This window comes from Ovis canadensis, chromosome 2 (genome assembly GCF_042477335.2).
Source record: "Ovis canadensis isolate MfBH-ARS-UI-01 breed Bighorn chromosome 2, ARS-UI_OviCan_v2, whole genome shotgun sequence".
NCBI classification, from domain to species: domain Eukaryota; kingdom Metazoa; phylum Chordata; class Mammalia; order Artiodactyla; family Bovidae; genus Ovis; species Ovis canadensis.
The window spans coordinates 109,936,989-110,081,167 of NC_091246.1; positions in this window are offsets into that span (position 1 = coordinate 109,936,989).

Below are 144,179 nucleotides of genomic sequence, written 5' to 3' on the forward strand. Positions count from 1 at the left end.
TTCATTCCAATTCCAAAGAAAGGCAATGCCAAAGAATGTTTAAACTATAACACAATTGCACTCAGTTCATACACTAGCAAAGTAATGCTCAAAATTCTCCAAGCCAGGCTTCAACAGTACATGAACTGTGAACTTCCAGATGTTCAAGCTGGATTTAGAAAAGGCAGGGGAACCAGAGATCAAATGCCATCATCCATTGCAGCATAGAAAAAGCAAGACAATTCCAGAAAAACTTATACGTCTACGCTAAACCTTTCACTGTGTGGATCATAACAAACTGTGAAAATTTTTCCAAGAGATGGGAATATCAGACCACTTTACCAGCCTCCTGAGAAATTTGTATGCAGGTCAAGAAGCAACAGTTAAAACTGGACATGGAACAACGGACTGGTTCAAAATTGAGAAAGGAGTATATCAAGGCTGTATACTGTCGCCGTGCTTGCTTAACTTATATGCACATTACATCATGCAAAATGCCAGGATGGATGAATCACAAGCTGGAATCAATATTCCTGGGAGAAACAGCAAAAACCTCAGATACACAGAAGATACCACCCTTATGGCATACAGCGAAGAGGAACAAGAGCCTCTTGATGAAAGTGAAAGAGGAGAGTGAAAACCTGGCTTAATATTCAACCTTCAAAAAATGAAGATCACACCATCTGATCCTGTAACTTCATGGCAAATAGATGAGGAAACAATGGAAACAGTGACAGACTTTATTTTCTTGGGCTCCAAATCGTTGCAGATGGTGACTGAGGCCATAAACTTAAAAAGCACTTGCTGCATTGAAGCAGAGCTGTGAGAAGCCTAAACAGCATATTAAAAAGCAGAGACTTTGCCAACAAAATTCCATCTAGTCAAAGTAGTGTTTTTCCCAGTAATCATGTAAGAGTTGTACCATAAAAAAGGCTGAGCACCAAAAAAATTAATACTTTTGAACTGTAGTGTTAGGATAGACTCTTGAGAATCCCTTGGACTGTAAGAACACCAAACAAATAAATCCTAAAGGAAATCAGTCCTGAATATTCACTGGAAGAACTGATGATGAAGCTGAAGCTCCAATACATTTGCCACCTGATGCAAAGAACTGGCTCATTGGAAAAGATCCTGATGCTGGGGAAGATTGAAGGCAGGAGGAGAAGGGGACGACAGATGATGAGATGGTTGGATGGCATCACCGACTCAGTAGACATGAGTTTGAGCAAGCTCTGGGAGATGGTGAAGGACAGGGAAGCCTGGGACGTTGCAGTCCATGGTTTCACAAAATCAGACACAACTGAGCAACTGAACAGCAACAAAAAAAGAGATCATGGGTAACCTGTCAGCCAGAGTTTATGAAAAGTCCTCAGCTCATTATACCTGTCCACTGCCTATCCTAAATTTCAGACAAAAATATAAACTTCCCGTCACTTTCAATTCAACAAAAAGGAGATGCTCAGACATCTGATGAGCATCACAACTTCTTAAAAATCACATTTTTAAGAAACAAGTTGCTGCAGAGAACCGATATCACTGTTTTAAGTTTTAAAATGTATATAAGATTGTAGGCACTACAGCACCAAGATTACTCATTTCCTACGAACACATCCTATGAACACATTTTATCTGTTCTAGCTTCAAAACAGGTGTTGAACCTGAGTACTTTTCACTTCCTCTGGCATCTTAGTATAGACCACCACTGTCTTTTGTCTGTACCACATCAATAGCCTTCCAAACACTTTCCCTACTTCCACTTCATCCCCATGTCCTGTTCTCCACACCAAAGGGATGCTTTAAAATACTCAACTGTAAATTAAACAATAGTGTTTGTTTGTTTGTTTTCAAAATAATGCAAAGTCCCTCAGGGCCAAAGCTTTTCTATCTGTTCACTGCTGTTGTCCTTTCCCCCAAGCATCACTTGGTCCCTACTGTCTCTGCCATGCATACCTGTTGTTGAATAGCCATGGTGTTACCCATGTACACATATGACAGTACTTAGTGAAACCTAAATTAAATACTTTTGTGAAACAAATTAGTGTAGAGCTGGCAGGCTAACCAAAAGTGCTGCACTTCTTATAAGGAGCCAAGAGTCTCATGAGAAAAAAAAAATGTTCCTTTTCCCTTAAAGGATATTTAAAACATAAATTGACTCAGATCAAAAACGTTACCTAGGAACTATAATATTCTGTTTGGAATAAATCTTTATAAGCATGTAAAAAAGCAGAAGCAGTAATCTGATCTTAGTTCTATGACCTGTACCAGAAAGGGAGATATTGGACTTGCACATCTGTGATTGAAACAGCAATCAGAGGTCCCCTGGCCACCTCATCTTGGTGGTGGATTTGTGTGCTGCAGAACAACTAGCTGTATAAACAAAAGTGCTGTATACAGAAGGCACAGGGCAAGAAGAGATGATTCATCTGTGACTAAGCTTCTGGGCTTCCCAGGTAGCTCAGTGGTAGAGAATCCACCTGCAGTGCAGGAGACACAGAAGATGTGGGTTTGATCTCTGGGTCAGGAAGATCCCCTGAGTAGGAAATGACAACCTATTCCAGTATTTTTGCATGGAGAATTCCATGGACAGAGGAGCCTGGCAGGCTACAGTCCATGGGGTCCCAAAGATTCTGACACAACTTAGGGACTGGGTGCCACTGATGCTAAGCTGCCAGGGAAGGGGAAGGAGGGGAAGATTTGTCTTCAACAGTTCAGTTTCATCAGAAGAGATGGTGGCTTTGTCTTCAAAGACCAGAAGTGGCAGCAGCAGCAAGCCTCTAGCTGTGTCACCCTGGACCACATTACTACCAATGGCACATGAACCCTTTTCCAGTTGTAATGATGAAAATCTTAAGTAGAAACCTACAGACTAGGGAGTTCATGATGGGGAACACATGTACACCCATGGCTACTTCATGTCAATGTATGCCAGAAACCACTACAATATTGTAAATAATTAGCCTCCAATTAAATAAATTCATTAATTTAAAAAAAGAAACCTACTGTCTAGAAGAAAATCATGTGTGTCTTGTTTAAATACCAGTGTAAGCATCTGTGGATCTGACTGTTGTAATTACTCCATACCTAGGGAATCCCCAAGTTAGAAGGAGAGATGGGAAGGAAGAGGAGAGATTTGATCAGATCCTAGCAGATGCAGGCAGCATTCCATGTGCTGTGCTCTGGGATGCTGCCATGGATGGATGTTTATTTACCAATAGCAAAGTAAGATGCCCAAGATTTTAGATCACATTTCTTAAGGGCCATGCTTTTTTAAAATGTATTTATTCCTCACATACCTCTGACATCTCAACATTGAGGGTAAATTTTATTTATAAGAAACACAATAATAAATAAATGAGACACATAAATATACGATTTAAGTTCTATCTTATCTCTTCAAAATGAAACTCTCTTTTAAATAGGCCATGCAATTCAAGACTCAAAGGATACTTATATAGCCATTTATGAGGAGATGTTTAGAAGAAATAGGATCATCATTCCATGAAATATTTCCAGAAGCATCAGTGTCATGAATTGATATATTTTTTGTATGTTTGAAACTGTATGAAGCAAGCAGTATAGATCACACTACCGATGAAGCAGCTGCTTCAAAACATGCTTTCTGGGTTTTTTTTTTTTTTTCTTCCAATTCTTTTCTTGTTGTTGCTTAGTCACTAAGTCATGTCTGATTCTTTGAGGCCTTATAGACTGCACCTGCCAGGCTCCTCTGTCCATGGGATTTCTCATGCAAGAATACTGGAGTGGATTGCCATTTTCTTTTCCAGGTGATCTTCCTGACTTAGGTATCAAACTTGTGTCTTCTACATTGGCAGACGGGTTCTTTACCACTGAGTCACTAGGGTAGCCCTTTGCCTATGTGACTAAAGATCTATTTATGACTATTCTTTTTACCAAATACAACATGTCCATCTTTCAATAAAAAGTTACAACACACATTAAATATGAAAAGCACAGCTTGAAGAAACCAAATAAATATCAGAACCACAGAAAGGTATGGCAAGAACATTGAAATTTTCAGAGCAAGAATTTTTTAAAAAGTACTCTGATTAATATGCTAAAGGATTTTGAATGGAAGAAGTAGACAATATGCAAGAACAGATGGACAATGAAAGTGGAGAGATGGAAAGTTTAAGAAAGAATCAAAAAGATGCTAGGAAACAAAAATGCTGTGATAGAAATGGAGAATCATTTTTATGGGCTCATCAGCAAAGTGTACATTACTCAGGGAAGATCCTCTGAGCCTGAGGAGATACCAATGGAAACTTCCAAAACTAAGCAGCAGAGGTGACTGAATAAAATACAGCAGAATAGCCAAGAACTGTGCAGTGACTGCAAAGTTATGACATGTATAAAAGGAATGCCAGAGAGAGAAGAAAGACGGGAAGGAACAGAAGCAATATTTGAAGCCATAGTGATTGATAATTTCCCCAAATTAATGACACACCAAAGCACAGATCATGAACAACCTGTGGTTGAACTGTGCAGGCCCACTTACACACAGATTTTTTTATTTTTTTCTTCACAAAATACGTACTACAGAACTACATAACACATAGTTGGTTGAATCCAAGGAAGTGCAGCTGCTGATATGAAGGGCCTACCATAAAGTTATACAGGCACTTTTGACAAAGTGGGTGGCATTTCAAAAATCTCTCTGTTCTTCAAAGATCAAGTCTACACATTTGCTTGCTTATACGTATGTAAAAGTGAAACGAATTATAGCAATCTATAGGACAGAAAGGAAAACTACTGTTGTTGTTGTTGTTATAAGATACTATGACGTGGTAGAGTCTTGAAGAGACTAAGCAAACATCTGAACCCCAGAAAGGTATGGCAGGAATGTTGAAATTATCAGAGCAAGAATTCTTTGCAAGTGGTGATTGAACTGTTGTGCTGAAGAAGACTCTTGAAAGTGTCTTGGACTGCAAGAATATCAAGCCAGTCAATCCTCAATGAAATCAACCCTGACTATTCATTGGAAGGACTGATGCTGAAGCTGAAGCTCCAAGACTCTGGCCACCTGATGCAAAGAGCTGACTCGTTGGAACAGACCCTGATGCTGAGAAAGACTGAGGGCAGGAGGAGAAAGGGGCGACAGGATGAGACAGTTGGATGGCATCTCCAACTCAATGGACATGAGTTTCAGCAAACTCTGGGAAACAGTGAGGACAGTTAAGCCCAGTGTGCTGCAGTTCATGGGGTCACAAAGAGTCAGACACGACTTAGCAACTGAACAACCAATAGTCTATAGTGGTGTATAATTTGGACTCAGATTAATTGTAAGTATATATTGCAAAATCAAAAAAGAAACCACTAAGAAACAAAAACACAAAGGAAGAGTAACTGATATATTAAGAAAGGAGAGAAAATGGCATCATACAAAATATTCAGTTAAAAGCACAAAATGCAGAAAAAGCCTGGAAGTCAAAAACAGAAACAAAGAGATACCACACGATCCAGCAGTTCAACTCCTATGTATTTTCCCAAGGAATGTGAAAACATTAATTTAAAAAAGACATATATACACCACACACAAAGTTCACTGCACCATTATTTAAACAACCAAGATACTGAAGCAACATAAGTGCTCATCAAGACATGGATAAATAAGATGTGGTATGTGTGTGTATATACACACACACAATGGAATAACTCTCAGCAATAAAAGTAATGAAATCTTGTCATTTGTGACAACATGGATGGACTTAGAGGGTAATATGTTAAAGTGAAATAAGTCAGACAGAGAAGAAAGACAAATATTGTATGATTTCATTTATATGTGGAATCTAAAAAAACAAAAACAAATGAACAAGTATGACAAAACAGAAACATGGCTATAAATACAGAGAACAAACGGGTGATTGCCAGAGGGGAGGAGCTGGGTGGAATGAGTGAAATAAGTGATGACAGGTTGGAGGCAAAGACTTCCAGTTACAAAATAAGTAAATTACAGGGATGAAATGTACATCTTAGGGAATATAGCCAGTAATTATGTAATATCTTTGGACAGATACAGATGGTAACTCAACTTAACATGGTGAGAATTTGTAATGTACAGAAATAGTAAATTACTTCGTTGTCTAACAGGAATTAACACAGTGGTATAGGTCACTTATACTTCAAACAAACCAATGAAGTCATAGAAAAAGATCAGATTTGTGGCTGGCTACCAAGGGTGGGAGAAGGAGGATTAGATGAAAGTTGTCAAAAGATAGTCACTTCCAGTTATGATATAAATATATTCTATGGATTCAACACAAGTCATACACTGTTATATGTTATATGTATGTATGTATGTACGAATATGAAAGCTGTTAACAGTAAATTTTAAGAGTTCTCATCACAAGGAAAAGTATTTTTTTCTTTTGCTTTGTATATTTATAGAATGGTTGATGCTCACTCAACTTACTGTGACCATCACTTCATGATATAAATAAACTCATTATGTTATATATCTTAAAATTTATACAATCCTGTACGCCAATTGTGTCTCAATCAAATTGGAAGAAAAAAGGAAAATATAGAGCAGAAGTCAGTGAAAGTGAACACAGATACACAGTCATCAGGATGTCCTACACTAGGGCTAGTGGGTCATCAGTAGTCCATCCAGACCATGGGATAGTATTTGATGCCTACAAGAAATGAGCTACTGCTAAGTTATGCAAAGATATAAAGGAAATTTAAATGCATGTTATTAAGTGAAAGAAGTGAATCTGAAGAGAATCTGTACTGTGTGATTCCAGCTACACTACTTCTGAAAATAGCAAAACTATAAAGACAGTAAGATCAGTGGTTTCCAGGAGCTGAGGGTCAGCAGCAATGAATCAGCAGAGCACAGATGACTTTTATGGCATTACATTATCAGGCAGATACTTTATGATACCATAATAGTGGATAGATGCATTATAAACCTATCCAAAAGCAAATATATTATAACACCAAGAGTAAACACCTATCATAAATTATGAACTTTATACATTTGTAAGTATGTGAAAGTGTCAGTCCCTCAGTCGTGTCTGACTCTTTGTGATCCTATGGACTGTAGCCCTCAAGGCTCCACTGTCCATGAACTTCTCTAGACAAGAATACTGGAGTGGGTTGCCATATCTAGAACTCTGATTTGGAATGTTGATATATTGGGAGGTTGTTCAGAAGGGGAGGGGAATACAAGGTATTTATGGAAACTGTACCTTCCAGTCAATTTTGCTGTAAATTGAAATCTCCTCTAAAATATAGTTTATTAATTTAAAAATAAACATAACATTGGGATAATATTATTCCATTAAGTTGTTATTTTAATGTTTAAATAAAATAACCTATGTAATGTCCACAGTGCAATGTTTAGCACCTAATAATCTCTGGAAAGATTATTATGTAAGTAAAGCTATGATAAACCCACACAGCACATTACAAAGCAGAGACATCACTTTGCCAACAAAGGTCCATATAGTCAAAGCAATAGTGTGGTGTCTGGATGTGAGAGTTGGACAATAAAGAAGGCTGAACGCCAAAGAATTGATGTTTTTGAACTGTGGTGCTGGAGAAGACTGTTGAGAGTCCCTTGGACATCAAGGAGATTAAATCAGTAAATCCTAAAGAAAATCAACCCTGAATATTCATTGGAAGAACTGATGCTGAAGCTGAATTTCCAATACTTTGATCACCTGAAGCAAAGAGTCAAATCATTGGAAAAGACTCTGATGTTGGGTAAGATTGAGGGCAGGAGAAGAAGGGGGCTACAGAGGATGAGATGATTGGATGGCATTATCTCAATGGACATGAGTCAGAGCAAACTCTGGGATATCGTGAAGGTCAAGCGAAGTCTTGTGTGCTGCAGTCCATAGGGTTGCAAAGAGTCAGACATGACTGAGGGACTGAACAACAACAAATCTTTGAAACATGTGAGCTATTTAGAATAAATATGCTATTTTCATCTCTGTGAATATTTGGGGATATTTAGACAGTGATCGCGCTGTATAAACAAATATACAACCTTAAAACAAAGAATCTTAAGTTGGTTATTTTCATTCAAAATACTGAATTTATCCTAAATCATTAACTATATTAGGGAAAATTTAATTTAATGAATAGTCCCAAACTCATTTATTAAAGTCATAAAACATAATTCCTTGGCTTTATGCCATTGTTTTTCATTTCTTTCTCTTTTTTTTAATCAGATAAACTTATTAAAAATCCATATCCCTGAAACTACCATAACATTGTTAATTGGTTATAACTCAATACAAAATAAAAAGTTTAAGGAATCTCCTCACTGTTCTCCATAGTGGCTGTACTAGTTTGCATTCTTACCAACAGTGTAAGAGGGTTCCTTTTTCTCCACATCCTCCCCAGCATTTATTGCTTGTAGACTTTTGGATCACAGCCATTCTGACTGGTGTGAAATGGTACCTCATTGTGGTCTTGATTTGCATTTCTCTAATAATGAGTGATGTTGAGCATCTTTTCATGTGTTTGTTAGCCATCTGTATATCTTCTGTGGAGAAATATTTATTTAGTTTTTTGGCCCATTTTTTGATTAGGTCGTTTATTTTTCTGGAATTGAGCTGCATAAGTTGCTTGTATATTTTTGAGATTAGTTGTTTGTCAGTTGCTTCATTTGCTATTATTATTTTCTCCCATTCCAAAGGCTGTCTTTTCACCTTGCTTATAGTTTCCTTTGTTTTGCAGAAGCTTTTAATTTTAATTAGGTCCAATTTGTTTATTTTTGCTTTTATTTCCAGTATTCTGGGAGGTGGGTCATAGAGGATCTTGCTGTGATTTATGTCGGAGAGTGTTTTGCCTATGTTCTCCTCTAGGAGTTTTATAGTTTCTGGTCTTACATTTAGATCTTTAATCCATTTTGAGTTTATTTTTGTGTATGGTGTTAGAAAGTGTTCTAGTTTCATTCTTTTACAAGTGGTTGACCAGTTTTCCCACCACCACTTGTTAAAGAGATTGTCTTTTCTCCATTGTATATTCTTGCCTCCTTTGTCAAAGATAAGGTGTCCATAGGTGTGTGGATTTATCTCTGGGCTTTCTATTTTGTTCCATTGATCTATATTTCTGTCTTTGTGCCAGTACCATACTGTCTTGATGACTGTGGCTTTGTAGTAGAGCCTGAAGTCAGGTACGTTGATTCCTCCAGTTCCATTCTTCTTTCTCAAGATTGCTTTGGCTATTCAAGGTTTTTCATATTTCCATACAAATTGTGAAATTATTTGTTCTAGCTCTGTGAAAAATACCTCTGGTAGCTTGATAGGGATTGCATTGAATCTGTAGATTGCTTTTGGTAGTATACTCAATTTCACTATATTGATTCTTCCGATCCATGAACATGGTATATTTCTCCATCTATTAGTGTCCTCTTTGATTTCTTTCACCAGTGTATTATAGTTTTTTTATATATAGGTCCTTAGTTTCTTTAGGTAGATTTATTCCTAAGTATTTTATTCTTTTCGTTGCAATGGTGAATGGAATTGTTTCCTTAATTTCTTTTTTTACTTTCTCATTATTAGCGTATAGGAATGCAAGGTATTTCTGTGTATTGATTTTATATCCCGCAACTTTACTATATTCGTTGATTAGCTCTAGTAATTTTCTGGTGGAGTCTTTAGCATTTTCTATGTAGAGGATCATGTCATCTGCAGACAGTGAGAGTTTTACTTCTTCTTTTCCAACTTGGATTCCATTTATTTCTTTTCCTACTCTGATTGCTGTGGCCAAAACTTCCAAAACTATGTTGAATAGTAGCGGTGAAAGAACTGTCTTATGACCCAGTAGTCCCACTGCTGGTCATACACACCGAGGAAACCAGAATTGAAAGAGACACGTGTACCCCAATGTTCATCACAGCACTGTTTATAATAGCCAGGACATGGAAGCAACCTAGATGTCCATCAGCAAATGAATGGATAAGAAAACTGTGGTACATATACACAATGGAATATTACTCAGCCATTAAAAAGAATACATTTGAATCAGTTCTAATGAGGTGGTTGAAACTGGAGCCTATTATACAGAGTGAAGTAAGCCAGAAAGAAAAATACCGATACAGTATACGAACACATATATATGGAATTTAAAAAGATGGTAATGATAACCCTGTATGTGAGACAGCAAAAGAGACACAGATGTATAGAACAGACTTTTGGACTCTGTGGGAAAGGGAGAGGGTGGGATGATTTGGGAGAATGGCATTGAAACATGTATACTATCATGTAAGTAATGAATCACCAGTCTATGTTTGATACAGGATACAGGATGCTTGGGGCTGGTGCACTGGGATGACCCAGAGAGATGATATGGGGAGGGAGGTGGGAGGGAGGTTCAGGATTGGGAACTCATGTACACCCGTGGCAGATTTATGTCAATGAATGGCAAAATCAATACAGTATTGTAAAGTAAAATTTAAAAAATAAATAAAAAGTTTAAGATTTGAAAATAGGAATTCTGATGAAAGAAAAAATAGCAGATAAACCAAAGCACATAATTTATGTTCTCATTTTTATCACTAATTAATTGATTATTAAAACTCCTCAAAAAGTTCAATCTTAACAAGATAATTTTTTTGTTAAGATTGTTGTTTAGTTGCTAAGTTGTATCTGACTCTTTTTTTAAAAAATTTAATTGAAGGATAATTGCTTTACAGAATTTTGTTGTGTTCTGTCAAACATCAACATGAATCAGAGGCTTATATACATATGTGTGTGTATATATATATAATTTTGTTTTATTTATTTTGTTTTTGGGTGTTTTTAGTCTTGGCTGCTATGCAGGTTTTTGTTTGTTTGTTTGTTTGTTTGTTTGTTTTTTTGAGTTGCGGAGAGCAGAGGCTAGTCTCTAGGTGTGGTACTTGGGCTTCTCATTATGATGGCTTCATTTGTTGCACAGCATGGGCTTTAGGGCGAGCAGGCTTCAGTAGCTGCAGCATGAGGGCTCAGTAGTTGCAGTTCCTGGGGCCCTAGAGCTCAGGCTCAATAGTTGTGGCACACAGGCTTAGTTCCTCAGAGGCATGTGGGATCATCCCAGACCAGGGATTGAACCTGTATCTCCTGCATTGGCAGTCAGGTTCTTTACCACTGAGCCACCATTTCTCCAGGTTTCTCAGGGACACTGTGAATAACAACTACTGACATTTGTATAGTACCCCATAGTCTACAAAGGAATTTATGTCTGTTTGACTCAGGACAACCTTAAGAGCTAAGTGAAGATGGTGTTAAGATTCACCCATCTTACGGATGATGTGTATTAGTTTGCTCGGACAGCTGTAGCAAAGTACAACACTCTGGGTAGCTTTGGCAAAGGTTAAGAAATACCCAAAATAAAACCAACTAGTGAATCATGAAAGTAAAAAAAAAAAAAAAAAAAAAATCCATACCCCAAACTCTTTCTTCCTTCTTTTTATACCACTGGAAATGTACCTAGTTCATTAATCAGGGTTAGTTCTGAAGAGAAGGCATGGTATAGTGTGGGCAGACTGTGGTTGGGATTAATAGGCTATTGCCAGGAAGGTAATACGAAACAGAACAATTCAAGTGTCATTCTCTTTGCATCTGCTGAAAAGGGTTATAACTTTATAATAGGGTTCAGTTGAATTCAGTTGGTCACTCATGTCTGACTCTATGTGACCCCATGGACTGCAGCATGCCAGGCCTCCCTGTCCATCACCAACTCCTGGAGCTTTGTCAAACTCATGTCCATCAAGTCGGTGATGCCATCCAACCATCTCAACCTCCGTTGTCCCCTTCTCCTCCCATCCTCAATCTTTTCAAATGATTCAGCACTTCACATCACATGGCCAAAGTGTTGGACTTTCAGTTTCAACATCAGTCCTTCTAATGAACACCTAGGGCTGAATTCCTTTAAGATTGACTGGTTGATCTCCTTGTAGTGCAAGGAACTCTCAACACTCTTCCCCAATACCACAGTACAAAAGGATCAATTCTTCCATGCTCAGTTTTCTTTATAGTCCAACTCTCACATTCATACATGACTACTGGAAAAACCATAGCTTTGACTAGATGGACATTTGTTGGCAAAGTAATATCTCTGCTTTTTAATATGCTGTCTAGGTTGGTCATAACTTATCCTCCAAGGAATAAGTATCTTTTAATTTCATGGCTGCAGTCACCATTTGCAGTGATTTTGGAGCCCCCAAAAATAGTCTGCACAGCTTCCACTATTTCCCCATCTATTTGCCACGAAGTGATGGAACCAGTGCCATGATCTTAGTTTTCTGAATGTTGAGATTTAAGGCAAAATTTTCACTCTCCTCTTTCACTTTCATCAAGATGTTCTTTATTTCTTCTTCACCCTCTGCCATAAGGATGATGCTGTCTGGATATCTGAGATTATTGATAAGTCTCCCAGCAATCTTGATTCCAGCTTGTGCTTGATCCAGACTAGTATTTCTCATGATATAACTTAAACTTTCTCTGCATATAACTTAAATAAGCATGGTGACAATATACAGCCTTGACATACTCCTTTTCCTATTTAGAAGTAGTCATCAAATGTACAGTTTTTCCATGTACAGTTGTTCCATGTCCAGTTCTAACTGTTGCTTCCTGACCTGCATACAGGTTTCTCAAGTGGCACGTCAGGTGGTCTGGTATTCCCATCTCTTTCAAAATTTTCGACATTTTATTGTGATCCACACAGTCAAAGGCTTTGGCATAGTCAATAAAGCAGAAATAGATGTTTGTTCTGGAACTTTCTTGCTTTTTTGATGACCCAGCGGGTGTTGGCAATGTGATCTCTGGTTTCTCTGCCTTTTCTAAAACCAACTTGAATATCTGGAAGTTCACGGTTTGCATAATGTTGAAGCCTGGCTTGGAGAAATTTGAGCATTAGTTTACTAGCATGTGAGGTGAGTGCAACTGTGCAGTAGTTTGAGCATTCTTTGGCATTGCCTTTCTTTGGGATCGGAATGAAAACTGACTTTTTCCAGTACTGTGACCACTGCTGAGTTTTCAGATTTGCTAGCATATTGAGTGCAGCACTTTCACAGCATCATCTTTCAGGATTTGAAATAGCCCAACTGGAATTCCTTCATCTCCACTAGCTTTGTTCATAGTGATGCTTCCTAAGGCCCACTTGACTTAGCCTTCTAGGATGTCTGGCTCCAGGTGAGTGATCACACCATTGTGATTATCTGGTTCATGAAGATCTTTTTTGTGCAGTTCTTCTGTGTATTCTTGCCATGTCTTCTTAATATCTTTTGCTTCTGTTAGGTCCATACCATTTCTGTCCTTTACTGTGCCCAAATTTGCAAGAAATTTTCCCTTGGTATCTCTAATTTTTTGGAAGAGATCTCTAATCTTTCCCATTCTATTGTTTTCCTCTATTTCTTTGCATTGTTCACTGAGGAAGGCTATCTTATCTCTCCTTGCTATTCTTCGGAATCTGTATTCAAATGAGTATATCCCTCCTTTTCTCCTTTGCTTTTAGTTTCTCTTCTTTTCACAGCTATATGTAAGGCCTCCTCAGACAGCCATTGCACTCTTTTGCATTTCCTTTCCTTGGGAGTGGTCTTGATCCCTGTCTCCCATACAATGTCATGAACCTCCATCCATAGTTCATCAGGCACTCTGTCCATCAGATCTAGTCCCTTAAATGTAATTTTCACTTCCAGTGTATAATTATAAGGGATTTGATTTAGGTCATACCTGAGTGGTCTAGTGGTTTTCCCTACTTTCTTCAATTTACATCTGAATTTGGCAATAAGGAGTTTGTAATCTGAGCCACAGTCAGCTCCTGGTCTTGTTTCTGCTGACTGTATAGAGTTTCTCCGTCTTTGGCTGCAAAGATTATAATCAATCTGATTTTGGTGTTGACCATCTGGTGATGTCCATGTGTAGAGTCTTTTCTTGTGTTGTTGAAAGAGGATGTTTGCTATGACCAGTGCATTTTCTTGGCAAAACTCTATTAGCTTTTGCCCTGCTTAATTCTGTATTCCAAGGCCAATAAGGGTACAAATAACTAAATGACTGAAATATAAATCTCATGAAGTCAAAGATCTCAATGTTTAGAATTTTACCCTTCATACTATATTTCACTTTAGCAAGAGCCTTATACTCCAGAAACAAAACAAAACAAAACAAAACTTTTAATTGTTGGAAAAATGGTAATGTGCAATATATATGTATCTATGCTACACAGAACAAAGAAAAAGAGTATATAGAAGCATATGTTTGAGAATAGGAGTGGATTCATTTGAATTAATATCAGAATTTTTTGTCTCAATGTAACTGGAAAGGTTGTCAGACTAATATTCTTCACATTATAAATAGCACATCAATTTAACTGACAATTGAGAATGATGTAAAAAAAGTATAGTATACTATATGTTAAAGGATTGACACTTGAATTTAGCAAATTTAAACTAAGGATGACAGCATCATGTCCAGTTGAATTTTGAATTTATGTGTTGTTCAAAAAATATTTCTGTTAAAAGATATTTATCTTATTTTCTGTTACAGAATTCTATGGTACATTAATCAATACATATTTCCAGTGGGGAAAATGAAGTGAAATGATTTTGTAATGAAAATAATGACTATTTCTTCACATTCAATTTCCACTAAGAATTGCAGGTAAAACTTTATTAGCAAATATTTAATTTTAATATTGAGGGTAACCCTCTGAGAAATAGTTAGCATTTCTGAGAGAGAACTGAGAATTGAAAATGTAATTTTTAAGATAAGTACTGAGAAGGGTAAAAGGAGAAGTTCATGTTCTCATTTTTGTCACTTTAGAGCTTCTGCACTTAAGGGCTACACTATACACTTTTACAATCACATATGCTTATCTTCTGGATCAATTGACAAAGGAGTTACTGGATATTCAGAGCATGGTGACAGGTGCTAGAAATTAACCAATGTTTTAGTTTCATTGGACACCAGACAGAGTTTCTCTTTCATTCAAAAATATATTAGCAGATAACAAATAGTTTTTCCTTAAGATATAGAAGATTGAATCAAATTCAAATTATATTTCAAAGGCTTAGTAAATATGAAGTGGTAAGAGATCTGCTTAAATAAATTCTAAGTCTTTTTAAAATTTCAAAATAAATATTGAAGAAATTTGAGTAAATAAAAATGAATCTGTTCTGCTGATAAAATATCATGAAAGCAGCAATTTTAAGTCTTTTAAAATACCTTTCTTATGGTTGTTCAAATGAGAAAAACTGGAGACATTTTACAAAGCATGTTTTGTTGAAAACATGTTTAGTTTATAATAGACATCGCTTCAAACTCAAAGTAAAATTAATCTTGTGTTGTTTCTAGCTTAAATATAGTCTTTTAAATAATTGCAAACCATTAGAATAATGGATGGTTTGTAAATAAAATAATTATAAGCCATCAAATAATAAGAAGAAACAATCAAAACTAAGGAAAACTAGGAGTAAATAAATTTATATTTGTTTGTTGTAATATTCTTTATCTCTAGAGAATCTTATGGTATAACATTACTGAACACACAGAATCCATTGACTAAGTTATAAATATTGTTTAAGTTGTCCTCATTAAATGATTAGCATTTCATGAATTCTCATTGATGACATATGAGTCTTAGTAGTGGATCTCATATTCTACTTTAGAAATCTCTATCCAACTCAAGTACTTAAAGTTTATCTCCATAACATGAAAATGATGCTTTGAAATGTAGCTGAGGTCAAAAAAGAAAAAAAACAATAAGAAATTTTTATATTTAAATAGATCATAAAGTAAAATGTTTGCTAGAGTGAAATATCATAAAGCCTAAAAATCCCCCATGTCTTACAAAGAAAACATATCCTATTAAGTACTAAAATTCCAAGTGTTTCACGGCTTATTTTAATTTGCACAGTTACAGTCATCTATAAACCCAGCTTTTCAGTCTTCCGTGAAGTTTTATAGTGCCAATTTCGAGAAATATCTAAAATTATTTAACAGCTTCTGTTATATCTTCTGTGAAATATTCCCTAATTGCAAATTAGGTGGTTAGTGGTTTGAAAGAGTTAATGTGCCTCTAAAACCCTTCTTATTATCTGGGAATAATTGTAAGCATTAGGTTCATTAGGCAACAATTTGATCCTCACCCCTACTTATACAGAGAATTCAAATTTATGTTTTCTCTCTTTTTATTCAACATTTGTTTTATTTCCTCTTCATCCTTTTTAAACTGGCTAGGATCAGTTCAGCCTACATTTTAGTACAGAATTCTCTTTTAACATTAGCACTTCATGTATGCATTGGTTTTCACCAAAGCCTTTTTGAAAATCTTTCTTGAATGACATATTTTCAATTAATATGTTTTGCTCCTTATCAATGTTTTCACCAAATTGTTAAGGGAAATAAATCATACCTATAGCAATATACTCAGATATGCAGGTGTCACCACCCTAACTGCAGAAAGCAAAGAAGAACTAAAGAGCCTCTTGATTAAGGTGAAATAGGAGAGTGAAAAAGCTTGCTTAAAACTCAGCATTCAAGAAAAGAAGATTATGGCATCTGGTTCCAGTGCTTCATGACAAATAGATGGGGAAACAATGGAAACAGTGACAGACTTTATTTTCGTGGGCTCCAAAATCACTGTGGATGGTGACTGCAGCCATGAAATTTAAAGATGCTTGCTCCTTGGAAAAAAAGTTATTACAAACCTAGACAGCATATTCAAAAGCAGAGACATCAATTGTCAACAAAAGTCTGTAGAGTCAAGGCTATGGTTTTTCTAGTACTCATGTACAGATGTGAGAGTTGGACCATAAAGAAGGGTGAGCACCAGAGAACTGATGCTTTCAAACTATGGTGCTGGAAAATACTCTGGAGAGCCCCTTGGACAGTAAGGAGAAACAAATCAGTCAATTCTAAAAGAAATCAACCCTGAATATTCATTGGAAGGATTGATGCTGAACCTGAAGCCCCAATAGTTTGGCCACCTGATGTGAAATGCCAACTCATTGGAAAAGACCTTGATGCTTGGAAAGATTGAGGGCAGGAGGAGGGGGCGACAGAGGATGAGACAGTTGGATGGTATTATCAACTCAATGGACATGAGTTTGAGCAAACTCCAAGAGACAGTGAAGGACAGGGACGCCTGGTGTGCTGCAGTCCATGGAGTCTCAAGAGTTGTACATGACTGAGCAACCGAACAATGCCTTATTTTTCTAATTTCTCTAACATGTCAATGATATTTTTGTAAAATCATAATCATAAAATTTAGAATCAAAGTGAGTAGATAAGTCCAAATATAAACATAAATGTACAAAGGTGATTTGTAAATGGCCCAATATTAGATACATCCTACACTTCACAGAATTAAATATGCCTTTTACACAATACTGTGAAGCACTGTTTATTTAGATTATATTCTGGTTTAAGGGATGAACCAAAACAAGACTAATTTCTGATTTTTTATACTTTCATATATTGTGTATTGTTTGTAAATACTGTATATGAAGCAAATAAAGTTGAGGAATACTGAGACATACATATGGATATAAATATACATAGCATACAAATTATTTCAGACAATATTATGACTGACCACACTGAATTTGCCTCATAGCCTTTCAATCAGTTTTACCTCCCTTATTCTTCTTTTTATTCCCCCAAAGTGCATTTGATTACCTTCTCTACTCAATTGGAATAGCAAAGCAGAAATTTTCTTGTAGAATTTTTAGCCCAGCTATGCCTTTATGTTTGCTCCTAAACATTTCTGAGGATGAAGTTTTTATTGTTTACAAGTTAATGTTTGGATAAACTGATTATAAAGAGGAAATCTAATATTTATTGCTAACATTTTCTTCTAGCAGATAATATTTTGCTGGAATGATACAAACATTGGAATCCAAGATATCTGGACTGAAACACATGCTGTACTATTTGCAAGAAGTTTTTTTGGTATCTGTGGATGTCTCTGCCATTGAACTCCATGGATAATTTGCTTAGGGTTAATTTAGATGGTGATTACTTAATAGTATGTTTGTTTAGTCTTTAAGTCATGTCCAACTCTTTTGTGACCCCTCCAGGCTCCTCTGTCCATGGGATTTCCCAAGCAAGAATACTGGAGTGGGTAGCCATTTCCTCCTCCAGGGGATCCTCCTCCAGGGATTGAACTCTTGTCTCCTGCATTGGCGGGTGGATTCTTTCTCACTGAGTCACCAGGGAAGTCCTCTTGATAATATAGTTTCTAGCCATGGAACATAATCAGATAAGGATGATTATTAATAATGGAAAGGATTATAATAATGGAGTTGGAATTGATGATGATGCACTCTGCACTACAATTTATTAAATGGCAACCCACTCCAGTACCCTTGCCTGGAAAATCCCATGGACAGAGAAGCCTGGTAGGCTACAGTCCATGGGGTTGCAGTCAGACATGACTGAGTGACTTCACTTTCTTTATAAGTCAAAACTCCTTAGTGAAAATATATGATCAAGTTTCTACCTTCCATATTCTTAATGACTCCTGTGTAGAAATTCATGATCCCTCATTTACAGAGCCAAAATTAGTAAAAGAGCAAATAGCTGCTTTTAAAGTAGAAACAAAAATTTCCTTAAAAATAAATGACAAAAGACAAACGATATATTTTGCAACATTAAAAAAAAAGTGCCCATCCTTTAATAAGGAAAGTAGCGTTTAAGTTTTTCTTCTCCCCAATTTACAGAAAATGTCCTTCTCCCATGAAAAATAATTATGCAATCAGTATTTGAGTACATATATATTCAGATACCCTCTGTGAAGCTGAACAGTGACTTTTTCTTCATGCCAAACCTCAAAAAAGAGTCTTCAGAGATCAAATTCTTTTGCTTTTGCTATAACATAAAAAATACTTTAATATCACTTGTATCTGGAAAGATGACAGAAGAAAATGAGAAGCAAAGGATTAAAATTAAGCTCACTCCTTTTCTGGAGTCCTGAAAAGTTCTCAGAGAAAATTAACTAAGATGGGTCACAATATGCTCTGAATGAGAAATAAATTAGTAAATGTGATACAGCCTGGCAGGCTACAGTCCATGAGTTTGCAAAGAGTCAGACATAACTGAGTGATTAAGCACATATATATATATATATATATATATATATATATATATATATATATATATATAAACATGATACAGATATACCTTTTTGTTTTTATTATCAAAGAGAGTGAAATCAATTATTTCCATAAAGGAGAAGGTTAATGTCAAAGCCTAGATATCCAATGCCACTAGCTTGTATGTGTAGCATTCATTGTATGTTCTGATCACCCTTTTTAAATGAATATCAGAGAAGGTATCCTTTAACATGCCAAGGTTTTGCCCTATACTTCAGGGACTACATTTCTGCTTTAAATAAGAACCAAGCAATTCCATTAAAATTCTATTCTTGCCAAAAGATTCTGATTAACTTTTGACATCAATTTTGAGCTCTAGAGCATTTTAGTAGAGGTTACACAGGATTTAATATCTTGGAACATACACTGAAGTGTATTACCTAAGAAGGCACAGGGACCTTGCAGTAGAAAGTCCTATTTTGAAATATTAATTTGATTTAGTGCCTTGGAAGCATTGCTAGAAAGGCTTTCTAATAAGAGAGCAAAGGAGAGGCAGATGAGATTAATTTGTTCTCTGACAATATTATTTAATTACTATCACTGAGCTGCCCAGTTTTCTAAATAACAATCGAATCTGTCTGTCTAATGGTAACTATCTGATATGATTGTAGTTTAGCAATATAACTAAAAATTATACAATACATTATCACCAGTTTCTATAAAAACATATTACCCAATGCAGATTCTTGATGCATTTTCTACTTATAGCTGTTGTTCTAAATAAATAGAATTATTGTCAACAACAATTCACTGAGCTTATGTTCATTTTTATTGGCAAGAGATACTGAATGACCTCATAAAATAATTCTGGTCAAAAATAACTGTAAGGTTAATAAAATCCACAGAAATTGCTTCAGGTAATGAAACACTTGAGTTTCTACTCATTCAGTGCATATCAATTAATGTGATTCATCCCTTGCTACCAAATTTTTAAAATCTCTGAAGAATCAGAGACAATAAAAATTGGGATGAGAAACAAGATAATTGCTCTAGAAAAAAAATAAAAACAAGAGAAGAATATAACTCATTAGAAAGGAAAACATTTTCATAATTAATTTACCATTTAAAAAACTTTTTATATGGTAAAACATTAAAATGATAGAAAAAATATACTATAAAATATAAATCTGTGCTTTGTCTCTGCTAACCACCCACCTCCCTTCTCTGAAGGCAAATATATCTACTGGATGTTTTTATATCTGCAAATATTTATATTTCCAAACTCAAATGTTAGCAATATTATGTTATTAACACATGCATTGCTTTTAATTAATCTATCTTTTAAATCCTTTGATAACCAGATGTAAATAGTATCCTTATTTACCATTGTTTGTAAAACTGGATATCTCTAAGCAAAATAATTAATTTGCATCTTATATATATGATATACAAAAAGAACTGAAAATGAATAAAGACCTAAAAATAAGATCCCAAACTATAAAAAACTTGGAAAGAAATATAGAGAGGATATATCCTGTCATTGGCTGTGGCAATGATTTCTTGGATATGACACAAAAAATGCAGGAAATGAAAATAAAAATAGACACATGAGATTATATTAAACTTAAGAAACTTTTGTGCACTTCTGTTTCTGGCCCAATAGGTAAGTACTTGAATATCATCACTTCATCATAACAACGCTAAAAAGCTGAATAAACTGGAAACTCTCATTTAATCTGTCAGATGTGAAGTCACAAAGTAAACTACTGAATCCCAAGTTGGAGGGACAGATAGAACATGGAATCACATAAAATGTTCACTCAAAAACACAAAAGGGAGTAAAACAGCAACAAATAACAAATAGAAAAGAATAGAAAAGAGTAACAAATATGGCTGAGAGTAATTCAACTTCATTGATAGTTTCTTTAAATGCCAATCATCTAAACATGGCAATAAAAAACATAAATTTTCAGAGTAGATCAATTATAAGAATCAACTACATGCAGTCTGCAAGAAAATCTCTACAGATAAGAAGACATATCTCTGTTAAAAGTGAAGGAATGGAGAAATGTATGTATTGGTAACAACTAACCTAAAGAGAGCAGCAGTAGCTATGCTGATATCATGAGTGCACTTTGGAGTAAGGAATGTAATCAGGGATAAATGGGGATTACATAAAGATAAAGGAGTCAATTGCCCAATTAGGTATTGTAATTCTTTATCCACATGTAACAGAGTATCAAATTACCTGAGACAACACCAGAGAAAACTACAGAGAAAGAGATGGATATACTATCATAGTTAGAGACTTCAATACTTTTCTATCAGATATAGACAGATCTAGCAGAAGGCTGAGCACCGAAGAATTGATGCTTTTGAACTGTGGTATTGGAGAAGACTCTTGAGAGTCCCTTGGACTGTAAGGAGATCCAACCAGTCCATTCTGAAACAGATCAGCCCTGGGATTTCTTTGGAAGTAATGATGCTAAAGCTGAAACTCCAGTACTTTGGCCACCTCATGCAAAGAGTTGACTTATTGGAAAAGACTCTGATGCTGGGAGGGATTGGGGGCAGGAGGAAAAGGCGACGACAGAGGATGAGATGGCTGGATGGCATCACGGACTCGATGGACGTGAGTCTGAGTGAACTCCGGGAGTTGGTGACGGACAGGGAGGCCTGGCGTGCTGTGATTCATGGGGTTGCAAAGAGTCAGACACGACTGAGCTACTGAGCTGAGCTGAGCTGAGCAGACCTTGAAATCTTCTATCAGAAATAGATAGATCTAGCAAGCAGAAAAATCAGTGAGGCCATACTTGAATTCAACAGCACCATCAACCAACCAGATATAACTGACATCTGTAGACTATCCAGAAACACCAGGATGGCTATTTTTCTCAGCTCATGTGAAACATGCACCAAATTACACTGCTTTTGGGGGCAATAAAATAATGAGCCTGACAGTTTACCAGAACAAGACCAGTGGGGCAATGTGGAAATTGTGGTTCCAACTTCAGTGAAATCCTCACTGTCAACCAAAACAAGCACCCACCCTCTGTGGATCAGTGCCGCTTTGCTAACAGAAAAAAAGCTGTGAGAAAAGGAAGTACAGACATTCTACAGTCTATCACAAAGAGTCATGGTCAGCAGGTTTCTACTTCAAACTCTTGGTTCCATGACCCATTGCGGACAACGTTGTTTAATCGCTAAGTCATGTCCAACTCTTTGCGACTCCATTGATTGCAGCACACCAGGCTCCTCTGTCAAAAATATTGTAGTTGGTTACCATTTCTTTCTGCAGGGGATCTTCCTGACCCATGTGTAGAACCCATGTCTCCTTTATTGGCAGGCAGATTCTTTACCACTGAGCCACCAAAGAAGCCTACTGGGGGTATAGCACCCTTTATTAGCAATTGAACAAGAATGCCCTAAACCTACACAATAGGATTGCAGCTAAACATTCAAATGGGCATTTCTCCATTGAATCAATACAAATGTTTCTAAGCAATAGGGTTATTGAGACAACTAGGGAAGTCCTTGGTTAAGCCAACTGTTATCTTTTTTTGCTCTAAAGTATATCCTTTAAATCAAGGAAATATTCTGGCTTCCTCGGTGTGTATGCATGTTGATGTATGGCAAAACCAATACAATATTGTAAAGTACTTAACCTTCAGTTAAAATAAATAAATTTATATTTAAAAAATAAAAATAAACCAAGGAAATATTGAATATGGTATAATGTCACAGAAATGCTGCTGAACATTACCATGAGATAGCATTTATAAGACTCTACTTTCAAAGATGTGTTCACATATAACTTCCTCAAATTTCCTTGTCTCTGAGTTTTCAATCTTATTCATTTTGTGTCATTGACAAGTTGGCCAAATTAAATGCTTTTGGGTCAGTATAGATTCATATCTCTAGCTGCCTTTCCTTCATCTGATAGAAATAATGTGAAAAATTATCTCAGATTTTGCTCCCTTGGTATGAAAATAAAAGATGTGTCTACCTTTTAGAAAGACACACCTTCATTATCATCATTCCCTGACCCTGAGTGAACCTGAAATTCAGCAGTGGTTATTACTGAACAATGTCCTGCCCTGAACAATCTGTTGCCCAGTCTACCTCCTTTCTTTGGAAAGAAAGAGCTTCTTTTATCAGTCAGGTATCTGGGTGGCATTTTGGATTTCAAGATTCCTTAGCTCATTTACCCAAATAAGTTTGTTCCTGATGATTGGATACATTACAGACAAAAGGAGAAGGAAGCAGCAGAGGAGAAGATGGTTGGATAGCATCACCAACTCAATGGACATGAGTTTGAGCAAACTCCTGGAGACAGTGAAGGACAGAGAAGCCTGGCAAGCTAAAGGCAGTAGCAAAGAGGTAGACATGACTTAGTGATTGAACAAATCCAACCCAGATCTTAATTCCACTTGTACCATATCAGGGTTCTAATTTTGACACAACTGCACATTTAGTGTCTTTTGCAAAAACAATGTTTTTATAATTCATATTCTTCACTTTACTTTCAACAGAATCATCTTCTTGAGGTTCTCCTTTGAAGACATGGGAGTAATTTCTGTAGAGTTCATCTGCAAGTCCTCTGCATTTCAGAGCACGATTTAAGTTTACACTTAGCTGCACCGTACCTGTCATATTCCTTCTGCAAAGCTTGAAATGTCATCAGCAAAAGCCCCAGCACATCTTGAGATCACAGCTTTTAAAGGAAGCAGAACTTGATACCTCCTATGGTCACCTTCTACTTCTATGTTGTCTATGTTAAATACAAAATTGAAGTGAAATCGCTCAGTCATGTCCAACTCTTTGAGACTCCATGGACAGTAGCCTACCAGCTCCTCTGTCCATGGGATTTTCCAGGCAAGAATAATGGAGCAGGTTGCCATGTCCTTCTCCAGGGCATCTTCCCAGCCCAGGGATTGAACCCAGGTCTCCTGCCTTGTGGACAGATGCTTTACCATCTGTGCCAACAGGGAAGCCCTATGTTAAATACAAATGAAAGTTTTAATAATATGCCACCACTGCCTACCACTGGTTTTCAACACCCTCTTATCAATCCTAATGGGCCAACCATCATCCTCCTATTGTCATACAACCCATTCCAAAGTCCCATACTAAAGTTTGTTTGTAATCCCGGACTCACCCTCCTGATGTATAATCCCCAGAATACAGAGTTCAAATCAAGTGTGTGTGTGCTAAGTCACTTGGCCATGTTTGACTCTTCTGTGACCCCATGGACAGTAGCCCACCAGGCTTCTCTGTCTATGGGATTTCCCAGGCAAGAATACTGGAGAGAGTTCCATTTCCTACTCCAGGGGATCTTCCCAACCCAGGGATCAAACCTGAGTCTCTTGCAGCTCCTGCACTGGCAGGCAGATTCTTTAATACTGTGCCACCTGGGAAGTTCAAGGCAAATATTTTAGGGCTTAAGGTTGTGCTGGGTGAATTCTAGAGAAGTTGCAGTGAAGGAAAAAAGGAAGCAAAGGAGGGAAGAAGGAAGAGCAGACGGAAAACAAAGAAAGTTTATGAAGCTCCTCCCAGATTCTCTCTCTCTCTTTCTCTATCACATACAACACACAACACTCACACACACACACACACACACACACACACACACACACACACACACACAGAGCTGATTTCTAACTGTAGAAAGTTGAAATTTTGGTCTCCGTTCTTCACTCTATACCTGTGTATCCATTCCCTTTGTTTTACAGCTTTGCAGTTTGCATTGATGGCACAGTATGTTTTCTACCATACTGACTGTATGTTTGAATGTGTGTTTTCCTTGCATGGGATATTAACAGGCATGAAACAAGCAGACACACATGTGCTATGGGATGTTTCTGTGCGCTCAGCCTCTTCTCTCACATGTCCAACTCCTCTGGTCTCAAAGGGATGAGACCAATGTGGATGAGGCTAGGGTCCAACCTGGAGCTTAGAGTCTGATGCAGCTGAGGTCAGCTAGAGCACTAAAGTCAGGCTGCCCTGCATATGTATGCATGGAAATTAAATGTGGTTGTAAAGTGCTGAGTTTGAGGTAATTGGACACACAGCATCACTGTGGCAGCAGCTGACCACTGACATCTGAGGCCCTGTGGGGCATTTCCATCAAAGCAGTAGAAAGTATCCAATTCCAGACTATTTACTGGGAGAATATGGAGTTTATCTGTTTCTTCATGCTATCCCCCGAGTCCCACTGGGAAAATCTGTCTCAGAACTTTTGCTCTACCTGTACACACAGTTGTGTTAGCCAGGTCCTCAAAGCCCAATCTGCCAAAGCCAGCTTCTCCCCATCCTGTCCAGCATGGGCAGGGGCTGGGATTTCCAACCATGAGAACTCTGTGAGCACTCACTCCAGCCCCTCAGCCTGGATGCATGGCAACTGGCTAAGATTAAAGGAAGGTAAGTTACTCTGATATAATCTGAGATAATATTGATATATAAACCATGCATGGTGCGGATAAGTTTCAGTCACTGAAGACTGAAACTAAGAATGTGCAAATTTGCTATCTTTTGTAACATAACTTCTTCCTTCAAGGTAAATTATACAAAAAACCCAAAGGCAACTGAAATTGTTGTAAGTTAAATCTGACATTGACCCAACTGATTTTATGAGTATATTTAACTTAGAAAACAAACTTATGGTCCCTAAAGTGGAAAGGTAGGGGAAGGATAAATTAGGAGTTTAGGATTAACGTATACACACTACTATAATAAGATAGATAACCAACAAGGACCTACTGTGTGGCACAGGGAACTCTATTCAGTACTCTGCAATAATCCATTTGGGAAAAGAATCTGAAAGAGGATAGACATATGTATGAAATCAAAGTGTTAGTCGCTCAGTCATCTCTGACTCTATGAGACCCCATGGAATATAACCCACCAGTCTCCTCTGTCCATGGGATTTTTCAGGCAAGAATACTGTAGTGGGTTGCCACTTCCTCCTCCAGAGGTTCTTGCTGACCCAGGGATCAAACACCAGTCTCTTGGATTGCAGGCAAGTTCTTTACCATCTGAGCCACCATGGAAATCCATGTACATGTACATGTATAACAAAATCACTTTGCTACACACCTGAAACTAACACAACTTTGTAAATCAAGTATACTCCAAAAAATAGTTAATGAAGAAGACAGAAATAATTTATCAGACTGTAGGTGTGATTCTGATTGTTCATTTCCATGGGAACAGTTTAAGATATTACAAAAAAGTGCTCCATATATACACAGGCACATGTAATTTTCAACCCCACCTAATACACACATACACACACACAGAGGAATGAAAGAGCAAGGACATATGTGATCTTAGACATGATTGGAATTTACAGTCAGACATACATACATATAGGGCTTCCCTGTTGGCTCAGTGGTAAAGAATCTGCCTGTCAGTGAAGTCACTGGTTCAATCCCTAGGTCAGGAAGATCCCCTGGAGAGGGAAAGTGCAACCCACTCTAGTATTCTTGCCTGGAGAATTTCATGGACAGAGTAGTCTGGTGGACTGCAGCCTGGGCTGGGGTCCAGAAGAGTGGGGCATGACTTAAGCACAAAACAACAGTACATACAAAGGAAACAAAGAAAGCTTTGATATTCTAATAGACAAAGAGCTTAGCTTGTCAAAGTCTCAAGGTCATGATGATACAATGAGAATAATACAATGCTTGTCATAAGAATGCTAGGACAATGTCTTCTCATGAGTACATTCCATCATGTAATAGAGAAAAGAAGATGAGAAAGTCCTCAATGGTCTCATAATGGAAGGGCTAGCAAACAACTATCTATTTACAATAAATAACACCAAAATGCTTTGGTATCTGACAGGTAAGGATATTATGAGATAAAAAAGAAGGATAAAAAGAAGGAAAACCTAAGGATCTTGTGAACAGAAAAAAAAAATTGCAATAAAATTAAAATATGAAAGTACAGTGCTGGATAATGAAAGTGCTGGCACAGTGATATTGAAACACTTTTAACTCCACCAGACTTGAAATATGTTTCTTAAGATATTATATTGCATACATATATTCCTCAAAATTTTAAATAAGATACAGACACATCCACACCCTGACAAACAAAATTCTGATCCCTCTCACAGATAGTGCCCTTGTGAGAAATAGCAACAAGGATTCTTTCTTGCAGACTGGCTTAACTAATGAATGGAATTGGGGAAAAAAAAAAAAAGACAGATTAGTATTCAGTGTGTGGAATTTCAATCTAGGAGAGTAACTTATGATCATATATCCGAGTTCCTATTCTTTCCTTCATCTGCTAAAAATAATATTCAGCTTGATCTTGTAATCATACGAGACTGGGAAACAAAGAATTAAGCTAATTATTTAATTCTAGTTACAATGTTTATCAACTGATGTTAAATTGCACTTCATCTACCAAGTTGCTATTTATTAATCAGTTGTGTATAGGGCAATATGATAGTTTTCCTGGAAAACAAATCTTGCTAAGTATTAATTTATAACCTCAGGTTTTTCTCATCGGTTTTTCACTCAAGAACTTTGGATTTAATGACTTCAAATACGTTTTCAGTAATTAAAATAAGAAAGATCATCAGGGAAAGACACGAATGGGAAAAAGTAAACTATAAAGTAACATATTACTTATATATTTAAAAAACACATTCTAAAAGAGCATTCAAGAAGACAAATCCTGAGTGGTCCATTAATATGTGAAATCTAAAAAGACAAAATGTAACGAAAACAAGCTCATACATGGAAAAGAGACTGGTAGTTTCAAAAGTGGGAGGTTAGGAATGAGCAAAATGGGTGGAGGGTGTCAAAAGATACAAACTTCCATTTATAAAATAAAGAGGTCATAGGGATGTAATGTATAGCACGCTGACTACAGTTTATAATATTGTACTGTATATTTGAAAGTTGTTACAAGAGTTAGATCTCAAAAGTTATCATCACGAGGAAAATATTCTAACTATTTATGGTGATGGACACTGACAATGTGGATCATTTCACAACATATACACATATCAAATCATTATGTTGTATACTTGAAACTGTCATACTATATGTCAATTATATCCCAATTTTAATAAAAGTGTTCTGTATCAGATTATTTTTCTTTGTATCTTAGGTTTGCATTAGTTTAAAATAATTAGAAGATGGAAAATTTAGGATTTTGAATTAAATTGCCAATTCCCTTGGTACTTTTCATTTTGATATTCAGTTAATTTCATTTCAGGGACAAATGCGTTATATATTTGCACGTTTGTCTGTTGGGGTGTGTGTGTAGATATGCTTTACTTTGAAATCATGAATATTTATGTCTTTGATCTGATTTTTGGCAGATGGTGTACTTCAGTCTCTTTTCACATAGAAGTTGACATTCAAGATGTGCAAATTATTCGGTCTCCCTGACTCAGTCCCCTATAAATACAATTTAAAAATATTATTTGTTGAAGAACAATTTAGAGGTTTGCGGAGATAACAAAACAAAAAAGTGGTCACAGTCTAAAAGTTAATTTGTTATATCTATTTTTTTTTTCTAGGACAATACACTGCAACAGATTATTTTCCATCTCTTTCTTACTCTTTTAGGGCTTATTTGGCGGGGCTGGCTCTTAGCTGCAACACACGGGGTTTTAGCCGATGCGTGTGAGCTCTTAGTTGTGGCATGTGGGCTCTAGTTTCCTGACTAGGGATCAAACCAAACCCCCTGCACTGGGAGCACGGAGTCAGCCACTGGAATGCCAAGGAACTCCCCCTCTTTTCCATTTTCACTTTCGGTTCACGGTATTAGAAAACCCAGCCTCTTTACACAACAAGAATGCAACCAAGAAATAGAAACACTAACAATATTATATTGTTGCACTGTTTATATATTCATAAATGCACTGTACTATTTCTGTGACTACTATTGGTTATTCTATAAACATCCTTCAACATGAATAGAATTATATTGTGAATATGTCCTCCCACTCTGAGGTGGTAATAGTTAGGAAAGAAAATAATTTTTTCAACATTTTTTGCATGTTTCATGATGTAGGAAATCAGGGCTCAAGTGTCTTCTAGCTATAAATTTTTGGCTGGTATTCAGAATGAAAATGAACAGAGCAAAGAGCTTTCAGGCAGCCAGTTACAGACTACAAATTCCATGATCAATGGCTGACAATGTGTCTTTGTTATGACACAATGCATCAGAAAGTAGGAGAGACATTTCAAAGCTGACCGCAGAATTAGCATTTATTTATTTCTGAAAAGTTTTCAAAGTCAAGTTATTAGACTTAATTGGGAAAAATGCTTTCTAATGATTTTATGTTTTGTTTTTTTTTTCCCCTGAAAGTCCATAACTGCATGCCTTGATTAATAAAAGTTATAATGCATTTCTTATTTAGTCATTTGCTGAAAAATGTAAAATTACATTTATATTTTTATTCTCCTGATTAAAAAGCAGAGACATTACTTTGCCAACAAAAGTCTGTCTAGTCAAAGCTATGGCTTTTCCAGTAATCATGTATGGATGTGAGAGTTGGACTATAAAGAAAGCTGAGTGCTGAAGAATTGATGCTGTTGAACTTTGATGTTGGAGAAGACTCTTGAGAGTCCTGTGGACTCCAAGGAGATCCATCCAGTCCATTCTAAAGGGATTCAGTCCTAAGTGTTCATTGGAAAGACTGATGTTGAAGCTGAAACTCTTAATATTTTGGGCACCTGATGTGAACAGCTGAATCATTTGAAAAGGCCCTGATGCTTGGAAAGATTGAGGGCAGGAGGAGAAGGGGGCAACAGAGGATAAGATTGTTGGATGTCATTACCAACTCAATGGAGATGAGTTTGGGTAGACTCTGGGAGTTGGTGAAGGAAAGGAAGGTCTGGCGTGCTGTGGTTCATGGGGTCACAGAATCGGACACCACTGAGCGACTGAACTGAATGGAACTGATTAAAAATCATGAACTTATAATTTAAGGTAAATAGAGCATTTCTGAGGTATATATTTTGGGAATATAAAAATTTTATTTCTTTTTCCTTTCACATATTTTTGGGTACTAGAATTTATGTACTTAACTAAAACTTTCATAATGTGTTATTAGCAAACAGAAATGTTACACTAAAGCTGCAGGCTTCCATATCAGTTCAGTTCAGTCTCTCAGTTGTGTGACTGAGTGAAAAGCCTCCTCAGAGAGCCATTTTGCTTTTCTACATTTATTTTACTTTAAGATGGTTTGATCACTGCCTCCTGTGCACTGTTGTGAACCTCCATACATAGTTCTTCAGGCACTCTGTTTATCAGATCTAATCCCGTGAATCTATTTCTCATTTCCACTCTATGATCATAAGGGGTTTGATTTAGGTCATACCTGAATGGTCTAGTGGTTTTCCCTACTTTCTTCAATTTAAGTCTAAATATGGCAATAAGGAATTCATAATCTGAGCCATAGTCAGCTCCTGGTCTTGTTTTTGCTGACTGTATAGACCTTCTCTATCTTTGGCTACAAAGAATATTATCAATCTTATTTCAGTATTGACTGGTGATGTCCATGTGTAGAGTCTTCTCTTGTGTTGTTGGAAGAGTGTGTTTGCTATGACCAGTGCATTCTCTTGGCAAAACTCTATTAGCCTTTGCTCTGCTTCATTCTGTAATCCAAGGCCATATTTGCCTGTTACTCCAGGTATTTCTTGACTTCCTACTTTTGCATTCCATTCCTCTGTAGTGAAAAGGACATCTTTTGGGGGTGTTAGTTTTAGAACGTCTTGTAGGTCTTCACAGAATCACTCAACTTCAGCTGCTTCAGCATTACTGGTCAGGGCATAGACTTGGATTACTCTGATATTGAATGGTTTGCTTTGGAAATGAACAGAGATCATTCTATTGCTTTTGAGATTGCATCCAAGTACTGCATTTCAAACTCTTTTGCTGTCCATGATGGCTATTCCATTTCTTCTAAGGGATTCTTTCCTACAGTAGTAGATATAATGGTCATCTGAGTTAAATTCACCCATTCCAGTCCATTTTAGTTTGCTGTTTCCTAAAATGTCAAAGTTCACTTTTGCCATCTACTGTTTGACCACTTCCAATTTACCCTGATTCATGGACCTAACATTCCAGGCTCCTATGCAATATTTCTGTTACAGCATTGGACTTTACTTTTATCATCAGTCACATCCACAACTGGGTGTCATTTTTGCTTTGGCTCTGTCTCTTCATTCTTTCTGGAGTTATTTATCCATTGATCTCTAGTAGCATATTGGGCACCTACCGACCTGGGGAGTTCATCTTTTATTGTCCTATCTTTTTGCCTTTTCACACTGTTGATGGGGTTCTCAAGGCAAGAATACTGAAGTGGTTAGCCATTCCCTTCTCCATTTGAATAACGTTTTGTTAGACCACATCATGGTCTTTTCTAATGAATCAGTTCTTCATATCAGGTGGCCAAAATATTGGAGCATATATTCCTGGTGGCTGCAGCTAGCTCACTAAGCACAGGCGGCTGCGGCCAGTGCACTAAGCACGACCGAGAGGAGCTACCCCACGTCGGAGGCCAGGGGCGGTGGCCGGGAGGATCTACCCTGCATCCGAGGTCAGGGGTGATGGCTGAGAGGAGCCACCCCACGTTTGAGGCCAGGGACGGCGGCCGAGAGGAGCTACCCTGCATCTGAGGTCAGGGACAGTGGCCGGAAGGAGCAACCCCACGTCCAAGGAGTGGTGGCTGCACAGGCAGAAGAGGGCCTAGAGGAACCATTCCACGTTGAAGGTCAGGAAGGGTGGCAGTGAAGAGATACCCCTCATCCAAGTAAGGAACAGCAGCTGTGCTTTTCAGGAGTAGCCGTGAAGAGATACCCCACCAAGGGGTAAGAGAAACCCAAGTAAGATGGAAGGTGTTGCAAGAGGGCATCAGAGGGCAGACACACTGAAACCATACTCAAAGAAAACTAGTCAATCTAATCACACTAAGACCACAGCCTTGTCAAACTCAGTGAAACTAGGCCATGCCCGCAGGGCAACCCAGGACGGGCGGGACATAGTGGAGAGGTCTGACAGAATGTGGTCCACTGGAGAAGGGAATGGCAAACCACTTCAGTATTCTTGCCTCGAGAACCCCATGAACAGTATGAATGGGCAAAATGATAGGATACTGAAAGAGGAACTCCCCAGGTCAGTAGGTGCCCAATATGCTACTGGAGATCAGTAGAGAAATAACTCCAGAAAGAATGAAGGGATGGAGCCAAAGCAAAAACAATACCCATCTGTGGATGTGACTGGTGATAGAAGCAAGGTCCGATGCTATAAAGAGTAATATTGCATAGGAAACGTGGAATGTCAGGTCCGTGAATCAAGGCAAATTGGAAGTGGTCAAACAAGAGATGGCAAGAGTGAACGTCAACATTTTAAGAATCAGGGAACTAAAATGGACTGGAATGGGTGAATTTAACTCAGATGACCATTATATCTACTACTGCAGGCAGGACTCCCTTAGGAGAAATGGAGTAGCCATCATGGTCAACAAAAGAGTCTGAAATGCAGTACTTGGATACAATCTCAAAAATGACAGAATGATCTCTGTTCATCTCTAAGGCAAACTATTCAATATCATGGTAATCCAAGTCTATACCCCAACCAGTAACGCTGAAGAAGCTGAAGTTGAATGGTTCTGTGAAGACCTACAAAACCTTTTAGAACTAACACCCAAAAAAGATGTCCTTTTCATTATAGGGGACTGGAATGCAAAAGTTGGAAGTCAAGAAACACCTGGAGTAACAGCCAAATTTGGCCTTGGAATACAGAGTGAAGCAGGGCAAAGACTAATAGAGTTTTGCCAAGAAAATGCACTGGTCATAGCAAACACCCTCTTCCAACAACACAAGAGAAGACTCTACGCATGGACATCACCAGATGGTCAACACTGAAATCAGACTGATTATATTCTTTGCAGCCAGAGATGGAGAAGCTCTATACAGTCAACAAAGACAAGACCAGGAGCTGACTGTGGCTCAGATCATGAACTCCTTATTGCCAAATTCAGACTCAAGGGAAAACCGATAGACCATTCAGGTATGACCTAAATCAAGTCCCTTATGATCACACAGTAGAAGTGAGAAATAGATTTAAGGGACTAGATCTGACAGATAGCGTGCCTGATGAACTATAGAATGAGGTTCATGACATTGGAACCTCATTCTGGGGGCAGGCATCAAGACCATCCCCATGGAAAAGAAATGCAAAAAAGCAAAATGGCTGTCTGGGGAGGCCTTACAAATAGCTGCGAAAAGAAGAGAAGCAAAAAGCGAAGGAGAAAAGGAAAGATATAAGCATCTGAATGCAGAGTTCCAAAGAATAGCAAGAAGAGATAAGAAAGCCTTCTTCAGTGATCAGTGCAAAGAAATAGAGGAAAACAGAAGAATGGGAAAGACTAGAGATCTCTTCAAGAAGATTAGAGATACCAAGGGAACATTTCACGCAAAGATGGGCTCGATAAAGGACAGAAATGGTATGGACCTAACAAAAGCAGAAGATATTAAGAAAAGTTGGCAAGAACACAGAAGAACTGTACAAAAAAGATCTTCATTACCCAGATAATCACGATTGTGTGATCACTCATCTAGAGCCAGACATCCTGGAATGTGAAGTCAAGTGGGCCTTAGAAAGCATCACTATGAACAAAGCTAGTGGAGGTGATGGCATTCCAGTTAAGCTGTTTAAAATCCTGAAAGATGATGCTGTGAAAGTGCTGCACTCAATACGCCAGCAAATTTGGAAAACTCAGCAGTGGCCACAGGACTGGAAAAGGTCAGTTTTCATTCCAATCCCAAAGAAAGGCAATGCCAAAGAATGCTCAAACTACCACACAATTGCACTCATCTCACACGCTAGCAAAGTAATGCTCAAAATTCTCCAAGCTAGACTTCAGCAATATGTGAACCATGAACTTCCTGATGTTCAAGCTGGTTTTAGAAACGGCAGAGGAACCAGAGATCAAATTGACAACATCCGCTGGATCATGGAAAAAGCAAGAGAGTTCCAGAAAAACATCTATTTCTGCTTTTTTGACTATGCCAATGCCTTTCACTGTGTGGATCACAATAAAGTGTGGAAAATTTTGAGAGAGATGGGAATACCAGACCACCTGACCTGTCTCTTGAGAAACTTGTATACAGGTCAGGAAGCAACAGTTAGAACTGGACATGTCCAGCTGGAACCAACAGATTGGTTCCAAATATGAAAAGGGGTATGTCAAGGCTGTATATTGTTACCCTGCTTATTTAACTTATATGCAGAGTAAATCATGAGAAACACTGGACTGGAAGAAACACAAGCTGGAATCAAGATAGCTGGGAGAAATATCAATTATCTCAATATGCAGATGACACCACCCTTATGGCAGAAAGTGAAGAGGAGCTAAAAAGCCTCTTGATGAAAGTGAAAGAGGAGAGTGAAAAAGTTGGCTTAAAGCTCAACATTCAGAAAATGAAGATCATGGCATCTGGTCCGATCACCTCATGGCAAATGAATGGGGAAACAGTGGAAACAGTGGAAACAGTGTCAGACTTTATTTTTGGGGGCTCCAAAATCACTGCAGATAGTGACTGCAGCCATGAAATTAAAAGACGCTTACTCCTTGGAAGAAAAGTTATAATCAACCTAGATAGCATATTCAAAAGCAGAGACATTACTTTGCCAACTAAGGTCCATCTACTCAAGGTTATGGTTTTTCCAGTAGTCATATGGATGTGAGAGTTGGACTGTGAAGAAGGCTGAGCACTGAAGAATTATTGTGTTTGAACTGTGGTGTTGGAGAAGACTCTTGAGAGTCCCTTGGACTGCAAGGAGATCTAACCATTCCCTTCTGAAGGAGATCAACTCTGCGATTTCTTTGAAAGGAATGATGCTGAAACTGAAACTCCAGTACTTTGGCCACCTCATGCAAAGAGTTGACTCATGAAAAAGACTCTGATGCTGGGAGGGATTGGGGGCAGGAGGAGAAGGGGACGACAGAGGATGAGATGGCTGAATGACATCACTGACTTGATGGACGTGAATCTGAGTGAACTCCAGGAGTTGGTGATGGACAGGGAGGCCTGGCATGCTGCGATTCATGGGGTTGCAAAGATTCGGACACGAATGAGCGACTGAACTGAACTGATAATAAGAACTCCTATTCCTGTCATATTCCTATGTAATTTTTCTACATATTTATATATAAATTTATATAGAAATATTTTTAAACTTTCTATATGATATTCCTATATAGTAGGAATTCTTTTTCCTATATAATATGAAGTGTTATATATTTATATTCCTATATAATAGGAATTCCTATATAAAATATATATTCCTATACAATATATTGCTCATTTAATTAAACTGCATTCAAATTGAACTATAAATTATGCATAGCATTAAAATTATTATAGCCTATCCAATTTTTCAAAGCGGTAAAATGTAGACGGTTGTAAAATATAAATTGCTATTTAAAATCTTAGAAAATAACTTGAAGTGGTTTAATATTATTAACAGTCAATGGTGGTGGTGGTGGTGGTGGTGGTTTAGTCGCTCAGTCATGTCTGACGTTTTGTGACCACATGGCCTGTAGCCTTCCAGGCTCCTTTGTAGGTAGATTATAAAGTTAGAGAAATCCTACCTGTCATAATTAATAAATATCTGTCATAATTAATAAATATCTGTCATAATTTGGTTACTTTCTAAAATTATATCTCTGAATCAGTCCATTAAATTGACAAGTATTGACACATATATTGAATGGTTAACATTTCATGTTGCAGAAATTTCTAAATTACAGCTGACTGCTTAAAAGAGTCCAAAATTTTCTAGTCTTTTTACACTACAGAAATCCTCTCACAAACAGGCTTTCAGAAGCATAGGAAAAATATATGCATTTCCTCAAGCCAGTCTAAGTCATGAACCGTTAAAAAAAAAATTATAACTGGAAGGCACAATCAGCACATCTTTGGCAAAGCATTCCTTAAATATGTGAATAGTGGGTATTTAGAGGCATTGTTAGCAAAACAAAAGCATCTGTACAAGTACTTATCCAAACAAGAATCTGAACATTTTAAAGAAATGCAGTGGATAAGCTGTAGATACTTTAAGATATTAGTAAATCATATGAAATGTGACCTATTGACTCAACAATAATAACCTGTAATTTCCTAGTATAAGAAAGTCATCTATTATATAATATAGTAAGTTTTTCTGCTAAATTCAAATCAACACTTGCTGGCAAACTGCTGCATTGTTGTGAAATGGTATTCTACTGTCCATTTGAAAAGCCAGAGAACTTGAAAAGGAAATTCTGATCTGGTCTGGGGTGCCAGAGAATGACCACTTAACTGAGTTCTCTGGATGCTCTATCCTGCAATATTTATAATATTTTTAAATATCCTGTCAGGAGGGTCATCATCAAAAAAATTAGAAACAATAAATGCTAGAGAAGGTATGGAGAAAAGGGAACCCTCTTGCACGGTTGGTAGGAATGTGGACTGGTGCACCCATGATGGAAAGCAGAATGGAGATTCCTTGAAGAACTAGGAATAAAACTACCATATGACCCAGCAATCCCACTACTGGGCATATATTCTGAGAAAACCATAATTGCAAAGGACACAGGTACCTCAGTATTCGCTGCAGCAAAATTTACAATAGCCAAGACATGGAAATGACCTAGATGTCTATAAAGAGATGGATAGATAAAGAAGTGTGGTACATATATAAAATGGAATATTACTCTGCCATGAAAAGAATGCATTTGAATCACTTCTAATGAGGTGGAAGAACCTAAAGCCTACTATACAGAGTGAAGTAAGTCAAAGAAAAACAAATATTGTATATTAATGCTTATGTATGGCATCTAAAAAGATGATAGTAATGAACTTATTTGCCAGGCAGGAATAGAGACACAGATACAGAGAACAGACTTGTGAACACAGTGGGGGAAGGAGTGGGTGGGATGATATGAGAAAGTATCATTAACACACATAAATTACCATATGTGAAATAGACAGCCAGAGGGAATTTGCTGTATGATGCAGTGAGCTCAAAACCCAGTGTTGTGTGACAACCTAGAGGGGTGAGATGGGGTAGAAAGTGGGAAGGAGGTTCAAGGGGAAGGGATATATGTATATCCATGGCTGATTTGTGGTGACATATGACAGAAACCAAAACAATATTGTAAGCAATTCTCCTCCGATTAAAAATAATAAATTAATAAAAAGAAAGGGGCTTTTTTTTTGGGGGGGGTGGATTCTGGGCTCTTCTACTATAACAATTTCACACAGCCTGTAAGTAACTCAGACCCAACAACTCCTAAGAAGGCCAAGTGAGTTTAAATAGAAAATGAGAAAGTTGAAAAGAGCAATAGCCAAGAAATGAGTAACCAGGCAAACACACTTTGTGAGGGTATGGCTTTAAGTGTACTGTGAAAAATCTTAAATAACTAGTTATAAAAGTAGTTGCTGGAAGGGAGCTCTAGATGGTCACAACCCTCAGTTAACATTAGATAATCCTCAGTTCAGTTCAGTTCAGTCGCTCAGTCGTGTCCGACTCTGCGACCCCATGAATCGCAGCACGCCAGGCCTCCCTGTCCATCACCAACTCCCAGAGTTCACTCAGACTCATGTCCATCGAGTCTATGATGCCATCCAGCCATCTCATCCTCTGTCATCCCCTTCTCCTCCTGCCCCCAATCCCTCCCAGAATCAGAGTCTTTTCTCCAATGAGTCAACTCTTCGCATGAGGTGACCAAAGTACTGGAGTTTCAGCTTTAGCATCATTCCCTCCAAAGAAATCCCAGGGCTGATCTCCTTCAGAATGGACTGGTTGGATCTCCTTGCAGTCCAAGGGACTCTCAAGAGTCTTCTCCAACACCACAGTTCAAACGCATCAATTCTTTGGTGCTCAGCCTTCTTCACAGTCCAACTCTCACATCCATACATGACTACTGGAAAAACCATAGCCTTGAGGATTAGAATTCAGGAAAACCCAGTTCTCAGGATCTTTTGACACCGTCACCCAAAGAGAACACACAGTTGTTAGGCAAATCTCTCAGGTGACAGCAACAAGAATCAACCTGCCAGCATATGACACATGCTAACTCTGCAAGCACTGTGTGTGCATGGATCTAGCATTCTTACTAGTGCTCTCAAACAAAATAAGACGAGGGGAAAACGGGCAAGTGTCAGGAGGTCTTGTTATTTTAGGCTATTGCTGCCTCAAATCATTGGCTTTCCAAACATGTTGGATGCTATTCCTTCCACTATGAAAATTGGTAATAATTATGCTGACCTTCAAATTATCTTAGTTTGTAAACAGCAAGTTTAGAAAACCTCAGATCGATGACACTGAATCTAAATAAAACAATCACCACACTCTGCAAATGTAACTGTAAAAAAAAGTATCCAAACCTGATTCTCATTTTATACCAAACTGGAGATAGAGCTCCCAAACCCACTTTGTATGGAATCCTGGGGACAACACCTCAAGAAGTGTTGAAGGGGATCAATACAATATTCACAACAGGCAGAACATGGAAGCTTCCTAAATGCCCTTCAAATGAGGAATGATAAAGAAGATGTGATACACATATACAGTGGAATATTACTCAGCCACTTGTAACAACATAGATGGACCTAGAGATTATCATACTAAGTGAAGTCAGACAGAGAAGACAAATATCATGATGCTTTTACGTGGAATCTAAAAAAAAAAGTTACAGATAAACTTATCTACAATATAGACAGAGTTGCAGATGTAGAAAGAAAACTTGCAGTTGCAGGGCAAAGGATTAAAAGGGAGGAAGAATAGACTAGGAGACTGGGATTGACATATACACACCAACCCTGGGATTTCTTTGGAAGGAATGATGCTAAAGCTGAAACTCCAGTACTTTGGCCACCTCATGTGAAGAGTTGACTCATTGGAAAAGACTGATGCTGGTAGGGATTGGGGACAGGAGGAGAAGGGGACGACCCAGGATGAGATGGCTGGATGGCATCACGGACTCGATGGACGTGAGTCTGACTGAACTCCGGGAGATGGTGATGGACAGGGAGGCCTGGCGTGCTGTGATTCATGGGGTTGCGAGGAGTGGGACACGACTGAGCGACTGAACTGAACTGAACTGAACTGAACTGATACATAAGTATATATAATATATACTCTTCGCATGAGGTAGCCATATTTGCCATCACTTCAGGGCAAATAGGTGGGGAAACAATGGAAACAGTGAAAAACGTTATTTTCTTGGACTTCAAATCACTGCAGATGGTGACTGCAGCCATGAAATTAAAAGATGCTTGAACCTTGGAAGAAAAACTATGACAAGCCTAGACAGTGTATTAAAAAGCAGAGACATTAGTTTGCCAACAAAATTCCGTATAGTCAAAGCTATGGTTTTACCAGTAGTCAAGTATGGATGTGAGAGTTGGACCATAAAGAAAGCTGAGCACTGAACAATTGATATTTTTGAACTGTGATGTTGGAAAAGACTCTTGAGAGTCTCTTGGACAGCAAGGAGATCAAACCAGTCAATCCTAAAAGTAATCAGTCCTGAATATACATTTGAAGGACTGATGCTGAAGCTGAAGCTCCAATACTTTGGCCACTTGATGTGAACAACTGACTCATTGGAAAAGACTGTGATGCTGGGAAAGATTGAAGGAGGGAGAGGAAGGGGACGACAGAGGATGAGATGGTTGGATGGCATCACTGAATCAATGGACATGAGTTTGAGAAAATTCTGGGAGTTGGTGATGGACAGAGAAGCATGGCATGCTTCAGTCCATGGTGTTACGAGTTGGACATGACTGAGTGACTAAATTGAACTGATTCATAAAATAGATAAGCAAGGACCTATTGTACAGAACAGAAAACTTTACTCAATGCTCTGCAATTGCCTATATGGGAAAATAATTTGAAAGAAGATACTTGTGTGTATATATATATGTGTGTGTGTGTGTGTGTGTGTGTGTATGAAAAGAATTTTAAAAAAGATACTTGTGTGTATATATGTGTGTGTGTGTGTGTGTGTGTGTGTGTGTGTGTGTGATTCACTTTGCTATTTACCTGATGGCTCGTGGCTCAGTGGGTAATGAATCTGCCTGGAATGCAGGAGACAAAGGAGATGCTGGTTCAATCTCTAGGTTAGAATGATCCCCTGAAAGAGGAAATGGCAACCCATTCCAGTTTTCGTTCCTGAAACCTCGCGTGGACAGAGGAGCCTGGTGGGATACAGTCCATGGAGTCTCAAAAGAGTTGGACACAACTGAAACTAACACAACATTATAAATCAACTATACTTCAATAAAAATAAAAGAATATAAAATCCAAGGTTGTAAAAGCTCTTTTCATCCATAGATTATACACTCTGACACTTTATGGTGCTTATGGTATATTTGTATGCAAATTAACTTTGACTCATTCATAATTTCATGATATTTAAGGGCAGACTTAAGTCCAGTATAATTTACCTCATACTGTAGCTTTCATCGTGGTCGACAAAACTGAGACAGCATTTGATTATATATGTATAAATGTTGCTTTAAAAAGGTATTATTTAGTGATCTGAGCAAACTTGATAATGGCTGTTGAATGGTTCATTACAAAGAAAAGCAGGGATATTTTTGATTCTCCAAACATTAGTATCAACTTTCTATTTAGTTGAGTCAGTGTTATCATGAATATAAGTAATTTTCAGAACATCATATTGCCAAGATGGTTTAACAGACTTCCCAGGTGCTCATGGTACAGAATCCATTTGCCAAAGCAGGAGACACAAGGAGATGTGGGTCTGATCTCTGAGTCAGAAAGATCTCCTGGAGGAGAAAATGCCAACCCACTCCAGTGGATTTTTGACTGAAAAATCCCATGGACAGAGGACCCTGGCAGGCTAGTGTCTGTGGGGTTGCAAAATTTGGACAAAACTGAGCACAGCACAGCACAAGATAGTTAAGAATGAACGAATCAGAATTCCTGCCAATGAATATAAACCTCTCTAAAATACTTGTCAGAAAACTGCTAATCCCAGCTCGTCTCCTAATTCTCTCAGTGACTTTATTAAAGTCTCTGTACTGTCTCAATTTTAATTTCCTCAGATGTAATTGGTGGTGGTGTGATCTAATATTTCAAGATTCTATGATTCAGTAACCTTTGCTTTGCTCACCTCTGCCACTCAGCACACAAAAAAACTAAATTTAGTAATTATAGAGAATATGAACAGATAGCAAAGTAGAGATTGAATTTCTTGATGTTATTTCAAGGTTAATTTGTAACCTCCAAGGAGAAGGCATACAAGCAGTACAAAATTGTCTTTTTCTTTTTCCACTTTTCTTTACTGCTTATTTTACTGATTCAATATATTTTGATTTTAAAAAAAAGATGGGTATTTCTCAAAATTTCTTTATTTTACTTTAACTTCCATTACTAAATAAAATGTTTGCATCTTGCAAAAGAAAAGAATATGTTAATACTCATCTGTTGTTTTATTTTTAGTTGATAGGGAAAGCAATATTGTAGTTTAGAGTATAAGCCAAAGTAATTTGTTGATCAATTTAAACATATTATATGGTATGTGTTTTTCTCCAACAAGGGCGATTTGGGGAAACAATGGAGATTCAGTTTGATTCAGCATTTCTTTTAGGTTCTAGAAAATTTAACCTATCATACAGAATGTTACAATTCAAATTAATATTTGATATGAACTGTAATATATTCATATAGAACTAAACATAAAATCACAAGATTCTAAAAACTAAAATAACTATTAAAGATAACAACATTGATATCTGAATTTGGTTATTTAGTTGTTAAGTGGTGCCTGAGTCTTTGTGACCCCAAGGACTGCAGCATGCAAGGTCTCTGCATCCTCCACTATCTCCTGGAGTTTGTTTGAATTCCTGTCCTTTGAGTCACTGATGTCAATCAACCATCTCATCCTCTGTTGCCCCTTTCTTCTTTTGCCTTCAATCTTTCCCCCCAACAGAGTCTTTCCCAATGAGTCAACTTTTCACATCAGAAAGCCAAAGTACTTGAGGTTCAGCATCAATCTTTCCAGTGGGTATTCAGGGTTAATTTCCCTGAAGTTCAGTTCAGTAGCTCAGTCATGTCCAACTCTTTGTGACACCATGGACTGCAGCATACCAGGCTTCCCTGTCCATCACCCACCCCCAGAGCTTGCTCAAACTCATGTTCATCAAATGGTGATGCCATCCAACCGTTTCATCCACTGTCATTGCCTACTCCTCTTGCCTTCAATCTTTGGGTCTTTCTTTCCAAAGAGTATTCAGGACAGATTTCCTTTATGATTGGCTAGTTTGATCTGCTTGCAGTCCAAGGTACCCTCAAGAGTTTTCTCAAACACCACAACTCAAAATCATCAATACTTCATGGCTCAGCTTTCTTTATAGTCCAACTCTCACATCCATACATGACTACTGGAAAAATCACAGCTTTAACTACATGGACCTTTGTTGGCAAAGTGATGTCTCTGCTTTTTAATACGTTGTCTAGGTTTCTCATAATTTTTCTTCCAAGGTGCAAATATCTATTAATTTCATGGCTGGAGTCACCATTTGCAGTGGTTTTGGAGCCCCCCAAAATTAAGTTTCTCACTTTTTCCATTGTTTCCTCATCTATTTGCCATGAAGTTATTGGACCGGATACCATGATCCTCATTTTTTGAACATTGAGTTTTAAGCCAATTTTTCATTCTCTTCTTTCACTTTCATCAAGAGGCTCTTTAGTTCCTCTTTTCTTTCTGCCATATGGGTAGTGCCATCTGTATATGTGAGGTTATTAATATTTTTCCTGGCAATCTTGCTTCCAGCTTTTGCTTCATCCAGCCTGGAATTTCAGACAATGTACCCTGCACATTATTTAAATAAGCAGGGTGAGAATATACATCATTGACATACTCCTTTCCCAATTTTGAACTACTCCATTTTTCCGTATGTGGTTTGAACTATTTCTTCTTGACTTGCATACAGATTTCTGAGGAGGCAGGAAAGATGCTCTGGTATTCCAATCTCTTGAAGAAGTTTCCATAGTTTTTTTTGTGATTCACATAGTCAAAGGATTTAGCATAGTCAATGAAGCATAAGTAGATGTTTTTCTGGAAATCTACTGCTTTTCCTATGATCCAACAGATGTTGCCAATTTGACCTCTCGTTCCTCTGTCTTTTCTAAATAAAGCTTGAACATCTGAAAGTTCTCGGTTCACATATGGCTGAAGCCTAGCTTGGAGATTTTTGAGCATTACTTTGCTAGCATGAAGCTGAGACTCCAGTACTTTGGCCACCTCATGTGAAGAGTTGACTCATTGAAAAGACTCTGATGCTGGGAGGGATTGGAGGCAGGAGGAGAAGGGGATGACAGAGGATGAGATGGCTGGATGGCATCACTGACTTGATGGACATAAGTCTGAGTGAACTACGGGAGTTGATGATGGACAAGGAGGCATGCCGTGCTGCGATTCACAGGGTCACAAAGAGTCGGACACAACTGAGTGACTGAACTAAACTGAACTTGCTAGCATGTGAGATGAGTGCAATGGTTTGGTAGTTGGAACATTCTTTAGCATTGCTTTTTTGGGGATTGGAATGAAAACTGAGCTTCTCCAGTCCTGTGGCCAGTGCCGAGTTTTCCAAATGTGCTGGTATATTGAGTGCAGCACTTTCACAGCATCATCTTTTAGGTTTTGAAATAGCTCAACTGGAATTCCGTCATCTCCACTAGCTTTGTTCATAGTGATGCTTCCTAAGGCCCATTTGACTTCACATTCCAGAATGTCTGGCTCTAGGTGATCATTGTGATTATCTGGGTCTTGAAGATCTTTTTTGTATAGTTCTTCTGTATATTTTTGCAACCTTTTTTTAAAAATATCATTTGTTTCTATTAGGTCCATATCATTTCTGTCCTTTCCTATGTCCATCTCTGTATGAAATATTCCCTTGGTATCACTGATTTTCTTGAAGAGATCTATAGTCTTTCCCATTCTATTGTTTTCCTGTATTTCTTTGTGTTAATCACTGAGGAAGACTGTCTTATCTCTCCTTGCTATTCTTTGCAACACTGCATTCGATGGATGTATCTTTCCTTTTCTCCTTTCCTTTAGCGTTTCTTCTTTTCCCAGCTATTTGTAAAGCCTCCTCAGACAGCCATTTTCCGTTTTTGCATTTCTTTTTGAGGGGAATGATTTTGATCACAGCTTCCTGTACAATGTTTCTAATCTCCACTGATAAACTCAGGCACTCTGTCTATCAAATCTAATCCCTTGAATTTATCTTTCACTTCCCCTATATAATTGTTAAGTGATTTGATTTATGTCATACCTGAATCAGTTCAGTTCAGTTCAGTCGCTCAGTTGTGTCTGACTCTTTGTGACCCCATGAATTGCAGCACGCCAGGCCTCCCTGTCCATCAACAACTCCCAGAGTTCACTCAAACTCACATCCATTGAGTTGGTGATGCCATCCAGCCATCTCATCCTCCGTTGTCCCCTTTTCCTCCTGCCCTCAATCCCTTCCAGCATCAGAGCCTTTTCCAATGAATCAACTCTTCTAATGAGGTGGCCAAAGTACTGGAGTTTCAGCTTTAGCATCATTCCTTCTAAAGAACACCCAGGACTGATCTTTAAATGGACTGGTTGGAGCTCCTTGCAGTCCAAGGGACTCTCAAGAGTCTTCTCCAACACCACAGTTCAAAAGCATCAATTCTTCAGCGCTCAGCTTTCTTCACAGTCCAACTCTCATATCCATACATGACTATTGGAAAAATCATAGCCTTTACTAGATGGACCTTTGATGGCAAAGTAATGTATCTGCTTTTTAATATGCTATCATACCTGAATAGTTCAGTGGTTTTCCCTACTTTCTTCAAGTCTGAATTTTACAATAAAGGTTTTTATTTCCTTTAGTATTGACTGGTTTGATCTCTTTTCAGTCCTAGGGACTCTCAAGAGTCTTCTCCAGCAGCACAATTTGACAGCCTCGATTCTTTGTTGTCCAGCCTTCTTTATGGTCCAGCTTCAGCATCCATATATACATGTTCATGCATGTTCAGTTGTGTCTAACTCTTCACTGCTCCATGAACTTGCAGACTTCCAGGCTTCTCTGTCCATGGGATTCTCCAAGCAAGAATACTGGAGTGAGTTGCCATTTCTGCCTTCAGGGGATCTTCCTGACCCAAGAATTGAATCAGCTTCTCTTGTGTCTCCTACATTAAGGAGGTCAATTCTTTACCACTGCAGTACCTGGGAGGCCCTTTTCTATACATGACTACTGGAAAAACCATATAGTCAAAGCTGTTGTCATGATCTTGGTTTTTTTCAGTGTTGAGTTCTCTCTAACAAAATGCTCAACATTGCTCAATATTAGAGAAATTCAAATCAAAACTACATTGAGATATCATCTCATAGTAGTCAGAATGTCCATCAAGTTTACAAACAATAAATGCTGGAGAGGTTGTGGAGAAAAGGGAACCCTCTTACACTGCTGATGGGAATGCAAATTGATCCAGCCAATATTGAACAGTATGGAGATTCATTAAAACACCAGGAATAAAACTACCATACGACCCAGAAATCTGACTACTGGGCACACAACCTGAGGAAACCATAATTGAAAAAGACATGTACCTCAATTTTCATTGCATATTTCGCGTGTACCTCAATTTTCCTTGTTGCAGCACAATTTACAATAGCTAGGACATGGAGGCTACCTAGGTGTTCACAGACAGAAGAATGGATAAGGAAGTTGTGCTGCATATTCACAATGCTATATTGCTCATCTATCCAAAGGAATGCATTTGAGTCAGTTCTAATGAGATGGATGAACCTAGAGTCTATTATAAGTGAAGTAAGTCAGAGAGAGAAAAACAATATTGTGTATTAACACATATATATGGAATCTAGAAAGATGGTACTGAGGAGCCTACTTGCAGAGCACCAAAGGAGACACAGACATAAAGATCAGACTTTTGGACTCAATAGGGCAAAAGACAGGGTGGGATGATTTGAGAGGACAGCATTCAAACATTTATTACCATATGTGAAATAGATAACCAGTGAGAGTTTGCTGTATGTTGCAGGGAGCCCAAAACCAGTGCTCTGTGACAACCTAGAGGGGTGGGACATGGAGGGAGGTGGGAGGGAGGTCCAAGGGAGACGGGACATAGATATAGGTGTGACTGATCCGTGTGGACGTATGGCTGAAACAATCTCAATATTGTAAAGTAATTATCATCTAATTAACAAAATGAAAGCAATAAAACATGTTTGATGTTACAGAAAACTGTAGAAAGGAGGGATAATAAGTTTTTCCTTCAAACTTAAAAAAAAAAAGTTGAATGGTTCATTGCAAAAAACTCTCCAAATTTTAGTATTACTTTTCAATTTATTTCATAGTAAGAAAAGAATAAAATGTAGATATCATTTTCCAATTATAGTCACAAAATTGATATATGCTCTGATCTTGGAGGAAAGATTAGTTTTAAATTATATGAAGTCTTGTCTTTCACTTAAACTCTGAATCTTTCCATTTAGGGAGAATACTATGCTTCAAATCTTTTAAGCCACTTTTATCTATTTTTAAACTGTTCCTTTTTTTAGAAGTTGCTCTCAATCTTTCAGACCAATTGGAGAACCACTTAAGGAAGTGAATCAATCCTGTTTTCACCTGGCTAAAGTTTCAAGTGCCAAAACTATGCTGGCATTCCACAAGGAACCATTAAAACTGCCACCTGAATGTGGGTCAGTTTTTACTGTTCTGGGCTTAAGAGAGGCAGACGTGCTAACATCTTTTTCCTGGCCTAGTAGCTATAAGAGTTTCTACTCGATATTGAGAGAGAAAAGTACAGCCTTTCCTTGTAAACCACTGTGACAGGGTCTGAAATGGAGCAAAAAACTTTGAGCCTGATTTAACCAGGCAAGGTCCCAAAACTCCACTGCTTCAGATCTGTCTTTTAGATGATAGACACTAAGCATGATTTCATTTGAAGACATTCATGAACAGCAATACCCAGAGTTTCTGACAGCCTCCCATCCTAGTTCTGAGTTTCGTCCCTACGCAAGGTAGCCTATGTATGAGTCAATATTAAATTTAATGTTCACAAAGCATAACTATGGCTACTTATTTGAGCTTGGCTCCTAAACACACACACTATCTAAGTGTCATTCTTAGAATTCATTTTCATTTTTACAATATGGTAAATTAAAGATAATAATAGAGAAATAGTAAAATAAGCAATCATCTGCTTTAGAACTGCTGTGCTTGGTCGTGTCTGACTCTTTTGCGACCCCATGGACTGTAGCCTGCCAGGCTCCTCTATCCATGGGATTTCCTAGGCAAGAATACTGGAGTGGGTAACCAATCCCTTCTCTGGGGGATCTTCCTAAACCAGAGATCAAACTTGAATCTCTTGCATCTTCTGCATTGGCAGGCAGATTGTTTACTGCTGAGCCACCTGAGAAGCCCTTATTTTAGGCCTAAGGAGAAGAAAAATAAATTCAGAATATTAATAAAAATGTAAGTATTTCCTAACAGTTTGAAGGATTTACATGGACTATTGTAAATAATAGTCACTGGAAGCACTGATGCTGAAACTGAAGCATCAATACTTTTACCACCTGATGTGAAGAGCTGGCTCATTGGAAAAGACCCAGATGCTGGGAAAGATTGAGGGCAGGAGGAGAAGGGAATGACAGAGGATGAGATGGTTGGATGACATCACCAACTCAGTGGACATGAGTTTGAACAACTCTGGGAGATAGTGGAGGACAGAGAAGCCTGGCATGCTGCAGCCCATAGGGTCGCAAAGAGATGGACATAGCAACTGGACAACAAGCTGTAAATAATAGATTTTCTCATATTCATATTTTTCCTCCAAAATATGCCTCATTCATATTTTATATCAATATGAATTTCCAATATTTAATTACTTGTGATGCTTTTCTTTTATTTCATATATTAATTGTTTTGTCTTTTTATTTATGAAGTCCAGATAATATCAAAGTATACACATAAACCCTCTTTCCTGAGGGTCAGAGGAACCAGATTCCATGGTAACACCTAAGGGAGTGATTCCTTATAAACTTAGAGTTTTTTTTTTAAATGGAAAATTCAGGTATAATATGACCTTTATAAGCTTCATAGGACTATTAAAAACACTAAATGAAGTAATACACCAAAAATTAACTTGTGAGTCATACAGGGTGGAAGTCAATATAGTAAAATTGTCAGTTTCCTGATTTTTAAATGGGCAACTCAAAGCAATAGGCTGATACCAACCTTGTTCACAAATCCTACTGCTCCTTTTCTCCTTGCTTTTAAACAAGTAACTCCTGATTTTAATGCAGACTACTATATTTATGTAGCTTATCATTTTTTTTTCTCAGATATGATGTCCTGCTTAGGGTCTCATTCATTTAAAATGTTCTGCTTTTGAATAGAACATTAAGGTCCTTTGAAACTGAAATAAATACTGGCTGTTACTCAATCTTAATTCAATGTCATTAGCAAATTTCCTGAGTACATTCCAAGAATATTGATAGACATTTGAAATAAAGATGATTAAATAAATTTTTTGTCTCCTCTGTATGACACTAAAATACTGATAAGAATTTTTGAGTTCCTTACATAACAGCTATAAAGATTGACATACATTTTCCTGTAAGTATTCTTATATTTATTCATAAGTAAGGATTACTCTTTTAAGAAATGACAACTTTATTTTGGAAAGTTTGGAAACTGGGAATGTCACTAGTGAGACTAACATTATGTTGTGATGTGATGTGATGCCATGAGAAAGTAAATGAGAAAATTTAACCATAGAAATAAATCTAAATATTTAAAGATTTAGGCTACCTATTTTTTCCCTATATTTTATTCAAATATTTTCACATCTTTTTAATGGTCCAAATTATTGACATTTCTAAATTTTATTTCATTTATAGTTTTACCAATATGTTTTATATTTGACACAAATTGCTTGATGAGTACTAAATTATGCTCATCAAAAAAATTAAAATATGACCTAACAGACTTGAGAATACAGACCAAACTAGCAAGTGTTTTTCATTGTCCTGTTTAGTCATCAAACAAACTCATCAGATAGATTATCTTCCTGTATATGGGTTTTACTCTGAGGATATACTTGAAGAAAAATGTACAAGATATTTAAAATTTAAAACAAATATTTGTAAGATGACTAATATCGCTTAAAAATCATGACACTAAAATTGACACTAGTTGCACAAAGTATGTGACTCTGAAGAAAGTAACTCATTTAAAGAGGTCAAAGTAATTACTGTGAAGCATGACACTGTGTGTGTCTTTTGTTTTTTTGTGGGACACAAAATTCACTAAGATTCTTCTCCAGGTCTCCATAAATTCTTGGGGGACACTATTATTTATCAACTTGTCTTCTTTCTACCCTTGACCATTTGTGATCCCAGAACATTTGAATCCAAGAGTGCATATTTATTTTTTTAATACCATCTGCTTCTATACAACACAATTATTTTCAGAAATAATCATATTAAATAAGTAATATTTCATTTCACAATAAAGAGCAATATTAATATAATAAATTTCAACTTAAAAAATTATTAGCTTTCAGTGAAATAGTTCAGGCATGAATAAAAATTTTCCCTTCCTAAATAAATACTATACCCTGCTGCCTGCTTAGTTGCTCAGTCATGTCCAACTCTTTGCAACCCCATGGACTGTAGCCCACCAGGCTCCTCTGTCCATAGGATTCTCCAGGCAAGAATACTGGAGTGGGTTGCCATTTCCTTCTCCAGGGGATCTTCCCGATCCAGGGATTGAACCCAGGTCTGTCTCCAGCATTGCAGGCAGATTCTTTACCACTGAGCCACCAGGGAAGCCCTGCTGATCACGCTGTATTTCCTGGCTTTAAATGTTAAGCAGAAAGTTTTCTTTCTGGCTAATTAGATAAAAGTGATAGAAATCAAATGATAAATCAATATTCTTTCTTCCCCTTTGCAGTTTTCTGGCTTTTTAAAAAATATATCTACTCTTTCAATCCAAGGCTATGCATATCACAGAAGGTAGAAACAGGAATTCCAGTTCTTTCAAAAGGAATGCTAGCATCTGGTACACATGTCACGTGTGCACGTGCGTGTGTGTATATGTGTGTGTTCACTCAGACACTCAGTCGTGTCCGACTCTTTGCGACCCCATGGACTGTAGCCCACCAGGCTCCTCTGGCCATGGGATTTCCAGGGGATCTTCCCAGCCCAAAGATTAAACGTACATCTCTTACGTCTCCTGAATTGGCAAGAGGATTATCCCTATAACCACCTGGGAAACCCCATGTTGTGGGCGAGTATATCCCTGGTACAACTGGGGCTATGAATCAACCTCTACGTAAAATACTGGGTTTATTGAAATAAAAGTTTGTGATTGCATAGCACAGGGAACTCGGCGTGGTGCTCTGTGGTGACCTAGAGGAATGGGGTGGGGGTGGACACGGGGCAGAGGGAGGCTCAAGAGGGAGGGGATATATGTATACATACAGCTCATTTTCACTATGTTGTACAGGAGAAGCTAGCACAACACAGTAAAGCAACTGTATTCCAATTAAAAAAAATTTCCAAAAGAAAAGTCTTTGAAAAGTGCTCATTCAAAGCTTACACATGTGTAATTACAGGTGTATAATTAAAAGTTAATGGTAATGTCAGCAAATGTTTAAAACTTAGAATAACAAAAAAGTTTACAGAGGGGAGTATTTTATCTCTGTCAGTATGCAGAACTGCATCAGCTTGTGATAGCTGACAGTAGACCGAATCAGAGTTATTGTCTCCTGTTTTTCAGTCCTCTGAGACAGCAGGGACCCTGATTCACACTGCAGTTCCCGGACTCACTCATCTGTGCCACTGCTCACCCAGAGATGAACAAACACCCAAGGAAGTTCAAATAAACGTGACTCTCCTCACAGTGAATCATAAAGATGTTTTCTAAATATAACGATGTGTTCTCCCTCACTGGTAACACAAGGATTTTGTGAACATTAAATTGTCTTTTATTTGAAAGTCACTTGACAATAACTTTCAAAGGAATTTTCCTGATGCTTTTCACTTTTCTAATCTCTTAATGAATTGAGTAAAAGGAGTAAAAAGAACAGTTTTGCACTGTGGTCCACTTGACAGTTGTTCACTCAACAACCATTTTAAATGCAAAGTTTAAGTGATTTTCCTTAGTGACATTGAGCTAGAGAACAACATAAAAATGTTAAGCATTCATCTACTGCCATATTTAAATTACTACACAATATTTTAATACAATTGTGATTGAAATGACTTTTGGATCTATTACAATCACCCAGGACTGCAGTCTAAAATATAAAATGGGCAACATAGCATGCTTACATCAGAAGACATCAGGATTAAAGACCTAAATGTTAGTCAGGAAACCATAAAACCCCTAAAAGAAAACATACACAGAACACTCTGACATGAATTGTAGCAATATTTTTTTGGATCTGTCTTCTAAGGCAAGGGAAATAGAGAAGAGATAAACAAATTGGACATAAAACTTTTTGCACAACAAAGGAAACCATCAACAAAACAAGAAGACAACCTACAGAACTGCAGAAAATATTTGTAAATGGTGTGACTGATAAGGGGTTAATCTCCAAAATATATAAACAGCTCACAAAACTCAATACCAAAATACAATTCAATCAAAAACTAGACGGAAGATCTGAATAAACATCTCTCCAAAGAAGATTTACAAAGCATGCTCACACACACACAAAAAAAATACAAAAAAAAAAAAACCAAAAAAACACCAAAAACAAAGAAGATATACAGATGGCCAACAGGCACAGGAAAAGATGCCCTGCATCACTAATCATAAGAAAAGCAAGTCAAAACTACAGTGAGATGTTACCTCACACTTGCCAAAATGTTTATCTTCAATAAGCACCCAAGTAACAAATGTCAGTGAAGATGTGGAAAAAAGGGAACCCTCCTACACTGTTAGTAGGAATGTAAATTGGTGTAGCTACTATGTAAAACAGTATAGAGTTTCTCCAAAAAATTAAAAATAAAACTACCATTGGTTCAGTTCAGTCGCTCAGTCGTGTCCGACTCTTTGCAACCCCATGAATTGCAGCACGCCAGGCCTTCCTGTCCATCACCAACTCCCAGAGTTCACTCAAACTCATGTCCATCAAGTTGGTGAAGCCATCCAGCCATCTCATACTCTGTCACCCCCTTCTCCTCCTGCATTTTGGTATACATCTTTAAAAATAAATTTAAAAAACACACTAATTCAAAAATATATAATATATGTGTCCCAATGTTCCCTGCAGCACTATTTACAATAGGCAAGATATGGAAGCACCCTAAGTGTCCATCAACAGATGAATGGTTAAAAAGGATGTGGTGCCTATATACAATGAAATACTACTCAGCCATAAAAATGAATAAAATGTTGCCATTTGCCACAGCATGAATGCACTTGGAGCGCATTATTCTAAGTGAAATAAGTCAGAGAAAAAAGACAAATATTAAATGATATAACTCATATGTGGAATTTTAAAAATACAGCAAACTAGTGCATATAACACAAAAATGAACTGACTTACAGACATAGAGAACAAACCAAAGGTTACTAGTGGTGAAAAGAAAAGGGGGAGGGGCAATGCAGCAGTAGGAGAGTAGGCAGTAGAAGCTATTAGCTATAAAATAAGCTACAAGGGTATACTTTAGAACACAGGGAACATGGCCAATACTTTATAATCACTAGAAATGGAATACAAACTTTAAAAATTCTGAATTATTATGTTGCATATGTGTGGCATATATTGTACATCAAACTGTATTTCAACAAAACATTAGAAGATATTAATTAAAGCAATACTTCTATACATATAAAATATAATTACCTTATAAATAATACAAAATGAAAATTTAAATGTATCTTAAAATCTATTATTTTAAATTCATTGAATTATATTAAGATAAAACAAATTTTAAAATTTTAAGTTTTATGTTTAATAAAAAGTGCTTTATAAAATATATTCGAGGTGCTTTGATTTTAAATAAAATACATTTACTTCTATACTCAAACATCTTAGAAAAAGATATTTTTTTATTTATTTCGTATAAATCCAAAGCATCTTATATATATATATATATATACACACACACACACTTATATATATAATACTTATAATATTAGATACTTACAATTGGTTTTCTCAATGATTAGTTTTTCATATAAAAAGTTATAAAAAGAGAAGTTCTGTGTTAATATTGAAATATCAACTCCTACCTGAATTTCCATCCAGCCCTACAAATTTTAGACTTGCCAGCCCCCATAATCCTGTGTACTGATTCTTTAAAACAAATTTCTTTAATATAAAAAGAAAGAGAATGAGTTAATGATTTCATACTGATCTGGCAATTATTTTAAGGAGTATTTGTTTGAATTGTTTTGCAGTCAGTTATACAGAACAAATACTTTCTAGAAATAATATTTATTGAAAACAATGATACACAATTTATTGCATATAAGTGAAATTATATTTGAGGACTGTTAATTTCTCATCAGGTGCAACTCAGTGTAACATAACTTCTCAGTCCCCTGATAACTTTCTGATTTCATAAAGACATATTGTGTACATGACTTTTCAAAAACAATCAAGGATAATGTGCTTATAGGAGAGGAATAAAAGTACACAAATTAAGTGGTAGATCAGACGACCGTAAATCATTTACACAATTTAGTGCTTATTCAAAATAGTTATAATTATTTTAAAGAAATAGCATTTATATTTCACTTTTAATAATAATGTTCAAAGTTATTCCTCAAAAGAGAAGAGAAATGAAACAGTGCAAAAAACTTTAAAGGATTTAATTAGAAATTATTTACAATATGTATACATACTTGGCAAAATAAAATTGATTTCCTTGTGCCTTCTAAGTAGTCCACATATTTTTTTTCTGAATACTTTGACATTGTACTTTATAACATGCCAGTTTAAAAGTTTTGAACTAGGTCTTAACATCTGTGCAAATTTCAGAAACATATAATTAAATATAGCTCTAGCTATTTCTGATATCTTACCGGTTCAGTTCCGTTGCTCAGTGGAGTCCGACTCTTTGTGACCCCGTGGACCGCGGCACACCAGGCTTCCCTGTCCATCACTAACTCCTGGAGTTTGCTCAAACTCATGTCCATCAAGTCAGTGATGCCATCCAACCATCTCATCCTCTGTCGTTGCCAAAGTAATATCTCTGCTCTTTAATGTATTTTTAATACCTTTTAAAATACATTTTCTAATACCTTATAGTTCATCTAAATATAATTGGCCTCTGATTGACCAGAAAATTGAACAAGCCCAGTATGTTCTATGAAATTATTGTGCAGAAATGAAATGACATTCTTTTAGTTTGAACATTTTTTTTGTATTCTAAATCTGCTTGACTCGTGACTGTAAATGAGTGAAAATCACTCACTCATGTCCGACTCTCTGCAACCCCATGGACTGCTCTAGTCCATGGACTTCTCTAGTCCAGAATACTCGAGTGGGTAGCCTTTCCTTTCTCCAGGGTATCTTTCCAACCCAGGGATAGAACTCAGGTCTCCCACATTGCAGGTGGATTCTTTACCAGCTGAGCCACAAGGAAAGCTCAAGAATATTCCTTCTCCAAAAGATCTTCCTGTCACAGTGATCAAACCAGGGTCTCTTGCATTGCAGGTCTCACCAACTGAGCTATCAGGGAAGCCCATGGCTGTAAACTTATTAGCAAAGAATTTTCAACTCAGCCAACCTAGTGTATTTCTTCAATCTTGCCTATTGTGAAGAGAAACAAATTTTATAAATATATACCATACATTTCTCTGCAATTCAGGATTACTTCAACCAGTTTTTAAGATATTCAATCACTGCTATCTCAAAATATAAAGAGTCTTCTAGATTTCTTTTTTGACTGTGTTCCAAACTAGAAGAAGAAAAGAATCTAATATATTTATAACCAAAAGTTACTGTAATCCATTGAAATACAAATATGTGTCTTTTGATAAGTTCCAGAGAAACAAAATATCATAATAAATATCTGGAAATATGGACATAAAAGGTAACATAGTATTTTAATTTTTATATTGATTAATCTAATTAAGTTTCTATTCATTAGTTGACATTTGCTATTTTCTTTTTGCTATTATGAATATTTCCAATCTTCAAACATCTCTAACAGTCAAGAAAGATACATAAATGAATTTTCTTTATCACCTCAGAGGTAAAGGCTATTGGTATCTCTTTTATATTCTTCCAGAATGTTGCATATGCATTTTTGTGTAAATGCATAAAAACACATTTTCAAGTATAGCATGGTTTTCATATGTTATTTTTCTTAATGATGTGTATTAGAATATTTTCCAAACCATTAAAAAACTCAGAAGTTATCATTCTTTATGACAGCTATGTTGAATTCCATGAATGGATATTTTTCAGACAGTTAGTAATCACTTCAGTTCAGTCTCTCAGTTGTGTCCAACTCTTTTAATTATGCAGTAAATATTCTGCTATATATGCATTTGCTTACAAACTTAACTATGTCTCCAAGATAAAAAAAGAAGCAATGACTGAATAAGAGACTACCGTTTATTTAATATTTTTGAGGTGCTGCCAAATGTTCCCTCCAACATTTATCGAGTAATACCCCTAAATCTAGTCACAGGATTTGTGCATGCCCCTTGTCTGTAAATCCATAATCACTATCCTCTCCTTTATATCTTGGACCTACTCTCTCCAATACTACCCCCCCCCAACTCAGTTCGTGTGTCACCCACTGTTCTTTGACACATGAGACACCTTTCTAACTCAAGGTCTTTGCATTTGCTATTTATTCTGTTGTTTCTGAAGTTAAGTCACATTTCCTTTAGCTATTCATATAAGTACTAAATTTCTCATTTCTATAACTGGTATTAAGGTCCCAGCTGATATTTAAAACTTCAGTTTTCCTTTGTTTTCAACCAGAACCTCAACTGGAAGGATCCCTTATTAAAAAGTGACCCAAATCTAGTTTTTGGAGAGAAAGAGTTCTCTCTGGACCTGAATTCTTGGTGGTGTTGCTACAAAGCTCTATTAATTCTACCATTGGACATGGAAGTGCAAAGAAGAGCTCAGGTAACACTTGACCTCAGTATCTACTAATAACTTGATTTCTCCTTGGTGATGAGGAACATTAACTCCACCCAGGAGAATAACATCCCACTCTCCTAATTTGTTTCGTCATGTGATGTTTGTGGTCTTCCTAATGGCTAGGAGTGTAACTGAGCAGGTTCCTATGGGGTCTTTTCAGAATAGATACCCCCCTCCCCAGATCCTCTATCTCCCATTTGTCTGCAGAAAAACTCCAGTCAAATAATAAGTTTAATCATATAAGTGTGAAAACGCAGAGAGAAAGAAAAAGTCAAGACAAAAAATAATACTTTAGCCATTAAATAAAGTAAGAACTTTTAGTTCCTCCTCAAGGACTATAGATAATATTCTGAGCAATGTCCTTTGAGCTGTCACAAAGTCTTGACCCACCCCCTGTTGCCCTCTTTGCCTGTCAAAGCAATAAAGCTATTCCTTTCTACTTCACGCAAAACTCTGTCTCTGCATTTCTATTCAGCACAGGTGAACAGAGGCCAAATTTCAGCAACAGGTGGTTGTTGTTCAGTCACTTAATCGTGTCCAACTCTTTGCAACCTCATGGACTGCAGCATGCCAAGCTTTCCTGTCCTTCACTATCTCCTGGAGTTTGTTCAAATTCATGTCCATTCAGTCAGTGATGCTTTGTAACCATTTCATCCTACATTGCCCCCTTCTCTTTCTGATCTCAATCTTTCCCACAGGACATAGTTCCAACTTACTTAATGAAGCTGGTTTTCCTTGGCTGGAGCACCCTTTCTAGGGACCTAAGACTTCCAAACAAACTTCTGCAGTTGGATTTTTAACCTAATAGTGAGAAAAGTCATTTCCACTGATATTCCTTTTTTACTGATACTTATGCATCCTAGCTTTAGAAAAGATACTAACTGCTATTTCAAGCATACACTGAACCCTGTAAAATTGAGCTCCATGGACTTAAGGTCTTTTCAGCAACCAATGTCATAATAGAGTCCTTAGCAGGCCAGTCCGCTGGTTTGTTAGTTTAGCAGCTTCTCAACATGTGTGTGTGCTCAGTTGCTCAGTTGTGCCTGACTCTTTGCGACTGCTCTAGCCCACCAGGCTCCTCAGTCCATGGAATTTCCTAGGCAAGAATACTGGAACGGGTTGCCATTTCCTATTCCAGGGAATCTTTCCAACCCAGGGATCAAATCTGTTGCATCTCAGCAAATCTTTTCTGCTAAGAAATGAGTAAAGCATCGGTAGGCAGAATCATATAACTAAGTGGCCAATATATTGCATACATCAGAAGGATTCCACAAAACTGGCAGCCTTATGAATTATTTGGCAAATAGATGCAAATATGTGTTTATTATGCTATGTGTTAACTCCAAAGAGGCTCACCAGGCACTGGTTCTTCAATATGGGCAGACGGTGTAAGGTAGAGTGACCAAGAGTGGATAGTTCCACAATAGATGAACCACTGCACTGTCAGAAACACTCCTGGGGCTGTGAGCCCCTGAAAATCACCGGGTTTACCTCCCTGTCCATGGCAGGAATGAGGTACTTTGATACCTAAAGCACTTGCCACTCTCTAAATCAGCATACAGCCTCAATAAAATGATCCAGTATAATCTAATGGATAATTGAAAATGATCAGTTTCTCCAGATTGTAGCATGGCAGGGAATGGGAGAAATGCTGTACATCTCAGAAAAAGTGAAGACAAAAGAAAACTGCTATGACTTTTGTTTTTTTTTTCTCTAAATGTTTATGAAGAAAAAAGCATTTGCCAGGTAAACAGATAAATATCAAGTGCCAGCAGGCTACATCTGGAAGGGCAGTTGAAGACAGACTCTCTGACTAAGTTCAGAACTCAGTTTAGTTCAGTTGCTCAGTCATGTCCGACTCTTTGCGACCCCATGGACTGTGGCACGCAGTTCACAATAGCCTACAGTCATTCTGAAAATTCTGAGTGATTTCCTTGCAGGCAAACAGAGACGCTGAATAGCAGGTGGCACGCATGACCAACACTGCTTTCAAGTCTCCGAAGGTGGCTCAAGGAAGTACAGTCCTCCCAGAGGCAGAGACCTGCTTTTACATAGCTATGTTAATAAGGAAGAGATAGTCTAGACCTCCAATATATACCCTCCACTTAAGTGCCCTTATCTGGATCAGAGAACCAACATAGCCATTCCACCTGTTTCCAGATATGTCTATTCTTTTTGTTTGTTCAGGTACATTCAGCCCTGAAGATGAAACTAGAGGAGAAGCCCATTTCAGCTGATCCACAGCGATGCGCGCTGTGACTGAATTTTACAATTTAAACACTGTATGCCCTGCTGTGATTCCTGGACCACAATTTTACTTTGAGTATTCAAGAATCTTTATCATTTTAAATGCAGTGTTCATTAATACACAATAAATCTGGGCATCTCCTTTACCCCAGAACACAACTACCCTATGGTCCTTGCCACACACCCTTGCCAAAGTCCTCTGACTCTGTAGAAAGCTTGAGTCAAGGAGCAAGTTTAATCAGAGAAACAAGAGCATGCAGAAACAAAGGAAATCAGTCAAAGGAGACCAAATAACAATAATGCCGTCATTAAGCATAGTGAAGGACCTGTGGTTTCTTCTCAAGGGCTATAGATAAGATTCTGAGCCATATGCTGTGTGTTGTCGTACAGATACTGAAACACCAGGTGGAGAAGTTAACGACATGATGACCAGATTGTACCCATGACATCAGCTTCCACAATTCCGAGAACTGTCCTTAAAGTGGAAACAAACAAATCCTGGAACTACCTAAAACAACCAAGATGATGCTGATCAGACAGTGATGACCAATTTGAAGATAACTGTCAGAGACAACTGTGCTGTATATGCATGGACCTGCCTCCTTCTGTCTGAAAGCTCTTGCCCACGATTGTTGGAGGGGGCCAATCAGCTTTTGGACAGATGTCAGCCCTCACTTCCCCAGGCTGCTAGCACCTGAAATAAAGCAAACTTTTCTTTCCACCAACCTGGCCTATTTATCAGCTTTTGAGCAGTGAGCAGATAGACCCCACCCTTCCATAACAAGATCATCGTAATATACTCTTGTGAGTAGAAAAGAAACTCAGTTTCCCCTTCAATCAAGACAGTCTTGCTCTGTGAACTGATGTAAAATCCGGAAACATGGTAAGCAACTGAGATCCATTTGGGAAACTCAAATTGGGTCTCTATTCACTAGTCTTAGAGTTGTTTTATATATCTGGTGACATTTTAGTTGGCAGCTAACCTATTTTGTTCCTACACACATAGACATTAATTAGCTATGACTGTGATCGCCATGGTAAAGAAACCATCTGCCAGTGGAGGAGACTCAGGTTGGATCCCTAGTTCGGGAAGATTCCCTGGACTGGGAAATGCCAACCCACTCCAGTATTCTTGCCCGAAAAAGTCCCATAGGCAGAGGAGTCTGGCAGACTACAGTCCGTGCGGTTACAAAGAGTCAGACACAACTGAGCAAATAAACAAGTTCTCTCTGTGCATCAAGGCATCCAAATGACCAGCTTCTCTCTGCTGCCCACAGCTGCAATCATCACTTTGCCTTAGGAAGTTAAGTGATGCTGTTGGTCTGTGCCATCCTGGGATCCTCTGGTCTCTATTCAGGACAGAGAGCTTTTATTCTTGACAGCATCTTCCTCTGTCATAACCCTGGTGAGCAGAACAGAGCATAACAGGGAGGCTGGAACCTCCTCACTAATGATTCTCAAAGGCTTCTGAAGGGAATGTCCTCTGGGCCCTCTTGTGAAATGCATTGTGTGAAGTAAGAGTGTGGGCTACACATAATAATCCCACTCTGACATTTATCCCCTTACACCTCCCTTCTCTACATTACACCAGAAACATTGTGGCATAGCAATTTTTTTAACCATAAGCCACTATTGAGTACAAATTTCAGTTAATCAAACAAGTCATCCCTTTGGGGCCATTGGTAGCTGAATGTACAAACATATGAAATCCAGCTTATGCTTAGTCACTCAATTGTGTCTCTTTGTGGCCCCATGGACTGTAGCCTGCCAGGCTCCTCTGCCCATGAGATTTTTTTTTTTTTCTCCAGGCAAGAATATTGGAGTAGGGTGCCATTTCCTCCTCCCTGGGATCTTCCTAACTCAGGGATTGTCTCCTGTGTCTCCTGCATTGCAGATGGCTTCTTTACCTGCTGAGCCACTGGGGAAGTCTTATGATCCAGATGCCTCGTAAACATTTCCATATCAATTAATTCAGCTGAATCTGGGGTTCAATTCTACCCAGTGTCCACTCCTACACATATTCTTCAGGTTTCTGCCAATATAAATTAGCAAAATATTTTAATTATTTTGTTATATAAACTATTTCTTCTTGTATCAGGCTTTTACTTACTCTGCAAAAAATACTAGGATATAATCCTAGTTATAAGTCTAATGGGGACAATGAATATTCAAGTCCATTTTGAGGAGAATGAGAATTTCCTTGAAAGAAAATACTCAAAATGTGTTTATGATTATGCTTGGCACAAAGAATATATGAACACACACAAACATAAAAAGGAAATCTGCTTCCAACAAAACATCTTAATTCAAAGGGTTAGAGTCAAACTTCTTCCTAACAAATGTACCAAATTTAATATGAAACGACAGGACACTGGATTGAAACAATGTTTTAGAGGGACTTCCCTGGTGGACAAGTGGTTAATACTTCACCTTCCAAGGCAGGAGACTCCAGTTAAATCCCTGGTCAGGCAGCTAAGAGCCCATAAGCCTCATGGCCAAAAAGACCAAAACATAAAACAAAGGCAATGTTACAACAATTTCAACTGAAGACTTTAAAATAAAGTAATAAAATATTCAAGTTTTAAAACCTATGTTTTAAGTCTGCAACGTGTAAAATTACATTAAAAGAAAAAGAAAATGTTCAGCAGGATTAGATCCAGTGGCTACAAGAAATAAAGAAAGATTTCATAAACAGCACAGATGCACTCAGAGTCTCTGACTGCAGCTTGAGGTGAGATTTTAAAGAACTCAGGCTTGACATGTTCCTCCAGGAACGTCTTCAGTGCCCTGGATGCAATGCATCACACACGGTCATCTTTGTAGTCCCTGCCACTCAACTGTCACTCAGGCTGCCTCGTTCCCTCAGGCACTTGTTTCAGTAGAGATTTCATCTCAGTGTTGGCAAGTGATGAAATCTGATTCATCAGATTGCATTGTGCGTCATGGGCCACTTAGCATCCTCTTTCAAATTTGCAAAGGGATCAGCATTGTGTTCCAACACAAAGTGAAAGTTGCTAAGTCGTGTCCCACTCTTTGCGACTCCATGGTCTATACAGTCCGTGAAATTCTCCAGGCCAGAATATTGGAGTGGGTAGCCTTTTCCTTCTCCAGGGGATCTTCCCAACCCAGGGATCAAACCCAGATCTCCCACATTGCAGGTGGATTGTTTACTAGCTGAGCCACAGGGGAAGCCCAGGAATACTACGGTGGGCAGCCTACTCCTTCTCCAGCGGATCTTCCTGACCAGGTCTCCTGCATTGCAGGCAGATTCTTTACCAACTGAGCTATCAGGGAAGCACAAGGGCAAATCCAAATAAACTCAAGATGCTGTATCTTAGAGTCTGATTCCTAGGATGGCACCTGGCACCAATTTATGTTGCTGTCAAGGTCCAGTCCCAAACCAAAACCATACCAGATGCTTGAACAGAAAATAAATAAATAAAGAGAATATAAGAAAATTCCAACCAGGTTGTTGTTGTTTCATTGCTAAGTCATGTCAGACTCTTTGTGACCCCCATGGACTGTAGACCACCAGGCTCCTCTGTCCATGGAATTCTTGAGGGTCCTCTGTCCATAGAATTCTTCAGGAAAGAATACTTGAGTGGGTTGCCATTTCTTATTCCAGGGGACCTTCCCCACCCAGGGATCAAACCTGGGTCTCCTGCATTGCAGGCAGATTCTTTACCATCTGAGCCAACAGAGAAGCCCCACAAATAATGGTAATGTATCCTAAAGTTTTGAATGTAATCAATTTTGAATGTATACAGTAAAGGTTCTCAAACTTTAGGATACAAGCGATGCCAATGTGTCCTAAAGTTGGAGAACCTTTAATATATACATTCAAAACTGATTTTCATGAATGTTTATCTCTCTTTCCCTTCTCTAAAATGTCTTATAAACTTGCACAGATATGATTCAAAGGCAGTAAGGGGATTCAATAAAATTATAATTTTTATTTGCATTTACAATTGAAAAGCTATTTACTGCATAGAGTATCACATTTTTTTTCTTCCAAATGCATCAGTCCAGGAGAGAAAGAGACAGATAGACAGACAACAAGAAAAAAATAACAAGAGAGAGACTTAGCCTTACAATGGTTACTTAAGCAAGAGAAGATAAACATCCCTTTTTTGGAAAAATATCAGAAATAAGTTTTAAAGTTAATGACGTGCTCAGATCAGAAATTAAGTACATTTAAAAATATATAGCTGTTTTATTATCGATGCAAAAGATAAGCTTTTTTGCAACAATCATCAACTGCAAGATAAATTAATACACAAAAGCTCAATCAAATAAATACCTCATTGTCTAATTAATGTCAAAACCCTAGGGCATTTCCATATTACTCTCCTATATCAATATGTTTCTTTTAGCAGTACTTTTTGGTGGTGATCAAGACAATATAAAAGGTTGAGCTTTGACTTGGGTTTCCATTAATTTTTATGTGTTACAAATTAAAAGCAAAACATATCTTTGGGGAAAATTTTACTTTATTGAATGCAAATTTAATGTTTTAAAATAACTCTAATGATGTGCTATTATTTGCACACCTGTGATAATATTAAATTTGGCATTTCACATATATTATTCAATTACATATTTTATTTAGGACCTTTTTCCCTAAGACATTAAATGGTCATTCTTTTTCATAGACTTTCATTAAAGCATAAGAAACTAAATTTAAGTCTGATTCCTGAATGGCATATAATTACTGTAACTTTTAATGGTTTTGACTTAGAATGTAAGGGTCATGTTAAGTATGTTATAACCCCCAGGCACTTAAAAATTAACAGCATCATAAATACTTCACAGTGACAAAGCACCTATAAAACTGATGTAAATCTAATATGGATGTCACCATTCTCAAATTTTCTTTTGTATGGATAGAATTATTCTTTTATTTTGACCATAATTTTAGATAACCTTTATACAGAGTTAGTTTATATTATATTATTATGATGTATTATGAACAAATATATATAAACAGAAGCACACAATAGAAGCAATTTTTTTAAAAAATTCTTTAAAAAATAATCAAACATTTAATATATATGGTCACACACTACTTCAAATAGAGCTGAATGTTTTTTTGGAAAAAATTATTAGTAGTATCCTGTTACCTTTAAAGATAATCAAATCTTTGGGAAGAAATATCTGAAGAGTTTGTTATTTAGTCTTAAAAGATGGCTACAGAATTTTACACAATAGAGTCTGATTTTTGTTTACATATGTAGGTCAGTTCACTTCAGTTGCTCAGTCGTGTCTGACTCCTTGCGACCCCATGAATCGCAGCATGCCAGGCCTCCCTGTCCATCACCAACTCCCGGGGTTCACTCAAACTCATGTCCATTGAGTCGGTGATGCCATCCAGCCATCTCATCCTCTGCCGTCCCCTTCTCCTCCTGCCACCAATCCCTCCCAGCATCAGAGTCTTTTCCAATGAGTCAACACTTCGCATGAGGTGGCCAAACTACTGGAGCTTCAGCTTTAGCATCATTCCTTCCAAAGAAATCCCAGGGCTCATCTCCTTTAGAATGGACTGGTTGGATCTCCTTGCAGTCCAAGGGACTCTCAAGAGTCTTCTCCAACACCACAGTTCAAAAGCATTAATTCTTCGGCCCTCAGCTTTCTTCACAGTACAACTCTCACATCCATACATGACCACTGGAAAAACCATAGCCTTGACTAGACGGACCTTTGTTGGCAAAGTAATGTCTCTGCTTTTGAATATGCTGTCTAGGTTGGTCATAACTTTTCTTCCAAGGAGTAAGCGTCTTTTAATTTCATGGCTGTAGTCACCATCTTCAGTGATTTTGGAGCCAAAAAAATAAAGCCTGACACTGTTTCCACTGTTTCCCCATCTATTTCCCATGAAGTGATGGGACCAGATGCCATGATCTTCGTTTTCTGAATGTTGAGCTTTAAGCCAACTTTTTCACTCTCCTCTTTCACTTTCATCAAGAGGCTTTTAAGTTCCTCTTCACTTTCTGCCATAAGGGTGGTGCCATCTGCATGTCTGAGGTTATTGATATTTCTCCCGGCTCTCTTGATCCCAGCTTGTGCTTCTTCCAGCCCAGTGTTTCTCATGATGTTCTCTGCATAGAAGTTAAATAAGCAGGGTGACAGTATACAGCCTTGACTTACTCCTTTTCCTATTTGGAACCAGTCTGCTGTTCCCTGTCCAGTTCTAACTGTTGCTTCCTGACCTGCATACAGATTTCTCAAGAGTAGAGGTTTGTTTAAAGTCACAATTAACGTTAAGTGGTTACTATTAGCTGAAAATTATAGGGCTTCGATTCTTTTTTTCTATCTTTTAAAACAAAACAGAATTGGTAGGAAGGACAATTTGCTAGCAGTTTCAAATATTTGATTTAGTTGAGATTCTCGATTAATGATCAACTTTATGAAACTAAGGGGGTCAGTTAATACATTTAAACTAAAAATATAGAAATTTAGAAAGGAAGATTACATTTAATCTGCTTTTAATCTAGATTGGGGACATTTGAAAGAAAAAATTATTTTGCTAATATCCAAGTGAAATATAGTCTAACATATTTTGAAAGGATTTACTATTATGTAATTAACATTGATGTCCCAAAACTTAGGTCTATCTTTGACAAATAGAAACAATTCCTTTTCACTCATATTCTCATCAATTGAAGACCAAGAGTTGTGCCATGGAATGACACTTAAAATTAAACTTCTATTTATTTCAAAACATTTATTTTTAAAGTTCTAGTTAATATCATCACAGACTCAGGTATAAGAAATTTATCAGAGCTTACTGGTGACCCAAAAGAGAAGGGGACAACAGAGGTTGAGATGGTTGGAGAGCATCAAGAACTCAATAAACATGAATTTGAGCAAACTCTAGGAGACAGTGAAGGACAAGGGAGGCTGGTATGCTGCAATCCACGTGGTCACAAATAGTCGGAGACTACTTAGCGACTGAACAACAATGAACTGATAACCAGTTTACCACTCATTATGAAGGACAATATTGCAACATGAAAGACTAAGAAGTTAAGGAAGCTGGAGGGAAGATAAGTGCTGAAAACCTTAGGGAAAGCAAAAAGATATCCTCAGCCAAACACCAATTCATCAACACTGGGGGACTTTTAAACAAAACTTTCCTACTTCAAAGTGGTTAATAACTCCCTTAAAGGACTATTCCACCAGGCCCAATGAGGCCACATACTTCCTTTACTTTCAAATGCAAATGTTCACTGTTTGGTTTGGACTCTATGTGGAGGAGGATCAGAGAAAGGAGAAATTCCCTGCATCTCACACGTTCCTTGAGGGCCTTCTCCGCATCTAAAGCAGGTCATCTAGCAGAACTCAGTTTACAGTTTATGAAAAGGAACTCAATTCCACTGTGGGATGACTCTGAGAAACACAATCTTACTTTGAGATGAAAGAAAGCTTTCTGAATTCTAATTCTGACTAGTCTGTTAAATATAAGTAATTCTATTTCGCTTTCTTCATCTAACTGTATTTCCATGTAATTGTATTTGCCTCCCCTCTGCCACTCATTATATTAATAAACAACTTGGAAACAATATATAATGATAAAAATTAATTATCATTTAGACTAAGGCTCTTTTAATTTGGTCCAGATATTACCCACAATGTAGTTTTTTTAAAGCTTTTTGTAAAATATTTTTGAAACAACCAAGGTAAAAGATCAAATGAACAAATTTAAAAAATTCATTAAAAAATATTCAGGCAAGAAAGAAAAGGAAATAAGAGGAAAAGAAAAATAATATAAGCAGGATAACTGTCAAAAACAAAATAAGACTGCATATTTAAACCTAGCCTATGGGCTTCTCTGGTGGCTCAGACAGTGAAGAATTTGCCTGCAATAGAGGAGACTTGGTTTTGATCCCTGGGTTGGGAAGATTCCTTGGAGAAGGGAATGTAAATCTACTCCAGTATTCTTGCCTAAGAAATCCCATGGACAGAGGAGCCTGGTGGGCTATAGTCCATGGGCTTGCAAAAACGAGGACATGACTGAGCAACTTACACTTTCTACCAAAATTCATACAAAATATAAATGGAATAAGTGCTCCAGATGAAAAAAGGAATACTGGATAGACAAAATAGCAAAAACAACAATAAGCTGCTTAAAAGAAGCAGAGCTAAACACACCACAAAATTAAAAACTTTGCAATGAAATAATGAAGCAAAATAAATCATAGAAACATACCAAAGAGGAAGCTGTGTAGCTTTATTAATAATAATCAAATAGAATTTCTGGGTCACTTCATAATGATATATTGTTCAATTTACTAATATAACTTCATTATATAAACAGCAAATGTTGCTAGATTAAATTGTGAAAAGGCAAATTCACAATGATGTGAAGCTTTTCAATACATCATTTCCCACAACTGATAGATCAGATATTAAAATCAAATCATTAAGGCCATTGAAAAGTTGGTAACAAATTACAAACTTTACCTAACCTAAGTGAAAGTGAAAGTCACTCAGTTGTGTCCAACCCTTTGTGACCCCATGGACTGTCATGGAATTCTCCAGGCCAGAACACTGGAGTGGGTAGCCTTTCCCTTCTCCAAGGATCTTCCTAACCCAGGGATCGAACCCAGGTCTCCCACACTACAGGCAGATTCTTTACCAGCAGAGCCACCAGGGAAGCCCACGAATACTAGAGTGGGTAAAATACCTAACCCAAGGGACATATGTAAATGACATCTGCAAAGAAGTACAAAAATGCATTATTTTTGCATATATGGAATCATTACCAAAACTGAACAGACCCTGGGCCATAACGCTCATCTCAATAGGTTAAAAAATAAAATTATACAGGGAATATTATCTGCACTGAAGTTAAAAGTCAATTAAAAAAAAGAAGAAGATATTGGACTTCCCTGGTGGTCCGGTAGTTGCGAATCCGCCTGCCAATGAAGGTGACGTGGGTTTGATTTCTGGCCTGGGAGGATCCCACATGCCTTGGAGCAACTAAGCCTGTGAGCCACAGCTACTGAAGTTCACAGGTCCTACAACCCATGCTCTGCAACAAGAGAGACCACTGAAATGAGAAGCCTGCACACCATACCTAGAAATTAGCCTCTACTCACTACATCTAGAGAAAGTCTCATACAGCAAAGAAGCAGCAGCACAGCCAAAATAAAATAAGGAATTATTTAACAGGAAGAAAATAAAATATTTAACTAAAAAAGTCAGCATCAAGGCACCTACTATATACATATGCTCATATTTTTAAATATGAAGTACAACTTAACATGAATGAAACTTGTAATGGAAATTGAAAAGTATTCTAACTGATTAAAGTGAAGTGAAGTAAAGTGAAATTGCTCAGTCGTGTCCGACTCTTTGCGACCCCATGGACTGTAGCCAGACCATGGACTGGTTCCACCATCCATGGGATTTTCCAGGCAAGAATACTGGAGTGGGTTGCCATTTTCTTCTCCAGGAGATCTTCCCAACCCAGGGATTGAACCCGGGTCTCCCACATGGTAGGCATTGTAGGCAGACGCTTTACCGTCTGAGCCACCAAGGAAGATTAAATTCATGTGAAACAAATATATAAACATGGACTCTACATATACATCACACCATAGTCTTTTCACTCCAAATAGTGAATATTCTTAGCTAAGCGGTGGGAGAGGTGGTCCCCCTACTCTCATATCTATTAACAAGAGACCATGGAGAATGTCTCTCAACAACACCCATTTCTTTTTTCTATACCATCTTAGTTTTTGGCAAATTTTCCCTCAAATATCTTAGGCTACTAACCACTCCATTTAACATACTCACAGGCCTTGGGATCAACTCCGTTCCATGTGCTTCCTACAATATTTTATTCAGGCCACTGTCAACAGGACTTCAAGCTGCAGGATGAGAATACATGGCATCCTGGCCTTACCCATGTTCTTCAGTCCCAGGAGATGATGCAGAGACACCCAGGTGGATGCTGTGCACCCAGTGGGTCTGCATCACATCTGAGAAAGCCAGACTCAAAGACCCTCCACCTTCAACAGGCTGGGAGCACACTTGCACGAGCTCTGCTTTGGAAGGGCTCATTAGTTTCATGATCCTGGACAGCAAATACTACTCGATGCCCAAGCAGAAGACACTGGCTCCATCTTGCAGGTCTCTTCACCACCCAGAAGTCCTTAAGAAGATATTTCAGAACAAAATCATCAGGCTCGCTGCCAAGAAGATGTACAGACATGTGAGAGACAGATCTATTGCTTTTTTTATTAGAAGATAATTTGCTAGTTTTTGTTATACATCAACATGAATCAGCCATAGGTATATACATGCCCCCAGTGACTGCTGAGCCTCCCTCCCACCTCCCACTCCACCCCACTCCTCTAGTTATAACAGAGTACCATATTTGAGCTCCCTAAGTTATACAGCAAATTCCCACTGGCTATCTATTTTACGTATGGTAATGTATATGTTTCAGTGCTATTCTATCAATTCGACCTCTATCTCAACCCCCACTGTATCTGCAAGTCTGTTCTCTATGTCTGTCTCCTCATTGCCACCCTGAAGATGGCTTCATTGATACCATCTGTCAAGAAGCTGTAAGGCAGGTGAGAGCTATGGAGATGTGACTCAACATAAGCAAGGTGGCTAGATCTAGATTCATACACAAAAAGCAACTGCATGTTTCATATGAAAAAAAAAAAAACACAAACCAACTGCTCAAACATATTTCCATACAAAAATAATGATTGGCATGCACCTAAAACAAATATATAATAATTAAGATCGTTTAAATTTCACAGGTATGTACAAATATATCAGTGGTATAGAATTATCAATGCTGCAAATCAGTACACACAATTAAACAGGAATACAAGACAAAGGTCACTCAGTCCACCAGGCTCCTCTGTCCATAGGGTTCTCCAGGCAAGAATACTGGTGTGGGTTGCCATTCTCTTCTTCAGGGGATCTTCCTGACCTAGGGACTGAACCCAGGTCTCCTGCATTGCAGGCAGATTCTTTACCATCTTAGCCATCAGAAAAGCCCAAAGATAGAAGTGGGCTGCCCAGGTGGTGTTAGTGGTAAAGAACTCACCTGCCAATACAGGAGACATAAGAGACATGGGTTTGATCCCTGGGTTGGGAAGATTCCCTGAAGGAGAGTGTGGCTGCTGCTGCTGCTGCTGCCAAGTCGCTTCAGTCGTGTCTGACTCTACGTGACCCCTAGACGGCAGGCCACCATACTCCCCTGCCCCTGAGATTCTCCAGGCAGGAACACTGGTGTGGGTTGCCATTTCCTTCTCCAACGCAGGAGAGTGAAAAGTGAAAGTGAAGTCACTCAGTCGTGTCCAACTCTTAGCGACCCCATCGACGGTGGCCCACCAGGCTCCTCCGTTCACAGGATTTTCCAGGCAAGAGTACTGGAGTGGGGTGCCATTGCCTTCTCTGATATAATGGCTGCCAGTCCAGTATTCTTGCCTGGAGAATCTCATGGACAGAGAAGTCTGGAGGGCTACAGTCCATAGAGTCACAAAGAATCAGACATGACTGAAGGAACTTAGCATGCACAAAAAATAGAAGTATCTTTACAAATAAAAATAATAATCAAAAACTATGCTAGGTGGGCTAGACATATCAAATTAACCTTCACACTGCATATAATGAACATTAAGCCCACACACAAAAAGGCCTGAACAGTGTAAACATAAAATTTCATTATTAGGTAACACTCCTGCACAGAAATATAGTACAGAACATACCGTTTCCCAGAGACCTATAGTTAGATGAGGACTCTCCAGCTGGGGTCCATGGAAAGAGATCCTTTCATCACAAATTCTTACAGCACGCCCAATGAAGCTAAGCCACATAACACTGCACAGCTCTGTGGGCAAGGGAAGAAGAGCTGGTCTGTGTGCTTCTGTGGTTGCAGAAAATTTCTTTTGACAAAGGCTGTGCTAGAAATCCAGAAGGCTGCAGAATGCTGTCTGTAGAAGGGATTCATAGAACTAATCTCAAGTTGTTATTGGTAAATATTGTGTGTAGCATATCACCCCAGGCCCGAGCAGCCTAAAATTAAGACATTTATCTCCCACAGTTTTGGTAGGTCAGGAACCAGGCTATGCATTAGTTAGCTTCTCTGATTCAAGGAAATCACCTCAAGCAAGGCTCAGCTGGGGAAAGTCTGACTGCTGAGTGGCTCACTGATTCACCTGGCTGCGGAAGGACACAGGTGCTCACAGGTTGCAGCTATCTGAAGATGTCCACAGTATGACTCCCAACAAAGCATCTTCCTCTTTAGAGTGAGGAAAGATGGGCTGGACCACATGGACTGTGAAAAAGTCAAGGGGAAAGGGAGAGGGGAGCAAAGATTGTGCTCAGATCCTCTTTCTCACTGGGAGGAAGGTTTATCCCCAAAGGACTAACTTGCTCCTAATTCCAAGAGACTCAGATAGTCCATCAGTAACTTCTCAGATATCAAGTTGAGTTTTTCAATCAAATCTGAAAGTTGGGGGCATGCCACAAAGTCTCTCAGTCACGTCCGGCTCTTTGCAACCCCATGGACTATATAGTCCATGGAATTCTCCAATCCAGAATACTGCAGTGGATAGCCGTTCCCTTCTCCTGGGGATATTCCCAACTCAGGGATCAAACCCAGGTCTCCCACACTGCAGGTGGATTCTTTACCAGCAGAGCCACTAGGAAAGCCCACATACAATGGAATGTTACTCAGCCATTAAAAAGAATAAAACAATGCCATTTGCACCTACATGAGTAGACCTGGAGATTGTCATAATTTAGTAAGTAAGTCAGAGAAAGAGAGATATTGTATCATATTGCTTATATGCAAAATCTCAAAAATGATACAAATAAGCTTACTTAAAAACAGAAATAAAGTCACTGATGTAGAAAACAAGTTTATGGTTACCAGTGGGGAAAAGAGGGGAGGGATAAATTAGAAGGTTGAGATTGATATGTACACACTCTGTACATAAAATAGATAATTAAAGAGGACCTACTCTATACCATAAGAAACTCTACTCAAAACTCTGTAACAGCCTATATGGGAAAATAATCTAAAAAAGAGTGGATATATGTATATGTACAACTCACTCACATTGCTGGACAGCAGAAATACACAACATTGTAGATAGTTCTTTTCAAGTAAAAATTAATTTTAAAAAAGGCATGCCAAACAAGGAGAAGGAAAGAGCAAACAAACAGAGACAAACAAAAGAGGGAAAAGTAACAAAATAAGAGGGAAAGAGCAGAGGGAGTTCTGAGGAAGCACACAAACTGTCTAAGTGCTTACTTGTAGTATCGTACGGAACATTGTATAATTCCCCACACAGGTTTTAGGAAGTCCAAACTAAGTGGAGAACAAGTTATAAGCTTCTATATACACAACTCATAAAATGCAAAGTCAGAAAAGGGTATCATGGTTTCATTTGGTATACTTTGTCACTTCTGGCTCTGACAAAGATAGAACCTGAGTGCCCATAAAATCTATAATGGAATATAGATTGGCCTTAAAAATGGGATGGGATGGGGAGAGAGGTGGGAGGGGGGTTCAGGATGGGGGATACATGTACATCCACGGCTAATTCATGTCAATGTATGACAAAGCCCACTGCAATATTGTAAAGTAATTAGCCTCCTAAAAATGGATCATAATGGCTTCTAAAGCTGCATGATGGTAATGTAAATAAACATTATGCACAACAGCTGCCAACCCTGCACAACAGCTGCTTTATGAAATCAAATAAGTCTTCAGCTCTGATGAGTAGAATAAGAGCCCAAAAATAACAGCAAAGTTGGCCCTGAGGACAGGAGGCTGCAGCCACACATTCCGTGTTTAAAATGTAAACATCATTACTGATATAGAAAAACCTTTTAATATTCTCATCCTGTGTAATTGTGACCCAAGCTCACACCACTTCAAGTGAAGTGTGCACTATGAAAAGAAAAGTAAGAAATGTACACTGAAAAAAAAAAAAAAGATCAAACATGAAGACCTTTGATTCTGCTGGGGTGACAACCCTCTCTTTCTGCTACACAAGAGAAGGATTAAGGCTTCATCTCTCAAGTGTCTGTGGGCATCAGTGGGACCAGAGATGTTAGTCCAGGGCTGTTGAAAGAAAATGGGGAAATAATGAAAGCCAGGAAGATGTTGAACTCTCTCTTGTTTCCCATTTGAATGCTTCCATTCTCCTCAATACAATGGTCATCTCATCTTCACCCTGCAAAGCTTCTCAATGAACAACAGAAATTTGCTGCTGTAGTAAATTAAACCTAAGACTGGATGTGGATTTTGCAAAAGATGAATACATATATTCACATTCCAAATAACTGTGTTTCTTTGGTTCTCATGCACATTAAATTTTGTATAGTTAATATTTGTTGTGGCAAAATTTCCAACAGGTATACAGACAGAGTCATTTACACTTCATCCAGAAGTCATGCAAAGATTAAGAAAATTATCAGTAAATATACCAGAGGGAACAAGAATTACAAAGAATATTTAATATCAGCAGATTTTTCTTGTACCATAAGTGCAGTTCTAAAAAGTACCATCTGCTTTGCCTGATACACTGAGGTGAATGAGAAGATTCATATGGTTAGTCTTTCTAATGTTCAGGGTTATGATTAAAACAAACTTTCTATCATCTCTTATTGAAAAGAAGGTTTGAGCTTGGATAATTATAGGCTCTTGAAAGCTGAGCACTGAAGACTTGGTGCTTTTGAACTGTGGTGTTGGAGAAGACTCTTGAGAATCCCTTGGACTGCAAGGCGATCCAACCAGTCCATCCTAAAGGAGATCAGTCCTGAGTGTTCTTTGGAAGGACTGTTGCCAAAGCTTAAACTCCAATACTTTGGCCACCTCATGCGAAGAGTTGACTCATTAGAAAAGACCCTAATGCTGGGAGGGATTGGGGGCAGGAGGAGAAGGAGACAACAGAGGATGAGATGGCTGGATGGCATCACCGACTTGATGAACATGAGTTTGGGTAAACTCCAGGAGTTGGTGATGGACAGGGAGGCATGGAGTGCTGCTATTCATGAGGTCGCAAAGAGTCGGATACGACTGAGTGACTGAACTGACTGACTGACTGATGTCATGAATGTTATTTCTCTTTTAATTTCTTTGTTTCTCTTCTATTTTCCATTTTTCTTTGCTCAAGTTAATTAGTGGAATTACTTTTTCAAGAGAAAATACGCTGTTATTGAGATATACCTGCATGCTTGCTAAGTTTCAGTCATGTCCAACTCTTTGTGAATCCATGGGCTATATCCCATCAGAATCCTCTGTCCATGGGATTCTCCAGGCACGAATACTGGAGTGGGTTGTGATGACGTCCTCTAGGGAATCTTCCCAACCCAGGGGATCGACCTTGTGTCTCCTGCAGTTTCTGCATTACAAGTGAATTCTTTTTTTTTTTAACTTTATTTTACTTTACAATATTGTATTGGTTTTGCCATACATTGACATGAATCCACCACGTTTGTATACAAGCTCCCAATCCTGAATCCCCCTCCCACCTCCCACCCCATATCATCTCTCTGGATCATCCCCATGCACCAGCCCCAAGCATCCTGTATCCTGTATCAAACATAGACTGGCACTTCGTTTCTTACATGATAGTATACGTTTCAATGCCATTCTCCCAAATCATCCCACCCTCTCCCTCTTCCTCAGAGTCCAAAAGTCTGTTCTATACATCTGTGTCTCTTTTGCTGTCTCGCATACAGGGTCATCATTACCATCTTTCTAAATTCTGTATATATGTGTCAGTATACTGTATTGGTGTTTTTCTTTCTGGCTTACTTCACTCTGTATAATCGGCTCCAGTTTCATCCATCTCATTAGAACTGATTCAAATGTATTCTTTTTAATGGCTGAGTAATACTCCATTCTGTATATGTACCACAGCTTTCTTATACATTCATCTGCTGATGGACATCTTGGTTGCTTTCATGTCCTGGCTATTATAAACAGTGCTGCGATGAACACTGGGGTACATGTGTCTCTTTCAATTCTGGTTTCCTCGGTGTGTATGCCCAGCAGTGGGATTGCTGGGTCATAAGGCAGCTCTATTTGCATTTAGTGCTGAGCCACCAGGGAAGCCCCATATTATATTTGACATACACATGACGTCGGTTTAAGGTGTACAATGTGTTGAGTTGATAAATTTGTATATTACAATGTGATTACCCCCTTAGCATTTGGTAGCATCAATATTTCACATAATTATCCCTGCGCTATTTTGTAGTGGGAAACACAAACTAGCTTCTTAGTAACTTTGCTGCCTTCAGTAGAGTATCATTGACTATAATCACTCTGCTGTACAACAGATCACCGGAACTTGTTCGTCTTTTAGTTGAGAGTTAGAGCTCTTTAACAATATCTTCCCAGTTCTCCCAATCCCAGTCCCTGGTAACAACCACTGTACTGAGTTTGGCTTTTCTAGATTTCACATATAAGTGGTATCATAAAGTACTTTTCTTTCTCATTTGGATTTATCCCGCTTAGCATAATATTCTCAAGTTCCATCCATGTTGTTGTAGATGACAGGGCGTCCTTTCTTATGGTTGAATAATAGTCTTCTGTGTGTGTGTGTGTGTGTGTGTGTGTGTGTGTGTGTGACATTTTCTTTCCCCATTCATCCACTAATGGACACTTAGGCTTTTTCCAAATCTTGGTTATTACGAATAGTGCTGCAATGACATGGAAGTGCAGACATCTTTCCAATATCCTGTTTTATTTTCCTTTGGAAATATTCCAGTAGGGAGATTACTACATCATATGGTAATCCTATTTTTAATTTTTTGAAGAAATTCCATACTGTTTTCTGTAGTTGCTGAATCTATTAACATTTCCACCAATGGTGCACAAGGGAGCCCTTTTCTCCAAACCCCTGCCAATCACTGTTATCTCCTAGCAGAAAATGTAGGGAAAAAGCTCATTTGCATAAGTTTTGGGAATGGCTTTCTGCTATAACTCCAAAAGCACAAGCAACAAAAGCAAAAATGAGAAAACGGGATTTCATCAAAGTAAACAAAAAAACTCCCCATGCCAAAAGAGACGATCAACAAAAAGTCAACCTACATAATGTGAGAAGATATTTGTAAACCACATACAAGATAAGGCTTTAATATCCAAATATATAAAGAGCTCATACAACTCAAAACCACAGCCCCAACAATCCAACTGAAAATAAACACAAGATAAGAAAGTTAATAGATGCTTTTCTAGATAAGACATCCAAATGGCCAAATGGTACATGAAAAGATGTTCAACATCACTAATCATCATGGAAATGCAGATCAAATCCACAATGAGATAACAACTCACATTTGTCTGAATAGCTTCATCAGGGAAATATGTTTTAATGTGAATGTATCTTTAAAGGGATTGTTTAACCAAATATAGGAATTTTAAAATCTATTTTAGAAACTTTTCAGATCATTATTCATATTTACAGGTTTCCTATTTAAAATATCCCTTTTTATTTAATATTTGGAGAAATTAATTTGTAGGAGAGTGTCTGCCTCTGAATTATCACCTATGTACGTGAAAATACAGGTTTCATCTGAGAGGAATTTGTCTCAGCAGTAATAGAACCATTTTTTAAGTTTGCCTTAAATATGTTAACATATGGGACTTCCCTGGTGGTTGCAGAGGGCATGAGCTTGATCCCTGATCAGGGAACTAAGATCCCAAATGCCACAGAGCCTGACCAAAAAAAAAAAAAAAAAAAAGACAATAAAGGTACTCAGAATCAAACTTACATATATATATGTGTGTGTGTGTGTTAACATGCAAAATTGCCATTTTCTTTAATTGCATAAATCTTTGTGACTACAAAATCAGCATTTCTAGTCTAAATTTCACAATAGACTTAGGAAATATACAAATTCCCAAAGTATCAAATGGCTTCTAACCAAAACCAAAGTGATTCTGTTACGAGTTACATTATACATTATAGGGCTCAAGTTTAACAATCCACATTAGAAGAATTTAATTCTCTCAGCCCAAATGAACTAATTCAATAAAATGGAAGCAAAGGTAACAAAACACATCCCATTGATTTACTTCAATTTGCTTTATGATTTTATTGTTACCAATACTATTAGGAAAAATGATTAATGGCAGGTCATCATATTTTCTCCATTTTATAAATAAGAAATTGGAGGTTTACTTCAATCTTATAGAGCCGGCAAGTGGTGAAGTTTGGATTTAAATCAAAGCAACCAGGTGCTAGAGTCCCTCAGTGAATCCCTATCCTCCAATGACCCCAGGCAGTGCACGCTGTGTGTACTTGTGTGTAAAACACAGAGGCACTGCTCTTTTCATTTTTTTTTAGTGATCCTAATGAAGCAGTTAAGATCTTGGTAATGCATATTTACTATAAAATCACAAACCTCACTTCTAGGCCCAATCTGGTTCTCTGTGTGTATGTGCTCAGCCGTGTTTGACTCTTTGTGACCCCGTGGACTGTAGCCTACCAGGCTCCTCGATCCAGGGGTTTCCAAGGCAAGAATACTGGAGTGGGTTGCCATTTTCTCCTTTGGGGGATTTTCTTGAACCAAGGATAGAACCCGCATTTCCTTCATCTCCTGTATTGCAGAAGTATTCTTTACTATTGAGTCATTTAGGAAGCCCCATCTGCTTCTGCAGTCCTTGGGGTCCATGGCATGCTGCAGCTGGACACGACTGAGTGGCTGAACTGAAGTGATCTGTTTCTGGGTAAAGACAAATATTCTCAGCATCTTTCTCCTCTTAATTGTAAATAAAATGTGTCATCAATGTTCTGAGAAGAAAAAGAAATGTGTCATTCAAACTGAGACAATTTAAGGAGAATTTAACAAAAAGATGATTATTTACAAGCATGGGATAGGGCAGTATGCTATAGTCATACAAGTGGGGACCAGTCACTGGCCTCAGGCCTGAAGAGGGCAGTGCGGGAAACACAAATCTGAGCTTGGATGAGGGAACAGCTGAGTGCAGAGAGGTGCCTGCCTTGGTCTGTGGTTTCACATCCAGCTCTAAAATCACCCAGGGACACCCTGGAGAGTGTACAGGGGAATCAATACAACAACCTCACTCTCACCCTTTCCTCTGATCTTCCAGGTAGCTCTTGCCTTTAGATAAGGGATCAAGTTTATGGGTCCACCCTGGCCCAAATTTGGCAACACACAGGAGAGGGTTGCTGGGGCTGAGTGGGTAGGGATAGGAGATAAGCCAGTTGGAGCAAAAGGAATCTATATAATGCAGAGGGCTTGCGATAGCTAACACAAAGGATACTCTCTTCCACAATGGAGGTACCACCTCATGCTGATCAGACTTGTCATGCTTAAAAAGTCTACAAATAATAAATGCTGAAGAGGGTATGGAGAAAAGGGAACCCTTCTACACTGTTGAGGGGAATGTAAATTGGTGCAGCCACTAGGGAAAACGATGTGGATGTTTCTCAGAAAACTAAATATAGAGTGAACATCAGTTCAGTTCAGTTCAGTCGCTCAGTTGTGTCCAACTCTCTGCGACCCCATGAATTGCAGCACGCCAGGCCTCCCTGTCCACCACCAACTCCCGGAGTTCACTCAGATTCATATGATCCAGCAATCCCACTCCTGGGCATATACCCAGACAAACCATAATTCAAATAGATACATGTACCAGTATGTTCATAGCAACATTATTTACAATAGCCAACATATGGAAACAATATAATGTTCATCAACAGAGGAATGGATAAAGATGTGGTATATATGCACAATGGAATACTATTCAGTCATAAAAATGAATGAAATAATGACACTTGCAGCGACATGGATGGATCTAGACATTATCATAATCAGTGAATGAAGTCAGAGAAAGATAAATACCATATGGTATCACTTACGTGTGGAATCGAAAATATGGTACAAGTGAACTTATGTACAAAACAGAAATAGGCTGTAAAACATAGAGAACAAACTTGTGGTTGCCAAGGGGGAATCAGGGTAAGGGAGCAAAGGACTGGGAGTTTGGGCTTAGCAGATGCAAGCTATAATATATAGGACGATAAGCCACAGCTTCTACTGTGTAGCACAGAGAACTATATTCAATAACCAGTGATAAACTATAAGGGAAAAGGATATAAAAATATTATATATATATATGACTATAACTCAGTCACTTTGTTGAACAGCAGATATTGTCAGTGCACTGTAAATCAACTATAGTTTCAATAAAAAGTAAAATAAAAAATTTAAAGCTATTTCAGTACTATAACAAACATACACGATTATACTGATAAATCTAGAATTAACTTATAATCACACATAAGTAGACTTGAATTTCCCATTAAGAGAGTATGAACCCACATTTATAGGTTTTATCATTCATTTTAAGTATTATGGTGAACAGGAGAATAGTAATTAAAATTTATTTAAGTGGAACTTTAAAGCTGTTACAGTACCACAGTAAAAGATCTGAAGAGGAAAAAGCCAGCATTTTTTTTGCTAAAGAAGGATAAATCCAGGTTCCTTTTATAATTTTAATCAAGTAGAATTAAATTTACTATTAACACAGTAAGAGCCTGTGTTATTTTTTTATTTTAAATATTATCATGTATATAAATTACAGTAATTAAAACCACCATGAGAGATAGTCCACATTAATTTAATTAGTGTTTGTTAAAAATATAATTAGAGCTTGTTAGTAATAACAGGTAACTTCTAATGAATGGGTAGAATACACTGCTCTAATTGCTATGAAGGTATCATGTCATTCAGCCCTCACAGCAAACCCATGAAAAGACCCAGGCTTTAGGGTTAGAGATGTAAACTATTATACACAGGATGGATAAACAACAAGGTCCTCCTTTATAGTGACCAGCAGGGCATATGAACAAAGACACAGATACATACAGAAGAGAGCTCCATTTGAGGAGAGGTGAACTCATGGAGTGACCCTGAACCCGTCATCTGAGATCAAAACACCCACAGCAGTGACTAAGCAGTCATGCACCAGTAAGCAAGAACCACTGGCTGCCCTCATGGAGTGACTTCCCAGGAAAGGTACAAAACACTGCAGATGGAAACGAAAGGTAAAGATCAGGCACACTCAAAACCTTGACACCTGTCATAAACAGGAAGTGCCTCACCTTCAGAAAATAGCAGGGGCAAATATCCTGCTATTTGTATAATTTTAAATCTGATTTCAAGTGAAGCTTACCTTTTAAAATTCAGCTGGCAGCCCCTCATCACTATGGCTTCATTATGTTCCTCTCTAGGGTCTCTGTGAACGTGTCTGCATATTATTGTTCAGTAGCTAAGTCATGTCAAACTGTTTGTGCCCCTATGGACTGCAACATTCCAGGCTCCCCATCCTTCACTATGTCCCAGAGTTTGCTCAAACTCATGTCCGATGAGTCGGTGATGCCATTCAGCCATCTTATCCTCTGTCACTCCCTCTCCTCCTGCTTTCAGTCTTTTCCAGCATCAGGGTCTTTTCCAGTGAGTCTACTCTTACCATCAGGTGGCCAAAGTATTGGACCTTCAGTTTCAGCATCAGTCTTTTCAATGAATATTCAGGGTTGATTTCCTTTAGGATTGACTAGTTTGATCTGCTTGCTGTCCAAGGGACTCTCAAGAGTCTTCTCCAACACCACTTTTTGAAAGCATCTATTCTTTGGCATTCAGCCTTCTTTATGGTCCAACTCTCACATCTGTGTACATAACTACTGGAAAAACCATAGCTTTTACTATATGGACCTTTATGTCACATACCCCCTCCATCAAATCTGTTCTTGGTGAAGGATGTGTTGATATCCTTGACTTGAATTGAAATGATTGATTCTTTCTCTGTGCAGTGGGGCAGTGCCTGACCTTCTCCTTCTAGAACAGTAAGAATGCTACAAATAGTGGAACTTCTTTACGGGTCCAGTGATTAAGACTTCGTCTTCCAATACAGGAGGTAAGGGTTAAATTCCTGCTTGGGGAGATAAGATCCCACATGTCTCATGAACAAAAAAAAAATTAAATAAAACATTTTTTAATGGTCCACATTAAAAAAACAAAAACAAACAAATAAAAAAAAAACCTTCTTAGATATCTGTGCCAGGGACCCAGTGACAAAGTTGACCATCTTCCTAGAGCTGGCATTGGGAAACCATAAGTTCCTGGATCACATCTTCCTGCTGGCTATTTTTGTAAATAAAGCTGTGTTGAGACATAGACTCACACATTTATTGACATTTTCTTTGATCTTTTGTTTTCATTTGGGAATAGTTTGGTAGTTGCAACATGGACCATAGGGCCCACAAAGCCAAATACATTTTCCTATTTACCTTTTACAGAAAAGTTTGCTGACCACTGTTTTAGAGTAAAACACAGAGGAAAAGAGTCCTGTATTTCACTTCATTCTTACATTGGTGAATCTGTTATAGACTTTTGTGACTGCAAAGTAAATTACATAAAACTGCATCCAGTTTGCCTGGACAATCATGGATCCAAACCCTTAGGCTTTGTGATGGACAGGGAGGCCTGGCGTGCTTCCGTTCATGGGGTCACAAAGAGTCAGACATGGCTGAACGACTGAACTGAACTGAACAACTCATCTATAATCATTTAGATGATAATAATCTTCAAACACAAAAAAATAATTCAATATCATTATACATAGTTCACACTCAAAGAGACTAAATCACTTACAAGTTATTCACTCTTTCAGACATTATCACTGGCAAATTGTATGCCAGTATTTTATTTTTATTCTAAACTATCTGGTCCATGGAAATAATGAAAAGAAAATCATTATTTTTTGAGAGATCTTTTAAAATCAATGCATATTTTGCACCTGACTAAATTTAACAACAGCAACAACAAATACTTGACTGTTTTTGATATTTAAAACATAGTATGGTGAGATGTGGAGAATCCCATGGACAGAGAAGCCTAGCAGGCTACAGTCCGTGGGGTCGCAAAGAGTCGGACATGACTGAGAGACTTCACTTTCACTTTCTATGGTGAGATCAATGAGCAAATTACAGTCTTAACTAGTGGGAATATTGACTTAGCATTGAGATAATTCTTATAAACTGCTCATTTTCATTACAAGTTCAGATATATGTTTACAATTTGTACAGACTCCATCTACATGTCTGTGTGTAATAAACATAAAACAAAACACATAAACACCCCTTCACATATTTTCAGATAAATTTGCAGTGACTGAAAATTAAATAAATAGAATTATTTAGAAGCTAACCAACTCTAGACATTTCATAATTGTGTGTGGTATGTACTAGGTGCTCAGTTGTGTCAGACTCTTTGCCACCCTATGGACTGTAACCTGCCAGGCTCCTCTGTCCACAGGATTCTCCAGGCAAGAACACTGGAGTGGGTTGCCAAGCCCTCCTCCAGGGGATCTTCCTGACCCAGGGGTCAAACCCGTGTCTCTTGTGTCTCCTGCATTACAAGCAGATTCTTTACCTAATGAGCGATCTGGAAAGCCCATATATTATATGAGTATGCATTATAAACTTGACTGATATATATATATATATATATATTTACTGATAAAGTGATATATATCAGTTAGCAGAAATACAAGTCTGCCTTAGAAAATGCCAGCAATTCACTATGTCAAGACATACTTCAAAGAAAAGAATTTAGTGAAGAACAGAGAAGCAATAAGTGAATTGATCATTTTATTTCATGAATCATAAGCATCAGACTAAAACTGCATTCATGTAATAGAGATTGCTGTATCTGTATTTTTGATACTATAGCAAATCTCTTGACAAATGGTACTTTTAAAAAATGTTAGCTGCAATGTGGAATCTCAAACTGAATCAACAAAAGTTCTGTACTCTCTTCCATTAAAATCCATTGGTAGTTTTTACTTGTGAAAGACTCTTATGGTATGTATGGTTTTCTGACATAATGTGTTGGTCATTTGGAAAATATTGGTTTGGTGTGTTCTTCATATCTTACAAACATTGACAACTTTCATTATCCAATATCAAAACATCACATCTTTAAATATCACTACTCTTCCCATCAGAAAAGTGTTCCTTACGGATAAGCTGTCCAACTCACAGTGGCAGATACAATTTTTACAAAATCTGATTTCCTTTTAAAGCTCAAATTCTATCCCTGGCAACAAATACTGTCAAGTGTTTATCTTGACATGATAAGCTAACTTAACTCATTTCCAAGAAAAAGTATGCCATACACCATAATCAGAAACATTACAGTTTGCAACTGAGTCCATCGTGTTCTGTGAAAACAGCAGCTGGGTTCATTCGCAACTGACACAATTGTTTCATCAGGAAAAACCCTATAGGCTTACCTCCTCTTTCAGCACATAAAACATTAACAGTACATACATCTGAGGTCAAGACTTAATAAAATATAATCTGAATAGACACACTGTGTACATTCTTCAGCAAAACTGGTATTCTTTTACTCTGAGTATAGGGTGTTAAAAAAAAATGACTCACTGCTTTGATTCATGCTAAGGAGTTTTTGCTTTTGCACCACTGTGCAAATGTCAAGGCAGTGAATGAAGCAAATAACATCTTAATTTTACCATGAAAATAGTTTTGACATAATGAATCTGTTTTGTGGGAGGATCATGAGGGTCCCCCAGATGCACTTTGAAGACAACTGCCTAACAGGAGTTATAGTTCTAAGTAAATTCCATTCAGATTAATAAATATTATGTGGTATGCATATATTGGCTATTTGGCTGCTTGGAAAAATAAAATGCAGATGCATTTGAAAATGTAACCTGATTACATCAAGGCTGTATATTGTCACCCTGCTTATTTAACTTCTATGCAGAGTACATCATGAGAAACCCTGGACTAGAAGAAACACAAGCTGGAATCAAGATTGCCAGGAGAAATATCAATAACCTCAGATATGCAGATGACACCATGCTTATGGCAGAAAGTGAAGAGGAACTAAAAAGCCTCTTGTTGAAAGTGAAAGAGGAGAGCAAAAAAGTTGGCTTAAAGCTCAACATTCAGAAAACAAAGATCATGGCATCCAGTCCCATCACTTCATGGGAGATAGATGGGGAAACAGTGGAAACAGTGTCAGACTTTATTTTTTTGGGGCTCCAAAATCACTGCAGATGGTGACTGCAGCCATGAAATTAAAAGATGCCTACTCCTTGGAAGAAAATTATGAGGAACCTAGATAGCATATTCAAAAGCAGGGACATTACTTTGCCGGCTAAGGACCGTCTAGTCAAGGCTATGGTTTTTCCTGTGGTCATGTATGGATGTTAGAGCTGGACTGTGAAGAAAGCTGAGCGCTGAAGAATTGATGCTTTTGAAACGTGGTTTTGGAGAAGACTCTTGAGAGTCCTTTGGACTGCAAGGAGATCCAATCAGTCCATCGTGAAGGAGATCAACCCTGGGATTTCTTTGAAGGGAATGATGCTGAAGCTGAAACTCCAGTACTTTGGCCACCTCATGCGAAGAGTTGACTCATCGGATAAGACTCTGATGCTGGGAGGGATTGGGGGCAGTAGGAGAAGGGGACGACCGAGGATGAGATGCCTGGATGGCATCACAGACTCGATGGACATGAGTCTGAGTGAACTCCGGCAGATGGTGATGGACAGGGAGGCCTGGCATGCTGCGATTCATGGGGTCGCAAAGAGTCGGACACGACTGAGCGACTGAACTGATGGTGGCTTAGTAGTAAAGGATCTGCCTGCCAATGCAGGAGACACAGGTTTGATCTCTGAGTCTGGGAAGATCCCCTGGAGAAGGAAACGGCAACCCACACCAGTATTCTTGCCTGGAAAATCCCATAGATAGAGGAGCCTGGCGGGCTACAGTCCATGAGGTCAAAAAGAGTCAGATGTAATTTAAGGACTGAACAACATCAACACAAAATCTATACTATGTTTTTTAATTAACAGATATAAAATTTTAAAATACTGTCATGTAGTACATCATAGCATTCATGTTAACTGGTCCAAGTTGTTCACTTTATCAGAACTAGGGAATATTCCCTAGTTTAACAGACTCCTTAGTTCTGGGGAAAATAATTCTTCAAAATATCCAGAACTAGGGAATCTGTTGCTTGCAACAATGCTTTCAACCTTGCTTCTCAAGGTGGGTTTCACACACCAAAAAGCATTGGCATCATTTAGATTTGAAATTGGGAGTTTCAGGCTCCACTTCAGGGCTACAGATCAGATGATGTGTTTTATCCACATACCCAGGTGAATCATGTGAGCCTTTTACTTTGAGAAGCCTATGGTAAGCTACTTTGTGACAGAGAGGAAAAAGAAAATGCTTAAATGTCCTCCAATTCAACCATTACACCATCCGTTCACTGAACTATCTACTCTGTGAATGAGTCTCCTATGGCCCTATTTTGCGCAGGGCACTGTGATTGGCATTAAACATATAACGAAGAACCCCTAAAAAATGTAGCCTTTGCCCTTAAGGAGATATGAAAAGAAAACAAAAGAAAAGTTCTTTCCTCTTCTCTATGTACTTAGATACTCAGTCATGTCTGACTCTTTGTGATCCACGGACTGTAGCCTACCAGGCTCCCCTGTCCATGGGATTTCCCAGGTAAAAATACTGGAATGGGTTGCTATTTGCTACTCCAAAGGATCTTCCCAACCCAAGAATTGAACTCTGCATCTACTGTGTCTCCTGCATTACAGGCAGATTCTTTACTCACTGAGCCATGTGGATTTCCTAGGCAAGAATTCTGGAGTGGGTTACCATTTCCTACTCCAGGGGATCTTCGTGACCTAGGGATCTCCTGTTTGGCAGGTGGGTTCTTTACAATCTGGGAAGCAGAGAAAGTAGCAGATAAAGTAAGCCCAAAGAGTGAAACTGAAACAGAATTCTTAAATCTCTAGGGTAGGAAATGGGGGTCCCCTCTGCCTGTCAGCTTTTCCCTAACAGAGTGGAAATCTATAGAAAATTGAACCCTGCAGCTGCTATTGGGTTACTAGAGCTACTGATAGCAATGAAATGTTTGACCTGGGAAGACAAGGAGCATAGTTTTAAGTCCAAGAGGTCTGACTCCATGGCTGATGAGTTTTCCTATATTTCCTTTCACTGCATTTTAAGAATTTTTAGTAAACTCTTATTATCTGCATCTCTGTGTTACTTGCATCTTAAGAGCCCCAAGCTAAAATAAAATAGTCAGAAAGAGTCAGTTAAGTCTCTACTGTGCAAAACTGGAGAAAAGCCAGGATTCTAAACAAGCCCCAGTCCTGCTTGTTCCATTCATACCACAGTAAAAACAGTCTTACAAGGAAAGGAGGGGGAAGGCTTGCCTGCTATTCCCTTTGAGAACAAAAGCACAATCACTGTAATAGCAGGACAGGTTTATTTTTAATTAATTTGAGCCTGTTCACATGGAATTCTACTAGACAGCAATTTAACCCAACTCCGCCAAGCCTTTTCTGCAGGTGACCATTTGTCCTGTGCCCTGCAAACAATGGCACTCAAATTTACTGGGGGGGGGGTGCTTCCCAAGTGGCTTCAGTGGGTAAAGATAGTGTCTGCAATGCAGAGTGGCTAAGACCTGTCTGACTCTTTTGTGACCCCATGGACTGTAGCCCGCCAGGCTCCTCTGTCTCTGGGATTTCCCAGGCAAAAATACTGGAATGGGTTTACCATTTCCTTCTCCAGGGGATCTTTCCAGCCCAGGGATTGAACCTGCATCTCCTCTACTGACAGGTAGATACTCTACCACTGAGCCACCAGGAAAGCCCACTGATTCTTACAGCCTCCTTGTAGTAAAGGTAAAGAGATACAGATTTACATCTTTTGAGTTTATCTTTTCATTTTGTGTTATATTATTTAGAGGGGTGTGAGTAAAAGAGGTCTTTGTTTAAACTCCAGTAAGTACTAGCTCGCTTATTTGCAGTCTAGTTTATTTATTTCATATTTTTATTTTTACAGTGTTGTCTTGGTTTCCACCATACAGCAACTTGAATCAGCCATAACTATACATATATCCCTTCCCTCTTGAGCCTCTCTCCCTTCAACCCATCCAAACCCTCAGGTTAGGAGTTCAGTTGATTTACAATATTGTGATAATTTCACAGGTGTTGAGCAAAGTGATTCAGTTATACATACATGGATCTATTCTTAGATACTCAAGAGATTTTGGTTTTCTGAGTCTGAAATCTGTCCAGGAATCTTCACTTTAAGAAACGTCCAAAAGTCTGATGTCATAACTGATCAAAGAAGCACTATATTAGAGCATCATAGTGAGTTATGTCAGGTTCGTCTTCATCAAAATAAGAAGAGAAGCTAAGGTTTGAAGTATGGTGTGTGGAGAACATATATCCTCAAGAAAATGATTTGCTATGTTCTGGCTAGTAACAGGAAAGATAATTATAGCTTAGCACTCTGTTAAATAATTTCCTGCTTTTTAACGAACATATGGACCCAATATGCCATTAAACAACTTGCTAGCTAGGAGCATTTCAACTCCGTTTGGAAGAAACATGCTCAGCTTCACTGCACTACTTAACAGAACTGGTGTCTTCAGGTTACACCAAGCTGCTAGTGCTAGCTGCCAGCAAATGTGCTACTTTCTGGCAATACGTGTTTTCCTCTTTTATCTCGAGGTAGTCCAGATCTTTGAAAATATGCATAAAAATGTCAAGATCCTGTCTCTGTTAGGGAATGTTATGCGTGTGTGTGTAACTACATGGAGCATAAGTAATTCAGACCTGGTGCTGTTTGTATGAAATGCTCTTATTTTTTGCACATTCTTCATCCATAATTTTAATGTTAACTGAAACATTTCCCCTCAAATAGTTTTCCTCTTCATTTTATAAAAAAAGAGACACTTTACACTGTTACAAGAAGTTAGATTTGCTAAGCTCTTCCTTGCATTAAAAAAAAACAAACAGTTATTGGAGAATAGTTGCTTCACAGTGCTCTGTTAGTATCTACTGTGTGACAATGGAATCAGCTATACGTACACATGTATCTCTTTTTCTTTGAACTTCCTTCACTTAGGTCATTTAGGTCACCACAGAGCACTGAATAGAGCTCCCTGTGCTATACAGTAGGTTTTCATTTGTTATCTATTTTATGCGTAGCATCAATAAGTGCATTCATGTCAATCCCAGTCTCCCAATTCATCCCACCTTCACCTTACCCCTTGACATCTATACATTTATTCCCTTGCCTTTTTTTTTTTTTTGATTTTTTTCCTTTTTTTTTTTTTTTTTTTTTTTTTACTTTACAATACTGTATTGGTTTTGCCGTACATCAGCATGAATCCGTCACAGGTGTACATAAGTTCCCACTCCTGAAACCCCCTCCCACCTCCCTCCCCATACCATCACTCTGGGTTATCCAAGTGCACCAGCCCCAAGCATCCTGTATCATGCATCGAACCTAGACTGGTGATTCATTTCTTATATGATATTATACATGTTTAATGCCATTCTCCCAAATTATCCCACCCTCTCCCTCTCCCACAGAGCCAAAAGTCTATTCTATACATCTGTGTCTCTTTTGCTGTCTCACATACAGGGTTATCAACACCATCATTCTAAATTCCATATATATGTCTTAGTATACTGTTTCGGTGTTTTTCTTTCTGGCTTACTTCACTCTGTATAATCGGCTCCAGTTTCATCCACCTCATTAGAACTGATTCAAATGTGTTTTTTTTTTTTGATGGCTGAGTAATACTCCATTGTGTATATGTACCACAGCTTTCTTATCCATTCATCTGCTGATGAATATCTAGGTTGCTTCCATGTCCTGGCTATTATAAACAGTGCTGCAGTGAACACTGGGATACATGTGTCTCTTTCAATTCTGGTCTCCTTGGTGTGTATGCCCAGCAGTGGGATTGCTGGGTCATAAGGCAGTTCTATTTACAGTTTTTTAAGGACTCTCCACACTGTTCTCAATAGTGGCTGTACTAGTTTGCATTCCCACCAACAGTGTAAGAGGATTTCCTTTTCTCCACACCCTCCCTAGCATTTATTGCTTGCAGAATTTTGGATCACAGCCATTCTGACTGGTGTGAAATGGTACCTCATTGTGGACTTGATTTACATTTCTCTGATAATGAGTGATGTTGAGCATCTTTTCATGTGTTTGTTAGCCATCTGTATGTCTTCTTTGGAGAAATGTCTATTTAGTTCTTTGGCCCATATTTTGATTGGGTCATTTATTTTTCTGAAATTGAGCTGCAGGAGTTGCTTGTATATTTTTGAAATTAGTTGTTTGTCAGTTGCTTCATTTGCTATGATTTTCTCCCATTCAGAAGGCTGTCTTTTCACCTTGCTTATAGTTTCTTTTGTTGTGCAGAAGCTTTTAATTTTAATTAGATCCCATTTGTTTATTTTTGCTTTTATTTCCAATATTCTGGGAGGTGGATCATAGAGGATCCTGCTGTGCTGGCACAAAGATAGAAATATAGATCAATGGAACAAAATAGAAAGCCCAGAGTTAAATCCACACACCTATGGACACCTTATCTTCGACAAAGGAGGCAAGAATATACAATGGATTAAAGACAGTCTCTTTAACCAGTGATGCTGGGAAAACTGGTCAACCACTTGTAAAAGAATGAAATTAGAACACTTTCTAACACCATACACAAAAATAAACTCAAAATGGATTAAAGGTCTAAATGTAAGGCCAGAAACTATAAAACTCCTAGAGGAGAACATAGGCAAAACACTCTCTGACATAAATCACAGCAGGATCCTTCCTTGCCTTTTTAACATGAGCTTTACTGTTTCTAATATCTAAAGCATAATAAAGAAAAAAATAGGCTTGGTGACCATTCCACAGAAAAATCCATAAAATAACTGAGCATCCTAAGGATGATTCTAGGAACAAAATGTCCTTAAACACTGATGGAGATGAATGGTAGTAAAGAATCATTTACTAATCATAACTTTTCATTGCCAAAGTTCTGGACAGCAAATGAGAGTGATTATTAAGCAAGTTTACAAACCCTGCATCACACCAGCCTATTTTGGTACTGGAGAAATGCTGAAATGATCATGATGAAAATTATCAGGTTGTGGTGCTCTACTCAGGTACACTGAGAGTTACAACAGTCAGTGAGGAAGATGTCCTGACCTGACATTGAGAAACTCACAGATAGAGAGGAGGATAAGCCACCTGCGGGATCTAGTAAGAAAAGGTGTCACAGATAGAGCATCCCAGGGATTCAAGTTAGCAAGGATTCTCACGCTCATACTGAGACCAGTATCAGTTCAGTCACCCAGAGAAGTTAATTGACCCAATGTCAGGTATCACTGCAAAAAAGGAGGAACATTGTTCTGGGCTGCTCAGGTTAAGTGTATTTTTTGAGGGGTTATTGAAATAGTGAAAAGATTATGATGCATGATGACTGTCCCGTTTCTGTTCTGGATGTTCTATTTCTAACAGGACATCAAGAGCCTGCATAAGACAGATACAGACCATGGACCATATTAGGGAGGAGTCTCTTCTCCCTTCCTTGACTACCCAGTTATTAGGGCCAATCTACCCTCTCTGTTTCACCTTTCTGTGAATGTAATTGTTGCAATTTGTCTTCACGTGGTTTATACATAAGATGTCATTTAGGCTGTCTGGAAGGACAGGAAAATACAAACAGAGCTGCCAGAAGCATTGATTTTACTTTGTTATAATTGATTAGACAATGGAATTCTCTCCAGAGTCAATTCTAAGTTGCTTGTGTTACGCACTAGTGTCTATTAGTATGGATCTAGATTATCATAAACTTAATTTCCCAATTTCCCTTCTGCTTTTATAACTACAAAGGCCTCATAGACTTTAAAGGGATGAGTTACCAAGAAACAGGATTCATTTACCTTCCCCTGTCCAACATATACCCATTCAAAAACAACGTATTGGATTACCTAGAGAAATGGCCTAAATATAATTTCCTGCAAAAATTTTATCCCTATATTCCAAGATATAAGCAGTAGAAGAACACAGTTTTGGTTATCCAATGGTGCAGTAACTTGTGGCTATCTGTTAACACATACTAGAATGCTTTACTCAATGCAGTGTAACAAGATAATAGCAGAAACAATATAATAACAGCAAGACAGCAACATGCCCTGACATCAAGGACTTTGATCAAGAAAAGAAGAAAAGGGACTTTTCTTATAAAAGGACTTTCCTTATATAAAAGGAATAATAGATGGTGTTTGCCTCTGTGTGAGTGTGTATGTGAATGTTCATGTGGATATTTCAGCCGAGGTGCTTCATTCCTTTTTATTCCTCCTGAGCAGCTTTGAAGGGTAAGGCTACTTTTTTCAAATACCAGGTATGCTTTCTAAAATTAGGTCAGAGGAGAGCAGGTCAGAAGAAAGCTAGTGTATCAGATGGGACTTGTGTATTTACTGTCTAGGGTATATCAACAAAACAAAAGAAAGTGAAAGTGAAGTCACTCAGTAGACTGAGCATCAACAAAATGAGGCTTACTCTATCTCAGAATTCTAGGTAAAATTTCAAAGAAGGGCTAGACACATCAAGATTCAGACCAGATATTGATTTATTCTGATGTCTTAAGTTAGGTCTACTGCTTCCTTCAAGAAGTTAGAGTCTGCAGAGACAATCTATGAATATTTATTATTAGTTCAGTAGATATGCTATTATATGGTTGAAAAGTATTTTAATACTGTATGGTTGATTTACTTTTCCCCATAGAATTATTTCCATACATTTTAAGATGTAATTTAATAGCTTTTTTTTTCTTCTTCACAGGAATATTTCAATTTCTAATAGTGATACCGTATTTGTTTTTTCCATCCCATAGGAAACACGTTCACAAATTGGCTTAATACCCAATACTTAAATTACACATTCTACTGTTGGAAAAACTTTCTGTATCAGAGAAGAATAAAATGTGTCATTAATATGTGTGTTAACTATAATCTATCAACTTTCCTCTCCATTATTTTAGTGAATAAAAACATCTTACTGGAAGTAGGGTAACTCTATAATTAAGATTAAGTTTTAGGTGATTACATGCAAAACCATAAGATATGCAGCTTCTAAACACCGAAGTGTATCTCTCTGTGACTTTCTTCTTTATACTTGGAATAACTGATATTCAGTAGAGATTAAGATGACTTTAATTTATTTAACACTTGCAGATTAGTTTTGGAGACAATGCAAAATAGAATCAAATGAACGTTTAGGCCATAGAACACTTAGAGGGATTTTAGCACTTGTAGGTTCTAGAATGGTTTACCTTGAAGTGCAGGTTAAGCATCACTTACTAAATGCATGAGAAATTATCAACAACCTATAAATTATGAATCCACATGAGATAGGTTACATTTGTTTCACAGGCCAGGGGCCTGTGGTTTCAATAACAGGAAACATAATTTATGCCCCCATATTATATCCACTTCCATGTGGTGATCAGGAATGCATAAAAGATGGAACTGCTATAATATTAGTACTATCCAATTCATAAATTACTACGGTAGTTAAATTCAAGGCAGCAATTTATGGACTTTGGTTTCACGAGAACTGCTGCTGTCAATAGTATAAAGGGACACCCTGGACTTCACTTTAGTACTTTTAATTTGGATGCCATCTCTACTGGAGGAAAAGTATCCACTCATATTTTCTTATTATCCTTAAGACATCTTTTTATTACTCCTATTCCTTAGACTATATGAGTTTTAATAAAGTGAAGTGATAACAGGCACCCAGTGTAATACAATACACCTCAGTTAGGACTGGTTCTTTGTGGTACTTTACCAACAGCAGTACCAGGTCATTTCATATCTTTAGCTTTCTAATAAAATGACTTTTTAGTTGAGTAGTAGGTCAGAAGAAATCCAATAAAAGAGCAGGTGAAAGAAAAGATAAAAATATGAAAAGATGTGTGAATATACTAAAAACCACTGAATTACACACTTTAAGTAGGTGAATTGTATGGTATGTGAACTGCATCTCAATAAAGCTCTTAAATAAGACATAAAAGGGCCAGGAGAGGGTGCAGCAGGCAGGAGGAACTTGGGGAGGTATCATAATTTAAGTAAATGGTTCTTGTGAACATCTCAGGCTCAGTTTATGTTGCTTTCAACCAAGTTTGTTTTGTTTTATTTTTATGGTTTACAATAAGCATAACCATCAGTATTTTATTTATCACTGCTCTAATTTTCACTTCTCTAGTGTTTGTTTATTGTTCTGAACTAGATGATAGAATAAAGTGTGCAAATATTAATTGTGACAAATATATTTTCTATTATCTATGTGAACACATGATAAAAATAAGAAAAACCAGACAGACTTTTCTCCATCATTTTCATTTAGAGAGTTCCTTCATTTATGATTCTGAATTTTTCCTAAACATTTCTGATGTATTTTCAAAATTCTATGACTTTATTAATTTATCCATTAGTTTTAGGTAAGCAGTAATGAAATAAAGATATATAATGTCATAAAAATAAATATAAGAGGGGAGGGGAATAGGGTAGAGAAACCACTTTCTCCCCCACAAATTCATCGAAAGATCATTTGAACGCTGAGCAAATACCACAAAACAACTTCTGAATGCAGGCAGAAGACACCAGGCACCCAGAAAGGCAGCCCGTTGTCTTCAAAAGGAAGTAGGACAAAATATAAAAGATAAAAAGAGAGACAAAAGAGTTAGGGATGGAGACCTGTCCCAGGGAGGGAGTCTTAAAAGAGGAGAAGTTTCCAAAAACCAGGAAACCCTCTCATCGGCAGGTTTGTGGGGAGTTTTGGAATCTCAGAAGACAACATAGTCAGGAGGAAAAAATGAATAAATAAAACCCACAGATTACGTGTCTAACTGCAATTACCAACGGAGAAGTAGCTCAGGCGCTCAGGACCACCAACAGCAAGCAGGGGCTGAACAGGGAGGCGTGGGCTGCATTGCTTAGGGTAAGGACCAGGCCTGAATGCCTGGGCAACCTGAGGGAATTAACATGAGATAGCAACCCAAAGCATAGGATAGCCACAAAGAGAGAAAAAAGAAAAGAAAAGAAAGAAAGAGAAAGAGAGAACTTTCCTGTGAAAAGCAGCTCTAACCTAAGGCACTGTCGGGCCCACTCACAGAACAAAGAACTGGAGGATCACTAGAGGAGAGCCAGCAGGCTGCAGACTGGCCCCTCCCCCCAACCCCCCCCCCACCCCACCCCCCCGTGGAGCCAGAAAGACAGGCAGGAGACAGCCAGAGCAGGAAAGCAAGGGGCAAACTAGGCCCCAGAGATGGTATTCTCTACCAAACTATGAGTACGCTCCCAGTTGCTAACCAAGTCTTCCTGGGATCGTGGATGGTTGACAACCACCAGGAGGGTCACAGCCAGAGATCAGCTCCCCAGAGGAGACACACAGCACACCTGAGACAGCGCTCCCACTGAGCACCCAGGAAACTGAGCATCTGGAACCAGGGAGGTGATAAGACACACTGCCCCACCTGGGGAGAGTGTGCTCACCAAGCACCTGGTCGCCTGAGCTACTCAGACCTGGGAAGGGCACAAAACACAGGCCCACCCAATTCTGTGCCTTTGTGGAGTACCCAAGAACCTGAACCTGAGCAGCTTAGTCCTAGGAAGTTCAAGCAACCCAGAGCCCACCTTAGACAGTTCCCCTGCAGAGCGAGTGTTGACCAGGAAAGTGCACATGCCATGAGCAGGTGCAAACCCAATGCAGCCCAGACAAGGTGAGGACTCCCCACACATGCCAGTGATATTTGTTTGCAGTGTTCCTCCCTCCCCGCAGCACAATTGAACATGTGAGCCTAAATAAATGACCACTTTTGCCCCCTTGTGTCAGGGCGGAAGTTAGACACTGAAGAGACTTGCAAACAGAGGAAGCCAAAACAAACAAAGAAGAGGGAACTGCTTTAGAAGTGACAGGTGCAACAGATTAAAACCCTGTAGTTAGCACTGACTACATTGGAAGGGGCCTATAGACCTTGAGAAGAAGTATAAGCTGGAACAAGGAACTATCTGAAACTGAACTGACCCCACACTGCCCTCAACAGCTCCAGAGAAATTCCTAAATACATTTTAATATTATCATTTTTCACTTAAAAAAGAAAAACACCAATACAGTATACTAACACATATATGTGGAATTTAGAAAGATAATGATGACCCTGTATGCAAGACAGCAAAAAAGACACAGATGTGTATAACGGACTTTTGGACTCAGAGGGAGAGGGAGAGGGTGGGATGATTTGGGAGAATGGCATTGTAACATGTATACTATCATGTAAGAATCGAATCGCCAGTCTATGTCTGATGCAGGATACAGCATGCTTGGGGCTGGTGCACGGTGATGACCCAGAGAGATGTTATGGGGAGGGAGGTGGGAGGCGGGTTCATGTTTGGGAACACATGTACACCCGTGGTGGGTTCATGTCAATGTATGGCAAAACCAATACAGTATTGTAAAGTAAAATAAAGTAAAAATAAAAATTAAAAAAATTTTAAGTTATTACTCCTTTAATTTTCATTTTTAAAGCCTACTATTACCTTGTAAAATAAGACCCTATTTTTAAAGCAAATCATATATTTTTTAATAACTTTCACGATTTTGTCTTGCTTTTTTAATATTGTAATTTTGAGAGTCTAACCTGTACTCTAGATTTTTAATCTTTGCTTTTTTGTATTTGTTATCAATTCTGTACCTTTAAGAATCCAATCTTCAGTACCCATTTTTACTTAGGAATGTGCTTATTGGTTTAATTGCTCTCTCCCCTTTTGACTCTCCTTTTTCTCCCCCAGGTCACCTCTATCTGCTCCCTCTCCCTTCTCTACTCTCCTTAACTCTGTGAATATCTTTGGGTATTTTGGGGTGTGGATAACACTTAGGGAACTGATTACTGGCTCCCCCTCTTCTCCTGCTGGCCACCTCTGTTTCCATCCTCCCTCTTCTCTTCTCCATGTAACTCTGTGAACCTCTCTGGGTGTCCCTCACTGTGGAGAATCTTTTCACAATTAATCTAGATGTTTTATCATCTATGCTGTATGGATGGAGAAGTCTTGAGGCTGCTGTAAGAACAAGACTGAAAGCCAGAGGCAGAAGGCTTAAATCCAAAACTTGAGAACACTGGAAAACTCTTCCCTCCAGGGAACACTAATCAACAAGATCTCATCAAAAAGCCTCCATTCCTACACTGACACCAAGATCCACCCAAGAGCCAACAAGTTTCAGAGCAAGACATACCAAGCTAATCCTTTAGCAATACAGGAACATAACACTGAGCACAAAAATACAGGTGGCCAAAAGTAACACCAAACTCATAGACACCTAAAAACTCACTGCTGGACACTCCACTGCACTCCAGAGAAAAAAAGATCCACCTTAAACCCACCAGAACACCAAAGCTAGCTTCAGTAACCAGGAAACCTTGACAAGCCACTCTTCCAATCCCACCCACAGGGAAGAACCTCCACAATAAAGAGGAATCACAAACTTCCAGCATACAGAAGGCCACCCCAAACACAGCAACCTAAACAAGATGAAAAGGCAGAGAAATATTCAACAGGTAAAGGAACATAATAAAAGCCCATCAAACCAAACAAAAGAGGAGGAGATAGGGAGTTTACCTGAAAATAAATTCCGAATAATGATGGTAAAAATCATCCAAAATCTTGAAAACAAAATGGAGTTACATATAAATAGTCTGGAAACAAGCATTGAGAAGATGCAAGAAAAGGTTAACAAGGATCTAGAAGAAATAAAAAATAGTCAATCAAAGATTAATGCAATATCTGAGATCAAAAACACTCTGGAGGGAAGCAATGGTAGAATAACTGAGGCAGAAGATAGAATAAGTGAGGTGGAAGATAGAATGGTGGAAATACATGAAGAAGAGAGGAAAAAAGAAAAATAAAATAAAATAAATGAGGACAACCTCAGAGACCTCTGGGACAATGTTAAGCGCCCCAATATTCCAATCATAGGAGTCCCAGAAGAAGAAGACTAAAAGGAAGGCCATGAGAAAATACTTGAGGAGATGATAGTTGAAAACTTCCCTAAACTGGGGAAGGAAATAGCCACCCAATTCCAAGAAACCCAGAGAGTCTCAAAAAGGATAAGCCCAAGGCAAAACACCCCAAGACACATATTAACAAAATTAATGAAGATCAAACACGAACAAGAAATATTAAAAGTAGCAATGGAAAAAACAACAAATAACTCACAACGGGATACCCATAAGAATAACTGTTTTTCTTTCAATAGAAACTCTTCAAGCCAGAAGGGAATGGCATGACATACTTAAAGTGATGAAACAGAAAAACGTACAACCCAGATTACTGCACCCAGCAAGGATCTCATTCAAATATGAAGGAGAAATCAAAAGTTTTACAGACAAGCAAAACCTGATAGAATTCAGCACTACCAAACCAGCTCTTCAACAAATGCTAAAGGATCTTCCCTAGACAGGAAACACAGAAAAGGTGTATAAACTCGAACCCAAAACAACAAAGTAAATGGCAACAGGATCATACTTATCAATAATTACCTTAAATGTAAATGGGTTGAATGCCTCAACCAACATACAAAGACTGGCTGAATAGATAAAAAACAAGACTCCTATATATGCTGTCATGCAAGAGACCCGCTTCAAAATAAGGGACACATACAGACTGAAAGTGAAGGGCTGGAAAAAGATATTTCACACAAATGGAGACCAAAAAAAGCACGAGTAACTATACTCATATCAGATAAAATAGACTTTGAAATAAAGGCTGTGAAGAGACAAAGAAGGACACTACATAATGATCAAAGGATCAATCCAAGAAGAAGATAGAACAATTATATACGCATTCAACATAGGAGCACAACAATATGTATGTAAATGCTAACAAGTATGAAAGGGAAAATTAACAGTAACACAACAAGAGTGGGAGACTTTAATATCCCACTCACACCTATGGATAGATCAACTAAAGAGAAAATTAGCAAGGAAGCACAAATTTTAAATGATACAACAGCCCAGTTAGACCTATTTGATATCTATATGACAATTCACCCTAACACAATCAATTTCACCTTTTCCTCAAGTGCATATGGAACCTTCTCAAGGATAGATTACATTCTGGGCCATAAATCTACACTTGGTGAATTCAAAAAATTGAAATAATCTCAAGCATATTTTCTGGTCATAATGCAGTAAGATTAGATGTCACCTAAAGGAAAAAAAAAAGTATTAAAAATACAAACATATGGAGGCTAAACAACACACTTCTCAATAGCTAACAAATCTCAGAAGAAATAAAAAAAGAAATCAAAATGTGCATAGAAATGAATGAAAATGAAAACACAAAAACCTAAAATATATGGAACTCAGTAAAAGCAGTGCTAAGGGGAAGATTCATAGCAATACAAGCCTACCTCAAGAAACAGGAGAGAAATCAAATAAATAACCTAACTCTACACCTACAGCGACTAGAAAAAGAAGAAATGAAGTACTGCAGAATTAGTAGAACAAAACAAATCATAAAAAATAGGGCATAAATAAATGAAAAACCATCAAAGGAGACCATAGCCAAATCAACAAAGGTAAAAGATATTTCTTTGAGAAGATAAATGAAACAGACAAACCACCGAAGAATCAAATCAACAAAATTAGAAATGAAAATGGAGAAATCACAACAGACAACACAGAAATACAAAAGATCATAAGAGACTACTATCAGCAACTATATGATAACAAAATGGACAACTTGGAAAAATGGATGAATTCTTAGAAAAGTATAACATTCCAAAACTGAACCAGGAAGAAATAGGAAATTTTAACAGACCCATCAAAAGCATGACATTGAAACTGTAATCAGAAATCTTTCAGCAAACAAAAGCCCAGGACCTCTGGCTTCACAGCTGAATTCTACCAAAAATTTAGAGAAGAGCTAACACCTATCCTACTCAAACTCTTCCAGAAAATTGCAGAGGAAGGTAAACTTCCAAACTCATTCTATGAGGCTACCATCACCTTAATACCAAAACCAGACAGTGCAGTTCAGTCACTCAGTCGTGTTCGATTCTTTGCGACCCCATGAATCACAGCACGCCAGGCCTCCCTGTCCATCACCAACTCCTGGAGTTTGCTCAGAATCATGTCCATTGAGTATGTGATGCCATCCAGCCATCTCATCCTCTGTCGTCACCTTCTCCTGTCCCCAATCCCTCCCAGCATCAAAGTCTTTTCCAATGAGTCAACCCTTTGCATGAGGTGGCCAAAGTGCTGGAGCTTCAGCTTTAGCATCGTTCCTTCCAAAGAAATCCCAGGGTTGATCTCCTTCAGAATGGACTGGTTGGATCTCCTTGCAGTCCAAGGGACTCTCAAGAGTCTTCTACAACACCACAGTTCAAAAGCATCAATTCTTCGGCACTCAGCCTTCTTCACAGTCCAACTCACCTCCACACATGACTACTAGAAAAACCATAGCCTTGACTAGACAGACCTTTGTTGGCAAAGTAATGTCTCTGCTTTTGAGTATGCCATCTAGGTTGGTCATAACTTTTCTTCCAAGGAGTAAGCATCTTTTAATTTCATGGCTGCAGCCACCATCTGCAGTGATTTTGGAGCCCCCCAAAATAAAGTCTGACACTGTTTCTACTGTTTCCCCATCTATATCCCATGAAGTGATGGAACCAGATGCCATGATCTTTGTATTCTGAATGTTGAGCTTTAAGCCAACTTTTTCATTCTCCTCTTTCACTTTCATCAAGAAGCGTTTTAGTTCCTCTTTACTTTCTGCCATAAGGGTGGTGTCATCTGCATATCTGAGGTTATTGATATTTCTCCCGGCTCTCTTGATCCCAGCTTGTGCTTCTTCCAACCAAGGTTTCTCATGATGTACTCTGCATATAAGTTAAATAAGCAGGATGACAATATACAGCCTTGACGTACTCCTTTTCCTATTTGGAACCAGTCTGTTGTTCCATGTCCAGTTCTAACTGTTGCTTCCTGACCTGCATATGGATTTCTCAAGAGGCAGGTCAGGTGGTCTGGTATTCCCATCTCTGTCAGAATCTTCCACACTTTATTGTGAGACACACAATCAAAGGCTTTTGCATAGACAATAAAGCAGAAATAGATGTTTTTCTGGAACTCTCTTGCTTTTACCATGATCCAGCAGATATTGGCACTTTGATCTTTGGTTCCTCTGCCTTTTCTAAAACCAGCTTGAACATCAGGAAGTTCATAATTCACATATTGCTGAAGCTTGGATTGGAGAATTTTGAGCATTACTTTACTAGCATGTGAGATGAATGCAATTGTGTGGTACTTTGAGCATTCTTTGGCATTGCCTTTCTTTGGGATTGGAATGAAAACTGACCTTTTCCAGTCCTGTGGCCACTGCTGAGTTTTCCAAATTTGCTGGCATATTGAGTGCAGCACTTTCACAGCATCATCTTTCAGGATTTGAAACAGCTCAACGGGAATGCCATCACCTCCACTCACTTTGGTCACAGTGATGCTTTCTAAGGCCCACTTGACTTCACATTCCAGGATGTCTGGCTCTAGATGAGTGATCACACAATTGTGATTATCCAGGTAATGAAGATCTTTCTGTACAGTTCTTCTGTGTATTCTTGCCACCTCTTCTTAATATCTTCTGCTTCTCTTGGGTCCATACCATTGTTGTCCTTTATCGAGCCCATCTTTGCATGAAATGTTCCCTTGGTATCTCTAATTTTCTTGAAGAGATCTCTAATCTTTCCCATTCGGCTGTTTTCCTCTATTTCTTTGCATTGATCACTAAAGAAGGCTTTCTTGTCTCTTCTTGCTGTTCTTTGGAACTCTGCATTCAGATGCTTATATCTTTCCTTTTCTCCTTGGCTTTTCGCTTCTCTACTTTTCACAGCTATTTGTAAGGCCTCCCCAGACAGCCATTTTGCTTTTTTGCATTTCTTTTCCTTGGGGATGGTCTTGATCCCTGTCTCCTGTACAATGTCACGAACCTCAGTCCATAGTTCATCAGGCACTCTATCAGATCTAGGCCCTTAAATCTAGTTCTCACTTCCACTGTATAATCATAAGGGATTTGATTTAGGTCATACCTGAATGGTTTAGCAGTTTTCCCTTCTTTCTTCAATTTGAGTCTGAATTTAGCAATAAGGAGTTCATGATCTGAGCCACAGTCAGCTCCTGGTCTTGTTTTTGTTGACTGTAGAGAGCTTTTCCATCTTTGGCTGCAAATAATATAACCAATATGATTTTGGTGTTGACCATCTGGTGATGCCCATGTGTAGAGTCTTCTCTTGTGTTGTTGGAAGAGGGTGTTTGCTATGACCAGTGCATTTTCTTGGCAAAACTCTATTATTCTTTGCCCTGTTTCATTCCACATACCAAGGCCAAATTTGCCTGTTACTCCAGGTGTTTCTTGACTTCCTACTTTTGCATTCCAGTCCCCTACAATGAAAAGGACATCTTTTTTGGGTGTTAGTTCTAAAAGGTCTTGTAGGTCTTCATATAACCGTTCAACTTCAGCTTCTTCAGCATTACTGGGGCATAGACTTGGACTACTGTGATATTGAATGGTTTGCCTTGGAGATGAAAAGAGATCATTCTGTCATTTTGAGACTGCATCCAAGTACTGCATTTTGGACTCTTTTGTTGACCATGATGGTACTCCATTTCTTCTGAGGGATTCCTGCCCACAGTAGTAGATATAATGGTCGTCTGAGTTAAATTCACCCATTCCAGTCCATTTTAGTTCCCTGATTCCTAGAATGTCAATGCTCACTCTTGCCATCTCTTGTTTGACCACTCCAATTTGCTTTGATTCATGGACCTGATATTCCAGGTTCCTATGCAATATTGCTCTTTATAGCATTGGACCTTGCTTCTATCACCAGTCACATCCACAGCTGGGTATTGTTTTTGCTTTGGCTCCATCCCTTCATACTTTCTGGAGTTATTTCTCCACTATCTCCAGTAGCATATTGGGCACCTACTGACCTGGGGAGTTCCTCTTTCAGTATCCTATCATTTTGCCATTTCATACTGTTCATGGGGTTCTCAAGGCAAGAATACTGAAGTGGTTTGCCATTCCCTTATCCAGTGGACCACATTCTGACAGACCTCTCCACCATGACCTGTCCGTCTTGGGTTGCCCCACCGTCATGGCTTGGTTTCATCGAGTTAGACAAAGCTGTGGTAGTGCTAGTGTGAGTAGATTGACTAGTTTTCTGTGAGTATGGTTTCAGTGTGTCTGCCCTTTGATGCCCTCTTGCAACACCTACCATCTTACTTGGGTTTCTCTTACCTTGGGCGTGGGGTATCTCTTCAGGGCTACTCCAACAAGGCGCAGCCGCTGCTCTTTACCTTGGAGGAAGGGTATCTCCTTACCTCTGCCATTCCTGACCTTTAACATGGGATGGCTCCTCTAGGCCCTCCTGCGCCTGGGCAGCCACCACTTCTCCCGGCTGCCGCCCCTGTCCTCAGGCGCAAGGTTGCACCTCCCGGACGCCACCCCTGGCCTTGAGCATGGGGTGTCTCCTCTTGGCCGTTCCTATATCATCACCGCCTGGCACTCTCAGCCTCTGCCCCTGACCAGACAAAGAAGCCACAAAAAAAGAAAACTTCAGGCCAATATCAATGATGAACATATTGCAAAAATCCTCAACAAAATTCTAGCAAACAGAATCCAACAACATATTGAAAAGATCATACATCATGACTAAGTGGGATTTATCCCAGGGATGCAAGGTTTCTTCGATATTCAGAAATCAATCAATGTGATACAGCACATTAACAAATTGAAAGATAAAAACTATATTATTATCTGCTTAGATGCAGAGAAAGCCTTTGACAAAATTCAACACACATTTATGATAAAAACCCTCCAGAAAGCAGGCATAGAAGGAACATACCTCAACATAATAAAAGCCATATATGATAAACCAACAGCAAACATTATCCTCAATGGTGAAAAATTATACTAATGTCCCCTAAAGTCAGGAACAAGACAAGAGTGCCCACTCTTACCACTACTATTGACCATAGTTTTGGAAGTTTTAACCACTGCAATCAAAGATGAAAAAGAAATGAAAGGAATCCAGATTGGAAAACAAGAAGTAAAAGTCTCACTGTTTGCAGATGACATCATTCTCTACATAGAAAACACTAAAGGCTCTACCAGAAAGTTACTAGAGCTAATCAATGAATATAGTGAAGTTACAGGATATGAAAATAACTCACAGAAATCCCTTCCTACACACTTTCAATGAGAAAACAGAAACAAATTAAGGAAACAATTCCATTCACCATTGCAATGAAAAGAATAAATACTTAGGAATAAATCTACCTAAAGAAACAAAAGACCTATATATAGAAAACTATAAAACACTGATGAAAGAAATCAAAGATGACACAAACAGATGGAGAAATATACCATGTCATGGTTCGGAAGAATCAATATAGTGAAAATAAGAATACTACCCAAAGCAATCTATAGATTCAATGCAATCACTATCACATTACCAACGGTATTTTTCAGGAAACTAGAACAAATAATTTCACAATTTGTATGTAAATACAAATAACCTCGAATAGCCAAAGCAATCTTGAGAAAAAAGAATGTAAATGGAGGATTCAACCTGCCTGATTTCAGGCTATACTACACAGCAACAGTCATTGTGACAGAATGGTAATGGCAGAAAGACAGAAACGTAGACCAATGGAACAAAATAGAAAGCCCAGAGATAAATCCATGCACCTATGGACACCTTATCTTTGACAAAGGAAGCAAAAATATACAATGGAGAAAAGACAATCCGTTTAACAACTGGTGCTGGGGAAACTGGTCAACCAGTTTTAAATAATGAAACTCGAACACTTACTAATACCATACACAAAAATAAACTCAAAATAGATTAAATATCTAAATGCAAGAGCAGAAACTGCAAAATTCCTAGAGGAAAACAGAGGCAAAACACTGTCTTAAATCAAAGCAGGATCCTCTGTCACCCACCTCCCAGAGTAATGGAAATAAAAGCAAAAATAAACAAATGAGACCTAATTAAACTTAAAAGTTTTTGCACAGCTATGAAACTATAAGCAAGGTGAGAAGACAGGCTTCAGAATGGGAGAAAATAATAGCAAATGAAGGAACTGACAAAGAATTAATCTCAAAAATATACAAGCAGCTCATGCTGCTTAATTCCAGAAAAATAAGCAACCCAATCAAAAAATGGGCCACAGAACTAAATAGACATTTCTCCAAAGAAGACATACAGATGGCTAGCAAACAGTGAAAAGATGATCAATATCACTCGTTATCAGAGAAATGCAAATGAAAACCACAATGAGGTACCATTTCACGCCAGTCAGGATGGCGGCTATCCAGAAGTCTACAAGCAATAAATTCTGGAGAGGGTGTGGAGAAAAGGGAACCCTCTTACACTGTTGGTGGGAATGCAAACTATTACAGCCACTATGGAGAACCGTGTGGAGATTCTTTAAAAAACTAGAAACAGAACTGCCATAAGACCCAGCAATCCCAGTGCTGTGCATACACACCAAGGAAAGCAGAATGGAAAGAGGCACATGTACCCCAATGTTCATTGCAGCACTGTTTACAATAGGCAGGACATGGAAGCAACTTAGATATTCTTTGGTAGATGAATGGATAAGAAAGCTGTGTTATGTATACACGCTGGACTGTTACTCCGCTGTTAAAAAGAATGCATTTGAATCAGTTCTAATGAGGTGGATGAAACTGGAGCCTATTATACAGAGTGAAGTAAGTCAGAAAGAAAAATAACAATACAGTATATTAACATATATATATATATGAAGTAAGTCAGAAAGAAAAATAACAATACAGTATATTAACATATATATATATATATATATATATATATATATATATATATATATATATATGAAGTCGCTCAGTCGTGTCCGACTCTTTGCAACCCTGTGGACTGTAGCTTACCAGGCTCCTCCGTCCGTGGGATTCTCCAGGAAAGAGTACTGGAATGGGTTGCCGTATCCTTCTCCAGGAGATCTTCCCAACCCAGGGATCAAACTTGGGTCTCCTGCATTGCAGGCAGACGCTTTAACCATCTGAGCCACCAGGGAAGACTCTAACATATATATATGGAATTTGGAAAGATGTTAATGATGACCCTATATATGAGACAGCAAAAGAGACACAGATGTAAAGTACAGACTTTTGGAGTCTGTTTTGGAAGGCGAGGGTGGAATAATTTGAGAGAATAGCATTGAAACATGTATATTATCATATGTGAAATAGATCGCCAGTATGAGACAGGGTGCTCAGGGCTGGTGCACTAGGATGACCCTGAGCGATGGGATGGGGAGTGAGTGTTAGGATAGGGAACACGTGTACACCCATGGCTGATTCATGTGAATGTATGGCAACAATCACCACAATATTGTAAATAATTAGCCACCAATTAAAATAAATAAAATAAACATAAACTAAAGCTGTTAATTAAAACTATTCAAAATGTTTTAATTTAAAGAATAAAATGTGATGCCAAGGATTTCTTATTTTAGTTAAGTTCTGTGTTTTCCCTTGTCCAATATTTTTTACCTTTTTATCCTTTTTGTATCATTTTTAACCCTTTCCAGGTAGTGCAGCAGTTAAGAATACTACGGCAGTACAGCAGACACAGGAGACATGGGTTCCCTCCCTGGATTGGAAAAATCCTCTGCAGGAGGAAATGGCAACCCACTCCAATATTCTTGCCTGAAAAATCCCATGGACAGAAGAGCCTGATGGTCGACAGTGCATGGGGCCACAAACTGCCGGACATGACTGAGCATACACACCACATCAACTTAACTGACAAATTTGTTAAATTAAACTGGAGTTACTGTATTTGTTTAGTGGCAAACTTTGAACTCTGGGTTGAGAAGATTGCCTGAAAGAACATGACAGCCCACTCCAGTATTCTTGCCTGGAGAATCCCATGGATGGAGGAGCCTGACAGGCTATGGTCCATGGGGTTACAAAGAGTCGGACACGACTGAAGTGACTTAGCACAGTACAGCAAAGTGACAAACTTCAGAAATTAATCTTTAGAGTTAGGATAATTGGTAATAGCAAATAGAAGTCTGAATATGAATTGCTTCTAATTAGTAATGACCTTACAAACTGCTAATATATCGGCAATTTAAAAAATCACTATAGAAAATTGCACTGGTCTTGTGTATTTTCCTCAGTGGTTTGGTGCAGAGAAGATCCTTGGAAATCTGGAGTAACCCTGAAGAGCAATACAACGACCTCAAAAATTTTCAGTAATACTAACCTTGCTTTAGTGTGTATGAAACTTTATATGCCGGATTAAATTGAGATCCCAGGCTTAAAATTTTTATTTGAATTTTTCAGTTGTTGGAGGAATGCTGAAACATTACTTATAAACCCTGTCCAGAGTTCAATAAATACTTTAACATCAATGTTTTTTCTTTCTTTCTTTCTGTGAAAAACTTCTCTGATGGAATTTTTAAAATTCCTTAAATAGGTTCAGTAGAAATCTAGGCAATTACAAAATTAGTGGTAGATTATTTCATCTTTCAAAGAATGAAAAGAACATTTGTCTCATTAAACACTGAAACATATGGCATGGACACTGCAAATTAGACTCTTTCTGTCCTGTAATGTCATATAAGCCATCTCAGATTTTAACTCAAGATCAAGAAGTTAGGCTGAGCTATATTAAAAGGCTGTTCTGGGTACTGTCACATAGGGTAGATGTTAATGGAAGTGAGAGTCATAACATGTGACTATACTGAGTGGTTCCTCCTAATAATCTACATATTTACTGTGTAACTGGTCTTGTGTGTTTCCCTCAGTGGATGGATTGGTGGAGAGAAGATCCTTGGAAATCTGGAGTAACCCTGCAGAGCAATACTAAAGACCTCAAAATTTTTAAATTTTGAATGTTTTTGCCCTATTCCATTCTCTATCTCTATATCAGTAGAGGATTTGCAAATGTATCTGTTTACAACAAAGTTTAGAGGAAGTAAACAGACTTGTTTTAGTGCATATGCATTGAGTAGATAAAAATGATATAGTATGAGCATTCCACAACATTTGAGTTAGATGTAATTTGATATATATAGAAGATAATTTTAAAGTAAGCTTATTTATAAGAACTCTATTTTGGAAGTGGTTCATAATCTTAAACATTCCTATCAGTTCAATTAAGTTGCTGTGACATGTTCGACTCTTTGCAATCCCATGGAATGCAGCTTGCTAGGCTTCCCTGTCGTTCACCATCTCCAAGAACTTGTTCAAACTCATGTCCACTGAGTCAATGATGCTATCCAATCATGTCGCCCTCTGTCATCCCTTCTCCTCCTGCCTTCAATCTGCCCCAGCATCAGGGTTTTTTCCCAATGAGTCTGTGCTTCTCAGCAGGTGGTCAAAGTATTGGAGCTTCAGCTTCAGCATCAGTCCTTCCAATGAATGTTCAGGGTTGAGTTCCTTTAGTTTGACTGGTTTGCTTGCTATCCAAGGGACTCAAAAAAGTCTTCTCCAACACCACTGTTCAAAGCATCAATTCTTCAGTGCTCAGTCTTCTTTATGGTCCAACTCTTGCATTCATACATGACTGCTGGAAAAACCATAGCTTTAACTATACAGAGCTTTGTCAGTAAAGTAATGTCTCTGCTTTTTAATATACTGTCTAGGTTTGTTGTTTTTCTTTCAACGAGCAAGTATCTTTTTGTTTTTATTTTTTTTTTTTGTATATTTAAAGTTTATTTAGATATACGTACATATTTTTATCATTAATACCTATTTCTGTTGCTCTTCATCCCTTCCTCTATTTCTTTCTCTTAATCTTTTTTTTTTTAATTTAATGAACTTTCTTTTTTTTTTTTTTAGTCTCTCCAATACTTGTTATTTTGCATTTTTTTTTAATTTTTAGTTTTTTATTTTTTAAATTTTAAAATCTTTAATTCTTACATGCATTCCCAAACATGAACCCCCCTTTTTGTTTTTAATTTATTTTTTTATTGAAGGATAGTGCTTTACAGAATTTTGTTGTTTTCTGTCAAACCACAACATGGATTAGCCATAGGTATTTACAGGGCAGCAATGGAGAAACAGACATAGAGAATAGACTTATGGACAAGGGGAGAAGGAGGAGAGGGTGAGATGTATGGAAGAGTAACTTGGAAACTTACATTACCATATGTTAAACAGAATTTGCTGTATGGGAATGCCAAATTTGCCAATGAGAACTTGTTGTATGTCTCAGGAAACTCAAACAGGGGCTCTGTATCAACCTAGTGGGGTGGGATGGGGAGGGAGATGGGAGAGAGTTTCAAAAGGGAGGACCTATGTGTAAACCTAAGGAGCAAGCATCTTATTTTCATGGTTGCAGTTTACCATCCACAGTGATTTTGGAGCCCAAGAAAATAAAGTTTCTCACTGTTTCCCCTTCTATTTGCCATGAAGGGATGGGATGCAATGCCATGATCTTCATTTTTTGAATGTTGTGTTTTAGGCGGGTTTTCGCTCTCCTCTTTCAGCTTCATCAAGAGGCTCTTTAGTTCCTCTTCACTTTCTGCCGTAAGGGTGGTGTCATCTGCATAGCTGAGGTTATTGATATTTCTCCCTACAACCTTAATTCTAGCATGTGCTTCATCCAGCCCAGTGTTTCACCCGGTATACTCTGCATATATGTTAAATAAGTAGGGTGACAATTACAGCCTTGATATATTTCTTTCCCAATTTGGAACCAGTCTTTTGTTCCATGTTCAGTTATAACTCTTACTTCTTGAACTACATACAGGTTTCACAGGAGGCAGGTAAGGTGGTCTGGTATCCCCATCTTTTTAAGAATTTTCCACAGTTTGTTGTGATCCACACAATCAAAGGTTTTAGCATAGTCAATGAAGCAAAAGTACATATTTTTCTGGAAATCTCACTAACTTTGTTCATAGTGATGCTTCCTAAAGCCCACTTCACTTCAAATACCTGGATGTCAGGCTCTTGGTGAGTGATCACATTATCATGGTTATCTGGATGACTAAGACCTTCTTTGTATAGTTCTTCTGTGTATTCTTAATATCTTCTGCTTCTATTAGGTCCATACCATTTCTATCCTTTATTGGTCCATCTTTGCATGAAATGTTCCATTGGTATCTCTAATTTTCTTGAAGAGATCTTTAGCCTTTCCCTTTCTATAGTTGACCTATATTTCTTAGCATTGTTCACTTAAGAGGGTTTCCTATCTCTCTTTGCTATTCTTTGGAATTCTGAAGTCAGATGCGTATAACGTTCCTATAATGATTTATGTTTGATGTAAACTTGGTAACATGATTAACATTGCAGTGGGCAAAGAATGTCTTTAGTCAATGACATTACCATCCCACTTTAAAAACAATCAAGATGACTGGTTGTCAGTAAATATCAGTACAGACTGCTCTGAATACCACGAAGTATAAAAATTACAAGCTTTTCAACTTATTTTCATTATGGGAGTAAAAGCAAAATACGTAATCTGTTCTAAGGAAGAAAAGTGGGTTATGATTAGTCAGCCACAAAAACAAATAAAATAATGTCATTTCAGCAATATGGATGGATCCAGAGATTGTTTTACTAAGTGAAGTTAGAGAAAGGCAAATATCAGATGATATCACTTACATGTGGAATTTTAAAAAATGATACAGATGAACTTATATACAAAATAGAAATACAGACATAGAAAACAAACATGGTTACCAAAGGGGAAAGGCTGGGGAGGGATAAATTAGGGGTTTGGGATTAACATTTACATACTATATATGTATAAAACACATAAACAACAGGCCCTACTGTGTAGCACAGGGAACTGTACTTGATATTTTGTAATAACCTATACATGAAAAGAATCTGAGGAAAAAAAAAATGTATATGTATAACTAAATCATTTCCCTGTATACCTGAAACTAACCCAACATTGTAAATAAAGTATACTTCAATTTAAAACTTTTAAAAAGTTTTCATCATTTAAAGTAAATCAATGATGATCAGCAAAGAGAAAGCACACACACTGGCATGCTTAAGTACAATTTGTGTTGAATATACCAGCTATATCACAGAGACGAGTAGAACTATTCTGGATATGTGTGTATATAAATTATTATCATATATTTACTAGTTAATAATTAATATAAGCTGTATTAATGTGTCAGAAAAGGAAGTGGCAACCCACGTCAATATTCTTGCCTGGAGAATCCCATGAACAGAGGAACCTGCAGGGTTACAGTCCATTGGATCACAAGTGTCAGACACAACTTAGCAACTAAACAGCCAAAAAATATTAATATATCAACTTCCCAGGTGGCATAGTGGTAAACAATCCACCTGACAATGTAGGAGACACAAGAGATACAGCTTCGATTCCTGAGTCAGGAAGATACCCTAGAGAAGGAAATGGCAATCCACTCTAGTATTTACTGCCTGGAAATCCCACAGGCAGAGGAGACCGGTGGGCTACAATCCATGGGGTCACAAAGAGTCAGATATGAGTGAGTGATTGAGCACACATGCATATTAACTAATATATCATTATATATTATTGGTATTGGGCATTGATATTATTGATGATTATTATTAATCATTGTTATTTAAACTGTAGTGATAACTGACACACTGTGACTTCATGGAGCCATTTCCTTCATAGTGGTCATGCCGGGAACCCACGTGTCACTCAGCAGTGTCAACATGCTTCACACATCAGACAGCATTTAATAAAGTCATGCTTAATCGTCCTCTGTCTCATGTGTTACAAGGCTTAGGTGTGAGTGCAAATGAGACTGTTTCCTGGGGCCCTTCTCCCACTATAACTTTAAGAGGAACACTGATGAAAATGAAAACAGAAATAACAGCAGAAGCTAAGATATATTTTGCTCTTATAATCTCCCAGATAATTTGTTAACTAAACTATATACCTGATGACTTTTAATCCTTGCAAATTTCTCCTTAGACTGTTAGATTATCAGCTTGCCTTTGCTGCAGCATCAGAAAAGATGGATGTTTCAGGTAGTCCATTAAATATGAACCCATTAGAAGTTGGTGCAGACTACAGAGACACCCATTTTCTGTTTTCACTTTTGATAGATTCAGCATCACACACTCTTGGTCAATACGGAAAGTAAAATCAATGTAAAACCACTGACGCTATTCTTAGATATACATTAGTCTGTCAACAAATATATTTTTTTCCAAAATTATTCTGGAGAGATTCTAAAATGCACATATTTGCATATGAATTGATGTTTCCATTTTTAAGATCATCAATATAAATATGTATTGCCACTGGATACATAGAAATTCTCCACAAAGAACAAATCAAGCTCAACTACCAAATTTCCATAAGGAGAGAGGACATTTTAAATTTATGTGTTTTCTAATCAGAATGTTTTCTGTTTTGTAAGATAAAACTGTCTATACCATTAATCATTTAGTACCGTGTCTGCTTTCCTCGACTGCAGCAGTTCAGGGAAACATGATTTACTTGGCAACACAAAAGAAATTATTGGCAGGAACACCTTATTCCTCATCATTTGCCAAGGTTTACAAAAATGCCTTTTTAAATAAATCCTTTTTATAGTTTTGCATTTGCCAATTTCATTATGCCACTTCTAGTAATTATTTTATCAATTTTCATAGAGCAGAAGTTGTCAGTTTGATGTTTAATTTCAGGTTTACCTATTGTTTTAGCTGAAAGCATCCTTACTTATCTGGAAGAAAGTGAAGAACAGAGAAGCCTGGCATGCTGCAGTCCATGGGGCTTCAAAGAGTCAGATATGACCTAGCAAGTGAACAATGATAACATTCATTTTTAAAATTCAGGAAATAAATACTTCAATCTGTGCTTGAGAATTTTTTAAAGAAATGTTGTTTATATATTGCATCTCCTGCATTGGCAGTCAGATTCTTTATTACTAGCACCACCTTGGAAACGCTCCTTTAGATCAGATCAGTTCAGGCACTCAGTTGTACCCGAATCTTTGCTACCCCATGGAATGCAGCACATGAAGCTTCCCTGTTCATCACCAACTCCCAGAGCTTGCTCAAAATCATGTCCATCAAGTCGGTGATGCCATCCAATCATCCTCTGTCATCATCCTCTTCTTATCCTCTGTCATTCTCTTCTCCTCCTGCCTTAATCTTTTCCAGAATCAGGGTCTTTTCCAATGAGTCGGTTCATTGCATCAGGTGGCCAAAGTACTCAGCGTCAGCATCAGCCATTCCAGTGAATATTCAGGACTTATTTAACTTAGAATTGACTGGTTTGATCTTTCAGTCCAAGGGACTCATAAGAGTCTTCTCCAACACCACTGTTCAAAAGCATCAGTGCTTTGGTGCTCAGCTTTCTTTCTAGTCCAATTCTCATGCCCATATGTGACTACTGGAAAATCCTAGCTTTGACTAGATGGATCTTTGTAGACAAAGTAATGTCTCTGCTTTTTAATATGTTGAAGAAAGTGGGGAAAACCACTAGACCATTCAGGTATGACCTAAATCAAATCCTTTATGACTATACATGGAAGTGATAAATAGATTTAAGGGACTAGATCTGATAGAAAGATTGCCTGATGATCTATGGACAGAGGTTCATGACATTGTACAGAAGACAGGGATAAAGAACATCCCCAAGAAAAAGAAATGCAAAAAAGCAAAATGGCTGTCTGAGGAGACCTTACAAATAGCTGTGAAAAGAAGAAAATTTAAAAAAGAGGAGGGGGGGAGAAAAGGAAAGATATACCCATTTGAATGTGGAGATCCACAGAAGAGCAAGGAGAGATAAGAAATCCTTCCTCAGTGATCAATGCAAAGAATTAGATGAAATAATAGAATGGGAAAGACTAGAGATCTCTTCAAGAAAATTAGAGATATCAAGGGAACATTTCACGCAAAGATGGGCTCAATAAAGGACGGAAATTGTATGGACCTAACAGAGGCAGGATATTAAGAAGTGATGGCAAGAATGCACAGAAGAACTGTACAAAAAAGATTTTCACTACCCAGATAATCATGATGGTGTGATCACTCACACTCACCTAAAGCCAGACATCCTGGAATGTGAAGTCAAGTGGGCTTAGAAGCATCACTACGAATAAAGCTAGTGGAGGTGATGGAATTCCAGTTGAGCTATTTCAAATCTTGAAATATGATGCTATGAAAGTGCTGCACTCAATATGACAGCAAATTTGGGAAACTCAGCAGTGGCCACAGCACTGGAAAAGGTCAGTTTTCATTCCAATCCCAAAGAAAGACAATGCCAAAAAATGCTCAAACTACTGAACAATTGCACTCATCTCACAGGCTAGTAAAGTAATGCTCAAAATTCTCCAACCCAGCCTTCAGCAATACGTGAACCATTAATTTCTCAATGTTCAAGCTGGTTTTAGAAAAGGTAGAGGAACCAGAGATCAAATTGCCAACATCTGCTGGATCATCAATAAAGCAAGAGAGTTCCAGGAAAAAAAAAAAAAAAAAAACCATCAATTTCTGTTTTATTGACTATGCCAAAGCTTTTGACTGTGTGGATCACAATAAACTGTGGAAAATTCTGAAAGAGATGGGAATACCAGACCACCTGACCTGCCTCTTGAGAAACCTATATGCAGGTCAAGAAGCAACAGTTAAACCTGGATATGGAACAATACACTGGTTCCAAAGAGGAAATGGAGTACTTCAAGGCTGCATATTGTCACCCTGCTTATTTAACTTATATGCAGAGTACATAATGAGAAACTCTGAGCTGGAGGAAGCACAAGCTGGAATCAAGATTGCCAGAGAAATATCAATAATCTCAGATATGCCGATGACACCACCCTTATGACAGAAAGTGAAGAAGAACTAAAGAGCCTCTTGATAAAAGTGAAAGAGGAGAGTGAAAATGTTGGCTTAAAGCTCAACATTCAGAAAACTAAGAGCATGGCATCCAGTCCCATCACTTCATGGCATACAGATGGGGAAACAGTGGAAACAGTAGCTGACTTTATTTTTCTGGGATCCAAAATAACTGCAGATGGTGACTGCAGCCATGAAATTAAAAGACACTTACTCCTTAAAAGGAAAGTTATGCCCAAACTAGACAGCATATTAAAAAGCAGAGACATTACTTTGCCAACAAAGGTCCATCTAGTCAAGGCTATGGTTTTTTCAGTAGTCATGTATGGATGTGAAAGTTGGAGTATAAAGAAAGCTGTGTGCTGAAGAATTGATGCTTTTGAACTGTGGTGTTGGAGAAGACTCTTGAGAGTCCCTTGGACTGCAAGGACATCCAACCAGTCCATCCTGAAAGAGATCAGTCCTGGCTGTTCATTGGAAGGTCTTATGTTGAAACTGAATCTCCAATACTTTGGCCACCCGATGTGAAGAGCTGACTCATTTGAAAAGACCCTGATGCTGGGAAAGATTGAGGGCAGAAGGAGAAGGGGACAACAGAGGATGAGATGGTTGGATGGCATCAGTGACTCAATGGACATGGGTTTGGGTAAACCCCAGCAGTTGATAATGGACAGGGAAGCCTGGCATGGTTCAGGGGTTGCAAAGAGTCAGACAAGACTGTGCAACTGAACTGAACTGAACTAGGTTGGTCATAGCTTTTCTTCCAAGGAGCAAGAGTTATTTAATTTCATTACTGCAGCAGTCACCATCTGCAGTGATTTTGGAGCCCAAGAAAAGAAAGTCTTTCACTGTTTTCATTGTTTCCCCATCTATTTGCCATGAAGTGGTGTAACCAAATCCTATGACCTTTGTTTTTTGAATGTTGAGTTTTACTCCAACTTTTTCACTCTCCTCCTTCACTTTCATCAGGAGGTTCTTTACTTCTTCACTTTCTGACATAAGGGTGGTGTCACCTGTGAAACTGAGTTTATGGATATTTTTCCCAATGATCTTGATTCCAGATTGTGCTTCATCCAGCCCAGCATTTCTCATGAAATATATGTTAAATAAGCAGGGTGACAATATAAAACCTTGATTTATTCCTTTCCCAATTTGGAACCAGTCCCTTGTTCCATGTCTGATTCTAACTGTTGCTTCTTGACCATGTACAGATTCCTCAGGAATCAGGTAAGGTGATCTGGTATTCCCATCTCTTGAAGAATTTTTCACAGTTTGTTGTGGTCCACACGCTCAAAGGCTTTGACGTAGTTGATAAAGCAAAAGTAGAGATTTTTCTAGAACTCTCTAGCTTTTTCTTTGATCCAATGGATGTTAGCAATTTTATCTCTGGTTCCTCTGCCTTTTCTAAATCCAGCTTGTACATCTGGAATTTCTCGATTCATATAATGTTGAAGCCTGGCTTGGAGAATTGTGAGCATCACTTTGCTAGTGTGTGAGATGAGTGCAATTGTGCACTAGTTTCAACATTCTTTGGCATTGCCTTTCTTTGGAATTGGAATTAAAACTATTTTTTCCAGTCATGTGGCCACTGCTGAGTTTTCTATACTCGCTGTATGATTTTATGTTAAAAGTCAATGTATAATTAACAAATGAGTCAAAATTAAAAGAGACAGGCATTTCTATGCCACACAAAAATAAGCATTTTGTTTTATAGAGGCCCACTATTAATTTATGCATGAAAAGATTTTAATATCAAGGTACCACTATACCATAGAGGATACTGGCTTCCAAAGTGGCTCAGTCATACAGAATCTGCCTGCAGTGCAGAAGAAGACACTGTGGCACTGGGTCAGTCCCCAGGCCAGGAAGATCCCATGGAGAAGGAAAGAGCAGCTCACTCCAGTATTCTTGCCTGGGAAATCCCATGGACAGAGGAGCCTTGTGGACTGTAGACCACAGGGTCACAAAAGAGTTGGACATGAATTGAAGCAACTGAATACAATTTTAATTACACTAATATTTTCCCACGTGGCTCAACAATAAAGAATCTGTCTGCCAATGTGGGAGAGACAAGAGACTTGGGTTCAATCCCTGGGCCAGGAAGATCCCCTGGAGAAGGAAATGGCAATTCATTTCAGTATTCTTACCTGGAAAATCCCATGGACAAAGAAGCTTAGTGGGCTTAGCACATGGGATCACAAAAGATTCGGATATGACTGAGCATAGCTCAGCATATTTTATATCTACCAACCATCGGACATATATTTGATATATACTTAAGCAATACAGCCTAAAGATTAACTTGTGATTTATTTGTAACTTGAATTCTTCTTATAATAAACTATGTTAAAACTGAAAGATGAGTAGTGAAAGATTCTGGGCTTAAATTCAAGAGGGCTTAATATTTAGTGAAGGAATCAGTAACGTGTGCACACTGATGAACACATAAGCAAAGTCTTTGAGGTGACATTAAAAAGAGATAAATTCCTTTTTCTGACCATGAAGTTTTTGACTAAGACAACATCTGAACTAATGGATAGGCAAGCCAAAAGAGGGAGAGTATTTTAAGTCATGAGTTAGCAGACAAGGTGATGTTACTGAAAGAATCTTCAATATTCTTGTGTTCAGCTAATTGGGGAACACATGGATGCAAAGGAGAAAATTGGCGTTAAATATGGGTAGAAATACACAAATATTTCCAGCATGCATCTATTAATAGTTGTCTCTCCCTCCCCCTTTTATTTTTGAACAAGTGAAGGGCATTATTGTAACTGTCTTAAAGATGATTTGGGGACTTTTCTTGTAGTCCAGTGGGAAGAATCCATCTGCCAATGCGGGAGACATAGGTCTAATCCCTGATCCTGGAGGATTCTGCATGTTACAGGGCAGCTAAGCCTATGCACCACAATGACTGAGCCTGTGCTCTAGCTCCAGCCAGCCCTACATACCAAAACCCAAGAGCTAGAGCCTGTGCTCTTCAGCAAGAGAAGCCATTGTAATGGGATCTGCACACTGCAACTAGAGAGTAGCCCCTGGTCACCACAGTTAGAGAAAACCCTCATAGCTAGGAAGACCCGGCACAGGCCAAAATTAATGAATAAATAACATTTTAAGAGATGACTTTGATATAAATACTTTTTTTTTTCCTACAAGATTTTGTGTTTTATTCTCCCAGCAGCAACAACAAAAATCACTTTAACCATGACCTTTTATTTTATTTTATTTTATTTTTTTTTAATTTTAAAATCTTTAATTCTTAAATGCGTTCCCAAACATGAACCCCCCTCCCACCTCCCTCCCCATAACATCTCTCTGGGTCATCCCCATGCACCAGCCCCAAGCATGCTGCATCCTGCGTCAGACATATTACTTTTTAGAGGTAGAGGTTGTACATGGCAGTCATGTAGAATAATTGTTTACCTCCTTAGACAGAACATACATAACAGTTCAAGAAAATAATAGATATTTTTGTTTCAGTAAGCCAATGGCAGAGAGGCATGAAAATCAAGCATAAGGGCAAATAATCACTTCTGCTGCTGCTGCTCCCTAGTCACTTCAGTCCTGTCTGACTCTGTGTGACCCCATAGATGGCAGCCCACTAGGCTCTGCTGTCCCTGGGATTCTCCAGGCAAGAACACTGGAGTGGGTTGCCATTTCCTTCTCCAATGCATGAAAGTGAAAAGTGAAAGTGAAGTCACTCAGTCCTGTCTGACTCTTCACGACCCCATGGATCGCAGCCTACCAGGCTCCTCCGTCCATGGGATACTCCAGGCAAGAACACTGGAGTGGTTACCATTGCCTCCTCCAAATCACTTACGCTACTAAGTCTACAAAAATGCTGAGGCAGCATCAGTTCAATTGTTCGGTTGTGTCTGACTCTTTGTGACCCCATGGACTGCCACAGGCCAGGCTTCCCTGTCCATCACCAACTCCAGGAGCTTGCTCAAACTCATGTCCATCAAATCCATGATGCCCTTCAACCAGCTCATCCTCTGTCATCTCCTCCTGCCTTCAATCTTTCCCAAAATCAGGATCTTTTCCAAAGAGTCAGTTCTTCTCATCAGGTGGGAAAGTTAATGAGTCTGATAGACTATGTGCACAGATTGTTAGTGGGAGTAAGAGAGGAGACAATGTACCGTGTGCTTACCAGCAACAATGGAAGAATAAAGGAAATTCTGTTAGCAGATTATAGTTCAAGGAAAAGACTTAAGAACAAAGCCTATTTGTAGGGGCGTGTGTGTGTTTGTGTGTGTTAGTTGCTCAGTCATGTGACCCCATGGACTATAATCCTCCAGGCTCCTCTGTCCATGTAATTTTCCAGGTAAGAATACTGGAGTGGATTGTCATTCCCTTTTCCAGGGGATCTTTCTGATTCAGGGATCAAACCTGTGTCTCCTGCATGATACTTTACCACTGAACCACCAGGGAATATTTATAAGGATAAACACGGCTAAATGATGTATACAAATAAAGTCTCAGTTGAGTGATAGAGACAATCTAAGAAGAATTGAGGTTTTAGGCTCATCACGTCATCTTACTATATTTAACCTCTCTGAAAGATTGACCTTATTTTTACTTATGTTTTATTTTTAATTTTACTTCCATATCTGTCTCCATATAATCAGACTTTTGTTGTTATTTTATTCAAAAAGACAAAGTGAATGCATATCTAAAAAGAAATTACTTCTAAGGATTGACAGGCTATGATCTTGCTAATCACTAGAAAGTTTACAGCCAGTGATTTCTTTTATGTTCTTAGGTAAAACATGAGTTTGGCCTGTTTAAACTCCAAAGGAGTTAGCATTAAAGATTTTGAAAACTTGTAGAGGTGCTAATTAAATTAATTATAACTTGACTAACATGTCTTCGTGCAGGAGAACTTCAAAGAATGGAGTGAGTGACAGTTTGAATCTCCAGACAGTCACCTATATATTTTCTAAGTCTATTTTATAAATCATCATCCATTATGTAGAATAGCGACTTTCCATGACAGGTATGTATTATAATACATAGGGGCTTTAAAAAATAAAAGTGTCAGACCTTTAAAAAATTTAGTTCCTATTAATAGTATATTGTAAGGGCTCATTAAATGAGCAATTATGGTTACTATAAACAAGGAGTACAAGAACAGAGATGTGGCAGAAGCAAAATTGAGAAGCATTTCTTCAGATTAACTATTTTTCCCCTCAAACCAAACTTCTGTATAAATAAGACATCACTCAATGCAATAATAAGAAAAGAAACAGATTGATAACATGATAAATTACAAGCAGGTTGTACTGTGTATATACATATTTCATATATTTTTATATATTATAGTCTAACATCTTATAAATTCATTTATTTTAACAGTAATTTAAATAGACATATGATTATGACTATTAAATCAATGTATATTATATATTTTAGCTGAAATAATACAGTAAATATATATATATATTTCTGTGTCTATCTAGAGATACATAGGATATGTTAAAGGAATGTATATTTATAGCCAAGATAGAATAAAGAGAACTGAATTTACCATCCTACCTAAAATAACCAAGAAATCAGTAAAAAAAAAAAAGAAAAAAAAAAGAAAAAAATGACTCTTAAGACATTTGACATGAGGAACAAAGGACTGTAATCTTTTGCTTAGAAAAATTTTCAGGGTAAAATATAAGGAGAGAATCCCTAAACTGGTAGGATATATTGGTTGGGATTCTGGGGGAGTCTAGATGGTTGGAAATTTCTGGGAAGCATAGCAGAGAGGAGAACTGCACAGAGAAACTACAATTATGTTCAGATTCTTTATGCTCACATATATGTCAAGCACTTGACATAAATGTATGAGGAAATGCATCTATGATGGAAAAGGAACAAAACATAAAGAATTAGAAACAGAAATAGAGCAACATGGGACTCTAAAATGTGAAATGCCAGTCAGCCAAGTGAAATTCAAGTAAATGTAAGTCAGTCTTTGTTGTTCTCTCGTTCATTCATGTCCGACTCTATGACCCCAAGGACTGCAGCACACCAGGCTTCCCTTTCCTTCACTATCTCCTAGAGTTTGCTCAAACTCATGTCCATTGAGTCAGTGATACCATCCAACCATCTCATCCTATGTCAACCCCTTCTCCTCCTGCCTTCAATATTTCCCAGCATCAGCATCTTTTCCAATGAGTCTACTATTCACATCAGGTGGCCAAAGTATTAGAGCTTCAACTTCAGCATCAGTCTTTCCAATGACTATTTAGGACTGATTTCATTTAGGATTGACTGGTTTGAACTCCTTACTGTTCAAGGGACTCCAAGAGTCTTTTCCACCACCACAGTTTCAAAGCATCAATTATTCAGTGCTCAGCTCTCTTTATGGTCCAACTCTCACATTCATACATGACTACTGGAAAAATCATAGCTTTCAATATATGAACCTTTGTAGGCAAAGTAATGTCTCTGCTTTTTGAAACTCTGTCTTGGTTTATCATTGTTTTTCTTCCAAGGAGCTTTAATTTCACCATCCACAGTGATTTTGGAGCCCAAGATAAAATCTGTGACTGTTGCCATTGTTTCTCCCATCCATTTGCCATGATGCCATGACCTTTCATTTTTTGATTGTTGAGTTTTAAGCCAGATTTTTCACTCTCCACTTTCAGTTTCATCAAGAGGCTCTTTCAGTTCAGTTCAGTCACTCAGTCGTGTCCGGCTCTTTGCGACCACATGAACCGCAGCACGCCAGGCCTCCCTGTCCATCACCAACTCCCGGAGTTCATCAAAACTCATGTTCATCAAGTCTGTGATTCCATCCAGCCATCTCATCCCCTGTCGTCCCCTTCTCCTCCTGCCCCCAATCCCTCCCAGAATCAAAGTCTTTTCCAATGAGTCAACTCTTCACATAAGGTAGTTTCAGCTTTAGCATCATTCCTTCCAAAGAAATCCCAGGGCTGATCTCCTTCAGAATGGACTGGTTGGATCTCCTTGCAGTCCAAGGGACTCTCAAGAGTCTTCTCCAACACCACAGTTCAAAAGCATCAATTCTTCGGTGCTCAGCCTTCTTCACAGTACAAATCTCACATCCATACATGACTACTGGAAAAACCATAGCCTTGACTAGACGGACCTTAGTCGGGAAAGTAATGTCTCTGCTTTTGAATATGCTATCTAGGTTGCTCATAACTTTTCTTCCAAGGAGTAAGCGTCTTTTAATTTCATGGCTGCAGTCACTATCTGCAGTGATTTTGGAGCCCCCCAAAAATAAAGTCTGACACTGTTTCCACTGTTTCCCGATCTATTTCCCATGAAGTGATGGGACCAGATGCCATGATCTTCGTTTTCTGAATGTTGAGCTTTAAGCCAACTTTTTCGCTCTCTTCTTTCACTTTCATCAAGAGGCTTTTTAGCTCCTCTTCACTTTCTGCCATAAGGGTGGTGTCATCTGCATATCTGAGGTTATTGATATTTCTCCCAGCAATCTTGATTCCAGCTTGTGTTTCTTCCAGTCCAGCATTTCTCATTATGTACTCTGCATAGAAGTTAAATAAGCAGGGTGACAATATACAGCCTTGACATACTCCTTTTCCTATTTGGAACCAGTCTGTTGTTCCATGTCCAGTTCTAACTGTTGCGTCCTGACCTGCATACAGATTTCTCAAGAGGCAGGTCAGGTGGTCTGGTATTCCCATCTCTTTCAGAATTTTCACAGTTTATTGTAAGACACACAGTCAAAGGCTTTGGCATAATCAATAAAGCAGAAGAGGCTCTTTAGTTCCTCTTAACTTTCTGCTATAAGGGTAGTGTCATCTGCATATCTGTGGTTATTGATATTTCTCCCCACAACCTTAATTCCAGGCTGGATGTTCTTCATCCAGCCTGGCATTTCCCATGATACACACTGGATATAAGTTACAGAAGTATGGTGACAATTACAGCCTTGATATATTCCTTTCCCAGTTTTGAACCAGTCTGTTTTTCCAAGTCCAGTTCTAACTATTGCTTCCTGACCTGCATATAAGTTTCACAGGAGGCAGGCAAGGTGGTCTGATACTCCCATCTCTTTAAGAATTGCCTGCAGTTTATTGTGATTTGCAAGGTCAAAGGCTTCAGTGTAGTCAATGAAGCAGAAGTAGACAGTTTTCTGAAATTCTCTTGCTTTTTCTATGATCCAGTGGGTGTTGGCAATTTGATTTCTGGTTCCTCTGTCTTTTCTAAATACAGCCTGTATATCTGGAAGTTCTCAGTTCACATACTGTTGAAGCCTACCTTGAAGGATTTTGAACATTACATTGTGTGGTAGTTTGAACATTCTTTGGCATGGCCCTGTTTTGGGATTGGAGTGAATATTGACTTTTCCAATCCTATGGCCACTGCTGACTTTTCCAAATTTTCCAGCATATAGAGTTCAGCACTTTCACAGCAAATCTTTTAGGATTTGAAATAACTCAGCTGGAATTCCATCACCTCCACTAGCTTTGTAATGATGCTTCATAAGGACCACTTGGCTTCACACTCCAGGATGTCTGGCTCTAGGTAAGTCAGTTGAATCTGACTAATATTTAGCTCAGAATAATTAGATAGAATTAATAAAGCAGCAGTTTCCCCAGTGCCTCAGTAGTAAGAATCCACCTTCCAATGCAGGAGATACAGGTTTGATAATACGGTCAGGAAGATCCCTTGGTGAAGGAAATGGCAACCCACTCCAGATTGTTGCCTGGGAAATGCCAGGGATAGGGGAGTCTGGTGGGTTACAACGCATGGGGCCACAAAGAGTTAAACATGACTGAATGCATGCACTCACACACAATAACTCTATACATATTTTTTCCCCAGAAAATTGAAGAAGAGGGAATACTTCCCAAGTCATCTGATGATGTCAGCTTTTCTGATAATAAAACTAAGGTATTTACAAGAAAAGTTAGCTACAGTGTTACATTCTTATGAACACTGATGTAAAAATTCTGTAGTAACAAGTAATGCACAAAAAGGATAATGCATCATGCTCAAGTTGGGTTTATCCCGGAAATATAAGGAATGATTACTTGAAAATCAGTATAATTCAGGATACAATACCAAAAAAGAGTGAAGTCATATGATCAAGTCAATAATCCAGTAAATTAACTTGGGAAAATCCTAAATCCATTCCTGACTAAATATATTCTGTAATATTGGATAGTGAGACATTTCTGAATCTGATAAAGTGATAAAGAAAAAGTATGAACCCCACAGTTAAGAGCAGAGTATTGAAATAATAGACACTTTTACCTTACAATCAGAAATGAGACAAGGACGTCTACTCTAACCACTTATATCTGACATTCTAAACTAGGTTCTAGTAGCTGCAATAAGGCCCTGGAAGAAACGAAGTCACCAGAATGGACAAGAAGAAATAAAACTGTCTTTACTTGCATATAACATGATCATCAACATAGAAAATCCTCTTGAATCTACAGAAAAGCTAGTGGAACTAATAGATGAGTTTAAGAGGGCTGCAGAACATAACATCAACATGGAAAATTACACTGCATTCCTACTCACTAACAACCATTTTCAAAACTACTTGCCAGTTCTTTTACAATGTAACCAAATCAGGTAAAACTAAGCCATTCCACCTCTAACTATCTACATAAGAGGTGTAACAGCAGATTTCCATGCCAAAATTTATACATAAATGCCTAAGTAGTTTACATGTCCAAACATCTAGGTTAATAATAATCTTCATGCAACTGGCTTCATGCAACTTTAAGATATAAGGTTTCCCTAACATCTACATTTAGCTTTGTCCAGAACATCAGAAACTGCCACCTTTCAGAAGGCTTCTACTTAAAAGGCAAACACACACAAGACTTTCAGAAATAAGTCTGAAATACAATATATCTCATGTTTAATAATACACATTTTTCAACTTAATCTAAGCAAAGATAAGACTTAAGATATCCAGGTGACTATTGTGACTAAAATTCTTTTTATTAATATTCACAATTTAACACAGCATTTATCATCTGACAGAATTGAACACTCCTGAGGTTGCAACATTCTTTTTTTTTTTTTTGGCAACGTTCTTAATTTTTTTTTAAATTTTTATTGGGATTAGTTAATCCACAATGCTGTGTTAGTTTCAGTTGTACAGCAAAATGAATCAGTTACACGTATACTTATAGGCACTCTCTTTTTAGATTATTTTCCCATATAGGCAAGATACTTTAAATTGACTTGTCATTATGAGTTTTCTTTCCAGATGTTAGTTTAATTTGACTCTTAAATGCATGTCACTCTAATAAGAATGTTAACACTTTAAGCTTTCTAATTGTAATAGCATTGATGAAAATAACTTCTTAAATTATATTTCACATTTTTATATTGAATAAGTCTCTTAATAAAAAAATATAGGCTTGGAAACTCACAATCCTGTGTCCTAATTATTCACATAAAGTTGAACACATGATTTCATCATGGTTCTTACACATATGGGGAACATGCAGTAACACCTGACAGGTATAAATACTGATGTTTCTATGATTCTGTGACTCTCTTAACAAGTGGTAAGGGAACACTGGTTACTGGGGAAAAAACTATCATCAAATATACACACACATATCTGTGTTTGGGACTATCTGTGTTTCTAGAGTATACATACCAATAAATGAATATTTAATTAAATTTGTATATATGAAAATATTTCAGACCTTACTTTAAATGCATGAGTTGCTCTTCTATTTTAGAGTGTTCATTCTTCTCCTGTATGTTCCACTTAAGGAGCCAATATATCATATTTAATAATCAAATTTAATTGATACTTATTTCCCAACTATCCTTGTAAACTTTTGTGCCTATAAAATTCTGAGGTTTTTCAGAGACATTTAAAATTTATTTACTGTAACTATTTATATAATATTTAGATTATATAGAGTTATATTTTAGTAACATAAATATATTATTAAAATATGATGATGTACATAAAATCCTAAAAATAAGTACTTCCTCAATATTTTTCCAAGTGTTTTAACATAGGTTTTATTGTTTTGTATGAAGCTTTATATTTTATGCAAATTAAATCCCATATACTGTAACTGATTTTCTTTACATGAGAAAAAGACATTAAGTCTACTAACACAGAGAAATTTAGAAAAATTGATGAGTTACATGTAGCTGAACAGGAGAATGAGCACCAATTATTAGGTATTATCTTTTTTCCCTCTCCTTGAAAAGATGAAAGGGCTTAAGAATTCTGTTTTATTTGACTGATTGTGTAGTTGTTTATTTATTTGTCAAGTCAATAGCTTTTTCTTTTCAAAATTTTTTCTGAGCTTGAAAGACTCAGGAATCACAGGAAGAAGTTAATTCTTTATTGAATTAATCCTAAACTCTTGTTTTGAACCCACCAATAGCTTTTCAATAAAAGAACAATTATTGCTTTTAGAAATAACATTTTGCCTTACATGTTATTAAGGAGAGAAGTTTCACTCAATGAAAATATTTTGTCCCTCTTCATAGTTGTCTTTTTCTAATTCTCATGTTTATTCTAGCTTTAAATTATTATTCTGTATTACACATTATGGGAAAAAAGAAAATGAAAACCAATCCACTATGCAGTCATTGGACATTTAAATAGGAAGAACCATAAGTCTAAAGACCACATCTGAGCTCCACTTAACCACTCTGCAACTTTGGGCATAATTGTCTAAGTTTTAATCATTTGTTAAAACAAGGATAGCAATTGCAGATCTGGCCTACCTCCTAAGATAGTACTAAAAAACGAATAAGAAACAGAGTATTAGAGCTTGATACAAAAAGCATTAAGCAATTTGCATGTATTCTAGGAATTTCTATTCTCTATAGGGTTCAAGATGATTTTGTCTGTGATACTCCTCCTTTCAGTAGAAAATGGTCCATTGCCATGTTGTGATGCTCCACTTGGTTAACAAGTCACTGTGTGTTATGTGCTTCATCTAGGCATCTTTTTATCTTCATTCTATCCATGCATGCATTGGTTTCACTTTTATTTTTCACATGAAAAAACTGAAACTCAGTGAGGTTAAGAAAATTGCTGAAAGTTGACAAGTTACAAATCTGAAAGTGGAACTCTCTTTTATGTAACTACTGTGCCTTATCATATCTTTGTGAGACCATTTAGTTTTTTTTAAATTAATTTATTTATTTTAATTGGAGGCTAATTACTTTACAATATCATAGTGGTTGTTGCCATACATTGACATGAATCAGCCATGGGTGTACATGTGTCCCCCATCATGAACTCGCCTCCCACCTCCCTCCCCATCCCATCCCTCAGGGTCATCCCAGTGCATCAGCCCTGAGCACCCTGTCTCATGCATCGAAGCTGGAATGCAGATATGTTTCACATATGATAATATACATGTTTAAGTGCTATTCTCTTAGGTCATCCCACTCTCACCTTCTCCCACAGAGTCCAAAAGACTGTTCTATACATCTGCATCTCTTTTTCTGTTTCACATATAGGGTCATCATTACCATCTTTCTAAATTCCATATATATGTGTTAATATACTGTATTGGTGTTTTTCTTTCTGACTTACTTCACTCAGCTCCAGTTTCATCCACCTTATTAGAACTGATTCAAGTGTGTTTTTTTAATGGCTGAGTAATATTCCATTGTGTATACGTACTGTGGTTTTCTTATCCATTCATCTGGTGATGGATATCTAGGTTGCTTCCATGTCCTGGCTATTGTAAACAGTGCTGCGATGAACATTGGGGTACTCATGTCTCTTTCAATTCTGGTTTCCTCAGTGTTTATGCCCAACAGTGGGATTGCTGGGTCATATGGCAGTTCTATTTCCAGCTTTTTAAGAAATCTCCACACTGTTCTCCATAGTGGCTGTACTAGTTTGCATTCCCACCAACAGTGTAAGAGGGTTCGCTTTTCTCCGCACCCTCTCCAGCATTTATTGTATGTAGCCTTTTGGATAGCAGCCATTCTGACCTGCATGAGATGATACCTCATTGTGGTTTTGATTTGCATTCCTCTGATAATGAGTGATGTTGAGCATCTTTTCATGTGTTTGTTAGCCATCTATATGTCGTCTTTGGAGAAATGTTTGTTTAGTTCTTTGCCCCCCCCCCTTTTTTTTAATTAGATTGTCTGTTATTCTGGTATTGAGCAGCATGAGCTACTTGTTTATTTTTGAGATTAATTCTTGTCAGTTGCTTCATTTGCTATTATTTTCTCCTATCCTGAAGGCTGTCTTCTCACCTTGCTTATAGGTTCATGGTTGTGCAAAAGCTTTTAAGTTTAATTAGGTTCCATTTGCTTATTTTTGCTTTTTTTTCCATCACTCTGGGAGGTGGGTGATAGAGGATCCTGCTATGATTTACATCAGAGGGTGTTTGCCTCTGTTTTCCTCTAAGAGTTTTATAGTTTCTGGTCTTACACTTAGATCTTTAATCCATTTTGAGTTTATTTTTGGGTATGGTGTTAGAAAGTGTTAAAATTTCATTCTTTTACAAGTGGGTGAACAGTTTTTCCAGCACCACTTGTTAAACAGATTGTCTTTTCTCCATTGTATATTCTTGCTGCCTCTGCCAAAGGGAAGTTGTCTATAGGTGTGTGGATTTATCTCTGGGATTTCTATTTTGTTCCATTGATCTATACTTCTGTCTTTGTGCCAGAACCATACTGTCATGATGACTGTGGCTTTGTAGTATATTCTGAAGTCAGGCAGGTTGATTCCTCCAGTTCCATTCTTCTTTCTCAAGAGTGCTTTAGCTATTCAAGTTTTTTTTTTTTTTTTGTATTTCCATACAAATTGTGAAATTATTTGTTCTAGTTCTCTGAAAAATACCACTGGTAGCTTGATAGGGATTGCATTGAATCTATAGATTGCTTTGGGTAATATACTCATTTTCACTATATTGATTCTTCCAATCCAAGAACATGGTATATTTCTCCATCTATTTGTGTCATCTTTGATTTCTTTCTTCAGTGTTTTATTGTTTTCTATATTTAAGTTTTTGTTTCTTTAGGTAGATTTATTCCTAAGTTTTTTATTCTTTTCGTTGCAATGGTGAATGGAATTGTTCCCTTAATTTCTCTTTCTGTTTTCTCACTGTTAGTGTATCAGAATGCAAGGGATTTCTGTGTGTTGTTTTTATATCCTGCAACTCACTATATTCATTATTTACCCCTAGTAATTTTCTGGTGGTGTATTTAGGGTTTTCTATGTAGAGGATCATGTCATCTGCAAACAGTGAGAGTTTTACTTCATTTCTCCATTTTGGATTCCTTTCATTTCTTTTTATTTCTCTGATTGCTGTGGCTAAAACTTGCAAAACTATGGTGAATAGTAGTGGTGAGAGTGGGCACCCTTGTCTTATTCCTGACTTTAGGAGAAATGCTTTCAATTTTTCACCATTGAGGATAATGTTTGCTGTGGGTTTATCATATGTGGCTTTTATTATGTTGAGATCTTCTGTGCCTGCTTTCTGGAGGGCAGGGTTTTTATGATAAATGGATGTTGAATTTTGTCAAAGGCCTTCTCTGCATCTATTGAGATAATTGTATGGTTTTATCTTTCAATTTGTTAATGAGATGTATCACATTGATTGATCTGTGAATATTGAAGAAAGGTTGCATCCCTAGAATAAAGCCCACTTGGTTAATATGTATGATCTTTTTAATATATTCTTGGATTCTATTTGCTATAATTTTGTTGAGGATTTTTGCATTTATGTTCATCAGTGATATTAACCTGTAGTTTTCTTTTTCTTTCTTTCTTTTTTTTTGTGGCATCTTTGTTTGGTTTTGGTATTAGGGTGATGGTGGCCTCAGAGAATGAGTTTGGCAGTTTCCCTTCTGCAATTTTCTTGAAGAGTTTGAATAGGAAAGCTGTTTTCTCTTGTCTAAATTTTTGGTAGAACTCACCTGTGAACCTATCTGGTCCTTGGCTTTCTTTTTGTTGGAAGTGTTTTGATTAAAGTTTCAATTTCCATGCTTGGGATGAGTCTGCTAAGATTTTCTATTTCTTGCTGGATCAGTTTTTGAAGGTTGTACTTTTCTAAGAGTTCATCTATTTCTTACAAGTTGTCCATTTTATTGGCATATAGTTGCTGATCGTAGTCCTTTATGATCCTTTGTATTTCTGTGTTGCCTGTTGTGATTTCTTCATTTTTATTAATAATTTTGTTGATTTGATTCTTCTTCCTTTTTTTCTTGATGAGTCTGGTTAATGGTTTGTCTATTTTAATTATCTTCTCAAAGAACCAGCTTTTAGTTTTGTTGATTTTTGCTATAGTCTCCTTGGTTTCATTTTCATGTATTTCTGCCATAATTTTTATGATTTCTTTCCTTCTACTAACCCTGGGGTTCTTCATTTCTTCTTTTTCTAGTTGCTTTAGGTGTAAACTTAGGTTATGTATTTGATTTTTCTCTTGTTTCTTCTGGTAAGTTGTATTGCTATGAACCTTCCCCTTAGCACTGCTTTTACTGAATCCCATATGTTTTGGATTGCTGTGTTTTCATTTTTATTTGTTTCTATGCATATTTTGATTTCTTCTTTTTATTTCTTCTGTGATTTGTTGGCTATTCAGAAGTGTGTTGTTTAGCCTCCATATGTTTGCATTTTTAATGTTTTTTTTTTTCCCTGTAGTTGATATCTAATCTTGCCGCATTGTGATCAGAAAAGATGTTTGAGATGATTTCAGTTTTTTAAAATTTACTAAGGCTAGATTTATGGCCTAGGATGTGATCTATCCTGGAGAATGTTCCATGTGCAATTGAGAAAAAGGTGAAATTCATTGTTTTGGGGTGAAATGTCCTATAGATATCAATTAGGTCTAACTGGTCTATTGTATCATTTAAAGTTTGTTTTTCCATGCTAATATTCTGTTTAGTTGATCTATCCATAGGTGTGAGTGGGGTGTTAAAGTCTCCCACTATTATTGTGTTACTGTTAATTTCCCCTTTCATATTTGTTAGCATTTGCCTTACATATTGTGGTGCTCCTATGTTGGGTGCATATATATTCATAATTGTTATATCTTCTTCTTGGGTTGATCCTTTGATCATTACATAGTGTCCTTCTTTGTCTCTTTACAGCCTTTATTTCAAAGTCTGTTTTATCTGATATGAGTATTGCTATGCCTGCTTTCTTTTGGTCTCCATTTCCATGAAATATCTTTTTCCAGCCCTTCACTTTCAGTCTGTATGTGTCCCTTGTTTTGAGGTGGGTCTCTTGTAAACAGCATACTTTTGTATTTATTCAGCCAGTCTTTGTCTTTTGGTTGAGGCTTTCAACCTAGTTGCGTTTAAGGTAATTATTGATAATTATGATCCTCTTGCCTTTTACTTTGTTGTTTTGGGTTCATGTTTATAAATCTTTTTTGTGTTTCCTCGCTAGAGAAGATCCTTTAGCATTTGTTGGAGAGCTGCTTTGGTGGTACTGAATTCTCTGAGCTTTTGCTTGTCTGTAAATCTTTTGATTTATCCTTCATATTTGAATGATATCCTTTCTGGGCATAGTAATCTGTTGTTGTTGTTTTTTTTTTTTTTTCCCTCTCTCTCTCTCTTTCATCACTTTAAGTATGTCCTGCTATTCCCTTCTGGCCTGGAGAGTTGCTATTGAAAGATCATCTGTTATCCTTGTGGGAATCCCCTTGTGAGTTATTTGTTGCTTTTCCCTTGCTGCTTTTAATATTTGCTGTCTGTGTTTTATCTTCATTAATTTGATTAATATGTGTCTTGGGGTATTTTTTCTTGGTTTTATCCTGTTTGGGACTCTCTGTGTTTTTTGGCCTTGGGTGGCTATTTCCTCACCCATTTTAGGCAAGTTTTCAACTATTATCTCCATTTAGATTTTATGAAACAACCTCTATGCTATTTTCACTTCTCTTCTCTTTTGTCTGATCCAGATTATAAACTGCTACTGCTGCTAATTCACTTCAGTCGTGTCCAACTCTGTGCGACCCCATAGGTGGCCTGTCTCTGGTATTCTCCAGCCAAGAACACTGGAGTGAGTTGCCATTTCCTTCTGCAAAGTGAAGAGTGAAAGTGAAGTCTCTCAGTAGTGTCTGACTCATAGCAACCCCACGTACTGCAGCCTACCAGGCTCCTCCATCCATGGGATATTCCAGGCAAGAGTATTGCAGTGAGGTGCCATTGCCTTCTCTGAGATTATAAACTAAATAACCGATATTCTTTGAGTCAAAGAGAAATAAATTTCTTTTTTTGGTTTTATTGCAGAATTTGGTTTATCTCAACCCAATACTGTTTTATTTGCCTGATACACTGACTGCATTCTCAAGCCCAGCTTTAATTCTTATGCTATTTATAGCCTTAATCTCAACCATCTTTGCTCAAAGTATATTTAATAAGACATGTTCCTTTGAAAGATTCTAAATGACCTCTCGAGTTTATTAGTACTCTAGATTTGGTGAACAAATACAGATGAAATATGTCTTTACACTTTATGACTTTTTGGATAGAGAGGCATGTCTATTAAAGTCTATGAAAATCAATTTTATTCTATCTAGAACTAAGAGTTTAATTCTTTTTGGCAGTCTTTAAATGACAGCTCTTTCTCTCTACAAAGCATTGAATAGTTCACAGAACTTCCTATGAACTTTTTTCCAATCAGTCTTCCCCTTCATCCTTCCTCTCCGCCTCCTTTCCTTCCTTCTTTCTTTCTCTGGGCTAAAATGCAATGATGAAATAACACAATATTATCAATAAATGTGAGCTACAGTTAATTTATAAGAGATAAGTTTGAACATTTATGCACGTTTGTTTCAAAGACTGTTAATGATAAATTTCATCAAATATTTTTTTCTCAAACAAAAATATTTTAGCAAATTATATTTCCACCTTTGTGCCTTGCTGATACAAGCCACTCTCAAGCCCTTTTTGTGGGGCCCTATTAAATATTTACCTCCCTTTGTTTTCTGTTACACCAGTTATTTCCCAGGGTCACTATGAACATTCCCTGACACAGATTAGAACCAGTCACTTCTCCAAGGAACCTTTGTGACTTATGGTGGAATATGTTACTTAGAGATAAAAGCTGTGGCCCCAAAATGATATTGGAGCTAGAATATAATCGTTGCTATGTTCCCTCAGTAGGTAAAGTTAGAATTTTGAAAGTAACATATGTTTATTGATATTTTCAATTTAGCTTAAGATTTAATGGTTTTAAATTGCATAGTGTGCAGGACTACCCTGTTAATCCAGGGATTAAGACTTCTCCTTTGAATGTCAGAGATGTGGGTTCAGTCCCTGATCCAGGAGCTAAGATCCTACAGGTTTTGTGGCCAAAAAATCAAAACAGATAACAGAAAAATATTGTAAGAAATTTGACAAAGTCTTTATAAATGGTCCCATCAAAAGTGAAAAAAAAAATCTTTTAAAACTTTCTTGAAAATACATACAGAGTTTTTTGGATCGCAGCCATTCTGACTGGTGTGAAGTGGTACCTCATTGTGGTTTTGATTTGCATTTCTCTAATAATGAGTGATGTTGAGCATCTTTTCATGTGTTTGTTAGCCATCCGTATGTCTTCTTTGGAGAAATGTCTATTTAGTTCTTTGGCCAATGTTCATCGCAGCACTGTTTATAATAGCCAGGACATGGAAACAACCTAGATGTCCATCAGCAGATGAATGGATAAGAAAGCTGTGGTACATATACACAATGGAGTATTACTCAGCTGTTAAAAAGAATTCATTTGAATCAGTTCTGATGAGATGGATGAAACTGGAGCCGATTATACAGAGTGAAGTAAGCCAGAAAGAAAAACACCAATACAGTATACTAACACATATATATGGAATTTAGGAAGATGGCAATGACGACCCTGTATGCAAGACAGGGAAAGAGACACAGACGTGTATAACGGACTTTTGGACTCAGAGGGAGAGGGAGAGGGTGGGATGATTTGGGAGAATGACATTCTAACATGTATACTATCATGTGAATTGAATCGCCAGTCTATGTCTGACGCAGGATGCAGCATGCTTGGGGCTGGTGCATGGGGATGACCCAGAAAGATGTTATGGGGAGGGAGGTGGGAGGGGGGTTCATGTTTGGGAATGCATGTAAGAATTAAAGATTTTAAAATTTAAAAAATAAAAAACTAAAATTAAAAAAAAAAGAAAAAAAAAGAAAATACATACAGAGTCTAATGGAAAAATTCTATAAATCACTTAAAATATGTTTCAAATTCAAACACTGAAATTCTTTATTAAAATCTTAAAAATAAATAGTCAAAGTAAATCACACTAATACTAGTAACTGTAGTTAATAGCTACTCTGCTTCTGTCAGGTGCTTGAGCAAAATCCCTGCTCTATGTTGTGGCAATTATGACCACTGTTGTCATGTTCTGTCATAAAAAGCTTTAGACTCATGTAACTTTATCTACATTTTTTCCCTTTATTCCAGATTTTGAAGAGAGAAAGACTTTTTTCATTCTTTATCCCAAAGGAATTTTGCGGCTCTTTTTTTCCCCCCTTCAGATACATAAATAGTTTCAATGTTACATTCAGATTTCTAGTTCACTGGGGATTGATCTTGTGTAAAGTAGAGAACCAGTTGCATTATTAAGCGTCAGTTACATATTTGCTCCAACATCAGTCAGTTTAAAAACCATTTTTTTCCCAGTGACTTGAGACATGGTATTTATGATCAACTAAATTCTCACATGTATTTGTTTAGATGCAGCCCTAAGAATGTCTGCATATCTTAGGAGTGAGATGCTAACAGCCTTTTGTTCTGGATTGTCTTCTGAGCTTTTGCACAGCAAACAGCTTTGGATGACAGAAATATCACCTCCTCTGGAGCAATGATTTGACACTCTCACTGCTTATAATGAAAGATTTGGGTTCTAACTCAGGGTCCCTCTCTCCTAGGGCAGCACATCTATTTTACATACCCCTGTGATTACTTGGACTTGGGTAACAGCCACAGGTAATGATAATGATCTCTGATGAATCTTCTATCAGCATATTTGAAAATGTAGCAGGAATCCATGTTTAATTCTGTGAAAATAATGAAAAATCTCAGACATAATTGTAAACTTGAACTATTTTTACTAGTTTTATGTAAATGGACCGATACCACACTGCTTGAATTTAAGAGATATTTTTATAGACTGTGTTTCAATATCTGGTAGGACTATAACCTTTTATGTACCCTTCTTAGGATTTCCTTATTACTCTGTATTTGCGTTCTCATATTTTAAAAAGCAACTTATCTAGCTGGGGAGAGGGAAAATATTTGTTGGTATTTTTACTGGATTCTTGAATAAGACAATAAAGCTTTAATTACTTGGAATAAACATCTTATGATGTTGAGCTCTTCTAACCAAGGACATGCTATAATTTCCTTTTTTTTTCCCCCCAGTATACAGATACAACTCACATCACAGTTTAAGAACTTTCTTATACAGATTTGCCCATTCCTTGTTAAGGTATTTTTCTATTATTTTACATTTTAATTTGTATTTTATAAAAGGCTCATCTTCTGCTAAATATCTTACTGGATATGACTTATATATATGAATACTACTGATTATTATAGGATTTTAAATATAAAGCCAACTTACTAGATTTTCTAATTGTTTATGGTATTTTTAATTGTTTTTCCTGGATTCTTAAGGTATACTCTCTTATCCTCTTTGATAAAAATAGTTTTAAATATTATTTTACCAGGAAGTTATGTTTAATTTTGTTCTCTTCTATAACTATCTTGGGAAATTTTCTCAAAATTACATTAAAATATTAATGGTGATACTTGACATTCTTGCTATTTCCTATTTAGGGAGAATGCCCCATTTTGCCCAATAAGAAAGATGCTACTCTTTAGAGCTAACATATGGAATAACACAAACACTCTCACATCATATACATCAGATTAAGAAAGCGTCTATTCAATCTTATGGAGTGTTTTTAGTTTTAATACAAAATGATTTTTCAAGATGACATTTTAGTGTTTATGGAGGTGAACAAATGTCTTTAATGTATCAGTACAACAAATTTGTAATGCATTTATATATTGATTTAAATAGACTGAGATGATCAGAACTTTAATGTTTTACTGAGCTCTCCTTTAAACTGTGTATGACTGATTCTATTTTGAGGGGACTTTTGACAACTTTATGCCTTTTATGGAAGAACTCAGTGGTAGAATATTACTGAGCTCTAACCTAGTTAATTTATTTAGAAGTCTTGATAAACAGAAGGCTGCTGCACACTTTCTCTCCTCAAGAATTCCTGAGATAATTATTCCCTGTTTCATTTTAGTGAACCTTGCTGAAAAGCATGGTATCAGTGTGATTTTGCCTTTGTAGTGCTTTCTTAAAAGTTTGATTTTTTTTTTCCCCATTTGTTTGCCTGGCAGCCCAGAAAAGTTTTCAAAATTGTCTTCATGCTGTTAAAGTGACATCATTTTCCCAGGGCATATTTGCTTGGCAACTGAGTCTTGTGGGCAAATGTCTCCATCAAAGATGGTATTCCTAAAGGATCTCCTTAATTTCAGGAGGGTTTTGCACTCTGAGGGCTACTATTACCTGGCTTTATGCTCTGAACAGATTTGTTATTAGAAGGCCTGCATATTCAGCAAGCCAGGTATCAGTGGAATGTGCTGCTCGGATGTCTACTTGACCTGCATATGTAAGTGGACATCAGGGATGTCTAATGTTCAGTGTTCCAGGACACACCAGACCTAATCAGGTCAGAGGAAGGTGTCAACTGCAGAAAGCAGCAGTCCCATCAGAGCAGGCTCTGTGATGGGACCCTGACATGAGGCACACCTGAGAGCATGCATCCAAAACAGGACAAGTTTAAGGATACACAGCATCTGGAGTTCTAAGGAAAAGCTTTTATCCACAAGTTACCTGATAGACTGGCATCCACTGTGGCTTAGACTTGTAGACAAATTCTGATTTGTTATGGCTTCATAGGCAGCCAATATGTCCCTCCTCATGGAGAGGGCAATGGAAAACTGTGTGGTGACAAGATAATCTACTATAAAGGGACAATAGATCTATTGGAGGGTGGATGAGCCACATAAGATACACTCTTAACAAATGGATCATATTCCATGTTTTATAAGGTACATTTGCTTGTGTGCTTGCCAGTTCACACAAGTTCTCCAATAGTGGGCAGTGGCGCATTTCTGAGTTTTTCCAAATATTTGGAGGTGGTTAAGGCCATATATTGGCTACTTATATGACAGTGAGTGCTGTGTGCTTAGTCATTTTAGTCATGTCCAACTCCTTGTTACTGCATGGACTTAGCCCGCCGGGCTCCTCTGTCCATAGGATTACCCAGACAAAAATACTCAAGTGGGTTGCCATTCCATTCTTCAGAGGATCTTCCTGACCCAAGGATTAAACTCAGGTCTTCTGTATTGCTGGTGGATTCATTAAAATCTGAGCCACCAGGGGCTTCATATGATAGTAAATATGGCTATAACTTCTCTCTTTTTATTACAAAAGTATTGAGCTAATAAGTTAAATTTAAACAACATTTAAAGAAAAAAATTACCATGGAATTATAAGGTTTTAGTTTTCTAAAATGCATTTTTTGTACTTTTAGAAAGTAGTCCATATCTACGTGTTTCCAATAGAGCCATCTTAGCCCACTTGGTCTGTAGTTCATCGTCAGTCCTTCTCCAGTAAGGTACATCTCCTGTGAAATGCTCCTTATGTATGTGTATTGACCACTGTTAAATATCTGCAAAATTAATTGTTATGTTGGTCAAAAGGGAGGAGACAGAGCAATTATCTAAGTGGCATTCACTAACTGTACACTTAGTCTTCTTTTTTCCATTGTGAAGTATGTCACTATTTGAATATCCACATATCAGCACTATATGTTGGATTGGCTAAAAGGTTCGTTTGGGTGTTTCCATAAGATATTACGAAACACCAGAATGAACTTCTTGGCCAACCCAATCCAAATAAAATAGAGAGAAAAATAAAGACACCAGGACCAAATAGTGATAATTGTCATGACGCTTGAATAAGAAAATGTAGAATCAGCAATCTTTACATCATAATGAAGGATGAGTTTTGATGGTAAGCACACTTGTGGTTCCGAAAGTTGCCCAAGTCCTAATCTTTGGAATCTGTAATATCTTATGTTATCGGCAAAGGAGCATTAAGATAGAAAATGGAATTAAACTTTGTAATCAGGTGGTCTTAAAAGACAGAGATTAGATCAGATGAGACGAGATGGTTGGATGGCATCACTGACTCAGTGGACATGGATTTGAGCAGAATCTGGGAGACAGTGAAGGAAAGGGGATCCTACGTGCTGCAGTCCATGGGGTTGCAAAGGGTTGGACATGACTTAGCAATTAAACAACAACAATCCTTGATTTAGCTAAGACTTCTGGCCCATAAAACTATAAAATGATACATTTGTTTTATTTAAATGATACATTTGTGATAATTTGTTAAAGCAGCAATAGAGAGCCAATATAGTTACGAAAACTGAATCACTATTGAATAAAACCATGGAATTCAGTAAGTGATGTTTTCCTCTAGATTGAAATTATTTTAAATGTATCCAGAGATAGTTTCTTAATGGAAAGCCATGCTTTGAATGTTTTACGCTAAGGTATCTTTAATCCCAAATACAATCCTTTTAAGGTATAAAAGCAATTAAACTATTTCAACTTTCTCTTTAGTTTTTGTTTGTTCTAGTTAAAAACCCTATTTTCAGCAAATTAAATGTTAGCTTTTAACACTGAACTTTGGTTTCAAGTTATCTATCACTTTATAGTATATAATAAGCAAAGTTTATTTTTTTTACCAAACTTGCAAAACAAAATACAGTATCAAATTATACATGTGAGAAAATGCAAAATGCACTTTAAAACCCAGAGCTAAGATTTCATTTAGATCAGTCATTAACCATTAGGTAAGAGAGCTTATTTAAGGAATTGAAATCATAGCACTTACACTGTATTTTTAAATGTTGCTAAGAGCACTGAGGTGAAATAACTTGTCAGCGTAAGTGCTTTTTCTCACTTATTAGAACAAGACCAACCCGGAAAAACATATATTTTCCATTACCTAGTCTTCTCACAGAAACAAAATCTTTAATTAGTGCAGTGATAGTGTTAAATGCAATGACTATTTCATTACAAACTAGATAAAATTCAAGTAACTTGAGCATTTCACTTTTCATAAAGCTCCACTTTAAAAATATATATCAAAAGGAAAAGGAAAACAAGACTACATAAAATTATGTGATGTTCTTTCTTAACTTCAACTACTTAAAACTTTTTGGTGTTCACAAAGTAGAATCAGAACATGTTTATTTCCTACTTTGAAATAACAGAGCGCAGTGATTAGAATTACAAACTCATGTCACATGGCCTTGTTTTAATGTGTCTTTCTACTTTGTCAGAGACTGACATTTGTTATAATCACTCCAATCCTTGGGGTTTCCCTGGTGGCTTAGTTGTAAAGAATCTAGCTGCCAATGGAGGAGATGCAGGAGATAAGAGATCAATCTCTGGGTCAGGAAGATCCCCTGGAGAAGGAAATGGCGACCCACTCCAGTATTCTTGTCTTGAGAATTCCATGGCCAGAGGAGCCTGATGGGCTACTGACCATGGGTTTCCAAAGAGTCGGACATGACTGAGTGACTAACACACTTTTCATAAATGAAATAAAACTAAAGCATATAGGTAAGTGAGCTTGACATATTAATAATACAGCTAGCCCCGCTGTGGGATCACAAAGATTCGGATATGACTGAGCTTGTGTGTGCACATGAACACACACACACCTGGGAGACCATGTTGCCACAATATCAGACCTCTTATTTCATTTATCTAATTATCCACGTCTGTAATATCAACTCAAAAGCTTCAGGTATGAAACCACATGCCTTTTTATTTTGTGTGTTTGTCAATTTCTATCCATGTATGACTTTTAGTGTGAATGTTTTGTTAGTTTAGATCATTGTCACTTTCCACTTGAAGTATTTCATTTTGATTCCATTTCAGGACTCTTATCTCCACTGTAATTTCATTCCATGGAAACCAAGAAGCTACCTTATTCCACCCCAATGTTAATAAGTAGGATTTCCTAATAAATAAATGGGAATAAGAATTAAGTACATGGGATCTTTCAACTATAGAAAGAATGATATCTCAAAATAATTTATAAATATGTGAAAACTGGGAACAGCTGAATAATCAAAATAATCTGTGTTCAGATATTTGCTTTGACCCAAAGAAACATCTTATACTAGCCTTTCCCTTTACCCAAACAATTAAGTGATAATATCAAGCATTTAAAAGTGCCTAAACTCAAAAACTGTTAGCTAACATCTGGATTACCTCTGGAGACTAACAAAATCAAATGTCCAGATCTACAAAGATCTAATGACTTTATCTTGTAATGTGGGATACACCTGAGTGTATGTGTGCTCTTTCGTGTACAACTCTGTTGCAACCCCATGGACTGTAGCCTGCTATGCTGCTCTGTGTATGGGATTTCCCAGATAAAAATACTGAAGTGGGTTGCCATTTCTATCTCCAGGGGATATTCCCATTCCATGGATCAAACTTGAGTCTCCTGAATTGGTAGGCAAATCTTTATACTACCACGTTTGTAAGGCCCTGGGGCAGGTGACATCCACCAGAATACAATTTGTTAACACGATATATCTGTATGCAGAGCAGGAAGCAAGAGTTAGAACTGAACATGGAACAAAAGACTGGTTCCAAATAGCAAAAGTAGTACATCAAGGTTGTATATTGTCACTGTGCTTATTTAACTTATATGCAGAGCACATTATGAGAAACACTGGTCTGGATGAAGCACAAGCTGGAATCAAGATAGCTGGGAGAAATATCAATAATTTCAGATATGCAGATGACACCACCCTTATAGCAGACAGTGAAGAAGAACTAAAGAGCCTCTTGATGAAAGTGAAAGAGGAGAGTGAAAAAGTTGGCTTAAAGCTAAACATTCAGAAAACTAAGATCATGGCATCTGGTCCCATCACTTCATGGCAAATAGATGGGGAAACAGTGGAAACAGTGGCAGACTTTGATTCTTGGGCTCCAAAATCACTGCAGATGTTGACTGCACCTGTGAAATTAAAAGACACTTATTCCTTGGGAGAAAAGTTATGCCCAACCTAGACAGCATATTAAAAAGCAGAGACATTACTTTGCCCAACAAAGGTCCAACTAGTCAAGGCTATGGTTTTTACAGTAGTCATGTATGGATGACTATAGTTGTACTATAAAGAAAGCTAACACCCAATAATTGATGCTTTTGAACTATGGTGTTGGAGAAGACCCTTGAGAGTCCCTTGGACTGCAAGGAGATCAAACCACTCAATCCTAAAGGAAATCAATCCTGAATATTCATTGCAAGGACTGATGTTGAAGCTGAAACTCCAATAGTTTCACCACCTGATGTGAACAGCTGACTCGTTTGAAAAGACCCTGATGCTGGGGAAGTTTGAAGATGGGAGGAGAAGGGGACGACAGAATATGAGATGGCTGGATAGCACCACTGACTCAGTGGACATGAATTTGGGTAAACTCTGGGAGTTGGTGATGGACAGGGAGGCCTAGTGTGCTGCAGTCCATGGGGTCGCAAAGAGTCGGACATGACTGAGCAGCTGAACTGAGCTGATAGCACACTAAGAATTTAAATTGCTATCCCCAATAGGCATTCCTGACTGTGTAACCAGTAAGAATACTTTGAAATATACTATATTTTAAATATTTTTGTATTTATAAAACATAAGGTAAACATGAAATTCAGTTTTTCCTCTTTTTAATTGTCAAATATTGGAAACATAATTGATTTTTCAAAATCTAAAATCAAATATAAGTAAAAATTGTTTTTCAATTACTTGTATGAAATTTATAACAACTAAAGAACTTGCATATTTTCAACAGCAAAGTCAAAATATTAGGGAAAGCATTAAGAATATGAAATTAAAAGTTTCTAAAATAAAAGATAGGTTTTATTCTGGGAAGTCAAAACAGAAAACCAAAGGAGATGTATATCTTCAAATTAATGTCCTGATTGAAAGCAATAAAAATATAAAAGATTAATATTATGTGCATTAAAGATTCATGAAGGCCGAGTCTTCTAAAAAAATAACCTGACTTAACTGGCAGTCAGGAAGTCCTAATAACATTTTCCAATCACTATTGAATTGATTCACTTTCTATCTTTTGTAACATATATCATGATACTATTCCACATGAAAATATATGTTTGTTAATATTGTATGTTAATATATGTTTGTTAATATTAACAAACACGTTTGTTAATATTATTTTCACACTTATGTGCAGATATTTCATTTTCCAGTATTGTGGAATTTAGTCTTATAAGGGCATAGCCAAAGGGCTTAGAAACATATGGCTATGACCTTACATTTATTGTACAAATACTTGAATGATTTATGATTATGTAAGTGATAGTAGTGAGGGTTGCTTAAGATGTAAAATGTTTGGGGTCGTACCTAATCTGTTTACCCTCAGCTCCAATTTAATAAAAATGCTTAAATTTAAACCCTTCTATTGGTAGATGAATCCCATTAAAGTATAGTTTTGTTTATTTACTTAATGTTTTTATATGCATTACCTCCTCAGTTATCTTACTTTGTAACATTGAAACCATTAAACTTTTATATCTCATTCAGTGCTTAGCTTCAGGTTATTCTCTTCACTGAAAATAATAAGAAAATCTCAGAGAAACTAATGTAGTTTTCAATTCAGTTCAGTTCAGTCACTCAGTTGTGTCCGACTCTTTGCTACCCCATGGAGTGCAGCATTCCAGTGTTCCCTGCGCATCACCAACTCCAAGAGCTTGCTCAAACTCATGTCCATTGAGTCGGTGATGCCATCCAACCATCTCATCCTCTGTCGTCCTCTTCTCCTGCCCTCAATCTGGCCCAGCATCAGGGTCTTTTCCAATGAGTGATCTCCTCGCATCAGGTTGCCAAAGTACTGAAACTTCAGCTTCAGTATTAGTACTTCCAATGAATTTTCAGGACTGATTTTGTTGAGGATCGACTGGTTGGATCTCCTTGCAGTCCAAGGGACTCTCAAGAGTCTTCTCCATCACCACAGTTCAAAATCATCAATTCTTCAGTGCTCAGCTTTCTTTGTGGTCCAACTCTCACACCCATACATGACTAATGGAAAAAAGAAAAAAATGTTTTGACTAGCTGGACCTTTGTCAGAAAAGCAACGTTACCCCATAACAGCTACCCCATAACAAAGTAAGAGTCCCTTGGCTTTGTCTTCTTGCCCCCCCACCCCACCCCCAACTTTATCTTCAGGATCTAATTTTCCTGAAAGTTGCCATGGAATTTGGGTTACTTGTTTAGGAAATTCTAGATTAGATAGTAATGGTAACTGAAGGAAGCTTGTGTGTGTGTGTGTTTTCTGTACACATTAGGATTCCTATGCATATAACAGTGAATATTTATTTGAATTATAAGAAACTGAAATGTGTATGGTCTGTATAAAGAGAAAGGCCTGGGGTTTAGGCAACCCATTCTATTTTCCTCTGGATGTGGTTTCTCTCTCCCACCTGAGGATGTTACACTGAACTGTCTCTCACGGTCCAGCTGTGCAAGTCTCCCAAAACACAATGGTCATTTCAAATAACTGCATTCCTGCCTTTATTCTTAAAGATAAAGTTTGGTGGCCCCCTGTAGCTGCCCCTGAAGGCCCTAGAGTGTCAGACAGTGTCCAGCTATAGTCAGGATATTTTATCTTAAAAATAATGAAAGACATTAAGTCTTTAAAACTACCCCTTCAAAAAATAGGACAGGAGAATATCTTTCATTTGGTAGTTTATTAGATAATGAATTTAATACGTATCCTGATAACTCTGATGTAGAGTTTGTATCTGGTATTTAAACAAGCACAAAGACATTATGGAAACATGACATTACAATTAATGGCACTCAAATGTCCAATAGGTGAAACATAATTGGTATAATTTCTTATAAATTCCATAGTCTAAGGATACATTGAGCAATCAAATTAGGAATAAATAATAAAAGACTCATTCTTTGCAACTGTAAATATTTCAAACTACAGGAAATTATACTTCTTATTTAAAAGATAATTCATATTTCTGTCTTATTTTAAGCTCCCAAATGGGTATAGAGTTGGGGAGCAGTCAGTCCAATTTAAACACTGCTAAGTTTGGTCTGATATTGCTGTTTAAATTGATTACAGATTTGAAGTACAATAAAGATATGCATTAATTCTCCCTTAATATTGGCAAAATTATGCTAAAATATCACTTGGTTAAATCATTTTAAATGATTATTACTAATATTTCTAATGTGTTCAACACAAGCGTACTATACTAAAATTAAGTGGGGACTAATTCAGCCAATTATTGTCTTTATCTAATAAAAAATATTTTCTGTATAGATAATTCACATTCTGTAGCCAAGAGATTTATATCAATAACCAAGGGAGCAAGAATCCTTAGTGTGTTCTTATTAGAACAATTTGACTAAGACTTAACCAGAACATTTTATTTCTGTTAGGAGACGCACACTGACTGCAACCGCTCTTCCTGGCCAGGCACCAGAGTAACCATTTACATTAATTGTTTTATGACAGGATTTTCTGGTAAGGAACACAGAACTAATAAGCAACCACCAACCGGAAGATTTGGGGAAAGGTCAAAAGGAGACATCACATGTCTGACCACCTCCCAGAATCCTTCTTGCTTGCATAGATCTTGAGTAAGCAATTCATGTGCCGCCAGGGAAAATTCTGAGTCAGAATGATTGGCCAAAGACAACCCGGAAACTAATTCCATCACCATAAAACCTGAGACTGCAAGCCATGTGTCAGAGCAGACCTCTGGGGTTCCCTTACCCTACTGCTCTCATCTGGGCACCCCTTCCCAGTAAAATCTCTTGCTTTGTCAGCACATGTCTCCTAGGGCAATTCGTTTCTGAGTGTTGGACAAGAGCTCACTTTCCAGCCTTGGAAGAGCCCCCACTTCCTGCAACATTTCTGTAGCTTATTGTTTCCTGACATGGCTGCTTAGGAGTCCAGAAAAATAAAAATTCTCTTGCAGATCTAAGATAAATTTGTGTTATTAAAACCTCATATGATTTTGCAAATTTTCTGAAAATTCAAAGAAATGCAGCCTGAAACAGCACCCACTTCTAGATGAGGCCTGGATCTACTCAATCTTGGCAGGGTTCACCTGGTAAGCATCAGAGGAGGCACGTTGTATGATGACAATTTAAATACTAGAAACTCTACAGAGTGGAAGTCAAGTCCGGTAGGCATCCACTCCATACGGTCATAAGTGAAAACGGGTGAGAATGTAGATAATGTTGCCTTCAAATTACAATTTTCTACATTTGCAGAGTGCAGCTCTATCTAAACCCTACAGCATTTCTGTGATACAATTAAGTATGATTGTCTCTTTACAGTGGAAAAAGATGGTCATGGATGTCAAGTGACCTACCAGCAGCCAAGTGCACCATAGCTGGAAGTTGGGATGGACCCAGGGAAGCCTCTGGATCTGAGTGTGCTCCGAATTGTCAACCACAAACTGGTACTTGCCATGGGCACTTGCCATTTACCCTTACAAGGATTAAATTGTGTGCTGCTACTGCTGCTGATCTTCAACACCCCCTGAAGGAGTTCAGGGTGGAGAGCAGACATGAGGCACTCTGTGCTCCAGGAACATTGGCAGGACAGGTCTTCAGTCAGTTAAGATAGCCTCAGGAGCTGATTTTATGAACCTAATTCTTGTATATCCTCATATCTAGAAAAGCACTAAAATCCTTTGTGGTGATGACTGTTCCTTATAACTAGCAGAAGCTTCATGAGACCAGCAGAAACTTTCTGAAAAATAAACATGCTTGACTGCATGCACTCCCCCTTTACGAGAATCACATATATATAAATACAAATATATATATATGTATTTATATACATATATATATATACAAAATATCCTGGCTTTTCTCTAA